This window comes from Diospyros lotus, chromosome 14, assembly GCF_014633365.1.
Source record: "Diospyros lotus cultivar Yz01 chromosome 14, ASM1463336v1, whole genome shotgun sequence".
NCBI classification, from domain to species: Eukaryota; Viridiplantae; Streptophyta; class Magnoliopsida; order Ericales; family Ebenaceae; genus Diospyros; species Diospyros lotus.
Genome location: NC_068351.1, coordinates 27,571,100 through 27,697,579, shown reverse-complemented (window position 1 = coordinate 27,697,579; position 126,480 = coordinate 27,571,100). Strand labels below are relative to the sequence as shown.

Here is a 126,480-nt window from a genome sequence, read left to right as displayed (position 1 = left end):
AGGATCCGTTTGCCGATCCTTGATAATCCGTTGTACCCTGTCATCTGTTTCTACTTCTCGGGCCAATTGATCCAGTTGGATTACTTTTGATACAGTCAAAACATAAAGGTTGATGTATGGTTGATGCGTTATATCCCATCTACTGCCTTATTCTCCAATCCCGACCTATAATGAATCTCAAATTGAAATCCCATTAGTTTTACCATCCATCTCCCCGCAAGGCTAGAACGGACAGGGAAACCATCTTTGCCTTCAGTTGTTGGAAGGCTTGCTCGACTACCACATCTCAATAAAAATTATTCTTCTTTAATTGTTAGTTAAGGGTCTTGCCATCTTATCGTAGCCTTTCACGAAGCGCCGATAATATCCTGTGAGCCCCAAGAAACCTCTCAATTCCTTCATTGTTGTAGGAGTAGGTCAATCTACCATCATTTGCACCTTAGAGTGATCAGCTGACACACTTTGTTGGAAAATGATGTGGCATAAATATTCAACATCCGGCTGCCCGAACAAGCACTTTTTCCTGTTAGCAAGCAGCTGATTTTTTGCAACACTTTTAAAACACAACGTAAGTGCTTTGTGTGTTGCTCTAAACTCCTACTATAAACCAATATATCATAAAAAAAAAAACAATAGAAATCGCCTTAAATACTCCCTAAAGATATCATTCATCAGCGATTGAAAAGTTCCGGGTGCGTTTGTCAACCCGAACGGCATAACTAGGAACTCGTAGTGACCCTCATGTGTCCGGAAAGCTGTTTTGGGAACATCTTCAGCCTTGACCCTAATCTGATGGTAGCCAAATTTTAGGTCCAGCTTGGAGAAAACCATAGCCCCATGTAGCTCGTCAAGCAGCTCCTCAATCACCAGTATGGAGAATTTGTCGGGAATAGTTACCTTGTTCAAGGCCCTATAATCGACACAAAATCGTCACCCTCCATCCTTCTTCTTAACCAACAACATCGGGCTAGAAAATGGATTGCAACTTGGTTGAACAATCCCAGCCCCCAACATCTCACCCACCAGTTTTTCAATCTCATTTTTTTGCAAGTAAGGGTAATCATAGGGCCTCACATGTACTGGTGCGGTTCCTGGAATTAGGTTAATAGCATGGTCTTTTTTTTCTGCATGGTGGCAGCCCCTCTAAATTAGAAAATACCCCTCCAAACTCTTCCAGCACCCCTTGCAACATCATTGGGATTTCCCACTGTTTTTCTTCAAATTCTACTATAATGGTCCCCGATTCCAGTAGCATCCCCTCACCACTTTCCTTAAGAGCTTTCATCATAGCCTTCAAGGACACCATGGTTTTACTCAAGCTTGGGTCTCCCTGCAGTGTTACAGCCATACCACCCACTTGAAACTTCATAGTTAAAGCCTTCCAATCCACATTCATTTTCCCAACAGCGGCTAACCACTTCATCCCTAAGATCACATCCGAGCTACCCAACTCTAAGGGCAAAAAATCCTCCACAACTTGCAAGTTTTGTAGGTGCAATTTCACCCCCTTGCAAATGTCGGCCCCTTGCACTGCCATACCTGTTCCCATAATCACCCCATACCCGGCAGTTTATGTTCTTGGCAACCCCAACTGTTGTACTAGCTCGGTTGCAATAAAATTATGTGTTGCTCCTCCATCAATAAGCACTACAACTTGTTGTCCTTCGATTTCCCCTTGCAGCTTCATTGTTTGTGGCATTGTCAATCCAACTACCGAGTTCATGGATAGCTTGATCACTTCCCCCCACACCCCAACTCTTCCTCGCCCCCCTGCACTGCTTCCTCCTCCCCTACCGCCTCGCCTATTTCTTCGTCATAGATCATCAAAACTTGGAGCTCCTTGTTTTTGCACCTATGGCCTATCGAATATTTTTCATCACAACAAAAGCAAAGACCTTTCTCTCGCTTGGCCTTCCACTCAACCTCACTAAGCTGCTTAAAAGGAAAGCTACCACCATTTACAGCAATGTGAAATCGGGGTCCCGATTGGGTCACGGACTTTTGGGTGGAACCCAAACTCTTCTTGAGTGGTTCAACTTCCCTATGACAATTCCGAAGGGTTGCGTTCTTGTCCTCGATATTTTGAGCCACCACCATGATTCAATCGAGCCCTGGGATTGCAGCACCCTGATCTCCTCTCTAATCTCTCAGTTGAGGCCGTTTAGGAATTGGCCTTCCAAAAATGCCTCAGGAACATCAGGCACAACTGCGGCCAAAGTCTCAAACAACAACCTATACTCCTTAACAGTCCCCTCTTGCCTATAGAGCCAAGAAACGCTCCTCCAACGACCCCTCTTGAGTGGGGCGAAACCTGCCCATAATACCTTGCTTCAAGCCTTCCCAACTCCGAATTCCTCTTCGCCTTGTCTCCCATTGGAACCAAGACAGAGTCGCTACTTCAAAACACAGTGCGGCAGACTCTATCTTGTCCTCGTCCGTTAGTTGATTGACCCCGAAATACCTCTCGGCTCAGAAATCCACTCATTGAGATTCTCTCCTTCGAAAATGGGCATCTCCAGTCTCCTTCCCCGTATGTCCGACCAGTACACACCCCTGATTCCTCCTTCCAAGTCGCGACCTCTCACAATCCCAAGGGTTACTTCAGAATCCATGGTGAATTCCGAAGGTCCTTCTCGCTCCTTGGACTTGCTCTTCCCACTTCGTTCGCATGAAAGCGAATTGTTCGAGCATCACCGCCACATTTCATTCCATCGCCTGGATGTCGCCTCTAATGGCTTTGACTCCCCTTTGCATGCCCTCCATCTGCGACTCCAATTCACCCACTCTCTCCGTTAGGTTCACCATGAAGATCGACACCGCTCTAATACCAAATTGATAAGATCCCAACTAAAAAATCCAAACTGTAATCAATTAACAATGGCTATCAGAGTTTTCAGTCAAGAACAAGAACAACCCAGGGCATTCGAGAGGCCCTCTCTCTCTCGAATTCTCTTACAAAAACCAGCGCAACCCTCTCTCTCCCTCTTTCCCCTCATTATACCCTGTCGTACTCGGCATAACTGCCTCTGGAAGCACATGCTAGTTTGTTACACACAAACCAGCAGTTTTCCCCTACTACCCTCAGCCCTCGCTTGTTGTTACGCGAGCTCCACTCCTTTTACCCCCTGCCCCTACCCCTTAGGCCGCCTCCGGTAGGTCCAATGGAACGAGGGCCTATCAAACTCATGGCCGACAAATCTTCTTCAAGAATGACAATCGACATGAACAACAAATGAGATCTTAAATGAGATGATAAAGAACTTGAAGCCCCATCATGGAATCATCATTCACATATGAGGGAGAGAAAGAGAGGATGCCGGTAGGAGAAAAGTGTCATGATCTAGAGGCACGTGTGGGTAGTTAGAAGTGGTTAACTCATTCTAGAAGGGACAATAATGTAAATAAGGATGTATGGAGTTGTCAGAACTCATTTATGACAAGGGAAATTCTCTTGCAATTCAGTGAGAATTGCACGAGAATTGATAATCCGAATGAGAGAACAGAAAGACAAAGGGAGACAATTGAGAGGGAGAGAGAGATTGAGAGAATTTTAGAGGGAAAACAGAATCAATCGTATTTCCATTCATGCCTCTACGAGTTCCGGGACTTGGTTTATATATCAAGCCTTGGCGCCACATTTGAATTACAATTACAATTTGAATTATTCTGTAACTACCTTCCTTCCCTCATGTATTCCCGATTAGTAACCAGCTTCTACTCCTGCCTTAGTATCCCAACTACTAGACCATGACAATTCCCCTGTCTGAAACACTACTTGTCCTCAAGTAGGTCAAAGCAACTCGGTTATCCTAGGAAATTGTTGTAGAAAATCAGGCAAGTACTCCCACATGTTGTTTTCGGGATGGAAGTTGGACCACACACTAACACTTAGTGTGATTGGCGCCTACTGTTTGTAGATAACCCGTTTGCCCACAATGGCTATAGGTTCTGCCTCCTGTTGGGTATTCTGAGCTACTGGAGGTAGGGTAGAACTAACCAGATTGGTGCCAAGGGAGAGTTTAAGAAGTGACATATGGAATACGGGGTGGATGGAGGACCCCTCTAGAAGCTACAACCTATAGGTAACCTTTCCCACCTGCTCTATCACTTCATAAGGACCATAGAATTCGGGGCTGAGCTTAGTTACCGTATTGAGCGATATGGTCTTCAGTTGGGCTTCCCTCAACTTCAAATACACCTTATCCCCCACAGAGAAAGACCTCTCACTCCTCCTTTTTATCAGCAAATTGTTTCATCTGGTTTTGTGCACTAGCTAACTCCTTCTTTAGGGTGTGCACCATCTGCTGTCGTTGGACCAAATAATCATCCACTGTAAACTAAGTTTTAGCCCCCACTCATCGGTAATAGAGGTGGTTGGTACCCGAAGAGTGCTTCGAATGGTGTCATTTTCAAGGATGAATGATAGCTGGTGTTGTACCACTATTGTGCTAAAGGAAGCCTTTTATGCCACCCGGTAGAAAACATTAGGCACACACCTTAACTAGGTTTCTAGGCACTAGTTTACTCTCTTCGTTTGTCCATCAGTCTCCGAATGATAGGAGGAAGACATATGTAGTCGGGTTCCCAAGGACTTCATGAGCTCCCTCCAAAGTAAACTTGTGAAAACCTTATCCCTGTCTGAAACAATCACCTGAGGCAACCCATGTAACTTACCCACTTGATCTAAAAACACTCTAGCCACCTCTTGTGCAGTAAAGGGGTGAGATAGGCTTAAGAAATGGGCATACTTCGTTAATTTGTCAACCACCACCAACACACAATCACTACCCTCTGATTTTGGCAGCCCCTCTACAAAATCCATGCTGATGTTGGTCCATGCCTGATCTGGTATAAGTAGAGGTTGCAGCAACCTGGGAGGGTGGATGTTTTCATGTTTGCATCTATTGCAAATGTCACAGGCCTTCACATATTCATTCACTGTCTTCTTCAATCCGGCCCAATAGAATAATTGTTTCACCTTGTTATAGGTATTTAGCTCCTCAGAATGGCCTCCACATGAGAGTCATGTAGAGACATCAATATCTTTTTTCTTTGGGATTCTTCCTCCCCAATCACCAATCTTTCCTTTACCTTAACAATCTATTTTTTAGAGTAAAGCTTGGTCTTCTATCAGGGTCAATAGTAAGCTCCTCCATAAGTGTTTTAGTCCACTTCCCCTGACTATAGCTGGAGGTTACTTCTGAGAACCAATCTAGTGTCAAGGCAGTAATAGCAGCTGAACCCCCATCCTTTAAGCACTAAGAGAAAGCATCAGCAACCTTGTTCTCATAGCATTTCATGTATTGAATAATATAATCAAGCCCCATTAATTTTGACATACTTTTTCTCTGGAGATGAGTATGAAGTTTTTGTTGTAGCACAAACTTGAGGCTCTCATGATCCGTCCTTATGATAAACCGACCCCCTTCTAGGTAATGTCTCCACTTCTCTACTGCTATTAGGACAACTAGAAGTTCTTTGTCATATACACTTAACCCGAATCCTTAGGGGCCAAGGCCTGGTTGATGAAAGATAGGGGTTCTGCCCCTCTTGCATCAGAACTGCTCCCACCCCAAAATCACTTGCATCTGTCTCCAATACGAATGGTTGATTAAAATTAGGGCGACTCAGTGTAGATACCTCACTTATGGCTGTTTTCAATTTTTCAAAAGCTTCCACAGCCTTATCACTCCAATGAAATCCCTCTTTCTTTAACAACTCTATCAATGGCTTGCTAATGATGCCATAATCTTTTACAAACCTCTAATAGTACCCTATGAGACCCAAAAATCCCCTCAGGGCTTTCACATTGGTAGGTTTTGGCCAAGTAGTCATGGTTGCTACCTTTTGGGGGTTTGTACTCACTCCTACCCTAGAAATAATGTGGCCAAGATACTCCACTTGGGGTTATGCAAATGCACATTTAGACTTCTTAATGTACAACTTATTAAACCTAAGGACTTGTAGAGTGGTCCTTAAGTGCTCTAGGTGGTTAGAGAATGTGGGGTTGTACACGAAAATGTCATCAAAGAATACCAAAATAAATTGGCGTAGGTAAGGCTCAAATATTTGGTTCATAAGGGCTTGAAAAGTTGCAAGTGCATTGGTTAATCCGAAGGACATTACCAAAAATTTGTAATGCCCTTGATGGGTTCTAAATGCAATTTTATGGATATCATCAGGGTGCATACGTATTTGATGATATCCAGATCTGATGTCAAGTTTAGAAAAGACCTTGGCTCCATGTAATTCATCTAACAAGTCTTCAATAGTCAGTATAGGAAATTTGTTCTTAATAGTAAGGGAATTGAGTTGGCGATAATCAACACAGAACCATTAACTGCCATCTTTCTTTTTAACTAGGAGCAAGGGTGAGGCATAGGGGCTGGTACTTGGCCGAATGGTTGAGGTGTGTAACATTTCTTTGATCATTCATTCAATTTCAGCTTTCTATTTTGGGTGGTATCTATAAAAACGGAGGCTAACGGGCTCAACATTAGGTTTTAGGTTGATGGTGTGGTCTATAGGTCTCAGGGGTGATAGAGCCTTAGGTTCCTCAAACAAGTCCCAAAACTCATCTAAGAGTAAATTAAGAGAGTCTATTAGAGATACCTCCCAAGGGGTTCGTGCAGAATCCATGGAATTCAGCATAAATGTCTCACCACCTTTTGTGTTTTCCTCCCCTTCCATAGCATGTATGGAGAAAAGTTGTACCACCTGTGTCCACTTGTTCTTAAGCAATTTGTGTAACCTCTTGTTTGTAATCATCTTACAAGTTCCTACCTCAACACTGTGAGTGGGGCCATTCTCCTTCCCCCCTTCTCAAATGTAACTTCCATCTTGTTAAAGTCAAAACAAATGGGGTTGACTTCCCTCATCCAATCAACTCCTAAAATCATGTCACATCCCTCCAACTTAAGCAGATGTAGATCAGCCTTGAATTCTTCCCCATGCATCTGCCAACAAAAGCCCACACACACTGATTTGCAAGTTACTTTATGTTGTTCAGCCACATTGTAAAGGCTAAACACCCTCAAACAACGCCACACCCACCACCTTGGGTTTTGGCCATCAAATAAGGGAAACTCCATCTTAGGCATAAGTGAACCGATTTGGTTTGATCCAGTTATAATGCCCTGCCTCCTTACGCCCACATTCTCCTCCATAACCGGCAGTTCCGTCTCCAATTCCGCAAATCCTTCTGATCTGAAGTTTCCTCCCTAGCCATTAGAATTGGCTCAGATCACTCCCTCAGAGGGAACTCAGGTGAGATTCTTACCTGAGTCTGGCACGAAAGCATCAGAATGAACTAATGCATGTGATCCCTAAGAGCCTAGCCCTGCTCTCTCATCTGATCCTTCGATCAAGCAGTCCTGTGCTCTGCTTTCCTTGCGCCACATTTTAAACTACATTTTAAACTCATAAAATATAAAATACAAGATTATTTCAAACTACATTTTAAAGCCCTCTACCGAAAATTTGAATGCTAACTAATGCAAATCCTAATAAGAAATAAAAGAGAAAGGGAAAAGGGGGGGGGGGGGGGGGGGGAGATTAGTTGCAAAGGAAGGAGGGTTTTTGCCTTCCCCTCACAGAAAACTTAATGGGTTTGTATCATTATAGCAGCCTCTTTGGCTGGCCCATTTCCTTTTAAGGCCTTAAACTTGGTGGGCTTTACCCTTAGTTATAATGGTGAAAACATAAAAATTATTTAGTGGGATATCAAATATATAACTTATTATACTAAGTCATTATCATGGAAAAAAAAAAAAAGAAAATTTATTTTGCAGAAGAAAGAGAATAAGTCCAAAAATGAGGAAACAAAGAAAGACAAATTAGAATGAATTTTATATATATATTATATGTTTTGCATGCGTTCCACCAAAATGTACCATAACCTAAAGTGGAGAACTAAAAAAGGCCCCCACCCCCCAGCCTAAACCACATTCCGACCAAAGTGGCATACTACATCCCCATACCGCATCCCATGAACCAAGTAACTACAATTAGTACCTTAAAATCTCCCAGTGTTATTAAAGGCGCACAAGGGTCTTGGAACCTGAGGCGCAAAGCGAGGGGCGAGCCTAGTGGAACTAGGCGCAAATTAATAAAAATAAAATAAAATAAAAATATATGTCCTAATTAAAGAAAAAGGTATAAAATAAGTCTTAACTTCTAATAATATTTTAACAAGCATGTTATAAAAAAAATAAAAAATTCAACATATGCTAACTACTAAGAGAAATAAATATTAAAACAAGTTACATACCTGTGAATTCCAGCACAACAAATCCAAACATATTTCAGCAATCAAAATATAAGTATCACAGAAGTTGAAAAAATTTGTAAGAAAAGTCTTTAACTAAAATTAGATTAAATCCAAAAGAGGTTTGTAGATCTTAAATCCTAATTAAGATTAGATAATCTAAAAATCATCCTCATTGTCAACATCAAGATCTAACATTTCCATATTCCCATCATCAAAAACATCATCTCCAATATCCTCTTCTTCCACATCATATCTCTCTTCCTCTTCATCTTCATCAGGTTCAATTGGAGCATTTGAAGTAGTAGCCCTTCTTCTACTCTTTGTCAAATTTAGAGTTGGAGCATTTGATCTAGTTGCATAGTGAGCTTTTTCAACACCGGAAGCTCTAGAAACATCAACCCATGTTAAATCATCGCCCTCATGTACAAGTTCATTATCTGAATCATCAAGTTGGTCAATTGTCCCAAGCAACCACTCATTACTTTCATCAATTTCATCCAAGGAAATGGGATCTATTGATTTACGTAAATTGAAGCGATATCTCAAAGCTCTATTATACTTCACAAATACCAAATCATTAAGACGACATTGCTCCAATCGGTTTCTCTTTTTGTTATGAAGCTGCCATAATAATTAAATTAGAATTAGTAAGTTAAAAGATATAAGAAATCATCTAGTTAATACTTAATATTACTAATAAGATTGAAATGTTTACATGCTCAAAGATACTCCAATTTCTTTCACAACCTGAAGAGCTACAAGTGAGACTACAAATCTTCATGGCAAACTTTTGCAAATTAGGGGTTCCAGTACCAAATTGAGACCACCATTCAGCTGAGAAAAACACATACGAATTAGCAATTAAAAATATATTTTATTGATCTAATCTAAATTAGATAATTTAGAAAATCGTGTTACCTGGTGATAATTGATTCCTTCCTCTAATACATATTTGTTTGCCAAACAACCCTTCAGAATTCTTATAAAAGCTCAACTCCTTTGAAAGTTTGTCTTGCACTTCTGTAGTGGGAACCAGCCTCTCTATGCAAGCATACAACCCTTCAATAACCTCGTTGTCTTCTCTAATACTTTCATTTGAGTAAAAAAATGCTAGATTCAAATAATATCCAGCTGCATGTAAAGGACAATGCAACTGAACATTCCATCTCTCATCAATGATTTCAAATATTTTCTCGTATTTGCTCTCATCATCAAAAGATTTTGCAATGGCTTCTTTTGCCCTATCCATAGCCTCATAAATATAAGGCATAGCAGGTTTGTCCTCATTATCCACCACTCTAAGCACCTTGACAAGAGGCTCAAACACCTTGAGAGCAAAAAGAATATTTTTCCAAAATGATTCCTGGAGCACTGTTTGAGCTGCTTGCTTACCTCGTGTTTCCTTTGCAAATCTAGAGTTAGTCCACTCTTCTGAAGTGAACATCTTCCTCAAATTAGCTTTTTGTTTATGAAATCCTGAAAGAGTGAGGAAAGCTGCGGCAAACCTTGTTTTTCCAGGTCTTAGCATCTCTCTTTTTTGTGTAAATGATTGTCATGACCCTATGAGTAATAAAAGGGTATTATTGTAATAGGGTATAATAGTTTGTTAGGGATATTCTAGCAATTAGTTAGGTGCACATGGCTGCATGTGCAAGGCTGTTAGGGGACAAATATGCCTATATAAGGCTGATGTAAATGGAGGGGATGGTATGCTGAAAATTATTGAAATGAACATCTGATTCTCTCTCATTTTCTCTCTACTTCTCTCTCTCATTTCTCTCTACATCCTTCCCCCAATTCTGTCCAAATATCCTTTTAAACTTTCTGTTCTTAGTTCTACTCAATCGGATTCTTCCGATTGCCAATCCAGCCCCATTATGAACCCTAGGTTCATGACAATTGGTATCAGAGCGGTTGTTCTTCGGCTGTGGTTCATGCAATTTTGATAAATTGATTCCGACGACTCTCATTGAAATTGATTGAGCAGTGATTCGTGGATTCCTGTGAACTTTCTTAACCACAACAGAATCCGTGGACTTCAATGGCTGCAGTCGCGGTTCGAGAAGGCGACAGAAGTAAATCCAGCGATTTCCAATTCCGAAGAATTCTGTAGGTTGCATCACAATCGCTCAAGGTAGGCGAGCAGCCCAGGTGATTCCAATACTGAAATTCTGGCGATTTGGCGAAATTCCGACAAGTTAGTGAAGAGGATCTAGAGCGATCGCTGAACCAGCAAGTGCGATGGTCTGCAATCAGTTCAGCAGATCGGAGGTTTAGGCGATAATCAAAGTGGCGCAGACGAGGAGACGGGGCAGAGGAGACTCTTAGAGCTGAACCTTAGCCTTCGGTTTCTTATTTGGGTGCAATTCTGATTGTTTCGGTGAATTTGGCGTTCGAGACAGAGAAGCAACCAGAAAATTTCCGGTTGAATCTCATAATTGATTCCGACCCAAGAGGAGGTGAGTGTTGGCTCGGATCTGAAGGAGAAGTAGGAGTGGATCTCGGCCGGTTCCAACTGATTTACAGCGAAATTCCTTAGTCGCGACAGAAATTGGTCCACGGTAGGTGACGACGTTGGTCAGTAATTGGTTCTCATAGCCGATCGAGTCGCAGAAAGCGATTGGGTTAGCTGAGCTACAGGCGACCCTCGACTTGTGATCTAGAAGTATTATTCAATTTTTGGAGGAGAGCAGGAGATTGACGCTCGACCGTGAATCACGAACCTCGGTTCAAATTGTGGAGGAAAAGCAAAGAGTGATCGCGATTGTGGTAGACGCTTATAGAAGCAATTTCAGTGTCAAAGCTCTAGCGACTTGGAAGCTGTGAGTAAGGCGACCTCAACAATTATCGGAACAGTGTGAGCGGTGATTTGGGAGATTCTGCTTAGAAGTCCGGCAACGCATATGAGCAAATCAGTGAAGAAAATCCCACGGGTGGTAATTCCAATCAAATTCTAGGCTGCTAGTAAGGTAAACAAAGGGTAATTTCAACTTTGAATTGGGTAACTTTGTTTGAATTGGAGAGGTGAAGAAGAGCAGTATGTATATAGCTCCTTGGACTTCAAAGTATACTGTTGGTGAAAAATCAGCCATGGAAAGCAGTGCATACATGAAGAAGAATGCTTCATTTTCAGCCGGAATGGAGCCTCAATGGCAGCCAAAGGAAGCTGCATTTTCAGTGGGGTGTCCTACTCGTGAAGCTAGGGGAGGCAGTGCATACATGGAGCATATGAGCCTTCAATTGCAGCAGAAGAAAGCTTCCTTTTCAGTTGGAATGGAGCCTCAATGGCAGCCAAAGAAGGCTGCCTTTTCAGTTGACCAGCAGCATCAAACATGGGGAAAGGATTTTGAGAAGAAGATTAGCCAAGTTGACAAGGAAACAAGAAGTGTAATACAAGAAGAGTGCAAGGAATTCGTTCGAATGTTCCGCGAGAAGCTGCAAGAGTTTGTAATGATACTAATTAAGAAGTATCATTACAACTTTTCGGTGGAATACTTTGATGATTATCACGGAAATTTTAACAAAGATGAATTCCTTAAAATGGAGCAGCCGAAGGAGAAATTTAGGAGGCAAGAAGCAGATTCACTCCCTACCTCCAATACGGAGTGGAAGAAGTATGTCGGCCTAGGTAGAATGGACAAGAAAGGTGACGATAATGACAATGCTGGCAGCAATAGCAGACTTTGCAAGGGTTCGGTACAAGGTGTGTGGGCAAAAGGAGGATTAAAGGAACACACCGATTCCTTTGGAAAAGAAGTTCTCGATGGTGATGTTTTTGGGATTCTGCAACAAGAGCAGTCTAACTTTAAGGAAGAAGGGGAAGAGGAGGAAGAAAAAAGTGAGGAAAAGGGATTGGAGGATGACACTCAATCAATTGACAGCCTCTCAAGCACTCTTACTAGTGCTGAAACACTTGGCCAGGTGTCAATTATTGAGCAATCGTTGGCTGGAAGTGAAGTTGCAGCATCTCCTAATGTTAATGCTCACAAACAGCCTTGGTATGAGTATTCAAGGAAAGAATACAAACCTCCATTGCTGCATTTTGAGGCTGCTGTTGATATTTCTGCAGCAAAACATGGCTGTGGGTTGAATGGGGATAGAGTAACAACAACAATGGCTGAAGATCTGCCCTTCTTACTTGTTTTGGATGGTAATGAAGTTTTCCCTATTGAAATCCTGGGTCAATTCATACTTGGAATTGATCTTGAAAACCTAAGAATGAAGAAGAAGAGACCTAGAAGTAGAAAGAAAGAAAGGAGGATTATCCGCATAGAGAAGATTGGAATTGGATGAAGAGCAATGGCTACTTGCGGCAAGTTCTTGGGGACAAGAACTCTCTTATGGAGGGGGGAATTGTCATGACCCTATGAGTAATAAAAGGGTATTATTGTAATAGGGTAGAATAGTTTGTTAGGGATATTCTAGCAATTAGTTAGGTGCACATGGCTACATGTGCAAGGCTGTTAGGGGACAAATATGCCTATATAAGGCTGATGTAAATGGAGGGGATGGTATGCTGAAAATTATTGAGATGAATATCTGATTCTCTCTCATTTTCTCTCTACTTCTCTCCCTCATTTCTCTTTACATCCTTCCCCCAATTCTGTCCAAATATCCTTTTAAACTTTCCGTTCTTAGTTCTACTCAATCGGATTCTTCCGATTGCCAATCCAGCCCCATTATGAACCCTAGGTTCATGACAATGATCTCATCATATTTAATACTTGTGCAGAGCTATATAGGTACCCATTGACTGAACATGCCTTCTGAAATGTGTTCTTAAGTCCAGGAATTTTAAAAATGTCCTCCAACATCAAGTCCAAACAATGGGTAGCACACGGCGTCCAATACAAATTCTTGTGCTTTGTCATTAAGAACTCTCCTGCGAGACATTAATTCAAGGAAAAAAATAGTCCTTAATTTCAGTCAAAGTTAAAAAGAAAAAAATAAATTAGTAAAAGTAAAACTTACCAGCTAGAACATTAGCTAAAGCATTATCAGTTACAACTTGAACAACATTTGTTTCTCCTATCTCCTCCACAAATCGGTCAAGCAATTGGTAAAGTTTCATTCCATCTTTAGCATAGGAAGATGTATCAATAGATTCAGTAAACATACTCCCCTTTGGACTATTTACCAAAAAGTTGACCAAAGACCTATCTCGCTTATCCTTCCAATCATCACACATGATTGTATATCCATATCTTGCCCATTCCTCCCTATGACTCTTCATAATTTCTTTTGTGTGTTCCACCTCCTTCTTAAGATAAGATATTCTAACCTCATGAAAACTTGGGGATTTCATTCCCAGACCAGCTTGCCCAACAGCCTCCGTCATTAGCTTAAAACTAGGGTAATTGACTACATTAAATGGTATACCAGCTTCATACATCCATCTACTAAACCAAACACATGCATTCTCTCTCAACTCTTAGTTGGCATGACTTTCTATTGTAGTTTGCTTTCCTTTTGCATCCTTTTGATTACTCACTTTAGGTTTAGCAGATAAAAACAAATCAAGAGGCCCTTTTTGCTGTTGCCTTTGTTTTTTTGGTTGCATAGATGATGCTTGTCCTTGCATAGGCCTTTTACCATGGCTTTGGAAGGGCCCTACGTCCATTTCATCAACATCATCTCCTAGTGTGTCTATATCATCAAAATTTGGCATATCATCAAAGTCATTCTTCCCTTTCTTTTTTGACATAAACTCTATAATTTCGTCTCTAACATGAGGAGGACATTTTGAACAAATTTCAACATTCCTATAACCTCCAGCAAGGTGCTGTTTGGCTCGGTATACACCTTCTTTAGTTAATTTTTCACAAAAATTACATTTGAAAGTGTTAAGGTCTTTGGGATTTACCAAACTATGATATTTCCATGCTAGATCTTTTCTTCTACCAGCAGGAGCTACTATCAGGATTAGGATCAATAGTGTTGGATGACATTTTAAATTTTTGATTCCTGCAAGATTCACAACATGTCAACAACAATACCACTCTAAAGACCATCTTAAGAAAAAAAAAAAATACCACAAAGGGTCATTTGTCATTGCAGCTCATGGGGCCGAGTGCTGATGCAGTTGACCACTGTTCTATTTATGAACAGTATTAAACTGGCAGAATTGCTAAGGCCTAAGGGTCATTGGAGCCATGCAACTCATGCTACTAAGAGATGCTGACCACTATTCTATTTATAGAATAGTAATAAACTGTTAGGAGTAATAAAATAACTCCTCCAAGAACAACCAAATATCCAACAACAATAAAAAATCAACAGTTGCTGGCAGCTAGCTTAAGGGTCATTGGAGCCATGCAACTCATGCTACTAAGAGTTGCTGACCACTATTCTATTTATAGAATAGTAATAAACTGTTAGGAGTAATAAAATAACTCCTCCAAAAACAAACAAATATCCAACAACAATAAGAAATCAACAGTTGCTGGCAGCTGGCTTGCTGCCCTTTGTGTTGAAACTTGTACCTCGAAACTAGAAAATAAATAAAGAGAGGAGACAACAATGAACATACCTAGAAACCATTTGTTGTTTCCTTTGTTTGATGTTTGTTGTTTTTCGTTGCTAACTAAAGCTAGGTTGTCCGTTTGAAGAAGGGAGAGGAGAGCCGAGAAGGTAGATGAGGCAGTAGGCTGTAGTTATGCTGTCCGTTTGAAGGAGAGAGAGGAGAGTCGAGAAGGGAGATAAATTGTGAAGATGTGTTGTTCGTTTGAAGAGGGCAAGAAAAGCCGAGTAGGGTGTTGTCCGTTTGAAGAGGGAGAGGAGAGCCAAGAAGGGTGGTTGTGCAGCCTGTCCTATCTATTTGAATAGGGAGAGGAGAGTCGAGCGAGAAGGGAGGGTTGTGCCGTTGCAGCCGTCCGTTTGAAGAGGGAGAGGAAAGCCGAGAAGGGGGAGGAGTTTTGGTTGTCTTGGAGCTTTGTCGTGACTGCTGTGGAGAGGATAGTCAAGATTAGCAAAGAAGGGAGAGGAGAGGACAGCTGCAGACTTGACTTTTGGGATTTCTTCTATCGTAAGTCTCTTTGAATTCAGCTTTTCAGAATATCTTGCTTTCTTTTATTTAGGTATAATTCGAATTAGGATTAGATTTGATTAAAATATAGCAAGAAATACTAAAATTAAACTAAATTAAACTAAAATTCAATTAAAACAAACCAGGCGCAGCCTTGGCACGCCTAAAGCCCAAGGCTGCACCTGAGGGCCCGGATGCGCCCAGGCGCGCCTGGGCAGATCTCACATGCCTGGTTCGGTTCTAGGCGCCAGGCTTGAGCCTAGTATCAAGGCGCGCCTAGGCTAGCCTTTAATAACACTGAAATCTCCATCTTTTGTATACTAGGTTCAAAATCAATGTGCTCTTTTTTCTTTTTTTCAAGCCAACATTTATAAAGTTCTTTGTTCGATTTTCTGTCAAGTAGTTTGGGCAATTTTACATTGCCATTTATAAATTATTGTCAAAAATATGTGGACTAATCTTAAATTTGGGAACATTGTCAGTTAGCTAGTCTTGCATGGTTGACAGCTAGAACATCGGATCGGAATAACTACAAAATTGTATCTTGATTTCCTAAAATGAATGCAAATCACCAAAGAAAAAAATAAATGAATAAGTAAAAAGATCAAATACTAACCTAGACTTCATTCACCTCTTCCTCTTCAATGTCTTCAAGCTCTTTAAGAGATAAGCAATGACTTCCTTCAATGTCGCTTTCCTATTCTCTTTAAAGTTCCATAGCTCAGAAACTACATACCTGCCACTTGGATTGTATTCATTCATTTCCATCAAGGCAGTTCCAACTGCCTTGTGTATCTCAACTCCCCACTCATCCTTGAGACCTTTGAGTAATTCATCATCTTCGTTTATGACTTCCTGCATTACATAATAGTCAATTAATCTAATTACAATTCATTATTAGGACATGCAAGATGAGACAACCAGCGGTTGTAGATCAATCTTCAAACTCTACAAACAACATTAAGATTTCAATGAGAGTAGGACAGATTAGCAACTAAAACAAGTATGTGGTATAGAATCTCTTGCAAGAAATTGATCTCATGGCAAACAAAACATCAGGACTGAGCCAGATGCTAGTAAAGTTATCACCATTTTATGAGAGAACTCCAGGAATTTAGAACAGAATGAGCCAACCTGAAAAGACAAAGCACCAGAGGACATATGCAGCAATGTAAGAGTAAGAGGAAAACAGAAGGCATACCACAAGATTTCCACCCTCAGTAGCAACAAATTTGTAAGGCTGCCATTCTGGATTCTTTAACCTCTCTTGCCACAAGGAGCATAATTCTGTGGCCTTGATTTCAGCTTCAGAAGACGAAAATCTTTCTTTGCACACATTCTGAAATGGCTTCATATCTATTTCCCCCATTCTTTTTATCCCAACAAGAGTTTTCCCACTCAGCATTTCACTCAAACGCTGAAACAAAGTGAAAACTTCATAACTTTCTAGCACCAAGAGAAAATAAATTTGCATCATAAAAAGACTTAAGCCACCAGTTAAATTAGCTGCACACAGCATGCAGCTAACGGAGGTTGTTCCATTATACAGAGAGGGTATCAATATGACACTAAAAACTATTTGATGGTGCATCCAATATTAAATAATGTTAACAGTTAGTTCATATTTTTTATTGAGAGCTAAGAACTATTTTAATTTTTTGCCCATTCAATTTCACTACACTTCATTTACCAGCTGTAAAAAAAAATGCCAACATGACAATGTACTTGTATGACAATGGCTTTCCTGACCTAAGAATTATCCAAAATGGACATCTAATTCAGGGCCCAGCAGACAAAATGATGTGTCACTACCAATCATTTTAATACAAAAACACTGCTAGAAGTAATACCTAAGCACTCCTAAAAGTAAGCCCGTGTAACATTTACAAAGTACATGCCCAACGAACAAAATAGCAGGAACATGAGAGAAACGATACCTTTATTAATTCTTTACGAGCTTCTTGCAGCTCATCATTGCTTTCACGCTCTTTACGAACGAGGGTTTTATTTAACTCTTCCAAATCAGACATCTCATCAACCTTTTGCTCTAATTTCTCATTCATCTCTTTTATCTGATTTTGAACTGCTGCATCATCTCCTAGATGTCTCATCACCTGCAAGTTTCCTTTCAGCTCTTCAATTTCCATCTCTAACTTCTGTTTAGCATCTAGCTGTCTTTCCAACTGAAGTATCTTGTTTAAAGCCTCCTGTTTCTCCTTCTACACAAACAAAATTAATTCAATGAAGCTATGCAAGTCATACAAGAAAGCTTAAAAAGTAGCTTGCACACCTTTTGCTCTTCAACCAATCTTAAGACATTCTCATCAGCCCTTTTCTGCTCCATGGAAGCCATTTGCAGTGAATTGTTTCTAGTTGTATTCTAAACAGTAAACAGGCAGGAGATTATTTCAATAATAAGCATAAGAAAAAGGAAAAGGAAAAGGAAAATATCATAACACATGAAAAGGAGTATGCTTTTGTTAAACAGTTTCAGCATTTTTTATGCTCATTTATTAAAAAAAAAATTCAAGCTTAAGACATGAAATGATAGAGATTTGTTCACTTATAATCTGTCAAAGAGCCTTCATGTGTTCTGCACCATACTCTGGAACATGTGAGGATAAAATGGCAAGGTAAATAATTGAAAAGAAACAAAAGCCTGCCATCAAAGACTATGTAATGGGCATTCACGTGTACATGTGTTCCTCCTTAATCTGTCCATACCTTAAAATGAAAATATTCACCTTTTGTTTGTCCTCATCCAGTTTCTGTTTCTCACGTTCAGTTATTGCTTCGCTTTTGTTCAGTTTTTTGCCCCAGGAATCAAGCTCCTTTCTCTTGACCTCTAAATCATAATTCAGCCTCTCCTGTTCATCCAAAATTCTTCGGACATGTTCACGAGCTAGGCGCTGCATCTTCCTTGTTTCTGAAATAGAGAGAAATATTTGTACATCAGGAGCTGTAAGAGTCCGTGCAACTTATCAAGAAAACCAAGAACTGGTTATTTTGAATTCACTAAACTCCTAAATCTTCTTCAATCAGAATCAAATATTTTTTTTCTATTTTCACACAACTCAGCTTATTTTATGAATATAACTGAGATGAGGATCCTAAGATGTACATGTGGTCATACAAAAAAAAAAGAAAAAGATAAAATTAGAAAAGAGTTTATTTGCAATAAGGTTGAAATGGCTCATACCGAAGATAACATGTGAGACACAATTAAAATTATTTGGTCTTGTGAGAAGAAGACCAATTAAGACTCCTAATAGGAAAGTGGATGGAATGAAACAAATATTTAGGGGGGGGAAAAAGACCCAAGAAAAACTTAGTGGGAGACACTTAGTTTTGATATTAACTATATGGGCCTCACAAGAGATAAGGCTATATATAGAAATGAATGAAAAGATAAAATTCATATAACCAACCCCACATAATGGGATAAAGTTGTGGTATATTGTTATTGTTGTTTTGTTTTCTCACGACTCAAGCCCTGTAATAAATCTTAGTATCAACTTTGAAAAACTTATACCCCTTCAGACCAGACACATGAGCCCAGTCATATCCACTGCTTGATCTTCCATATCCTTTAGTTAAAGAAACTACAGCCACATTATACAATTAAAAAATAAGTCAATAATCAATCTTGAAATCAAAGCAATACAGATAGCTGTTAGAAGGATGTCGCTTTGTAGTGTTGTAAATAGCGCTGCATTTCTCTTAGTTGTACCTTGAGTTAGTTTGTTTTTCTTGTAGAGCTGTATATATATGTCCTCGATCTAACTGTGAATAGAATAGAAATTCAGATGTCTCTCTCTCTCTCTCTTGTAACAAAACCCTAGGGCACAAACAAAGAACACGAGAGGAAGAAGAAGAAATACCTCTAAAAAATTTTACTAAATCAGAAAACAAAGTATGAATTACAAAAATCAAAAGAAGAGACGCCGCTATTTATATAGCAGCTATCTTATAGAAGGCACCTTATAACCGAGGGGCCTTATAACCGCCTAACTATAATAAAACAACAATAGCAGCAACATAACATTAAAGATACAATAAGAAGCCTGCTATGCTTTCAGATCTCTCTCTCTCACAATAGTTACAGTCCTCCCAACTTTTTAATTTTCAGAATTTTGTATTCTAAATCCTTTTATGAACAGGCTTTTCTAAATTATGTATTGAACTTTTAATCACTTAGGGTGTGTTTGATAGCATGGAAATTCTATGGAAAATGTTACATCCAAGGAATTGAATTCCATCTTTGCTGTTTGACACACTGCATTTTCCATGGAATTGAGTTCCATGGTACAACCCTTTAAAGCATGTTTTGGCCTATTTTCCATGGAAATTTGATTCTATGGGGGTGGTGCTTTTTGTTTTCCACGGAAGTTGGAAAATGTTTTCTCTTCCAACTACATGCAATCAAACACACCCTTACATCTTATTATGTAGGATGCGAGGTGTTTTTATATATACATATAATATAATCATTATTCAATATGTCTCTAATGTGTCATGACATAATACCTTCTGAAAATTACCATGCTGACATGTCTGTGCCATGTCATATCCATGATTGATCCTTTTACATACAAACTTGAGGAACAGAAAGTGGACGGAACCACCCCCATCATTTAGAATGACAGTCAGTAACTGTAACTAATCATCACAATTAAATAATATCTCAATAAAAATTGATGTCAATGGAAACACTAAGATAAGAAAATTCACATGCATGCACGCACTAGCAAGGACACATGCACAAAAAGGAGGGAGTTAGAACCTTCATAGAAAGCCTGGTGTAGCATGTCTTTCTCCTCGAGCATCCTACTCAAAGACATAGTTTTCTCATTGTACTTGTACTGCAACTCATTCAAATTTTCATTTTTCAAGTCAATTTCATTGGCTAGTTTAGCCACAATTTTGTTTCTACCTTGAGCAGTTTCCTGGACAAGGTCAGAGATTGTTGTCAACTTTCCTTTTTTACGAAGGTAGTCTCCGACTGGTCCTTCTGAATTATAATCATCCGCACGCGCAAACCATCCATAAATGTCTAAACCAGGAGATCCTTTATGTGTTATCCACTCTTTTTTACAGTGACGAGCAGTTTCAAAAGACTTCTCGAATTCCATGCCATTCCTAAAACCAGTCCAATCATTATTGAATTTCACAACAGCTTGTAAAGTTTGGTTATTGTCATCCTGAAAAATCTCAACATCTAAAGGCTTAAATTTTTGGAACTTCCCCAACCAGTGTTCACTGCTACCCAAAGATTTTCCATGCTTTGGATCATTTACAATGTTTGTAACAATTCCAATCCAAGGCCAACAATATAAATCACTTTCTTCAGGCTTCTCGGATACTAGAGCAGGTTCATTCAAACACTGCGATTGTTCTGCCGCTTCTGCAAATTCAGATTCTAAGTACATTGCCAATGCAAGATGATTTGCCTTTTGTTTAGCACTTCTGTTGGAGGAACCTTTGCCCACTCCTGAAGCATGTTGATAAAGTTCGTTATACTTGTAATCTTGTTTCTTCTTTCCCGCACAAAAGGGACACCTGAGCATGCCATTTACATTCTTGACTTTATACTTCCCAGCCCTTAGTTCCCCATAAGGTTTCTCTTTGTACTCATTGATCTCTGATTCGCTCAAATCAGACTCTTCATCTGAAGAGTAATCCATCAGACCTGAAACAATGGCCACGAATGATTGTAAAGAAAACTAGAAAAATGTATGTTGGAAGAATTTGCAGCAACGGCCTTAGTTAGAAGTCGCTTAAGCAATATTTTGAATGGAAGGCATCTCAAGAGCAATTAAGCAGCTTTCAAATGAAAGAAAAGAAGTTTTAGAAAATAAAGCCAAGAATGATAAAATCAGTTTGTGCACTGTCCAAATAAGATAATTCAGGGCAACCTAAAATAGTGACCCTTTGTCCTAAATGCTAAAACAATCATTTCACTTAAAACAAAGTGACAATAGAAAACAAACAATTTTGTCATCTAATTTTTTACCAAGTAAAAAATCATCAACTTTTTTGATGTTTCCATGTTGTACAAGTTGGTTTCCCAATATCAATTATGTGATGTAACATGATTATCAATTATTTTCATTCACCACCATCTCATGAAACTTTTTCGTATCAAGATGGTATTGGAACTTTATTTCATCATTCCCCTAACTAGGGGGGGTGTCAGGCATAAAATTTTGTCATATTGTTCTTTTGCATGGATTTGTATTATCAATGTGACTTTTAGAAGTCAATTGACATTATGAGTACCAGGTCACTTGATTAAGATAAGTTGCACTTGATGATGATAATGACGTACAATGCCAACCCTAACTTGGTTAAGCTGCGGTTGATGGTGATAATGAAGTACAATGCCAAGAAATTAATAGTTACCAATGTAGCTAGTGTGAAACTTTAATAAGTTGTAGGTGTCTCTACATTGAATTGTGAGCATGATCATATTAATACAATTCGAAGAGTTCAGCATGCAAGGACCAATGCATTTTCACTGAAGGCAGTACAGTCCTGAACCACAAATGAAGCCTTTCTCCATTAAAATGAATCACATGTATACTAAGGTGATTTCAAGAAAGCAATTTTTGAAGAAAAATAATACCCAATAATGCAATTCCATAAATTTCCTAGGAATCAGAAATTAGAAGATTGGTCAACTAAAACACCACACATTCAGCCAAGCAAAATAACCAAGGATGGCCAATGTGCATCAGAGGCAAAGGATCCTAACAAGGTGGACTCTTTTCATGCCCTCTTTCCTAGACCCAAAAAAAAGAGGAATATTGCACTAGATAAACCAACTTCTTGTATTCAATTTTAGTATATGAAGTAATTTTGCAAAACTATAACACTTAATAATTAATTTACTTTCTGAAACATAATGAAGAACGTGAGAATTGCAATAGGACTATAGGAGTCTAAAAATCAAACCGTTATTTATAGTTAAACCCCACTAATTATGATCTATTTTTATTTAACACTCCCAGTTAAAAATATTACATTTGCCTTCTAAATTTTACATTAAACAACTAATATCCTTCAATTGACATCTAGTATGAAACTGGATGAAAACCAATCATGTCTTTGCAATGAATATATGTCATAAACAACCAGCTGCAAAAAAAGCTTGACGATAAAATTCATGCTCAAACCACGAAAAGATTAATCACCAAAATCATGCCACAAGAAAGGGAGGGTGGGAGCTAACATGGGAAAGCCTTATGGCGGACATCGGATGGGTCAAGCCATAGTGTACGACAATAACTTGACTTGTAGGCTCAATCTGCCTCAAATCAGGCCTACGGTAACATTTTTAGATTCTCTGAGAAAACAAATCAAAAACAAACCCACCAAAATAACCAAACAAATACAAAACTATTTCAGATATGTTATAAGATAAGAATGATTATATTGGTGCTTGGGGTGCTTTTTGTCATACCTTAGAAGTTCACATCTCATAATTAATCTTGTTAGAATTGTAATAGTACACATTCTAATATTACAAAGAACAAATGTAATTGACTGAACAAATATGTAAATGTGTAAATATACTAAAACAGTATATATAATATGCAACTAAGTTGGCTTGAGCTAGTTATATATCAAGCCAATCCCATGATTATAACTAGGTCTACCTTACTTGTGTAATCAGGTAATAACCTTTTCACCTAACCAAAAAAAACTAGGAAAAAAAAAAACTTTTCAAGCCTTGAAAGGTAATTAATTTCAGTGGTTGGCTTGGTCAAGCATATTAGGTTATTTCATGATTATTATGCATATCCGACTGGACCATCGCAGATGGATCTCTCTAAAGAGTAATGATTGGAACAAAGCTTCCATAGGAAGCACAAATATTTCATTTTTTTTTTTTTGGTAGTATTTCTCTAACGCGAAATGGACATGGATACTCGTTAAATAATCAGATACATGGAATGCGCTGAATGGTATTTATTAATTTTCAATATTACTTTTGTTTTTGGACACGCCTACGAGGCATGACACACATAACCGTCATGTCTGACAACATTAGGATGACACAAGCTGAACGGTATTTCTAGAACGTTTTGGGATAAAATTCACAAATGTAAAAAATAGAAAAGACAATTGAGTCTAATTACTACATCACCATAAATAATTTCAAGCAAAGGAAAAGAAGTTTGAGAAAGATTAATCATAATTGACCCCAGAAAGATAACAACAGTTTGTGTGCTGACCATATTAGATAATTTAAGGCAACATCGAAGACTTTTATGTTGGGATTGAGGGGATGGAAAGGGAAGGTATGAAGAGGAAGGGGAAACAATCCCCTTATGTGGAAGATATTTAAAAAGACGAGGGGAAGAGGAGGATCAAAGGGGACCCAATCCTCCTCCTTAATTCTGTTGGTAAGCCCATTTAATCGTTCAAGTTTGTTCCCGCCCCTAGGAGGGGAGGTGTTACCTTGCCCTTGTTTGGATGTTTAATGAGGAAAATGAAGAGAATTCCCTCCCCCTTGCTAACCCCCAAGAAATTTGGGAGGTTTTAACCCCTCGATCACCTTCCCCGCCTCTTCTTACATTTGAGAGTTTTGGAGGGGAAGGGAAAGAAAGGTTTATAAAAGAAAAGAAAGGGAAGAGGAGAGGGGGAATTTCCATCCCCTTGTTTCAGAGTTAAAGTAAAAATGAAAGAAAGGGAAAGATTTTAATCAAAAAGTGCAAACATTCTCTCACTTAAACCCCCCCCCCCCCCCAATTTGGGGGGTGTGATATTTTGGAGGAAGGAGGAGGACTAGGTCCCTTCGATCCTCATCTTTTTAAATTTCTTCCAAACAAGGGGATTGTTTCCCCTCCCTCTTCATACCTTCCCTTCCCTTTCCATCCCCTCAATCCAAACATAAAAGTCTTCGATGTTGCCTTAAATTATCTAATATGGTCAGCAAACAAACTGTTGTTATCTTTCTGGGGCCAATTATGATTAATCTTTCTCAAACTTCTTTTCCCCCGCTAGAAAAATGGTCCTTTATGTTGCTTTTGTAATTAGGCTAAATTGTCTTTTCTATTTTAAAATTTTCTTTTAATTTTTTATAAAAATTGTATTTTCTAATTTTTATGAAAAATTTGAAAATATTTGTTCAGATGTGCAAATAAGGCTACAAACAAGTCGGATTTGGATCAAGATTGCATAATCCAAACCTGAAATCCAATTAGGATTCCGGGATCGAGTGACGATGTGTTTATCCAATGGATCCTAATATATAGATCCATCTTTGGAATCAAATACCCAAGGCTCGATAATCAATTATTGAACTTGCAACAAACAAGACAGAAGACTACACAACAATACACTAACTAGCAGAAACAAGACAAACCATCCAAGACCACACAAGATTATACACATAACATGAAAAGTCAAACTCACGGCATGTCAAAAACCATATGCAAAAAAAAAAAAAAAAAAATCTAAATGACAGGATATAGTACATACCGTGATGTGAGAGGGAGAGGTTGTAATAGTCTTGACAGCTCGAGAGGTGAGGGTTTGAGTCTTTGAGATCGAGAGAGGTAGTCAGGTCTAGATTAATGCTGCCATGCTGTCAGAGACATGCAACGGTCAGAAATCGAGAGAGGCAAAGAGGTGAAGAGAGATTAAGACAAGAGAGGTCCAGGATGAGAAGAGACACACTCACATTGCAATTTTTGAGAACCCTGTATATTTTTTGAGAACGGCTTCGTCCGAACCCGCTGTTAAGTGATGAGCTGGTGTTCAAAACAGTCAACAAAACAACAAAGAAGACGGAGAGCAGCAGCAGCAAAAAGAGTGGGAACCTGTTAACAAATCCAACAACAAAATACAGCAAAAATATGTTAACAGAAACAAAATACAGCAAAAAAAATGGGACACCTCTCAGATTTGCATTTCTGCGACGCTGGCGAGCAGCAGCAGTGGCAGCAGCAAAGACGACGGAGATGATGGGACGCTGTGACGACGGAGAAGTGAGGCCGGATCGCGAAAGTTGTGACGCCGGAGATAACAGGGCGAACGGAGCGAGGAAGATGCAGCGACGAACAAGCGACGCCGGAAACAGTAGCAGCAACACGTTCTCGATCAGGATCAGCAACGACGGTCGCCGGAGATTTGCTACGGACTAGGGACGCCGGAGACGACGGACGCCAGAATAACGGACCGGATATGCAGCGCGAGGGAGGAGAAATGAGAGTGAAATTGGGTTAGGGATTTATGTCATGATTTGGAATTTTTTTGATTTGTTCGAGGATAGTATGGTCAACTTAAAACCTTTTTCTAATCACTTTAAATCGACAAAAATCAATGCACTCTTCCGTGTTGTTTTTAATCCATTTTGAGTTTTTATTTTTTTTAAACACTAAAAAGATGTTTTTTTATTTTTTCAAAAATGCATTTTTCAAAATAAAAAAAAAATTATAAAGAAAATTCAAAATAACATTTTATTGTTTTAGACGTTTTCTGTGAAAACACACAAAAAATCAAAACATGAAAAACGCACACAGCACTTCCTAGTTTCGCATCTCTTCTCATTCTTTTTGTCTCTTTCTTCTTTCTTCTGGCCATGGCAGAAACCAGATCTGACCCCCCAGTCTCGCATCTCTTCTTACTCCTTTTGTCTCTCTTTCCTCTCTTCTCGCCATGACAGAAACCAGATTCGATCGTATTCTTTATTATCGTTCGCCTCTTCGTTATTGTTCGCTCGATGGTTTAAAGCCACAGCCATGGTCAACTGGTTGAGTTGCTCCTTCCCTATTTCCTTTCGAATAGCAGCTTTCATGGCTGTTGTTTAGGAAAAAAGTCGACAATTAGAGTTGCCGCGATGATGGGTGAGGAAGGAGATGAGGCGATCAGCGATGATAAGGATGAGAAACAAAGGCGTCGGCAATGAAAGGAAGAAGCAGCGACAGCGACAACGTAAGGATGCGTAGAAAACCCTAATGTGGGTGAGGAAGAAATGGAAGAAGATGGGTGCGACTCTCCTCCCCGACCCAATTTGGTTTTTTTTTTTTTTTGTTATTTAATTTGTTTTGTTTTATTTTATTTGAATATGTAATATGATATTTTTGTATTAATTTTTAATAATATTTCTAAGATTTTGATTTTTTGTTTTATTTTATTTGTATTTTATTTTATAGTTTAAAGTATTTGAATCAAATTTATAATTTACTAATAAATGTTTATAATTTACTTTGAATCAAATTCATTCAATAAAATATCATAATAACCAAAAAAAATTATTTTTAAAATTTCAAAGTAAACGTGTTTTTCAGTTTTATGTTTTAAGAAATAATTTTTCAGAATAACAAAAAGAATGCATTTTTAAAAATATCAAAACAGACACTCAAAACACAAAATTAAAAATGATTTCAAAACTTAAAACTCAAAATTGAAATACGAAGAGAACACAATCCAAGTCTTTTCAAATCATGATCCAGTATCCAAACACTTACAGTCGCGTGACCCACTCAGTGGCTTCCACTCAACGTTAGATGTTTGGTAATGCCCTATTTATCTCCCTCTACTTAAAGAATAAACAAAAGTCAATCTTCAATACCCCATTGAGGAGTCTGAGCGACTTTTGCAAGTGGTGGGAAAGTTTGTAACTCGGGTGTTGAGCCAACTTGCTCATATTAATTAAGTTTTGATAACTAACAAAAATATTTTTATGATATAAATATTTTCTCTTACTCATGTAAAAAATAAATTTATTTTGAATTAAAAGAGAATTTATTTTAGACATATTTAATTTTTTTAATCATTTATTTCTCAAAAACTTATATTTGAATTTTTAAATTTTGAATTAAATGATAATTATTTTTAAACATGTTTTCTTTTACTCAAACAAAAAGTAAATTTATTTTGAATTAAAGAAGATTACTTTTAGACATGTTTTCTTGTTTTCACCGCAATAGTTCACCGTATTTTCAACGTCTCTTCGTCGTGCCACCGATCAAATCCACGGTGAGTCTCTGTTTTCATTTTTTTTTGTTATCGCCTATTTGTCTTCATTGTATTTTCATCTACTATTCTTTGCCTTGGTCTCCCTCCTCACTTTAAAACCCTCTTCACTTTTGGCACCCCTCTTTCTCAAATCTCCAGTATCTCCCTCGTCTTCATTGTGTTACCTTCACCCAGATCTGGCCTTCAAATCTGTCGCCCACGGCTATCCATCGCGTCTACAACCATCTGCAGCCTTACTGTTATCGTTGCTGCCCGCGACCTGCTCATCAGCCACCAAATCCCCTGCCTCTCATTTCTTCGCTCGTTGCCCTCCTTCTCTCACTCTATCACTCTTGCCTTTTCCCTCGCTCTCGCTTCTCACTACTCCATTGCTCGCTACCTCTCTCTCTTTTCTCACTGCTTTGTCTTGCTTTCACCCTCGTCCTCTTGCTCTCGCCCTCACTCTTTCGCCTTTGTTAATTGAAACCCTAAAAACTGTGACAAGTCACTGTTTTAAAATAATAATAATAAATCAAAAATAAAAAAAATCAAAACAACTAGAAGATCATGTCAGGAATCGGTTCTCCATGTGGTGCCTACAAAGTATTAAAAAGAAAATGTGCCTAATCGTGCATTTTTGCCCCTTACTTCTTTCATGAAGAATGACGTATTCATTTTGAAGCCATCCACAAGGCTTTTGGTGCCAGTAATACCTCCAAACCTCCTGCCCCAACTTCTGGTAAATGATCGTTATGGGGCCGTCGTTACACTCGTGTATGAAGCTCTAGCTAGGCTTCAAGATCCCATTTATGATTGTGTCTCCTATATTTTTGCCCTTCAACAGCAAGTCGTCGATCTTCAATTTCATTTAGCTTTATTGGAAGAATTACTATTTGTAACCTCTTATGCAAACCCTCTCAATGTTCAAAATTGGTTTCACCACTAAACCAATTCAAACCCATATTATGATAATGAATCTTTCCTCGTAGATGATCCAAACCCTATTTGGAATTTTAAAAACCCAGTCATCCAAGAAGAAAATGTGTCATTTCTTTATTTCCAAAAAGCTAGTTCTCAACCTTACTCAGTCGAAACCAGCAGCAGCCAGTGCCCATTCCCAGATGATATCGATGAACTTGGATTTGTCATGTTCGACAACCATCATCTGCACTGAGCATCGGCGAAATCCAAAACTATCAACGTGGATGACTTAGATTACTGCTTTGTAGATTCTGTAATGCTACTGTACCTCTTGACTATTCTATGATTGCTTTCTTTGTAGATATATTCTATGTTGTGTAATCTTAGATCTATGGTTGGAATGTTTAACGTGAAATTCCATGATGGATATATTGTACTGTTTTTAGTACCTAACGTTACATCTATATTGTCAATACTTTCTGTTTATCATCCATCCTATTATTTATGTGGATTATTCTTGGTAAATTTCTCTCATAGACTGTATTGTTTAAATTTTATTTCTTTATTAACAATGTCTTTTTGATTATGGAAAAAATGGGGAGAAGAATAAGATGTCATGAGATGAGAGATTGTTTGTATGAGAGTGTGAATTGTATATTATTTTTGTATAGAAGAAAAAAATGTATTATGATAGTTTTTCGTGTATGTGGGAAAATAGTATATTTGAGAGATAGGACAGCAAGCAGGTGCAATCAAGGCAATCAGATTTGGCAATCAGCTTTGGTATTTAAAACTCTTAAAAATTATTTTATCTATTAAGCTATATCCAAAACATTTTTATACTATTAGTATTTTTGAAAGGGGAGCTTATAGTATAAAATTAAGGGGGAGTTCAAAAATATTTTATCACATTAATCACCTCATAAATCATATTTTTTGTTATCATAAAAAAGGGGGAGAATGTTGAGCTAACTTGCTCATATTAATTAAGTTTTGATTATTAACAAAAATATTTTTATGATATAAATATTTTCTCTTACTCATGCAAAAAGTAAATTTATTTTGAATTAAAGGAGAATTATTTTTAGACATGTTTTTTGTTTTAATCATTTATGTTTCAAAAGCTTATATTTGAATTTTTAAATTTTGAATTAAAGAATAATTATTTTTAGACATGTTTTCTCTTACTCATATAAAAAGTAAATTTATTTTGAATTAAAGGAGATTGTTTTTAGACATGTTTTATTGTTTTAATCATTTATGTCATTTTTAGTTTTCAATTTTCTAAAATAATGAAAACGCATTCTTTTTACTGTTTTTAAAAATGCATTTTTGAAAACAACAAAAAATTTGTAAAGAAAACTCAAAACAACAAAAAGTTGTTTTGAGTGTTTTTATCCAAAATAAACTCTAAAATCAAAACACATTTATTTATTTATTTATTCATATTTTATTATTGTAATGAGAAAAAATATTACAGAATTCATTAACTTTAAAATATATATTTTTTAATAATATATTAACATTAAATATTTATAATTTACTTAATAATCAAATTTATTGAATAAAATATCATTAAATCAATATTTTCAAAATTTCAAAGAAAATGTGTTTTCTAATTTTTTGTCTTGAAAAATAGTTTTTCAAAATGACAAAGAAAACGCGTTTTTAATTTTCAAAAAACATACTACCAAATAGAAAACTAAAAATGAATTCAAAACTCAAAACTAAAAATTGAAAAATGAAGAGAACGCAGCCTTATATTTGAATTTTCAAATTTTGATTTCTCATACAAAAAATAAATTTATTTTGAATTAAAAGTAAAACATGTTTCCTTATTGTTTGAGAAAGTCTAAACATTTTTTGAATTTCAAACTTCATATTAACCCTTTTTTTAGTGGCTAAAATGCTTATAAATACCCTCCAAACTCATTTTTTGAGCATCCAAATACTTCCATTACATATTCAAATCACCCAAAAGCTCTCAAACGCTTTCAAGCAAAGCATACAAGCAATCCAAGGCTCTTGAAATATTATTGCACATCCATTAATGAGCCACAAGGCAAGAGGAGAAAAGTTCTTCAAGTCTGTTATGACAAATCCGAACTTCTCCATTTGAAATTACAAATTTATTTATTTATTTAAATATTATTACCTTATATAATTTGTTCTTAATTGTTTATTTGTGTCAAAATGTGGACAAATTATTTGTAACATTTAAATTACTATTGTGGATTGTATAGGTTTGCTAGAACCATTAAAATCTAGGTGAATCTAATTTTCAAGATAAGTTAAGAAGAAAACCTTGGTGTAGTGGTTGCCTAGAATCCGTTGTAATCTAGGTGTGTATCTAATTTCTAAGGTGAACTAGTGTGGAAATCTTAGTGAAATTATTTTAGTGGAACCCCAAGGGTGGTTAGAGCTTGGAGAATGGACTAGGTATATGTGAAGATACAGAACCACTATAAATTGTTTTGTGCCTCATTGTATTTATTTTTGTTATATCTTGTAGCTTACATTTATTATTAATCTCAAATATAATTTATTATATTTATCAAATATATTTTTTAATAAAATCATTAATCGAGAATATTTTTTAAAATTGAAAAAAAAAAATCACTCAATTCACCCCCCATTTTGAGTGGCCATACCCTAAGGGACCAACACCAGGTTCGAATCCCCTTGCGATCGTTTGTTCGGTATGCTAAATTGAACTCCTTTCTTCAGAATGGGGCATTAGGGAAGGGGCGCTCGTGATGGCGCTAAACTAAAAAAAAAGTCAATCTTCAATGTCTTTGTCGGCAATCATGTAATACCCCACTTTCTCGGATATGCTATAATTTAAAAAAAATAGTCTATATATTTTTTTTAACTCAAACTCATCACATTACAACTCTCAAATTTTTTCATTTGCCTATCTAGCATAAAAAATATCATACACCATATCATCAACAGAAGTAGGAATCGAACCTAACATTAACATAAATTACATCATGGACTTTCAAAACGTTCAAAATTTCAAGTAGCAGAACTTAAATACATAAATTTCATAATCATAAACATCATGCACATGGTAAGTCTCGTCACATGCTTTTTCCGTATCCACATCTACTACATATTCATCTAAAACGTTTGAATATTCTAGGGACATAGCCCAAATCAGATGATGAATCATATAAGTGAGGGTACAATATTCATATTTCGTGCATGGATGCAATATGTAAAATGTCTTTTTCCTTTTCCTTTTGTTTGAGCTGACTGTACCTTAATGTTACTTTCCATTTTTACGGCTTCCTGACCATGCTGAGGTATATGGGTGCACCCTTGGTAGAGTAGCGGTGCCGACCCGTACTCTCAAATCATGTGCGATGTATGATCAATAATATCATCGTGTATGTATGCACATTTCATCATAACATGTAAATGCAATCTATATGACATATTCACATCAAGACATTGTTGTATTTTGAAGTTCTTTCATGGGTATTTCAAATCCAAGTTGAGAAACCATTGGATCTAACAGTGGGCTCTTGTGGAAATATTGTTTTACTCAAATTAATATAATATTAATTGGTTTCCTAATCATAATTGTTTCATAATTTGGTTTTGGGTTTTCCTTTTTCTTTTGTGATTAAGGTATACCCCAAGTAGGGGTGTTCAAAAAAACCGGTGCACCGCGGAAACCGGCCAGACCGAACCGAACCAGACCGAACCAGTCGGTTTTTTTGTTTTGCAGTCGAAAATGGTTTGAAAGTTGTCCAAACCGCGCGGTTCGCGGTTTGGACATTAGGCGGTTCGATTTTAAACCGAACTGCCCAGAACATAATAAAAAAAAATTAAAAAAATATATTAATATATAAACTCACCATCAGCCCCGTGCAACCCCCTCCCCCACACCCAACCCTAATCCCTAATCGCATTCGGCAGAGCCGCCTTCCCCACCCGCAACCTTATTGCAATCGGCAGCTCCCTCCTCCACCCGCGCAACCCTATACGGCAGTCCTATCCGGCCCTCCCCCACCCGCGCAACCCTTCCCCAGTTCCCCCAATCGGAATCATCCGTCAGCAGCCCACACCCACGGTTCCACCGTCGGCTACGACAAATCGAGGCAGATGAGATGAAGCTCGAGCCGAAGCGGAGAAGAAGCCCAGTAGATCGAGGCAGAGGAGAGGAAGCTCGAGCCGAAGCAGAGAAGAAGCCCAGTAGATCGAGGCAGAGGAGAGGAAGCTCGGGCAGATCGAGACAAAGGAGAGGAAGCTCGGCAGATCTAGAGCTATCTAAGAGACATAGCTGGGGCCGAAGCTCGGGCCAAGACGGTTCGCCGATCTCACCAACGAGGATCATTCAGTGTTAATCTACTTCAAGTTTAAGGTGAATATATATATATATATATATATATAAGTATCACATTCATTGCTACGTATACTTACAATGCTAAGAAAATAATATCGACAGACTTTAATCGTGTAGTGCTTTAAATGGTATATATCCTACATGTATATACATGCGACATGCCCCTTCCTAATCCAAAAGCACAGTCGGAAGGATGGAACCAACAAAAATTCCTGATAATTTCTTTTTGAAGCAGACAGAAAGGGAAGAAAAATGGAATCTAGCTTTATTAATTTCTTATAGAAATCTAATCCCATGCTGAAAATGGAATCTAGCTAGAATCATAATTGCCGAAAGCTCTATTAGTTTCTGTTTTATTTGATGCTAATATATTGATGCTAATATGCTGAAAATGAATGACTAATTGATGCTAATATATAGGTCTTAGTTTCTGTTTTATTTGATGCTAATATATTGATGCTAAATTGCTAATATGCTGAAAATGAATGACTAATTGATGCTAATATATAGGTCCATTAATTATGATGTTTCTAGAATCATAATTAAGCATATGACATCATTTGCTTAATTACCACTCAGAATTATCATTAGTAAACTATAGAAGGATCATTAATAAACTATAGAAGTCTTTTATAGTTTATTAATTTCTTATAGAAATCTAATCACATGCTGAAAATGGAATCTAGCTAGAATCATAATTGCCAAAAGCTCTATTAGTTTCTGTTTTATTTGATGCTAATATATAGGTCCATTAGTTTCTGTTTTATTTGATGCTAATATATTGATGCTAATATGTTGAAAATGAATGACTAATTGATGCTAATATATAGGTCCATTAAAGTAGCACCAATGATTCATTTCAAATTTTTTATTGCTTCAATGGCAGATGGAAACAGATAGTAGCACCAATGATTCATCCATTAAAAACCTCAATGAAGGCAGTGGTTCTAAACCTCCATTACCTTCTAAGTTTAAGGACAAAGGAATGAAAAAGAAATCTAGGCAACAATCTGAAGTATGGGATCATTTTACAAGAAATGAGGATGACCTTTCTGACCCTAGAGCAGTGTGCAACTATTGTGGTAAAAATTATGCAAGTGATACTAGAAAAAACGGGACAAGTACTCTTTGGAATCATGTAAACAATCAATGTAAAAAGAATCCTTACAGAGTAGAAGATAAGAAGCAGAAGATTTTATGTTATCTAAAGAATAGTGACAATGAGGATGGAAGTGTTGGAGGTAGTAATCTTCTAGCTGTGGGATTTAGTCAAACAGCTTGTAGGATGGCATGTGCCAAAATGATTGTCATTGATGAATTGCCATTTAGGTTTGTGGAGCAAGAAGGTTTTAGATCATTTTGTGGTGTTGCATGCCCTAAGTTTGATCTTCCTTCACGCATTACAATTGCTAGGGATATAATTAATCTTTATAATGATGAAAAGAAGAAGTTGAAGTCATTTTTTGTTAAGAATTCACAAAGAGTCTCCCTTACCATTGATACATGGACTTCCATTCAAAATGTCAATTATATGGTGGTTATGGCTCATTTTATAGATTTTGAATGGAAAATGCAAAAAAGAATCTTGAACTTTTGTCAAATTTCAAATCATAAGGGAAAGACAATTGGTAAAGCAATTGAGGCGTGTTTGAAACAATGGGGTATTGAGAAGGTTTTCACAATCACAGTTGACAATGCTGCTTCTAATAATGGGGCTATTGGGCACATGAAGAAAAGACTACAAATTTGGAAGAGTGTTGTTTGTGATGGGGAATTCTTACATGTGAGATGTTCGGCTCATATTCTTAATTTGGTAGTGGGTGAAGGCTTAAAAGAATTGGACTTCTCTATTATGGCTATACGTAACGCAGTTAGATATGTTAGAGCTTCTCCTTCAAGGTTGTCAAGATTCAAAAGTTGTGTCAAGAATACTTGTAAAGAAGAGAAGGCTCTTGTGTGCTTGGATGTGCCAACAAGGTGGAACTCCACTTATTTAATGTTAGAGCATGCACTGAGATTTGTTGACGCGTTTAAATTGTTGGAAGAAGAGGATTTGCTCTATTTACAATATTTTTGTGAAGAGGATAGAAATGGGAAAAGGCCAATTGGGCCACCAAATTCTAAAGACTGGGAGAATTGTGCAACATTCTGCAAGTTTTTGAAGACTTTTTATGATGCTACCCTCATGTTTAGTGCTTCTTTGAATGTTACTGCAAATAATTATTTTCATGAAATTTGTAATGTACTTGGGAGACTAAACAAATGGAGTTCAACTTATGAATCAATCTTGAAAGATATGGCTTCTAGTATGAAGATAAAATTTGATAAGTATTGGGGCAATATTGAAAAACAAAATATACTTCTTTATGTGGCGGTTGTGCTTGATCCTAGGTACAAGATGAAATATGTCGCATTTTGTTTACACAAGCTCTATTCTGAAGATGAAGTAAAAAATGTAATGGATTCTATCAAGAGTGCTCTAGGGAAGTTAGTGCATTTTTATGCAACAAATAACTCAAATAGACAATCAGGAGAACATAAACAGGGTGGGACAAGTTCTGAACAAAAGATTTCAGTTGTGGATTCTGATGAGGATGATGATGTTAACATGTTCAAATCTGATTTTGAGAAAGAATGTATTGAAGATAATGCTTTTGAAATGAAAAATGAGCTTGAAAGGTACTTAGCTGAGCCTAACGAGGATATAAGAAATAATACTTTTGATATTTTGAATTGGTGGAAGGTAACTTCATCAAAGTACCATATCCTATCAGAGATTGCTCGAGATGTTCTTGCCATCCAAGTGTCAACAGTCGCTTCTGAGTCAGCTTTTAGCACTGGAGGTAGGGTACTTGATTGCTTTCGGAGTTCATTGAGTCCATCTATGGTAGAAGCGTTGATTTGTTGTCAAAATTGGTTGAGAGGGACGTCTTTACCATCGGATATGACTTCAATATTAGAAGAGCATGTTACTTATGAATCAATTGAATCTGGTAATTTTTTATTTACTCATCAAACATGTTTATTATTTTATTTGTATTAATTGTTAACATTTTGTTTTTCTAACGTTATTGTTTCTCTTAATATTACAGATAAATCTACTATGACAACAGATGCTATAAACATTGATTTGTGATGAAGTTGAAGTTGGAGCTTGGAGCATGTGTGGTTGTGTTATGAAATTTGAATTTTTAAGTTTGTATTTCGATCGGATTGGATTGTAACTTATCTTATTTTGAATGGTTATGTTATTGCGTGGCATGTTTTTACCATTTTGGACTTTAAATACTTAGTTATGATTGATGGTAGCCAACTATAATTCATTGTTAAACAGGTTATAATTGTTGAATATGTTGGATAGAATTATTGCTAAATAGTTGAATAGATTATAACAATGTTATGCCATGTTTTGTTTATTTACAACAGGTTGGATGTTGTATGTTGAAATGTTGAATAAGTTATTTTTTGTTTTCAATGTTGAACAAGTTATTTTTTGTTAAATAGATTATTTTTTAAACAGGTTAATTTAATTGCATAATTCATAATTCATTGCTAAATAGGTTAATTTGATAATTTGTTTATTTTCTAAACATGTTAATTGCATAATTCATTGTTAAACTAAACAGGTTATTTTCTACTTTCAATGTTGAAATGTTGTATGTTGAATTACACTCTTGCCTTTATTTTTTGCTTCTATTTATTTACCTTTGATTGTCTTTATTTACTAATATTTGTCTTTATTTACTATTTTTAAGTAACATTTTTAGTGATTTTAAGGCACTTGTATTAGATTTTTAAACCGCGGTAAACCGCACCAAACCAGACTGCAAATGTGGTGCGGTTTGGCCGCACCCAAACCAGACCGCGGTCTGATTTGGTTGAAAAATCGCACTAACGGTTTGGCTTGTTGAAAATGGTTCAGACCGGCCAAATCGCACCGCGAACACCCCTAACCCCAAGCAATAATCACTCTTGTGAAGAGAAAAAAAGATAGATGATAATGATGATGATGATGATAAACCCAAGGCAAATTTGGGTTCATCACGATGAACCCAAACCATCTAGGTTTATTGCAAATGAACATAACTGCCTAGATTCATCTGCGATGACCAGATTCATTGCAAATGAGAGAAAGAGAGAGGTAGAAAGAGATATATGATGATGATGATGATTAATCCAAGCTAGATTTAGGTTCATTGTAATGAACGCAAGCTAAATCAAGATTCCTTGTAAATGAACCCAACTACTTGGGTTCATCCACGACAGACTTTTGTTGTTGTCGAAATACAATAATTAAAATTTATAATCTTGGGAATCTAGACTAGGTGGAGGTAGAGCACGATTGTAGCATGAAAAGATTAATGTTGTGAAGGAATATAAAAGGATGGTCTCTAGGAAGCTATTGCAACACTGCAAGAAAATAGAGGATTTGAGATAGATTTTTGTAATGACAGAAGTCCAATATAAAGACTCTATTACCAAATTGTGAGGGCCTGCCTCCGAAAGTTCGTTAGCATAGGAATTCCAAGGGAATAGGCAAGTTCATCTCAAGGCCATAAAGGGGATCGGAAGAGAAGACGAGAGACTAGTTTAGTCGAGAGTGCAGAAAGGACTCTATCGTGCAATACTTGTGGCAATAAGCATAATGGTCCCTATTGTTTAGACAGAATAGTATGTTTTCTGTGTGGCCAGATAGGGCACAAACAGAGAGATTGTCCTCGAAGTCCAGAGGTTGGAGATCAGTGATCAGGCCAGGACTAAAGACCTACAGTGAGTAAGGGCGTACCCATGATGCATGGGACAACTCCTCAGACAACAGCATCACTTATTTAGCTACCTATTCCAAATCAACCTCATGTTCAACGTAGGGTTTTCACTTTGGCAGCAACTGATGCTAAGGGAGGCAATGAGATTATTCAAGGTATTCTTTTTATTTGTATGTTAGTGACATGCACGTGTTTTTTAATGCAATTTATACTGCAGAGCTAAGCTGTTTGAGGGCACCACTGTGATGAGGCCACTACATACCTGGCGTGTGGTATTATAGGTGAGTGCTATATAATAGGGGATAGTAGAACGAACTGATGGCACTGCTATGATGAGACCATTGCATACTTGGTGTGTGGCATCATAGGCATGTGCTAGTGTTGCAGAGTTGATAGTGGGCTGAGGGAATTATTATGGTGAGGTCACTGCATACTTTGGGTGTGGTACTGTAGATATGTGCTAGTGCCACATAGTGGATTGGATTTATGGGCCTAGAGTGGGTTGGCTTGTGACATGAATGTTATGTTATTGCAAGATAAATGAGTGTTGTGCTTATAGCATTATATGGGTTCCAGAGACTATATGGTAGTAAGGTTATCGAATTGTACCTTATTCATGTTATAGTAGGAGCTTGTTATTTGTGTGGATTATACTGATCTCGGTTATGACTCTATCCGTGATGTACCATTTTACAATTCTACTTGTGTTACTCTATGTTACGATCCTATCATATATTGTTTGTTATTGTTTACTAAGTCTCCATTATGATATCTCTCATGCTCCATTTCATTGTATTATACTTGTTGGGCCTTGCGGCTTATTTTTTCTCTTTACATCATTCCAAGTACAGGTAAAACAAAAGATGAGAAGAGTCCTAGCAGGGCATGATTTATTGGGTTAGATGTGTATAGAGTTCACTTGAATAAAAGGTCTTGGGGGCGTTTGTTGGTTTATGCGATGCTAATGGTTATATCTTTGTTATTTGGGCTTGTTGTATTTCCTTTGAGTCAGCCTAACAGAATGTAAATGATGATGCTTATTTTGTTATGTATGAAAAAAAAAAAAAAGTGACTTCATTGCTATTTGATGTTGATGGTATACTATACATGATCTTGATTGAGTTTTACTCAACTTTCATCTTGAGAGAACTTTCTCTCAGAATTTCTATGTTAGTGGGACTTTCGGAGACAGACCCTCACAATTTGGTAACATAGCCTTTATATTGGACTTTTGGGTTTTTATAGATTTTTTAGATTGAAAATTTTGAGACGGATTTGGAGACTCAAATTTGAGACGAATTTAGAGATTCAAATTATCCGTCTCAAATTTGAGATAGATTTTGTGATGAAAAAAAATCTGTCTTAAATTTGAGATAGATTTTGAGGCGAAAAATTTGATACGGATTTGAAAACTCAAATTATCCATCTCAAATTTGAGACAGATAATTTTTCATTTCAATTTGAGATAGATTTTAAGACAAACAAAAATTTGTATCAAATTTGAGATGAATAATTTTTTATCTCAAATTTGATGCGGATTTTGAGACAAAAATTTTTATGTCTCAAACTTTAGATGAATTGAAAATATTAATTTATAAAATTTAAATTTTTTATTTATAAATAAATAAATTAAATATATTTATTTAAATTAAAGTCTAAATATATTTATTTAAATTCTAAATATGTTAATTAGTATTTTTCATGTGCATAAATATAAAATGAAATATATATAAATGTAAACTAAATATATAAAAATTTATAAATTAAAATATATATTAAATGTATTATAATTAACTATTAGTAATATTTAGTTCAAAATATAAACTACTCCCATAATGATCGATGTATTATATGTCTATGTTTATTTATATTTTTATATAAAACATACACTATATTTTAATATTATAACACTATAAATAAAATAATTGTTTAAAATATCATTTGTATATTTTATATAAAAAATTAAAATTTATCGTTACACAAAACTTAAACTTAAAACTACTTCTAACATATATTTAGTAGTTAATGATAAATTTTTTAAAATCTACACAAGTATTTATTTAAATTCTAAATATATACATAAATATATTTCATGTACATAAAATATAAAATTAAATATAAAAAATTTATAAATTAAAATATAATTTAAATGATAATACACTAATTAACTATTTCTTCTAGTGTATTAGGACAACTGTAGACATTAGAAGGCGTCATTTTTGTCTTTTTACTCAATATATTTTAAGTTATGCTATAATTAATTAATTATTTACTTCAAAGTCTAAATTACTAGATATTTTGTTCCTCTGCTATAGTTTAGTAATACTAATGTGTATGTATTTCTATTTTTAAATATAACATAAATATACTTTTTTCTTTCTCCTAATTAGCTAACACTTAGAATAGAAATATTAATTTTATAATAACTTTTTAAATTAAAAATAAAAATACATCAAACATATTTAGGACATACATTTATATATATATATATAGTATACATCAAACACGACCTTAATTAAAAATATATTTAATATTATCTTTATGAAACATTTATTCATTTAATAATATATTTAGTATACTATTTGATATTTAATTAATTTAAGATAATGTCAATTATTTTAAATACTTAAGCCTCAATAAATGCATTGTGTTTGATTAATCCTAAATATATGAATAAACTTAAATTCATATGGTTGAGGTGACATGAAAATTAAAAATATAATATAAATTTATTTTAATATAAATGAGTTGGAATTATTACTATTATCTCTTGTACTTCAAATGCATTGAGTCTTTAATCCATCATATTTTTTTATAATTTCTTAAATAATCTTTTAATGATTGATTGAGTCACTATAGAAGATGATTCATCCATTACATTATTAGGGTTGACTCTTTCTATTATTAACAGATCATTCAATATTTGACATGCTCTTTTTTTTTGAAGTAAAAGAAAGCAGAATTAAAATTGAATGTCTAATATTGAATCTCCTCATTTTAACAATGTGAAAAAATATTTTTATTTGTACATAACCTTTTGGCACAATATAGTTTTCAAAAATCAAAAAGATATAAAAGATTGTTCATTTATAGAAAATAAGATTGATTTACGAAATAGATAAAATAAATAATTAAAAATAATTTTTTAATAGAAAAAAAATTACACAGTTTATTCAAGTTAATATTAAAATATCAATAAAAAACAAACATAAACATTAGAATAGCTACAGTAATAATAGTATTATAACATTAGAATATCAAAATAATAATAATAGTATTATAACATAAACATTAATATCAAAAATTATTTATTTAAATATTTAATTTATCATAATATGTTAATTTATTTAATCTAATATTAGATAATTAAATATTAATCCAATATTAATATTATTTTTATTTTTTTTAAAAATATAATATTAGATTATTTACTACTTTCTTTGTATAATAGGGTTATAATTAGTTTCTCGTTGAATTTATTTGAGTCATTTTTTGTAACATCCCTTCCTTCAGCTACCCTATTCCTTGAGCAACCTAGAAAAGAGAGCGATACGCATCATGCAGGGAATAATAACCAGCTACAAGCATACATACATAAAACATCTACCACCAAACCCACATCAATATAACAAACCTTAAAGATTACAAGCACAAATCTATTTAGGTTACACAAAACAAAATAGGGTTCTATACAATCACAATATCATCTCCCAAGACCTTTAACAAGAGAGTAGACCTGCACGCACATACTATTACCCGTCCCTCCTGCTTGACTCCTCGCCAACTATACCCTTATCTTTATCTGGAATGGAGGAGAGTACAACGTGAACTACAAAACCCAACAAGTATAAGAAATATGAAAGAAAAACATGACAGATAAAAATCTGATACAAGTATGGTGGGCGATATCCAATAAGCATATAGATGTTGATGATAGATTATAACTCAAAAATCACACACCCACCCGTAATGGTAATATCATGCATAACACACATAAAAGCCAGTAAGCACATAACTGGCCAATGGCCTCACATAACAATATAAAATGCATCATAATACATACCGGCCTGTACCTCATACCAGCACCCAAAGAAACTGTGATAACATGTGGACTATAGGTCCTATCTCATATACCTGGCTATAGCCATATATATATATATATATAATCTCACCTATGGTCGTAACCACTGGGTGCGCCCCTTAGTCGTCACCGCAGGAACATAACTCTAGTTAGCCTAGTGCCTACTAGTTTTGGGGGATATATCCCAACAATACATAACCGCAGTGTGCATAATCATCTCTGTCCATGTCTTTTCAATGCACATGCAACACATAAAGTGACCACATAGAAATTGCGCGAAGTATACGTATACAAATTTCAATGCACATGCACAATTACCATACGTCTAAGACATGCCATGACAGTGAGCAATATATGCAAGTTAAAGTTATTTTCAGTTTATGAACATGGTTAACACGGCTAACAAGTAGCACCGAAACACGAATTTTTTGCTTAAGTCTCAAGAGCACAATAAGATATTTTAGGGCATACGAACGATAACAAGGCATGGAGAAGAGACAAGTCTCCCATGCAAATTCCAATCAAAACCTCATTCCTTAGGATTAGTGGGGAGGAACAAACCCCACGTGGCTGTTAAAAACATCCCGTTTAAGTAACAAAGTCACAACCAAGATCTCAGAGCCCGTATCCCAACTTAATAGCAAGTTAGAGTTCAAGGAAAAGGAAAAAAAAAAAGAGGGAACTTGCCTTCTTGCACCTTCTACGTTGCTTAATAGTGGCTAGATACACCTTGGTCGGTAGGGTTTAGCTCGCTGTTGAAGAAAAGGGAAAAGGGTTTGAAGAAAACACAGAGACTTACAAATTTATCTCTTTTGTTCTTTTTGATATTTTCTCACAATTTCCCTCTTTTATATTTTCCTCATAATTTATGCTTATCCATTCGTTTACTTTTCCAAATCTAGAAGTTTCTATGTATTTCCTGAGTCAATGGTAGTTCGAATGATATATATACATATATACATGTATTCGTAGTGTGCACGAGATATTTGGATGTGAGAGTTAAGAAATGTGAGAGCCATTCAAATATAGCTTAGGCCATTCGGATAAGAGACCCAAGCATTGAGAGGGTCATTCGAATGATATAGTGAGTCATTCGAATGGCTCACTTAATTCTACTCCTAACCCATTCGAATGGAAAGTGACAGCCTCAACACCTCTACAAATTTTGGGCATAACTCTCTTATCTGAGTTCCGATTGAGGTGACTCAAGATGCTATGGAACGACAAGAGAAAGATCTACAACTTTCATATTTTACGTTTTGAGAGATTCGGATTGCAACATAGTCAAAATCAGGTTGCAAGCTAAAAATCATACACAGAAAATTGCGCAATCTGAATTGCTCACAAGCAATCCAGATTGGCCATTGTAACATCCAAATCAGCCCCTCTATTGCTGCATTTGAAAGCCCTCAAGCCATCTAGATGGCCTCGCTCTCATCCGAATGCTTGCTTGCCACATTCGGATGCCTCAACCTTCATCCGGATGCGTCTTTGCCTATCCAAATACTCTCATGCCTCATTCGAATATTTCAATGTATAAACCTACACCACGCCTTGACTCTCAAATATTTAGAAATTAATTACCCAAAAATGATATGTTGCACATCACGACTATCCGATACCATCTCAAGGTATAATAAAAAATTACATTATTAAATTTGAGTCGTTACATTTCTAATTAAGTCATTTATATAAATCATTAATCTTTCTTTCACGAAATTTCTCTATTATTTATATCATTCTGTATTTCAAAAATATATATAAAAAATGATACCAAGTGCTAGTATTATCTTAGTATAGCACATATATTACACTACACAAAAAAAAAAGAAGAGGTATTAACGACAAAAAAATAATGACGACTTTAATTTTGATGATTAATGTAGTATTATTAATGATTAAATATAAATCTCATTGTTATAAAATAAATTTTAACAATAGGCTAAATAAATCGTTATTAATAAACCATTTTCCCATTATTATTGATTAAAATTTTTAATTTTAACTATAAAAGAATAAAAAAGAATTATTAAGATTTAACTAACACTTATATATATATATATATACATAATTCCTAATATAATTATATTTTTTTGTAAATGAACAAATATAATTATTAAACTATTATAATTGAACATTAGTTATTTATTGATAATACAATATATATATTAAAAAATTATGAACATATTAAAAAAGAATACAGTATATTAAACTAATTTATTATAATTATTAGGTTTATAATATAATTACATTTTAAACTAAATATTAATTTGATGTAATAATTTAAATTAATTTACCAGTTATCATAATTTTAAATTATTTTATGTTGATCAATTAAATAATTATTAATATTATTTTCATAAATTATTTTATTTTTCATTTAATAATTAAATGTTTCAACAAAAAAATAAAAAATATTGGCGGGAGATGGCCCACCTCTTTCCCTCGAGGTCAGTTCATAATTATAATTAATCATGAAAGTTTGAAATTCCTATTACAGTAAAAGCTCTACACGCACCTCCAAAAGAAAGGGATGACTAAACTCATGGGCCTGGACTATATTATTCAGTATAAGAAGGGAAGAGAGAAGTAGCCGCGAATGCTTTGTCTAGGTGTACAGAGGAAGGGTAAATGACAGCCATCACTACTGTTACACCGGATTGATATAGGAAAGTTGAGGGCAATTATGAAGGAGATGAGAAGATGGAGGGGTTGCTGGAATAACTAGCATTGAACCCTAATGGGAGGCCTGGCTATACGCTAAACAAGAGAATTATAAGGTACAAGGGAAGGATACTGATTGATAGTAGTGAAGAATTAAGGAGGAAGATACTAAACTCCCTTCATGAATCCCCTTTGGGGGGTTACTCTAGAATTTAAAATACATATCATAAAGTGAAGTAAATTTTTTATTGGCCTCAACTCAAAAGGTATGTCACCGAATTTGTGTTGGCTTATGACACTTGTAGGCGGTGCAAGTATGAGACTATAGCTTAGCTAGTCCTATTACAACCCTTGCCCATTCCTACACAAGTCAGGGAAAGTGTGACTATGGATTTTATAGTGGGCTTACCTAAATTAGAAGAGAAAGATTGTATTCTAGTTATAGTGGATTAGTTCAGCAAATTTGCACACTTCCTCAACCTTACTCATCCCTACACTACCCAAGAAGTGGCTAGGGCATCTTGGATTAGGTGGTGAAGTTACATGGGGTTCCAAATGCAATAATCTCATATAAATATAAGATATTCACTAGCTTGTTTTGGTAAGAGTTGATGAAGTCTTTGGGAGTGAAACTCAAGATGTCCACAACCTTCCATCCACAAACGAATGGTCAAACTGAGCGAGTAAATCAACGTGTGGAGAGCTATTTGCAATACTTATGTTTCCTACACCCCAAATGGTGGCATAAATGGATATCTCTTACTCAGTGGTGGTACAATTTCAATCACCACACATCAATTAAGAGATCACCTTTTGAGACTTTATTCGATTACAAACCTCCACTGCTCCCAGCTATAGGAGAGAAGACCACAGTGGCCATAGTGAAAGCTTACATAGAAAAAAGGCAACGTATGTTACAATAGTTAAAGGAGTTAGCTTTGGCCCAAAATCGCATGAAGCAATATGCAAATCATAAGAGGAATGACAGAGAGTTCAAAGTAGGGGACAAGATATACTTGAAGCTCCAGCTCACTCATTTGAAGGCTATTGCTAAAGAAGAAGTGACTAAGCTAAGTCTTATGATTATGGCCCTACCCCATTGTAACCAAGGTGGCATACAAGTTACAATTACCCGAAGACTCAAGGATTCACTCGATTTTTCATGTCTTTTTGCTTAAGAGATTTGTGAAAACATAATAGGTGGCCTCTAATTTGTCTCAACTGTCTAAGGAGATAGATGTGACAGTAGAGCCCAACTCTATTTTAAACCGGAGGATCTTGTACAAACATTGCGCACCCTTCATATACTAGTGAAGCGGTCAAATCACCACCAAGATGATAACACTTGGGAATACTTGCTTGATTTACTTTGACAATTCCCTCACACAACCAGCCTTCTTAATATTTCTTAAGAACAGAAAATATCTCAAGTAGGGGGGAATTTGTCATGATCTAGAGGCAAGGGTAGAGACGAGAAGTACATGCGTGGATAGTTAGAAGTAGTTAACTCATTCTAAAAAGGGCAATAATGTAAATAAGGATGAATGGAATGGCGAGAACTGATAGCGAGATCCAAATGTTTCCCTTATATTAAGGCATAAAGAATTTTGAATTGAATCTCATTGAATTCCCCCTCAATTCTATTCTCTCCCTCACTTAATTCTCTCATTTCCCCCCCCCCATCTCTTTCTTGAACCAGTTTCTATAATTTTCTAGAATTCTTTCCCAAATTCTTGAAGATTGCTATCAGATCCCGAAAATCTAATAAAAAGAGAAAAAGAATGTGGGAGAAAAAAGAAAAAAAGATTGGGAAAAGACAATGACTGGAACGAGAAATGAAAGAGAAAAAGAAAATTGAGGCGAAAAGGGGAGAGGAAGAAAATTAGCGGCCAAGGAAGGAGGGTTTTTGCCTTCCCCCTTATAAAAAACATAAATGGGTTTATATCATTATAGCAGTCGCTTTGGGTAGCCTATTTCCTTTTAAGGCCTTAAAACTTGGTGGGTTTTACCCTTAGTTATAATGGTGAAAACATAAAAATTATTTAGTGAGATATCAAATCTATAACTTATTATACTAAGTTATTATCATGGGAAAAAAAGAAAATTTATTTTTCAAAAAGAAAGAGAATAAGTCCAAAATTGAGGAAACACACACACACACACATATATATATATATATAAAATTCATTTCTAATTTCCATGTGTTTTTTTTTTTTCAAGCCAACATTTATAGAGTTCTTTGTCCGATTTTCTATCAAGTAGTTTGGGCAATTTTAAATTTGGGACCGTGAGAAATTAAAGATAGAATTCCAATCTGAAAAGTCAGCTTAACAGGTGGATGAATCCTCCTTATATATAACCCAGTCTCCCTTGTTGAGATGATATGGGATTCTTACACTCTCCCCCACGCTAAAACTTTTTCAATAACTAATACATGCTCATGTGATCGGGTAGGATACTGATCCATGAACACGACCGAGGGCCCCAACCAAGGGTTGGCTCTGATACCATGTGAGAAGTCAGAGGTAGAAGTCTAACCTGAAAAGCTAGCTTAACAGGTGAAGGGATTCTCCTCCTTATATATAGCCCAGATCTCCCTTGCTGAGACTATATGAGATTCTCACAGGGAACATTGTTAGTTTAGCCAGTATTGCATGGTTGATAGCTAGAATACTAGATCGGAATAACTACAAAATTGTATCTTGATTTCCTAAAATAAATACAAATCACCAAAGAAAAAAATAAATGAATAAGTAAGAAGATCAAATACTAACCAAGACCGACCTCATTCACCTCTTCCTCTTCAATGTCTTCAAGCTCTTTAAGAGATAAGCAATGACTTCCTTCAATGTCGCTTTCCTATTCTCTTTAAAGTTCCATAGCTCAGAAACTACGTACCTCCCACTTGGATTGTATTCATTCATTTCCATCAAGGCAGTTCCAACTGCCATGTGTATCTCAACTCCCGACTCATCCTTGAGACCTTTGAGTAATTCATCATCTTCGTTTATGACTTCCTGCATTACATAATAGTCAATTAATCTAAAATTACAGTTCATTATTAAAACATGCAAGATGAGACAACCAGAGGTTGTAGATCAATCTTCAAACTCTACAAACAACATTAAGATTTCAATGAGAATAGGACAGATTAGCAACTAAAACAAGTATGTGGTATAGAATCTCTTGCAAGAAATTGATCTCACGGCAAACAAAAACATCAAGACTATGCCAGATGCTAGTAAAGATATCACCATTTTATGAGAGAACTCCAGGAATTTAGAACAGAATGAGCCAACCAGAAAAGACAAAGCACCAGAGGACATATGCAGCAATGTAAGAGTAAAAAGGATAACAGACGACATACCACAAGATTTCCACCCTCAGTAGCAACAAATTTGTAAGGATGCCATACAGGATTTTTCAACCTCTCTTGCCACAAGGAGCATAATTCTGTGGCCTTGATTTCAGCTTCAGAAGATGAAAATCTTTCTTTGCAAACATTCTGAAATGGCTTCATATCTATTTCCCCCATTCTTTTTATCCCAACAAGAGTTCGCCCACTCAACATTTCACTCAAACCCTGAAACAAAGTGAAAACTTCATAACTTTCTAGCACCAAGAGAAAATAAAATTGCATCATAAAAAGACTTAAGCCACCAGTTAAATTAGCTGCACACAGCATGCAGCTAACGGAGGTTGTTCAATTATACAGAGAGGGTATCAATATGAAAAAGCTATTTGATGGTGCATCCAATATTAAATAATGTTAACAGTTAGTTCATATTTTTTAATTGAGAGCTAAGAACTATTTTAAAATTTTGCCCATTCAATTTCACTACATTTCATTTACCAGCTGTAAAAAGAAATGCCAACATGACAATGTACTTGTATGACAATGCCTTTCCTGACCTAAGAATTATCCAGAATGGACATCTAATTCAGGGCCCAGCAGACAAAATGATGTGTCACTACCAATCATTTTAATACAAAAACACTGCTAGAAGTAATACCTAAGCACTCCTAAAAGTAAGCCCGTGTAACATTTACAAAGTACATGCCCAACGAACAAAATAGCAGGAACATGAGAGAAACGATACCGCTATTAATTCTTTGCGAGCTTCTTGCAGCTCATCATTGCTTTCACGCTCTTTACGGATGAGGGTTTTATTTAACTCTTCCAAATGAGACATCTCATCAACCTTTTGCTCTAATTTCTCATTCATCTCTTTTATCTGATTTTGAATTGCTGCGTCATCTCCCAGATGTCTCATCACCTGCAAGTTTCCTTTCAGCTCTTCAATTTCCATCTCTAACTTCTGTTTAGCATCTAGCTGTCTTTCCAACTGAAGTATCTTGTTTAAGGCCTCCTGTTTCTCCTTCTGCACAAACAAAATTAATTCAATGAAGCTATGCAAGCCATACAAGAAAGCTTAAAAAGTAGCTTGCACACCTTTTGCTCTTCAACCAATCTTAAGACATTCTCATCAGCCCTTTTCTGCTCCATGGAAGCCATTTGCAGTGAATTGTTTCTAGTTGTATTCTAAACAGTAAACAGGCAGGAGATTATTTCAATAATAAGCATAAGAAAAAGGAAAACATCATAACACATGAAAATGAGTACGCTTTTGTTAAACAGTTTCAGCATTTTTTATGCTCATTTATTTAAAAAAAAAAAATTCAAGCTTAAGACATGAAATTATAGAGATCTGTTCACTTATAATCTGTCAAAGAGCCTTCATGTGTTCTGCACCATACTGTGGAACATGTGAGTATAAAATGGAGAGGTAAATAATTGAAAAGAAACAAAAGCCTGCCATCAAAGAGTATGTAATGGGCATTCACGTGTACACGTGTTCCTCCTTAATCTGTCCATATCCTAAAAATGAAAATATTCACCTTTTGTTTGTCCTCATCCAATTTCTGTTTCTCACGTTCAGTTATTGCTTCACTTTTGTTCAGTTTTTTGCTCCAGGAATCAAGTTCCTTTCTCTTGACCTCTAAATCATAATTCAGCCCCTCCTGTTCATCCAAAATTCTTTGGACATGTTCCCGAGCTAGGCGCTGCATCTTCCTTGTTTCTGAAATAAAGAGAAATATTTGTACATCAGGAGCTGTAAGAATCCATGCAACTTACCAAGAAAACCAAGAACTGGTTATTTCGAATTCACTAAACTCCTAAATCTTGAATCAAATATTTTTTTTCCTATTTTCACACAACTCAGCTTATTGTATGAATATAACTGAGATGAGGACGCTAAGATGTACATGTGGCCATACAAAAAAAAGAAAAGAAAAGAAAGATTTAATTAGAAAAGAGTTTATTTGCAATAAGGTTGAAATGACTCATACTGAAGATAACATGTGAGACACAATTAAGATTATTTAGTCATGCAAGAAGAAGACCAATTAAGACTCCTAATAGGAAAGTAGATGGAATGAAACAAATATTTGGGGGAAAAAAAAGACTAAGAAAAACTCAGTGGGAGACACTTAGTTTTGATATTAACTATCCTCACAAGAGAAAAGGCCATATATAGAAATGAATGAAAAGATAGAATTCACGTAACCGACCCCACATAATAGGATAAACTCTTAGTATATTGTTATTGCTGTTTTGTTTTCTCACGACTCAAGCATTGTAATCAATCTTAGTATCAACTTTGAAAAACTTATACACCTTTGTACCAGACACTTCAGCCCAGTCATATCCACTGCTTGATCTTCCATATCCTTTAGTTAAAGAAACTCTATAGCCACATTATACAATTTAAAAATAAGTTAATAATCAATTTTGAAATCAAAGCAATATAGATAGCTGTTAGAAGGATGCCGCTTTGTAGTGTTGTAAATAGAGCTGCATTTCTCTTAGTTGTACCTTGAGTTAGTTTGTTTTTCTTGTAGAGCTGTATATATATGTCCTCGATCTAACTGTGAATAGAATAGCAATTCAGATCTCTTTCTCTCTCTCTCTCCCCCTTGTAACAAAACCCTAGGGCACAAACAGAGAACAAGAGAGGAAGAAGAAGAACTACCTCTCAAGAATTTTTCTAAATCAGAGAACAAAGTTTGAATTACAAAAATCAAAATCAAAAGAAGAGATGCTGCTATTTATATAGCAGCTATCTTATAGAAGGCACCTTATAACCGAGGGGCCTTATAACCGCCTAACTATAATAAAACAACAGTAGCAGCAACAAAACATAGCAACATAACATTAAAGATACAATAAGAAGCCTATGCTTTCACATCTCTCTCTCACAATAGTTACAGTCCTCCCAACTTTTTAATTTTCAGAATTTTGTATTTCAAATCCTTTTATGAACAGGCTTTTCTAAATTATGTACTGAACTTTTAATCACTTACATCTTATTATGTAGGATGCGAGGTGTTTTTATATATACATATAATATAATCATTATTCAATATGTCTCTAATGTGTCATGACATAATACCTTCTGAAAATTACCATGCTGACATGTCTGTGCCATGCCATATCCATGATTGATCCTTTTACATACAAACTTGAGGAACAGAAAGTGGACGGAACCACTCATCATTTAGAATGACAGTCAATAACTGTAACTAATCGTCACAATTAAATAACATCTCAATAAAAATTGATGTCAATGGAAACACTAAGATAAGAAAATTCACATGCATGCACGCACTGGCAAGGACACATGCACAAAAAGGAGGGAGTGAGAACCTTCATAGAAAGCCTGGTGTAGCATGTCTTTCTCCTCGAGCATCCTACTCAAAGACATAGTTTTCTCATTGTACTTGTACTGCAACTCATTCAAATTTTCATTTTTCAAGTCAATTTCATTGGCTCGTTTAGCCACAATTTTGTTTCTACCTCGAGCAGTTTCCTGGACAAGGTCAGAGATTGTTGTCAACTTTCCTTTTTTACGAAGGTAGTCTCCGACTGGTCCTTCTGAATTATAATCATCTGCACGCTCAAACCATCCATAAATGTCTAAACCAGGAGATCCTTTATGTGCTATCCACTCTTTTTTACAGTGACGAGCAGTTTCAAAAGACTTCTCGAATTCCATGCCATTCCTAAAACCAGTCCAGTCATTATTGAATTTCACAACAGCTTGTAAAGTTTGGTTCTTGTCATCCTGAAAAATCTCAACATCCAGAGGCTTAAATTTCTGGAATTTCTCCAACAAATGTTCACTCTTACCCAAAGTTTTTCCATACTTTGGATAATTCACAATATTCGTAACAATGCCAGTCCAAGGTCAGCAAAACAGTTCGCTTTCCTCGAGCTTCTCACATATTGAAGCAGATTCATTTAAAGACTCTGATTTTCCTGTCTCTTCAGCTAGTTCAGATTTTAGGTACATTGCTAATGCTAGGTGGTTTCCTTTCTGTTTTGCACTTCTGTTGGAGGAGCCTTTGCCCACTCCTGAAGCATGTTGATAAAGTTCATTATACTTGTAATCTTGTTTCTTCTTTCCACACAGAAGGGACACCTGAGCATGCCATTTACGTTCTTGACTTTATACTTCCCAGCCCTTAGTTCCCCATAATGTTTCTCTTTGTACTCATTGATCTCTGATTCACTCAAATCAGACTCTTCATCTGAAAAGTAATCCATCAGACCTGAAACAATGGCCACAAATGATTGTAAAGAAAACTAGAAAAATGTATGTCGGAAGAATTTGCACCAATGGCCTTAGTTAGAAGTCACTTAAGCAATATTTTGAATGAAAGGCATCTAGAGAGCAATTAAGCAGCTTTCAAATGAAAGAAAAGAAGTTTGAGAAAATAAAGTCGAGAATGATAAAATCAGTTTGTGCATTGTCCATATAAGATAATTCAGGGCAACCTGAAATAGTGACCCTTTATCCTAAATGCTAAAACAATGATTTGACTTAAAACAAAGTGACAATAGAAAACAAACAATTTTGTCATCTAATTTTTTCCCAAGTAAAAAATCACCAACTTTTTTGGTGTTTCCATGTTGTATAAGTTGGTTTCCCAATATCAATTATGTGATATAACATGATTATCAATTATTTTCATTCACCACCATCTCATGAAACTTTTTTGTATCAAGATGGCATTGGAACTTTATTTCATCATTCCCCTAACTAGAGGGGTGTGTCAGGCATAAAATTTTGCCATATTGTTCTTTTGCATGGATTTGTATTATCAATGTGACTTTTAGAAATCAATTGACATTATGATGAGTGCCAGGTCACTTGGTTAAGATAAGTTACATAATGAAGTACAATGCCAAGAAATTAATAGTTACCAATGTAGCTAGTGTGAAACTTTAATAAGTTGTAGGTGTCTCTACATTGAATTGTGAGCATGATCATATTAATACAATTAGAAGAGTTTAGCATGCAAGGACCAATGCATTTTCACTGAAGGTAGTACAGTCCTGAACCACAAATGAAGCCTTTCTCCATTAAAATGAATCACATGCATACTAAGGTGATTTCAAGAAAGCAATTTCTAAAGAAAAATAATACCCAATAATGCGATTCCATAAATTTCCTTGGAATCAGAAATTAGAAGATTGGTCAACTGAAACACCACACATTCAGCCAAGCAAAATAACCAAGGAAAACAATTATAAGAAAACAGAAATTAGCAATTCCAACTATAGGAATTTGAGGGAAAAAAAGTGTGCAAACTGCATTTTTCTCCTGTGATTTCCACAAAAAGCATATAAGATGACATGGTTCAAAAAACAATATATAAGAATAGTACAGATTAAACATTAAAGTGTAGGGAAAAACAAAAAATAAAAAAATACTGTTCGCAATAAATTTAGTAAAAATAAAGTCAATTCCAGTAATCCGTAAGAAAAACACATAAACCAACATGGCTCAAATATTTTTGGACAACTTAGCACATAAGACACTTGCAAGTTTAAATAAGCTTACGTAAAATGAGTTTTGTTCATGTTGCATTTCAATCTAGAGCACATGGAAAATTGTGCAGCATTAACCAAAGAAAAAGGTTAATGGTAAATTTCAAGTCAAATGCAGCTGGCACCATCAAAGATAAATATGGAATTAGTATGGAGAAAGAAGCGAAGAGAATAAATGGGAATACATCACATGCCAAGGTGGCAAGAAGAATGAGATGTGGAGATCAACTCTGTGAATGTTCTAAGTTCAATAGAAGCACAGAGAGGGAGAAGGAGGCAGAGAGTTCTCGGAAAAGAGATTCAATTTGATGAGCTCACACATACAAGGGCAAAAGGAAGGAACCTCGGAAATGGGTGGTGCTTTTGGGTATGAATGAAAGGGGAAATGGTTTTCTTTTATTCTCCTTTCTTTAGGAAAGGATGGGAAGAATACCCTACATCACAATTGGTCAAATTTCCTGTAATCAGTGCAATCAGGGCTATAGAATAGTCTAGAAACAATATGTTCAAGTTCAAAGTATTACATGAATGGTGGATTTAGTGTTTAACATTGATTTGATCATATGGAAGATTGCGCTAACCACTGATGGTGGTAGCCTAGTGGAGGAGGGATGCAAGCACTTCACCTTCTGAGTTTGAGATTATGGCTCACACCCTAGCCCTGATATGCTTGGATGGGTCTCATGCCATAATCACCAAAGATTTCAATAGGGGGATGGATGATGCTATATCATGAATGGTCTCCAACAAGATATAAAGGATGGCCAATGTGCATCAGAGGCAGAGGATCCTAACAAGGTGGACTCTCTTCATGCCCTCTTTCCTAGACCCCAAAAAAAGAGGAATATTGCACTAGATACACCAACTTCCTGTATTCAATTTTAGTATATGAAGTAATTTTGCAAAACTATAACACTTAATAATTAATTTACTTTCTGAAACATAATGAAGCACGTGAGAATTGCAATAGGACTATAGGAGTCTAAAACTCAAACCGTTATTTATAGTTAAACCCCACTAATTATGACCTATTTTTATTTAACACTCCCAGTTAAAAATATTACATTTACCTTCTAAATTTTACATTAAACCAGTAATATCCTTCAATTGACATCTAGAATGAAAGTGGATGAAAACCAATTATGTCTCAGCAATGAATATATGTCATAAACAACCAACTGCAAAAAAAGCTTGACGATAAAATTCATGCTCAAACCACGAAAAGATTAATCACCAAAATCAAGCCACAAGAAACGGAGGGTGGGAGCTAACATGTGAAAGCCTTATGGTGGACATCGGATGGGTCAAACCATTGTGTACAACAATAACTTGACCTGTAGGCTCAATCTATAACATCCCGGAATTTTGAAGATAAATAATAATTATTGATTCCGGTACTTGAGGTGATTATTGAATATTTGGGGATTTAAGGGAATAATAGTGATGATGATAAGAATTATAAATGAATAAATTAAATTAATTAATTTTTGAAGGTTTGGGATGCAAGTGAAATAAGGGATAAATGAAGTATGGGGTGTAAGTGTGGGTTTTCGGAAGTTTTGGGGCGCTAGTGTAATTTCGAAAAAGGGGCTGCTAGTCTCTTTAAAGTTAACCAAAGGTGTATGTAGGTTGAAGGTGGCTTGTAGTGTAGGCAGTTGCACGTGCACGAGTACCGGTGGAGGTCGCGGGTTCAAGCGAGGGGAGACGTGCGCACTGGGAGGGATTTTGGCTGAATTTATTCAGCCTTTAGATGCCCAAAACGGCGCTTTTTTGCTGGAGCAGTGGAGGACGCGCAACAGCCGTTGGCCACACCATGTGGCACGCACTGGGCCTCTCTTTTTGCCTTGGCCACCAAGCTGCTCGTGTTTCTCCTATTTAAGGCCAAAATTTGGCCATTTCAAGAGGAGAACAAAGAGGAATTAAGGGAGTAGAAGAGGGAACTCGGCCAACAGCAAAAGTGGAAGAAAAATGGAAGAAATTGGAGAAAAGTCAAGGGGTTTTGGAGATTAATTGAAGTTTAAATATCCAGATAAGTGGGTAAAATTATTAGAAGCATTGTATGTCTAAATTATGAATTTTTCACGATTAAATTATCTTGTTTATGCGATTAGATTTAATTAATTTAAGCCACGATTTTAATAATCGCTACAAAACGTCTTACTTCGCAATGAGAGCGCGAGAAAGACAAAAATCGATTGTTTAAAGACAAACTTCTAACCCTCTTCTCATGTTCTTTAACCCCAACGCAAGTCTCTGTTGTTTTCCATATTTTATTCTCTCCCTTACTGTGATTTGGTTCCACACATTAATAATGTAGCATGGCAACCATTCTATGACTAATGCATTATTGATGGATCTATTGTCGATGGAATAATTTAAGTAAATGATTCCTTGGTGTTGTTGAATACGTCCGTTACGGGACTTTGTATCGCTCTGCTTTCTTTGGGAATGACATCGAACCCATTGGGGTTAGGTTCTTAAAGAGATGGCTATGGTCGAATCTAATGGGTTATGTTAAGAGTCTTAATAAGAAAAGTGCAATGTTCAGTAATATGTATGTCGGGATAGTTTCCTATGTATGAGAAGAGATGAGAACAAGAATGGTAAATTGATGTCTATGTTGCCAAGTGCATGAAGAGTCATGGGGAAAGCTTATGAAACACTAATGTTAAAACTGAGCACTAATGTCTCAAGAATCACTCAATACTCACACCGAAATCAGATACAAAACAAGTATAAAGTAGAAAACAAATAAGAGATAGAATTGAAAAGAGAACAAAATGCAAACCACAATGCAGTACACCAGTTTTACCCTGGTTCATGCCATAAATATGACACTACATCCAGCACTCCAAGAAGAGAACAATCCACTAAGAACGTAGGAAATCAGTACAAGAATATCCCTCACTCGCCTCCTATTGCCTCTCAATACAATCCTCTAAATGAAGACTACAAGAACCATCTTATCATAGCTCTCTCTCTTTGTGTCTCACAACCGGAGAAAACACTTCATTAAAATTTATCCCTGCAACTTGGGTAAAACCTCTAGCTACTAGCCTAGCTTTATACCTAGGCTTAAGGCTATCTCTAGCTCCTTCTTTTACCTTAAATAACCACCTACAACCTACTATTCTTTTTCCCAAATGTCTATCTACTAACACCCAAGTCTCATTCTTTCTTAAAGATTCCATCTCAGCTTCCATGGCTGCCTGCCATTTCTGAGATTCTTTAGAATTTACAGCTTCTTCATAGGTTTGAGGCTCTTCTCCAGCTATCTCATATGCACTTAATAGTGCATAAGCCACTAAATCAGAGAAACCATATCTCACTGGAGGCAGGCCTACTGATTCTTCTCTACCTACATTATACCTATGTCCAATTAAATCTCCTACTGTGCTTGATGAACCAACACTGTCCATGTGTTGATCTTCATTATAACTTGATGAATCCCTAATTTCTATAGATCTATCGAGACTATCTTGGCTTGAGGATCCTTCACCAGCACTTGACTGGTCCTGAATAGGTTCTAAGGGAGAATTAAATACAGTAACATCATCCTGTTGTTGTTGTTCAAAATTTACAGCTTTTGCCTTCCCTTCCCTATCCTCATTTTTCTTGTCTTGATCGATAAAAGAATTTTCATCAAAGGTTACATCTCTACTTATCATGGTTCTAGGCATTTCTTTTTCTAAATTCCACAACTTATACCCCTTAACCCCTTATGGATAACCAATAAACACACACTTCTTAGTCCTAGGTTCTAATTTACCGTGTTTTACATGTGCATAAGCTATACACCCAAATACCCTAAGATGATCTAGGTTTGGCTTATGATTATACCACATTTCATAAGGTGTCTTAAAGTCTAAGACTGATGAAGGTGATCTGTTTATTAAATAGGCTGCTGTAGCAGCAGCTTCAGCCCAAAATGTTTTTGGAAGCTTAGCATGAAATAGCATACATCTTACCTTTTCAAGAAGGGTCATGTTCATGCGCTCGGCCAAACCATTTTGCTTGGGGTTACCGGGGGCAGTAAGGTGTCTTAGGATGCCACTCTCATTACAACAATTGGGTGAATTCCTTGTTACAAAATTCTAAGCCATTATCAGCCCTAATGACCTTTAATTTTTCACCCTTTTGGTTTTCAATCATAGTTTTTTCCAGGTCTTAAATGCATCAAAGGTATTATCTTTTGATTTTAAAACAAAGACCCAAACCATTCTAGAGTAGTCATCTATAATAGAAAGAAAATACCTAGCTCCACCATGAGTTGGAGTTTGACTAGGGCCCCATAAGTTCGAATGGACATATTCTAGCAGGCCTTTAGTGGTATGAAGTGCCTTCTTAGGGAATTTCACTTTCACAGATTTTTCATAGATGCAAGATTCACATGTATCTAAATCTATTACCTTTCTAGAGCCTAAGATTCCTTGGCTAACTAGCTCTCTAAGTCCTTGGTTACTCATTTGAGCCATCCTAAAATGCCATAGCTTTGTGTGCTCATAGGTCTTTTCTGCCCTTACAGCTACATCTCCACATATTGTGGAAGCTATCATAATAAAAATTCCATTTTTAAGGACTGCCTTCATGCATATAAGTGATCCTCTAGCTACATTTAGAACATCCCCATAGTCACTATAACTATAGCCATTCTTAGCTAGCTCCCCTAGGGAAATCAAATTCCTTTTGAGGTCTGGGACATACCTAACAGAAGTCAGGATCCTAACTGACCCATCAAACATCTTAAGCTTAATGTCCCCAATTCCCTTTATAACACACTCTTGGTTATTTCCAAGTAAAACCTTCCCCCCACTATTATCTCGGTAATTCAAGAACCATTTTGATGGAGTGACATATGGAAGGAGCATTTGGAATCTAAAACCCATACCTCTTCATTCGAATGTCTTGAGACCACAAGAACATCCGAACCAGGGGCGGATCCAGCAAGTTGGGGTGGGGTGGGCTGGGGCTGGGCTGGGCTGGGCTAAAATGAATTTAGGGCAAACTTTTGTATTAAAATTTTAATTTTTTTGTGGGCTGCCCTGGGCTTCAGCCCAGGGCAGCTCACATGTGTATCCGCCCCTGATCCGAACTATCATAGTCAAACTCACAAATTGAGTTTGAGAATTCTGGTTTACCTTTATCTGAAAAACCCTGCTTTCTCTTAGGGCAGTTTTTCTTTATATGTCCTTCCTCATGGCAATGAAAACATCTAAAATTTCTCTTGCCATTTCTAGACTTAGATCTAGACTTTCCTTTAGCCTTAGAGTCTTTCTTTTCGGATCTATACCTAGTTGAAAGGGTATCACCCGCAATTTTCTTTGATTCTACTTTTTGCTGTAACTCTTTAGAATTAAGGGCACCTATACATCCTCTAAAAATATGGTATCTCTTCCATGCTTTAAAATGTCTACAAAATGCTCGTATGACTTAGGCAATGAATGTAACAGAATTAGGGCCTTATCCTCCTCTTCATATGATATACTTAAGTTTTCCAAATAAAGACACAATTTGCTAAAATTATCAATATGATTCTGAAACTTTTGCCCTTTGTCACGACCTTGGGTATTATAGGGGCAAAGCTGTAATTGAGTTACAATTACAGTTAGAGGGTATTTTTGTAATTTGGTTACAGCACATAGGTGTTGTTATTATGTTATTTTCTCTTTTTGTCTTGTAGCTTAGGTGGTTAGAGAGTTTTGTTTGGTAGCTAAGTGAGGCTATATATATATTGCCTCAGTATAGGAATGGGACATGCTTGAATTGGTTAATGAAACGCTCATTCTCTCTCTAAGAATTCTCTCAAATCTCCCTCTCAGTTCTCTCTAATTTCTCCCTCATTTCTGTCTAAATTCCCCTCTAAATACTTTGTTCTTAATCCTAAGCCTCTCGGATCCCTCCGAATGCCAATTTCAACCCGTTATGAACCTTAGGTTCATGACAAATGGTATCAGAGCAAGGCAATCCTTGGTGGTGATTTTGGAAAACTTGCTGCAATTTGGTTTGGAATTTTGAAGCAAACTCAAAGGCTATCCAGAGCTGAAGCACATCCAGAGCCAACTAATCCAAAAGGCGAGTTCCTTCGATCAAATATAGACTCGGAATTGAAGGTGCAGCAGAAGCGTGGTGGGATTCCGGTGATCGTTGATCATCGACGATAGTTGTGTCCTGGCGAATTCAATCAAGTGAGCTTCGCTGTGATTCCAAGAAGATTACAACAAAGCTAGTGGTCCTCCGACCATTGGACGGAGATCAGGTGAGGCAAGCGCGAGCAAGCAAGTCCAACCCAGACAGTGAGAAGTGATTCTGGGTGAGGCGAGTGCGAATTCAATCAGTTGTGTTGCTGGTGCTGCCGCTTTGATTGGTTGACCAGTCCGACCTAGACGGTGAGAAGCAAATCTGGGTGACTTTTGGAACCCATCACAGTTATCAGATTTTCGGATATACCTGGCGAGAGCAAATCTGAGGCCGTCAACTCCTTCTGCTTGATTTAATCGAGCCCAGATTGAGAAGGCTTCAATGGAATGAATTCTTAAATCAAAGCTAGTTTGGCTAGATTGAGAAGGCTTTGAAGGCGATCTAGGTGAGGCGAGCTCGAACTGCGATGGTGATCAAAGCCGGTTTGGCGAAACTTCGACAATCCTGGTTCGTCGCTTGAAGGCAATTTAAAAAGCAGTAACTTCCAGTGAAGACGCGAAGGAGAAGTAGGAGGATTGGATCACGACCAAGACTCTAATAATCTGGACTAGACTTGAAGACGAGCAACCAAGGAGGATTCGCAAATTGGAGTAGACGACGGGTGCAGGGATTCCATCCAAGTTGATGACACTGATAGGTGAATTGGTTGCGGAATGGAATGGATCGCAGGAAGTAATTCGAGACACAACAAAGAGTGGAGTGAATAACGGAGTCGATCCGTTCTGGTGGTGCGATTGGAGTCAATCCATTCGGGAGACTGTGCTAGGGTCGACTTGGCCAATTGATTCCGACAGTAGGTGTTCGGATCTTCGCAAGCGCAATAGGAGGCGACTCTCTGTTGGGATTCTGACACTACTCGAACGGTGATTGGGTGAGCGATTTTTCTGGGCCATTGATTCTCATGGTTAGATTCCGATGCATGAAGGTGATTGACAACGGATAGGCAGTTGCTTCCAATCTTATTGTGAGGGTTATTGCTGGCTGACTCTCTGCAAATTTAATAGAGTCGTTACTGCTCGAAGTGGAAGGCTGAAGCAGATTTGACGGATTTATAAACCAATTCATAAAATTATTGCATCCATCAAGTCTTAATTACAAGGAATTCATTTGGTTACAGCATAGTCCAGCAAGGGAGACAAGCAGCCCAGGCCATTCTAGTACTAAATTTCGGCAATCTGGCGGAACTCCGACGGGTGGAAGGAATACATTTGAGTTTTAACAATTTGGGGTGCAATTGAGTGGTTGGGTAAGGCGAGTTTGACGGTGATTCCAGTAAGTATAAGGAATTATTACAGTAGGCGTGACAGGAGAATTGACAGCCCTAGGCAACTCTTGAAGGCCAACCAAAGTTGTTGTAACGTGCAAATTATCCTGTATCGGAATCAGGTTTGATTTTCGGAGAGTGAATCTGATGCCTGGGGTGATAGACGGTTGCCATAGCACTAAGGATTGGAGTTTGGGAGGCAGACTTCGTTGGCAAGCTAGTCAAGTGAATTCTAATCCGTTTAGGCTATTGTCAACTGATGTGGTTAATTTTCAAGCAAGAGAGAAGCCTCAATTGCAGCGAAACAGTGCTGCATTTTTAATGGGATGTCCTACTCAGGAGGTTTTGGGAAGCAGTGCCCACGTCAAACAATCAGATCCTCAATGGCAGTAGAAAAATGCTGCATTTTCAATTGACCAGAAACATCAAAGATGAGGAAAGAATTTTGAGAAGGAGATCAGCCAAGGGGACAAGGAAACAAGAAGTGGGATTCATGAAGAGTGCAAGGAATTCGGTCAAATGTTCCGCGAGAAGCTGCAAGAGTTTGCAATGACACTGACTAAGAAGTATCATTACAACTTCCTCGCAGAATACTTCGATGATTATCAAAGAAGTTTTAACAAGGAGGAATTACTTAAAGTGGAGCAGCCAAAGAAGGACAACTTTGTTGAAAGTAAATCCTTGGTGTACTCCAGCTACCAGCAAGTAAAAGTATTTCCACTTGAGGAGGCCCCTACTAAAGATATGGAAGGGTCTAAACATACTGCTCCCTTGGTCTTGGTTGTAGAAAGGGCTAAAGAGTACATGGAAGAAGAGATTGGGGAGGAGGAAGTGGAGGATGACACTCAATCAGTTGGCAACTTCTCAAGTACTGCCACTGGTGCTGGGACTCCTGATGCCATTGATCTCCTGAAACAGCAGAAAAATGAGTCTAAAGAGAAAGAACAAAGGATTGCACAGGGCAACTTGCTTGGAACATCTCACATGTATTGTCATTGGCACGGGCACACAAGACAAAGCAAAGGTAACATTGCAGCAAGAAGAGTTGGAGGATGGGGTTGTAGCGCTGACGGCACATTTGGAACCATTTTTAATGGCACTAAAGAAGAGGCGGATGGCTGAAATTGGTGTGGCAGCAAGACATAATGTTGTTGCTGTTGAGGAGAAAGAAAAGAGAAGGCAAAAGAAAAGGGGAAAACAAGATAAGAAGAAGGAAAAGCGAAGAAGTAACCACTGGGTGAAGATGGGCATTGGACAAAGAAACAACGGCTAGGTGGTAATAAGTTTCTTGGGGACAAGAAACATTTCAAGGAGGGGGAATTGTCACAACCTTGGATATTATAGGGGCAAAGCTATAATTTGAGTTACAATTACAGTTAGGGGGTATTTTTGTAATTCGATTACGGCACATAGGTGTTGTTATTATGCTATTTTCCCTTTTTGTCTTGTAGGTTAGGTGGTTAGAGAGCTTTGTTTGGTAGCTAAATGAGGCTATATATATATTGTTTTAGCTGTAGGAATGGGACATGCTTGAATTGATTAATGAAACCCTCATTCTCTCTCTAAGAATTCTCTCAAATCTCCCTCTCATTTCTCTCTACTACTCTCCCTCAATTCTATCTAATTTCTCCCCCATTTATGTCCAAATTCCCCTCTAAATATTTTGTTCTTAATCCTAAGCCTCTCGGATCCCTCCGAATGCCAATTTCAGCCCGTTATAAACCCTAGGTTCATGACACCCTTCTTACATTTTGAAAGTAAAAAACTTAGCTTTCAAATATAACCTACTCGAAAGAGACTTAGTCATATACAAGCTTTCTAATTTAGCCCACAAAGCCTTGGCAGTTTCCATTTTAGACACTTATCTTAGCACTTTGTCTCCTAAACTCAAGATTAGGGTGTTGAAAGCTTTTTCACAAATTTCTTGCCTTCGATTATTTGCTTCTAACCTTTGCTCATTAGTAGCAGTTTCTGGGAAGGGTTTTTGGGGTTCTAAGGCTTCTTTCAACCCTAAATTTCCCATCAAGGTTTTCATCTTTATCCTCCAAAGTCCAAAATCGTTAGTGCCATCAAATTTTTCAATGTCGTACCAGGCAGCAAGGGCCGCAGAAGCCATAGTAGACAATTGTTCTATAGGTTTCTAAAGATTCTATGGGTTTCTTGATGGTTCTTGATTGAGTAACCTATGCTTTGATACCAAATTGTTAAAATTGAGCACTAATATGTCTCAAGAATCACTCAATACTCACACCGAAATCAGATACAAAACAAGTATAAAGCAGAAAACATATAAGAGATAGAATTGAAAAGAGAACAAAATGCAAACCACAATGCAGTACACCAGTTTTACCCTGTTTCATGCCATAAATATGGCACTACATCCAGCACTCCAAGAAAAGAACAATCCACTAAGAATGTAGGAAATCAGTACAAGAATATCCCTCATTCGCCTCCTCTTGCCTCTCGAATGCAATCCTCTAAATGAAGACTACAAGAACTATCTTATCACAACTCTCTCTCTTCGCTTCTCACTATACTCGAACACAAGGGAATGGAATGAAAACTGATTGATGATGATCTTTGGCCTCCGCACCCTTCTATTTATAAACTAGAGAGGCGGAACTTCCTAAGGGAAATAACTAACTTACATAAAGTCTAAACTACCCTTATTAATTACAATTAGTTACATTTAGATCTTGCAAACTAATTGCCACCTATCATCTCTATTCCTTCCTGATTTCTTCTGGAATTCCAACACAATAACTCAGGCAAAACATTAACATCTAAGTCTAAAGTATATAAGTTTAACGTTATCTACGCGTGTCTAAGGGTATAGGGTACAAAACTACTGATTGTCAACTGTGGGTCATGGCAGTCGATGGATGGATGTATGTGTGCTAGTTATCAGCTGTTACGATAAGCTATAGACGGGTCAAGAGAGCTGGTACTGCCAGATACCCACATTGACTTTGTGCATATCATGATATTGTGTGATGTGTGGAGATTGGGTTGCATTCATTGGGGGAGGGGAGACATGTTCTATGTGTGTGGGGACGTGTGCACATTGGCATGACCCGATTGGCTTGAGAGCTGACTTGGGTAAATTAGATGAGCATATGCATTTAGAGCATTTCGCATGTGTGTGTTCCTATGTGGGCGTAGCATGGCCTGATGTTTGGTTTATGGGGGCATTGTCATCACGTTTATGCTGTAAAAGCCATTGCAGTTCTTATATGTTGCATTGCATGGTGAGAAAGAGTGACTAACCTGAGGGAGTGTAAGATCGTGGGGGATGAAACCCATGGCAGCAACATGTTATGATGATGCATTATATTAATGGCAGGAAAAGTTAAATAATGTGATAAAAAGCAAGTCAAGAATAATGATATGGTAGCCTATGCTGGGCTACTAATAGGTTTGTATGTGGGACTTGAGCGCCAATGTGTGCATCTTATGTGGGTCCCAAGGACCCTTTATGTGCAGTTTACTTTATGTTTACGCATTTATGGCTAATGCATGTATTGAACATAACATGATATGTTGTTGCATGGGCATGTAATGCATGGGGTGTAGGGAAAGTTCTATCCTTAACCAGTTGCCTTTCCTTCTTATACTTGCTGAGTCTTGCTACTCACCCTTCGTTTTAACATCATTCCAAGTGCGAGAATTGTCTGAGTTAGCAAGTACGTTTAGTGGGGTTGGGTCCAGACCGTCAAGTCAGGATAGCATATGCAAAGTTCTCTCGAAACTAAGGTCTTGGGTGTCGTTTTGTTTGGTCAGGTAAATGTTTTTTGTTTTTAAGATCGATGTCTGTTATGTAGTCCTGGAACATCTCATGTTATGTATGGTTATGTAAAAACCTGACTTAAATTGATGTATGGCTGGCTATGTAAGGATGATTATGAAATGTCATGTGCTATAGTTTCTCTTGCTAGATGCTTAGTGAGAACTGTTTTATATCATTCAAATAATGACCATCTCATGGATCCTCTATGCGCGCGGGGGCTCTGGGAGACAGGTCGTTACACAATTTGCCTCAAATTAGGCCTACGGCAACATTTTTAGATTCTCTGAGAAAACAAATCAAAAACAAACCCACTAAAATAACCAAACAGATACAAAACTATTTCAGAAATGTTATAAGATAAGAATGATTATATTGGTGCTTGGGGTGCTTTTTGTCATACCTTAGAAGTTCACATCTCATAATTAATCTTGTTAGAATTGTAATAGTACACATTCTAATATTACAAAGAACAAATGTAATTGTAATGACCCATTTATTTTCGATTTAATGTCAATTTATGGGTGTGAGGTATTAGGTAGAAGATATTAAAATTAAAGTCTTTTTGTTTGAGGGAGTACTAGCAAATATTCGAAAATTCTAGGGTTCAAGTGAATTTCGAAAATTGGTAGCTGGGTCACTTTAAATATAAAATATGCAGTTATATAAGTGAGGATGGTTGTAGGTCGGGTGGCACGCGGGCGCGAGGCTGAGGGTGAGGTCGCGGGTTCAAGCTGTGTGCAGGGAGGAAAAAAATGGCTGGAAGTTTTCCAACCATTAGGTGCCCAAAACGGTGTCGTTTTAGGCGCCACGCAGGGGCCATGCATGTAGGTCGTGCGGCTGCACCATGCACACATTGGCCGAGCCACGCAAGGCCCACACAGTCCTTGTTGCTGTTGTCATGTGCAACAACTGCCACTAGGCAGCCTGCTGCTGTGCTAAGTGGCGCAATTCCGCGCTGCCATGTGGCATTTTTGCCACCTCATGCTTGTCCAAGCCTATAAATATGGGGAGAACGGGGGGCTAGGGAAGAAAGTGGAAAACGAGAGAGGTGGCTAGCTTAGTAAGGAACCCAAACAACGTGGTTAAGGTAAATTCAAAATTAATTAGAATTAAATAGAAGGTAGTCTTGGTATTATTTAATTTAAATATTTCACGTCTTTTGAAGCTTAAATTCTATTAAAAAAAGCTTGAGTTAAGCCGGCGACAACCCTGGTACTCTTAGAAATTCAAAAGCAAAAATCAAAGGCATGTTCCTATCACCCTCTTTCCATTTGGTCAACTCTCTATCCTTTTATGCAAGTTTTTCTCCTTTCCATGCGAGTTTTTATACTCTCTAATTGTTCAGTCAATTGGTTCTTGGTCAATTGGTTCCTAGTCGATATGATTTACGCTTAAGAGTCACTATCCTTGGACACTTGCTTAATTTCATAGGGTTTGGATCGCCCTATAATTCTTTTGTGGAAGATGCCTAACCATGCAGGAATAGGTTCCTAGATGGTGTTGGGGTGGTGTTTGTATGCTTTACAACTTTATTTTATTGTTGCATAATTATGGGTGGTTGGTATTTGGGGGTTCATGTATTGAATATGCAAGGGCATGAGCATGCTAGTGTGTCGTGGGTGTGCATTTAGAAAGCATCTGCATGACGTCTGTATTCCTATGTGGGTGTAGCATGGCTTGATGCGTGGCTTATGGGAGTTATGTATCATCGCCAAAGTTGCAATAGCCTTGCATCCTTATATGCTACATTGCATGGTTACTATTGTGCGCAACGGGTTTATTCGCGAGATGTACATCCCTAAGCTCGAGTGACGGGAGGACAGTCTCGAGGACTCGAGTGACGAGAGGACCGTCCCAAGAGAGCTTCGGCTCGGTTGTTGCAAGAGCTTTGGGCTCGGGAGCATCTGGCTTGTGATATGTTAGCTGGTTCATGGCTATATGCAGGTTTGTATGAAACCTTGGGTGTCGGTCTGTGTCCTATGTGAGGGCCCTTCGTTCATTAGTTGTGCATTGTTACATGTGTTATTTTGTGGCCTAAGTCGTGGTTCATGGCCTGGTTTGTGTGCGATATACGGGCAAGGTAGTCTCTAGCTTTGTAACTCCTTTGTTTCCTTATATTTGTTGAGTCTTGTGACTCACTCTTGCTCTCCATTATTCCAAGTAAGGGAAAAACGAAGGTCGATCGCAGTGCCTGATTCGACAAGGTAGAGTGTATACAGGGCAATCCCAGCCAAAGACCCTTGGGAGAGTGGTTGTTGTCCTTGGGTGTAGGAGGATGTCATTTTGTTTTTTTTTTTTTTTTTGTCATTATTTATGATAGTACCCTAACGACTAGCTAGTGGTTCTTGTTGTGTATAATCTCCTCCGTACTTGACAGCTTATCTATGCATATTATGCTTCCATTGTGTTTTAGTTTATCATTTTCTCTTCTCTAGGGACTCCACCTCGGCTTCCTTAACTTAAGGGTTCCCAGGTTGGGGATCCTTACAGTAATTGAATGAACAAATATGTAAATGTGTAAAATTACTAAAACAATATATATAATGTGCAACTAAGTTGGCTTGAGCTAGTTATATATCAAGCCGGTCCCATGATTATAATTAGGTCTACCTTACTTGTGTAATCATGTAATGACCTTTTCACCTAACCAAAAAAAACAAGAAAAAAAAAACTTTTCAAGCCTTGAAAAGGTAATTAATTTTAGTGGTTGGCTTAGTCAAGCATATTAGATTATTTCATGATTATTATGCATATCTGACTAGACCATCGCAGATGGATCTCTCTCAAGAGTAATGATTGGAACAAAGCTACTATAGGAAGCACAAATATTTCATTTTTTTTTTTTTGGGTAGTATTTCTCTAACGTGAAATGGACATGGATACTCGTTAAATAATTAGATACATGGAATGAAGCTGAATGGTTTTTCTTAATTTTCATTATTACTTTTGTTTTTGGACACGCGTACGAGGCATGACACACATAATGGTCATGTCTAACAACATTAGAATGACACATGTTGAATGGTATTTCTAGAACGTGTTGGGATAAAATTCACAAATGTAAAAAATAGAAAAGACAATTGAGTCTAATTACTACATCACTGTAAATAATTTCAAGCAAGGGAAAAGAAGTTTGAGAAAGGTTAATCATAATTGACCCCAGAAAGATAACAACAATTTGTGTGCTAACCATATTAGATAATTTAAGGCAACATTGAAGACTTTGATGTTGGGATTGAGGGGATAGAAAGGGAAGGGAAGGTATGAAGAGGAAGGGGAAATAATCCCCTTATTTGGAAGAAATTTAAAAAAGATGAGGGGAAGAGGAGGATCAAAGGGGACCCGATCCTCCTTCTTAATTCTGTTGGTAAGCCCATTTAATCGTTCAAGTTTGTTGCCACCCCCGGGGAGGTGTTACCTTTCCCTTGTTTGGATGTTTAATGAGAAAAATGAAGAGAATTCCCTCCCCCTTGCTTACCCCCAAGAAATTTGGGAGGTTTTAACCCCTCGATCACCTTCCCTGCCTCTTCTTACATTTGAGAGTTTTGGAGGGAAGGGGAGGGGAAGGAAAGGTTTATAAAAGAAAAGAAAGGGAAGAAGAGGAGAAGGGGAGTTACCTTCCCCTTGTTTCGAAGTTAAAGTAAAAATGAAAGAAAGGGAAAGATTTTAATCAAAAAGTGCAAACATTCTCACTTAAACCCCTCCCCCCGCAACTAATTTTTTTTTTTTCCAGGGGGGGGCGTGATATTTTGCAAGGAGGAGGACTAGGTCCCCTTTGAGCTTTTCTCCTCATCTTGTTAAACTTCTTCCAAACAAGGGGATTTTTCCCCTCCCTCTTCATACCTTCCCTTCCCTTTCCATCCCCTCAATCCAAACATAAAAGTCTTCAATGTTGCCTTAAATTATCTAATACGGTCAGCACACAAACTGTTGTTATCTTTTGGGGGCCAATTATGATTAATCTTTCTCAAACTTCTTTTACCCTGCTAGAAAATAGTTCTTTATGTTGCTTTTGTAATTAGGCTAAATTGTCTTTTCTATTTTTAAAATTTCTTTTAATTTTTTATAAAAATTGTAGTTTCTAATTTTTATGAAAAATTTGAAAATATTTGTTAGGATGTGCAAATAAGGCTGCAAACAAGTCGGACTTGGATCAAGATTGCATAATCCAAACTTGAAATCCAATTAGGATTCAGGGATCGGGTGACGATGTGTTTATCCAATGGATCCTAATATATAGATCCATCTTTGGAATCAAATACCCACTGCTCGATAATCAATCATTGAACATGCAACAAACAAGACACAAGACTACACAACAATACACTAACTAGTAGAAACGAGACAAACCATCCAAGACCACACAAGATTATACACATAACATGAAAAGTCAAAACTCACGGAATGTTAAAAACCATATGCAAAAAACATAAATCTAAATGACAGTGTTAGAATTTGTATTAGTCTAGCTGTTTAGTTTTGGTAAAGGGCAGGATTCTTCGTTGAGGAATGATTGTATTCTTATATTTTATGTGTTTAGAACATAACGGAAATATCTACTTTTAAGTTATTTCCGAATAGGCCTTGTATTCCCTTATTATTGCATTTCAGTCCTTAAGTTGTAACCGCCTCTATATCTTATAAATAGAGGCGGGTAGGTTCTCAGGAGGTATGATTTTTTCCAGCAATTCATTCATTCGATTTCTGTCTTGCGCAAGTTCTAGAGGATAGAGAGAGAGCAAAGGCTCGGTCCTTGTATTCTTTAGGAGTGAGGCTATTGATTGATAGCTAGGTGTAAGAGAGAGGGAATTGCTGTAACCTTGAACTCTTCTCTAGTGGATTCTGTCGACATCTTCTGCCAGTTTGGATGTAGGGCAAATTCTTGCCCGAACCAGGATAAGTCTTCCTGTTCTTATTTCTGAAATTGTTTTGTTATTTGTTCTGTTTGCATTTCTTTTGTGTTTCTATTACTATCGGGTAAGCATTTGGGTGTGAGAGACTGCTTTTATTGTGAGGAAACTGATCCAAGACTCAACAGACAGGATATAGTACATACCGTGATGTGAGAGGGAGAGGTTGTGATAGTCTTGATAGCACAGCTCGAGAGGTGAGGGTTTGAGTCTTTGAGATCGAGAGAGGTAGCGATGTCTAGATTAATGCTGCCATGCTGTCAGAGACATGCAACGGTCAGAAATCGAGAGAGGCAAAGAGGTGAAGAGAGATTAAGACAAGAGAGGTCGAGGATGAGAAGAGACATACTCACCATGCAATTTTTTAGAACACTGTATATTTTTTGAGAACGGCTTCGTCCGAACACTCTGTTAAGTGATGAGCTGGTGTTCAAAAAAGTCAACAAAACACAGCAAACAAAACAACAAAGAAGACGGAGAGCAGCAGCAGCAGCAGCAGCAAAAAGAGTGGGAACCTGTTAACAAATAAAACAACAAATCCAACAAAAAAATACAGCAAAAAAATGGGACACCTCTCAGATTTGCATTTCTGCGACGCCGGAGTGGGAACGCTGTGACGCCGGCGAGCAGCAGCAGTGGCAGCAGCAAAGACGACGGAGATGATGGGACGCTGTGACGACGGAGAAGTAAGGCCGGATCGCGAAAGTTGTGACGCCGGAGATAACAAAACGAACGGAGCGAGGAAGATGAAGCGGCGGCGACGAACAAGCGACGCCGGAAACAGTAGCAGCAACAGCTTCTCGATCAGGATCAGCGACGACGGACGCCGGAGATGAGCTACGGACGAGGGACGCCGGAGATACACGCTGGCGCCGGAGACGACGGACGACAGAATGACGGACAGGAGATGCAGCGCGAAGGAGGAGAAAGGAGACAGAAACTGGAATGCGCGAGTGAAATTGGGTTACGGATTTATGTCATGATTTGGAATTTTTTGATTTGTTGGAGGATAGTATGGTCAACTTAAGCCTTTTTCTTATCACTTTAAAGCGGCAGAAATCAAGCCATTTCAAATCGTGATCCAGAATCCAAACACTTACAGTCACGTGACCCACACAGTGGCTTCCACTCAAAGTTGGGTGTTACCTCTTCATCCCCCTCCGCTCAAAGAACAAACAAAAGTCAATCTTCAATGCCTCTGCCAGAATGCCCTTTTACTTGACTCCGGCGATGGCCTTAAAGAGACAACTTTTCAATTTTGGTTTCAATCTTGATGTTATTTGTAATCTTGATTTTGGATTGCGTATCTCTAAAAATCGACACCACTAAAGCAATAACAGTCACCCATGAAAGACCAAGACCTATTATCGTAGCCATCCTCTTTAAAGAGAGCCACGCCATGGGGTTATGGGTGTCAATGAAATCCAGATGATACTTGAATTAAGCAAAAATGTCATTGTAATGTCTTAACCTTTTTGGATGTCAGCTTGTCACTAATGGGGTTTGGCTTACCAGTTTGACCATTTATAAACTATTTATTTAACGCCTAAGTTGTGTCATTTATTTTGTTACGTGGTTGTTAAAAATTTAGGAGTTTAAATGTTATTAAACTTATAAACTATTTTAGCAGTTTATTCATAAACTCTCATCTCCTGTTTTTCCAAATAAACTCTTGGCAACTTATTTCATTAACTAAACAAATGCTCATTTTTCCTCAAACAACATCCTAAAACAACTTCTTAATTTCCAATCTCTATCTATCTCCTTTATCTCCATACCTTTTCTATCGATGCCTCTCTCCAACTCGGCCATTGTTATCGTCACCTCCAGCTCCTTCGTCTCCATCAATCGTCGTCTCCAGACCCATCCTCATCCCTATCGGTCGTCACTTCTTGACCCATCCCTATCTCATCAATCGCCTTTTCCATGTCCATCATCGTGGTTCATCGCCTGTGCCTTCATTGTCCACCACTTCCTTCTCCATCAGCCTGTTTCTTTTGTATACACACATATATATATATTTAATAGTTGTGTATAATTTATCATGTATATTTAGCATATCTATTGTATTAATATATTTTTTAATAATTGTATATAATTTATCAATGTGTAATTATAACAATTTTATCAGTTGACATCAATTTATAATTTTTTTTATTAAAAATTAGTATTTTTATGAATTTTATTTGTATTATTCAGTAATATGTCTATTTTAATTTTTTTGTTAAGTTCTGATGGCTTATCAAGTTTTTCAAATTGATCACATAACTATATAAATGACAGATTAAAGTATACTTATTCAAACATATTATCAACTTAAACACTATCTAACTTTTAAACCTTACATAAATTAAAATCTAAACAGCTTATAAGCTAATTTTAAAAAGGGTAAGCCAAAGAGGCTCTTAATAGCTATTATTTTGGTAATCTAAAATTAAAAAAAAAAAAGTAACAGAATCCATTTTAGATTTATTTCTCGTGCTTATTCGACGAAATCAATATGTATGATGGATCTCGTTGGAGCCCAACAGACAGTGACACCCTGATTGCAACATCGTATCACAAAGGATAGAGGTATGCCCAAAATGATGATTGGAATTTGTCAAAGCTTTTACCGATAATTCCCTTGATCGACACTGCAAAACAACGCCCAACATAACTCAACGGTTGCAGGAACCGAAAATAGTGAATCACATAAACACAGAGACATTGAGAGACTAAACCTATTGAGATATTGGAGAAATTTGGATTGAGAGAGTATAAAGAGATTGATTAATCGTGTAAGGTAAATTGAGAAAACGAAAGAGATTCGAGAGAGAATATGTCGCCATGAATCGACCAAACCAATCCACCTACTTTCAATATTCAATATTTAAGCACAATATCCCGGTTAATGTTATGTAATGGGTATATTTACTAGTAGCCTTTATTGGTATTTTCATTTCAACACAACGATAAAATTTGTATTAAAATGTTTGTGTTCAAGCCTTGATAATTCTATAAAAAAGAAATCAATCAGAGGATACATGACATTTTCTATGCAAAAACTTTAATGCTTAGATTAGTTTCATTAAAATCAAAGAAAATTTCATAACACTTAATCTATGTTTTTATAACTTACCTAGGAAGATGAGTTCTCTATTTTATGGACAAGATTGCTAGAGTGATAGGTTTCCCCTATATTTTAGATTAGAACTATAATAGATAATGCTTATCTATTTCAAATTTTGAATGGGAGATTTGGATGGTAACAATTTGCACTTTAGCCATGGAAATGCCTTGCAAGGGATGTCTGAGAGACATGTGTGGACTCTCTCAATGTTTGTTGATCCTCCTTTACAAGAATCTGCCAAGGGAGGATCCTTTTGGTTGAAGGAGTCCTTTTGGGAACCTTTTTGGCCAAAAGAAATATCTCGAGAACTTAAGGGAGTCTCTTTAATTCATTCTATATGTCTTTTATCCCTTGTGTTTTAGCTTTTAGGCTTGGTCTTTGTGGGCTTTTCATAGGTAGGCCTTGATTTTGTGAACTTGTGCACATCAATTGCTCTCCGCTCTTTCCTTTGGGTCTCCTAAAGGAAAGAGCATTTTTACTTTTATTGAATTGTCTTCCCCAGGTGACATTTTCAGGTGGAATCTTTTTTGTCTTTTTTTCGTGGTGGTAAAAAATTTGTCTAAGGATGGACTTTACTAAATCCTTTTATTTTGATCCAACAGTTGTGGTCTTTTCACGAGATTTTCGTCAAACGATCTACATCACCCATGCTCTATCGTCTTATCTTCGAGGCCTCTCTCGATCATTTTTTGTTTTTTACTTTTCACCCACTTTCTAAAGCAATTTTTAGTTTTTACTCAAGTCTTCTCGAAGATTCTCTCGAGTATCTCTTGACTTCACTTGTAAACCCACTTGGGTGCTTTCAAAGTCAATCAAACTCTCCCGATTTCCTTCGCAAAGTCACTCAAGCTCTCTCGATTTCTTTCAAAAAGTCATTTAGACTTCTTGGTTTCTTTTGCAAAGTCACTTGGACTCTCTCGTGAACTTACTTAGTTTCACCTAAAGACTCTTCAGGATTTTTCTAATACCACTTGGTGAGCTTTCTTATTTTAAGCAATGCCTAGAATGAAATAGGTTCAAAGGTTTGCCACTCCTCAAAAGATTGGGCTAGTTTTAGGCCATAACTCCAATCTCTCGGATGTCGATATTGTAAGGGTTTGTATATTATATAATTTCCTTGTGAATTTTAAACTAGGTCTCCTTAAGGAAATGAACACATGTATGAAGGTATTTATGGATCATAACGCAGTAGAAAAATAAAAAAAAAATTGTAAATACCTTTAGGATCTCTCCAAGTGAATATATTGTTGTGGTTTTAGTGTGTGAGTGTAAGTGTGTGTGTGTGGGTGGTTGTCCCACATTGGTTGTATAAAAAGGTGAGAGTGGGTATTTATACTCCTCCCTCACACTTGGGTTTGGGCCTTAAGGGGCACCCAGATTTTGTGAGCGGACGAACCCCTTAGCCCTTGCGTGCGCCACCACCGCCGTCCGTTCGGATGGGTGGGTTGGGTTGTTTAGATATATATTTTTATATAAAGAAAATTAAGAAATATATATTTTCTTTTTATTTTTTGCTTCTTCTAGAAGCAGTTGGTTCCCGAAGCCAGCGTTCAATGCAAACTTTTAGTTCGCAGTCTCTTCGGTGTCCCGACACAGCCTTTAAAATGCTGGTCGCGCTTTGTTCTTAGATCGTCCAAGTCTAGAGTGTTCTCTTCTTCCCTGAGTCTCGTTTCGCATAGAGAGCAATCCCTTCGAGTTCTGCTAGATCCGACCGGTCGAGGTCACCTCCCGTTCGGAGTACACCATTGTATCCCGTTGGCAGTCGCGAGAGCCTGCTAGTGACCGGAGCAGGTCGTTATTATCTTCAAGTCAGTGCCTTCCGCGTGCCTTGATCTTCCTACGTCTTAGTTGCAGTTCTTGACGAAAAATTGGGTTTGCATCTCTGTTCTCCTATGCTTGCTGCCATTACTTTGTGATACATATTGTTGCTGGGTATTTACATACTGCAGTAGTGGCTATTTGCTGATTTTCGTGGTAACCGGATTGAAGTGGTTTTACTTGCTGTTAGTGTTGTTAGTAAGTAATTTGGGGCTAATTGATTGTGTAACTTGCTACACTATTGTACTGCTGTTTCAACATATATTACGGAAGAATGGCAAAGGATTACCTCTTGACATGAAGTTCCAACATATATTACAGAAGAATGGAAAAGGATTACCTCTTGACGTGAAGATCCAATACCAAAAAGTAATGATCACGAAGCCGTTTGAGTGCCCGAACTTTAACAGTATCCACACGAGCTTGCAATCCAATAACCTTATAAGGGCGGCTTCCCTAAGGGTAAGGACGAAAGAGTGCTAGCTTAAGAGGGCGATGTGGGAGCTTTCTCTCATGCACGTCAAACAACATCAATTGCAAAGAGAGGCACATAGTTAGAGACAAAAGGAACCACATAAGGACTATTTATAACTCTTAGGCATAAAACCCTAATTAAGGTTTTGGGCCACATGATATTTTAAACCCATGTTTTAAACCCTTTAAAACATAGAATTGGGCTTTCCCTTTTATTCTCCTTCGTTGGTTTTATGTTTTAAACACTTTAAAACAATCCATTGAGCCTTAGTTTTAAACACTTTACAACAGCCCATTAAGCTCCTTAATCCACCAAGACCCATATATTAATTACATAACAATCCACCAAGACCAAGTCCTTAATTTGGGTAGCCTAGTCCAACTAGGATTTTAGGTGAATTATGACAAACTTAATTAAGAGACTTATTTATTATAAGTTCTAGAATATTAACTATTAATATTTAAGAACTCTAGTTCCTCATTAGAATTCCCTAATCCTAATCGACCTCGCCATTACCTTGTAATTGCAAACCCTTATTGCGTGTGACCCATTAGACTTCTACATATGTTGCCCATAACTTTATGGTTGTGCGGGGGCTAGACCACCCAATGGCGAGCAAATTGGATTTGTTAGGAACAATAGAGACCTCGGTTGTTTATCGATAAGATCATTTCCTAGATAAGGGGGGGAAAGAATGATGTCATTAACATAAGGGGGCGATTGTACTAGACTGGAATAGTCGAGTAGTACAAGATTGGAGTACCGTGAGTAACGTAAGTACCTACCTGCTCTAGCTGATGGTATGGATATGGATTGTTGTCTTGATAATTGTGCAAATCTTTGACATGATTGAGAAAAACAGGTAATGGCAGATGTGCTAGGATGTCAGGTCGTAGTAATAGACCTAAATCGATTGGAGATCCAAGATTTTTAATTTTGGAGAATGGAACTCTTGTATGGCTAGACGGTTAGTCTAGGTAGCCCTGGTGGGAAAATTGTGAGATGTATAGCTGGACAATCGTTAAAGTGATGTCAACAAATTATGAAAATAAGGAGCTTGTGGATATGTGGTACATGCGCTTACGGTCACTAAAAAGTCGTGAAAGAATTGAGGTAGTGAGAGAAATACCAGAATTTTTTCTATGAAGATTTATTGGGATTACTTCTTAATGATAAGTCTAAATTTGCCATTGATGGCTAGAGATTATTTGATGCTTAGTTATGTGTGGCTTAACTGAGGATGTAAATTATCAGGCTGTAATAAGATGATAATTAAGAGTCAGTATCTTTTACCTCGAGTTTGATGAATTATTAACTAGCTACAAGAGGTTAGGATATTTTTCTATGATTGATATGCGATCGAGGGTAAGACAAGGGAATGAGATATTCTGGAATTGACATATTCCTTGGATGGGGAGATGCATGAGGAACATTGAGGATAATGATGGGAACTCTTAGGGAGTATTACGATGGATGTTGTGACTAAGATTTGTTAGGTCGTAACAAAGGTGATGAGAGCCTGAGGCTCCAAGTCAGTGAACATGAGATAAGAGTTGATTATCATAAGCATCGTGAGCTTAGGAAGTTTTGAAATGTCAGATGTCCCAATAGGTTTCGGGAGTCAAATCAAAAGTTTTGGAAGGAGGCTGGTTCGACCAAGGAATGGTCACTCGAGTAAAAGTAACTCCGAAAAGGATCGAGAATACATGGGATTTAGAGATTAGGGCTGGTACTAAGAGAAATACCAGAAGTGATAAGAATGGGGTCAATTGCAACTCTCGAAGACAGGATGAGAGGCTCTAGCATGACGATAACACTATGGGTGTGTGGCCTGTAACAGCGGATTTGAGCCTAAGGACCAAGGCAGATGACTAGTGATGAGCTCGTGACTAATGATCGAATCAGCTTGTAGGCTAGCTCGTGGTACGAGTTTGGGACCCATGAGCCAGAGCTACATAGTGAACTACTGAGACAACCAGATGCCAAAGTTTGGGCAGCACCGTGGCTGTTATGTTTAAACTAGGATCCAAGTCCCAAGGGACCATAGCACTGTGATAGGATTCCTAAACTGTCTGAAGATGTTTGGCAAACTATTGTCGGGGGTTCGTGATGGGACTCTTGAAAATAGTTGTGTTTATGACAGGACTCTTGAGAAGAGTCAAGCAAGAATAATCTGTCATGAGCAAAAAGAGCTTGTGATAGCTCAAAGGATTAGGTTGTGTGTTAATGCAACATAGATGGGTGATCAAATATGGATCACGCCAAGGCAAGGTGAACTACCCGATGTATAACTCGGAGCTGACAGCTGTGGTATATGTTCTTGAGGTTATGGAGGCATTATCGGTATAGTGGGACATTTGATGTGCTCATGAACCACAAGAAGCCTGAGGTATGTCTTCTTGCAGAAGAAGTTGAACGAGAGGTAGCGATGGTGGATGGAGTTCCTTGAAGACTACGACTGCACTACTTCATATCAACCGAGGCATGGTAGAAAGGTGCCCGATGCTTTGAGTAGGAGTATGCCTATTGTGACTGGGTGGATAGCTGTGAGTGGCAATTATTGGAGGCTTTTAGCCTGCTGACTATGAGTGTAGTGCCGAGGGGATCGTCTGTTTTTATTGCTGGCCTGACGGTTTAGCTGAATCTAGTGAACGAGATACGAAAGGCATGTGTGGTTGACAAGTGTATTTGTCTATGGATTGATGATCATTGCCAGCCCAAGGGTTCTGATTATTGAGATGCGAGTCGACATTCTCAAGTTTCGGGTTAGGATGTGTGTGCTTAAAAGTTTGGGAGATGTGTGGTCGCCTATAAAAAGCCACAAACAAGAAATTCTAAGAAAGACACGGCATGCTGCTGCAACACTCACCTTGTAGTAAGTTTTTATCCTTTTTCTAGTTATAATGAAGATCATTTAGCAGCTCAAATTATCAAGAAAAGAGTGAGGTGTTTAGACTCGCCAGCACACGAGTGTAATCGTAGCATAAATTTATATTTTTTAGGTAAGTCCGTGTTGATTCGCAAGGAGATTACTCATGGAATGATGTAATCACACCAAATCAATCAGTTTAAAGAATATGAGAATTGTTTATATTGATAATGATTATCTGTTGTCTGGATATGGAGAAATCTTGGGTCAAGACAATTCAAGTGCCAAGCTCAATTGATTTCCATATAGCTTACTTAAGTATAACAGAATATTCAGATTGGTTGAGGTTCAATCATTAAATATACTATCGAGATAATGATAACTTTGGTTCTAGTAATCCCCGTACATGGCATCGAGGACTCTACGTTAAATCAATATGTAAATAACATTTGACAAAGATGGTCATTGGGGCTTGGGTATGAGAACGTTTCCAGATTAAGTAACCTCCATACATGGCATGGAGACTCTAGGTTAGGCATACGAACCAATCCAAGCCTGAAGTTTTTAGATGAAGAACAACTCTCAAGCTCTCTTAGTTTCTGCTATTGAACATATGAAGTTCGGCTACCTTGGGTAATCAAAGGCATTGGACACTGTCCTGGCCTTGCCCCAAGTTTAGAGTTAGCTACTCATTTTCATGGAAAATAAATAACTTGAATTAAACTTAGCAGAAAAGTAATGAACAGAATGAAAATGAACAATAACGATAACTGTAAGATGAACTACTATTGTATTGAATACTGAACAAAGCTACGACTGGTATTGAACTTGCAGTAAACTAAAAGAACAAAACAAAGAACAAGAACTGAAGTGTTAAAAAGAGTACAGACAAACGTGCAGAATGTAAAGACTACTTCACTAATTCCTATCTGATTCTAAGCACAAAAAGAGATTTATGTTGTTATCCCTACTATCTTGATTCCGAGGAGGATCATCCATTTTTAAACTTGTCGCGCATGGAGGAGGGGGACCACTTGGTGAAAAGTTATCCAAAAAGTTGAATGGATTTACTGGTTGTGCCACCGCGTTCATTTGCGCTTCTGAAGGCTTTCTTCAGGGTGTCATTCGAATGAGTGGGAGAAGATATTCGAATGACCAGCTTGATTCCCTTTAGTTGCTTGCATCATTCGAATGAGTGCAAGGCTCATTCGAATGAATTTCCCTTGCACTGCTCATTTGCATGCTGATTTCCTCTGTCATTCAAATGCAATAGTAACTTCATCCCAATGAATTTCTGATTGTTGATCTCTATTTTCTTCTATGCATTCGAATGAGCTTGGCAACATTCGAATGGGGCATTTTTCATCCAAATGGACTTGGCTTATTCGAATGACCTTGACTTCACTACTTCACATCCGAATTGCTCTATCCTTATTCGAATGAGTACTCGGTGGTCTTCTCATTCAAATGACTGCAAGGTTCATTCGAATGTCTTTAACTTTCTTAATTCACTGTCTTCCATCCGAATTGGGCTAACCTCATTCGAATGGTCCTCTCATTCGAATGATTTTCCTTGGCTGCTTCTTTTTCTTTTGTTCTTGGGTTACTCATCTTCATTTGACCATACTCGATCACGCCCCAAATGAATTATTTTTTATCATTAATCCATATCTCCCATTGAATCCTGCAAACAAGTATTTTATTACATTTTAGTTTATTAAATTGATTATAGATCAATAAAATTATGGCAAAATTTTGATGTTTGTGATCATCAATCACACCCCCCAACTTAAACATTGCTAATCCCTTAGCAATGAGATTCAATACTGGATTCCAATTTTCACTTTCTCACAACTGAACAGATATTGAGATTTCATGTGTGAAGTAAAAATGTATGAGTGAGAACAAATCAATTTAAAACATACAATGGGATGTCATATTAAGCAGTATGCAATCTCAGAGATGTAATTATATCAATTAAGGCCTCACACTCTATTCTCAAAGTTTTGACTTCAAATCTCACAATGGATAGATGCCCTCTCAAAGGAAATAATCGCACTTGGCTATGCTCAGGGATGCACCTTAATAAGAGTAAGTGAAAAATCAAGAGCAAATTAGTGTCATCCCAAATAGAAAAATAGCATTAAGAACAGAAGGGATTTTGACATAGCTTTATGGTTGGATATGCATTCATGATCAATATCCAAATTTCAATCAAAATCTCTTCTTCTAAATGCTAAAATTGAGTGTCAACTTGCCCGAGGATCAAGTAAGATTGTAAAATGGTTGTAATGGGGCCAGGGGTGATGGAATGGTTATGAAAGAAAAAGGAGTAGGGATTCAAAGAGTGTCTTGTGACCCTTATTTGATACTTTCTCCTAATATATATATATATATATATATTCTCTTTTTTTTCTACGACAGGGGACAAAATTCTTCCAGCATTTTAATGGAGTGAGAAGCAACCATTTTATATTTTCTTTTTCTCCCCTTTTGCTTGCTTTTTTTTTTTTTTAACTATAAAATGAATAACAACAATATTAGCAATAGTACCCTAGATAATAAGAGGGTTCACAACACACCTATAAGGTAAGGATATAGTTTAAGAGGAGTGGTAGGTCAAGTAAGGGTTACCAAAGAAATATATTCCCTATGTAAGCTCAACATGGCTTATCGAAAGTTAAGGTTCAAGGAAACATAATAGGTTTAAGGATAAAAAATAATCCCACTTTCATCTCTTATAAAACGAATCTTCTCAAGAATAGCATTCAAAATAGGAAACTTGACTGGAATTCTTTTATTGTCATGTTTAGCATTCAAAGCAATTGAGTGTGTTGAAGCTATTGAAAGAAAATTCAGAGCAATTAAAAGTATGTTTAGAGTAAATTTTTGTTCACTCAGAATCAACGACAATAGGCTCATATGCTCACAATGGTCAATAGTCTCCACCTTTGTTGAGAATCCATGTAATGCATCAATTAACTAATCACAACTTCATTACTATCATGCCTTACAGATAAGTGGGACACCCAATGCATGCAAAATCCTTATTCTCAACTCATACAGTTCTATTTTCAAACAAGATATCAAGACAAGTATACGCAGGTTGTGAATACAGTTTAATATATCCAGTATCCAAATCTAATGCATAGAGGAGGTAATTCAATTATTTCAAAAAGAAATTGCATTAAAATTTTTGTAGTTCATAGGTTTGCCAACAAAGATTAATCATGAAAACAAAACTCTATGACTACTCTGTGCCATCATCAGAAATGGTGTTCTCCTCAATGGAGTCACCAGAGGTGGTCTTCATCATGGGATCGGCAGGATAAGGATCATCGGAGGTGGATGGAATGTCAGTATGTGGAGGGGCATCATGCTCAGGGTAAGGTTATGTCCCTGACGTGGAAGGTGCATCCCCTGTATCTTGCCACATATCAATGGTCTTCTGCATGCAGGTTTTAGCCTCGGCCAACTTAGTCTCTGTAGTCTTTTGTTGCTGCTGTGGTGGTTCTTCAACTGATGAGTCCAGTAGCTAACCCACCTTTTGGTCTAATGCCTTGTAATGGTCGTACATGGTCATCACACCTGAATACATAACCCTTTGCTTTGTCCTCAATTCCTCAAAAATAGCCTCTTGCCTCTCTTACATCTTCTTTAGTGATTCTTTCAATAAGGTCTCATGTCTCTCTTGCTTCTCTTGAATTCCTTTCACTAATTCATATAAATCTCTCAATGAATATCTTCCTCTGGTCCTTGTGGATGAGTGTCCTGCAGTGAGGATTCTTGAGATGGTCCTTATTCTTTAACTGGCCTTCCCGACGTTTCTCCTCTTTCCAATGTTGTGACCTCTAGCCTCTTTAACTGCCCCATACTCCTTCGGGTTGATGCTGGGCTAATCCTATCTATGGGGTTGATGACTTCAAAGGTTGCCTTCTCCTTTACCCCATTCTTCAACACATAATAAGTAATCAGCCCTCCAAATGGTAATCCTCCCCCTCTTTCTGCATTTTTTTCCACATAATCAATAGTATGAAAAATGTGCTTGGCAAAATCAATATGCATCCCTAAGATCATCTTCCCTATGAATGTGGCTTGCTTTATAGAGACAATGCCAATAAATGCGTGAGGCATAAAATGTGAGCAAAGTAGTCTATGTAGGATGATGCATCTAAGGGACAAACTCTTCTTTGGGAGGGTAACACCTAACCATATGACTGCTACGCTACCCTGCACATTTATTTATCAAAACAACAACCAAATTTATCAAACATTAATCCTTTTGTTAAAGCAGGTATAGGGCGATTATACTCGCCAGTGTGCGAGTGTGCGTGTAGTACAATTTTAAATTTATAATTCGGTGAGTCCGAGTCGGTTCACAGGGAGATTATTTTGGATGAAAACAGAAATCACTAAATATTTGATTTTAAGAGGTGATTAAGATAATCTAAAGGAAATGATTAAAACTAAATTAACAATGAGTTTAAGTAGCTTGGGTCAAGACAATTTCAGTGTCAAAACCAATTAATTCCCAACTTAATAGAAAAGATCAATAATATTCATCTGAATTAAGTTTTGCAGATCTATGAGTAATTTTAGTTCAAGATAATGATAATTCTTGTTTAAGCAATCTCCATACATGGCATGGAAATTCTAAGTCAAGCAATTATCATAAATTGAATTATATCCCACAGATAGAATTTATAGGTACAGATTAATCATTTGAGCTTGGGTATGAAAACATTTCCAGGTCTAGCAATCTCCATACGTGGCATGGAAACTCTAAGTTAGGCTTATGCACCAATCCAAACTCAAAGATACACTATACGCACACTGCTCAAATTAAATCAGATTAATATTACACAATTGAAGCGCAGCTTTCTTTGGGAATCATTGGCGTTGGACACTATCCTTGCCTTAACCCAAGATCAGATTTAGCTACTCATCTTCATTTTTAAAATAAATTGGCAGGAATTTAAATGACGGGAATTAAAAGACAGTATTTAAAAGACTATTTTTTAACCGACCATATAGGCGGTTTATAATGAAAAGACAAGAATTGAAAGACTATTTTTTAACCGACCATATAGGCGGTTTATAATGAAAAGACAAGAATTGAAAGACTATTTTTTAACCGACCATATAGGCGGTTTATAATGAAAAGATAAGAATTGAAAGACTATTTTTTTAACCGACCATATAGGCGGTTTATAATGAAAAGACAAGAATTGAAAGACTATTTTTTTAACCGACCATATAGGCGGTTTATAATGAAAAGACAAGAATTGAAAGACTATTTTTTTAACCGACCATATAGGCGGTTTATAATGAAAAGACAATATTTAAAGACAATATTCAACCGACCATATAGGCCGTATATAATAAAAAGATAATATGAATAACATAATACAACTATATGGAAACAAAGGTTGAAGATTTAAGAGAGAAATTCTAAGAACGAAATCATATTGAAACTAAAGTGAAAATTTTGAGAGAGAAATCTCAAGAACATAACTATACTTTCATTATAGGAAAATTGAATGGTTACAAATGCACCCTAAGTGCTCTATTTATAGGGTAAAAGATGCAATAGAGACCACTCAATTATATAATTTAATAATACAAAATATCTAAAGAAAAATAAAATAACTAATTTAAAAATACAAAGATAAATAAAATATCTAACACATGATGTAAGCGATGATGTCATTCCAACTCATGATGTAAGCAATGATGTCACTCCAACCCATGATGTAAGCGATGATGTCATCAATTTGTGGGACTTGGGCTTTTCATATTTTTGGGCTTGGGCCTTCCTTGTGTTGGGCTTGGGCCTTCCTTGTTTTGGGCTTGGGCTTGGGCCTTCCTTGCGTTGGGCTTGGGCTTGGGCTTGGGCCTTCCTTGTGTTGGGCTTGGGCCTGGGCTTTCCATGTGTTGGGCTTGGGCTTGGGCTTTCCATATTTATATTATTATATATATATTATATTATTATATATATTATATTTAATTTTTTTATATTTTATATATTTTTATATTAATATTTTTAAACATGCACAAAATTACAAAATGCATAATAATATTCAATTTAAACCATTTTAAGATCAAAATAAGGGTGAAATTATAATAAAATTTTTACAAAATTGATCACTAATCACACCCCCCAACTTAAACATTGCTAGTCCCATAGCAATTAAACTTTACACTGGCCAGATTTATTCACAATAATCACATGAATATAAAAATTTCAAATTCAAAACGGAAATACATAGAACAGAACAAGCCATCTGTCATACAGTCGAATATTCTAAATTAGATTTCGGTCAAAGGTTATACAATCTTAGGAATGGCAATTAGGATGATCATTATTCTACTTTATTCCCTCGAAGTTTCGACTTCAAACCTTACAATGGATTTTCCCTCAAATAAAAAAAATGATTCCTTGGGTGTACACACAAGGGAGCCACCATTTTAAGAGTAAATGTAAAACAAGTTCAAACTCGGTGTCGTCCCAAATACAAAGAACGTACTTTCATGAAAGAATAGGGAATTTAACATAGCTTCATGACTGGAATAATGCCATAGATAAATAACTTCTGAATTTAAACAGAATTCTTTACTCTGAACTCGAATCCTAAGATCACATGATTTATAGCATCAAGAGGGACCAGACTGGGTTGTAATGGGGCTATGAGGTTAATACGGGTTGTTAAAGAAAAGGGTAAAGTGTGCAAAGGGTGTGTTGGGATATTTTTTTTTTTTTTGACACTAATATCAAATTAAACATATTTTTTTCTTCAGCATTTATTTTGAAACACTCGTGCTGAAAAGCTAAGAGAACTTCCATTTTTTCTTTTTTCTTTTTTTTTTTCTTTTCTTTCTCTTTTTTTTTTTTTTTTGTTTCTTTTTAATATGAAAGTATCGAGATAGACTGATTCCTAAAAACACACCAGGTTGGATAAACTTCATATGGTTCTAGGTTAGGCAAGGGTAATGAAAGGAATTATGCTAAGAACAGCTCAAATGGGCTAGCAAGGGGGTTAATGTGAAGAAAGAAAAAGGTTAATAGGTCCAAATTGAAAGAAATTGATCCCCTATCATGCTTCTATAAAACGATGTTACTCAGTCAACTAATTCAGAGTTTGAAATCAGCCAAATTCATCCGCCATCATACTAGACATTCAAAGCAAATTGATGTTTTGAAGCTATTGAAAATATGAGATCAACAATAAAACGCATTTAGAATAAGTGTTATTTCACTCAGAATTAATGATCATTAGGCTCAAACACTCACTCGGGTAATAGTCTCCACTTCTGTTAAGAGATCATGCAGTGTGCTAATTACCATTGCCTTTGACTTTATGACCGATAAACCAATTTCTAATTATTGACACCCGATGCATGCAAATCACTTATTCTAATCCCACATATCTACGGTTTCAAATAAGAAATTAATGCATTCATGATTCATACTGCAAATTCAACTGGCTATCAGTTTATAACTCCAAAGCTTTAGGGATAGCATTATTTAAAGCACGCACAATTTTTTGATTTTTAATAGGAGTAGATAAAAGTAAATAATTCACATAAAATTACAAGCATGCAGTTACAAATTCACAGTTAAACATGGACTAGATAGTTCATAAATATACCTTACTCCCTCCAACTTGAATTGCAGTAATAAAATAGGGTTTGTTAGGAATACCTGTAACTCCACGAGTCTGTAAGTTTATTGTGAACTGCTAAATCTTCAACAAACAAGTGAGAATACCCTACATATATTTTTTATATTTTTTTCTTTTTCACATCAAAATAAGAAAAATTCATGCAAGTCATATAATAAAGAGATGCGTCTCAAGAGTACAAAAAGTACTCCTTACTCAGAAATCTTATCATAGACTTGCCTAACAACATTCCATAATTTTTTAAAACAAAACATAAAAAAAATTCATGCAAGTCAAAATAAACAGATGCGTCTCAAGAGTACAGAAAAGTACTCCTTACTCAGCCATGTTATCATAGACTTGCTCTCCTTAGAGGGATAAATCTAAATTAATCGGACCCCTTTTGCGCTTGCTTCCAATTACCCTAGATCAGTCTATCCGAGGCTCGTAAGGATCATGCTGTGGAACATAAGTGTGTAATTTCTCTAGTAGCTCCTCAATGGTGGATGTGGAAATGAGAATATTTCTTGCAGAAAGAGAAATGAACTTTTGTTCCACAGCCTGATCAAGAAAAGAGAGCAACCCATCAAAAAAATGGTTAATATTTAAAAGGCCAATGGGTTTGGTATGGAGATTGCTCTTGGCCCAGGAGATTATACAAAAGATTTCTTCAAGTGTACCAAAACCTCCTGGCAAAGCAATGAAGGCGTCTGACTGATAAATCTTACAAGCCATGCGCTCAGACATAGAAGTCGTTCTTATAAGTTGACCTCGTGTGTACCCGAAAATCTGTGGATCAGCCAAAGGGATTGGCATAATACCTACCACATATGATTGCCCAAGATGTGCAGCCTGTGAAACACATCCATTCAATCCACGACTTCCCCCTCCATAGACCAAATTAATTTTTCTCTCTCCCAATTTTATGCCAAGTTCGCTTGCTGCAAGTGTGTAACAAATATCACTCCCAGGTTGAGAGCCACATAGTACACATATGGTATTGATTCGACGAACTGGCTGGCCTTCCATTTATGTTAGTTCTTTATGTATGCCCTGAAAGTAGAACTGGTTAAAGAGGTTTGGCAATCAAAAGTAACTACATAGAAATTCAACATAAACAAAAATCATGCGTATATACAAGTAGTTGTGATTGTGGCTCACATCTTCCTCTGGTTTTACGTCCAGAAACGGCTTAAACACCTTCTATGAAGCGGGGATAGGCTTCCCATCCAATTTTCTTATAGATTGGCAAACAGGGTCAATTATAGTCAGATTCCCAAGATTATAGCGTTGGTGGTCACTTCTAAACTGGGTCCATAAAGCAAGAATTTCTCGTTGCACTATTCCACACGGATGCGTCTCAAGAGTCAATCGGATATCATCCAAAGATTCCTTACTCAGCCCATCCTTTATGAAACAAATTTTATCATCTCGATTTATGGAAGTAAACCCCACAGATTTACATCGTGTGTTACAAGTCCATCGAGCACATTTGTGACAACCATTTAATCTTTTCGCTCTTCTTTTTTTCGAAAAACTACTCTTTCCCAATCCTGGAAAATGCTTAAAACTAGGTGAGGTTTCGCCAAGAAATCGAACTTTTGCTTCAATTAACCAGCGAATATCCTCAGGGATATTTTTATACATCAACATCCGAAGTCTTTCACACCTAGTGGCATAAATCTTTTTTAAATCATTTTGTGGGAGAGATGGATAGTACTTACGAATTTTCAAGAGCTGAAGATTCATTTTTTTTTAAAACAGAACTATAGTAAAAGAAAAGTAAAACAAAATAATGAACCTTACAAAAGGAACGAGAGTACCTGATCGGAGAACAACACAAATGAGAGAAGACTGAGCTCAAAGAAGTGTGGCTTGCCTCATGCAGATACGGGGTCTCTTATAGGGCTGTGGAAGTCACCATTCCAACAACTACACTTGGCTTGAGACGTGCCACAAGTGCAGGGTCACGTCTGGCGTCTCCTTTTTCAACGTTCGGTGTTTCTTTTCAACGTTCCTACAATTGATGATTGCATTCGAAGTAGCAAGGAATGGTCTCCCTAGGATAACGGGAATAGGTGACTTAGGACCCTGGTGGGGCTGGGTATCTAAGACAATAAAGTCCACTGGGAAATAGAATTTGTCCACTTGGATTAGGACATCCTCCACAATCCCACGAGGAACTTTTACTGATCGGTCAGCCAATTGAAGAGTAACCCTAGTGGGCTTGAGTTCTCCTAACCCTAGTTGCTGATAGACACTGAAAGGCAACAGATTGACACTAGCCCCTAGGTCAAGAAGTGCTTGGTTGACTTTTTGGCTTCCAATTATGCAAGCAATGGTAGGACATCCTGGGTCCTTGTACTTTGGAGGGGTCTTAAATTGAAGGATAGCACTTACTTGTTCTGTTAAGAATGCTTTTTCCCGCACATTGATTTTTCTTTTGACTGTACAGAGATCCTTCAAAAACTTAGCATACGAAGGTGTTTGCTTAATTGCATCCAATAAAGGAATGTTTATCCTTACTTGTTTGAATACTTCGTATATGTCTGCATTTGTTTTATCTCTTTTTGATTGGGTTAATTTTTGAGGAAAGGGTGGTCGAGGTTCAAATTTGGATCTCTCTTCAACACTCTTCCCTTTTTCCTTTTGCTTTCTCTCTTGCTCTCTTTCTTTCTTCTCAGCTTTCTTTTTACCCTCTTTACTTCCTTCATTCACTTCCTCATCATTCATTTCATCATGCCCTTGGTCTTTTTTACTAGTGGTAGGCCACATTGTCCTAGGGTCCTTAGGTTTCTCAATTACTTTCCCACTCCTAAGGACAGTGACAGACTGGACTTGTTCATGATTCTCACTAGATGACCCTTCGGCTCTATGGGCTTGACCTACGGGGTTCGGACTTGGTTGTGAGGGAAACTTTCCTGGTTCTCTAACACTCAAGGTCTGAGTCAACTTAGTTAGCTGACTTCTCATGTCTTCTAGAGCCCTATTTGTTTGTTCTTGAAACTTGGCTACTTGGGTATTAGTTCCTATTTGACCTTGCATGAATTGTTGTAGGGTGTCCTCTAGAGATCTCTTATGAGGAGGTTGATATGCACCAGATGACCCTTGGTTTGGTTGGTAAGACTGTGGCTGTGAGGGGAATGGTGCATGGGGTTGGGCGGCAGAATCATTTCTCCATGAAAAATTAGGGTGATTACGAGAGTTGGGGTGGTATGTATTGGAATTAGGATTGTACCCTAAGTAGTTCCCACTCTGATTCTGATTCTGATAAGGCCTACCCTCTGTCTGACGTGGTTGTGCTCCAGATGCTTGGCCATAGAGGACCTCTTTAAAAGCAGGAATGGTAGGACAATCTTCTGTCATATGGCCATTCGTCTCACAAACCACGCAAAGGACTTCCACCTCATGGACGGCCTTGGTTTTTTTTAACTCTAATTCTTCCATCTTCTTTGTTAATGCTGTTAACCGGGCATTGATGTTATCACTTTCACTTATTTGAAATTTTCCTCGAGGTTGTGGACTGACATGCTCTCTTGAGTCTTCCAAAGACAATGGACTTACCTCTCAATTCCTAGTATTCTCAGCTAAAGTGTCGAAAAAGTGAAAAGCTTCTTCAGGTGTCTTCTCATAAAATTCACCATTGCACATGGTCGACACTAACATCTTAAGGTTAGGGGTTAAGGCATCATGAAAAAAACTAACCACCCGCCACTGCTCAAAAGCATGATGTGGGCAAGTAAGAAGTAGATCTTTGAAACGATCCCAAGCTTGAGCAAATGACTCGGTGGGTTTACAAGCAAAGTTCATCATTTGTCTTTGAAGGGATGCTGTCCTATTGGCCGGAAAATATTTCTTTAAAAATTTAGTTTGCATTTCTCTCCATGTTCCTATTGATCTCGACTCTAATGTGTTTAACCACATTTTAGCTTTGTCTTTTAATGAAAATGGGAACAATTTTAGCCTCACAGTATCCTCATTGACATTCTGATCGACACAAGTGCCGCATACCTCTTCAAATTCTCTCATGTGAGTGTACGGATTTTCCGAATCCATACCATGAAAAGTAGGTAACATCTGAATGGTACCCGGTTTAAAGTTGAATCTATGATGGTTAACTGGAAGTACAATGCAAGAGGGAGTAGTTTGCCTCGGAGGGTGCAAATAGTCCCTGAGAGGTCGAAGCATTTCAGCTCCCAAGGGATCTTGATCAACATGATCACCCCCTTGAGCAGACATGTTATCATTTTGTTGAGACATTAGAGATTGTGAATGGACTTCTTGTTCTAGCACTCTACCTGATCTAAGTCTCATACACTGTTTAGTAACTAAAAGTTACCTAACAAGTTTTTTTTTTTTTTTTTAAGTATATAGATTTTTTTATTTATCTTTAAAATATTTATTTTTTTTGGTTTTTTTTTTAAAAGTAGTAAAACAACAAAAATAACACACTAAGTTACCAATTAATCTCCCCGGCAACGGCGCCAAAAACTGACTGCTACGCTACCCTGCACATTTATTTATCAAAACAACAACCAAATTTATCAAACATTAATCCTTTTGTTAAAGCAGGTATAGGGCGATTATACTCGCCAGTGTGCGAGTGTGCGTGTAGTACAATTTTAAATTTATAATTCGGTGAGTCTGAGTCGGTTCACAGGGAGATTATTTTGGATGAAAACAGAAATCACTGAATATTTGATTTTAAGAGGTGATTAAGATAATCTAAAGGAAATGATTAAAACTAAATTAACAATGAGTTTAAGTAGCTTGGGTCAAGACAATTTCAGTGTCAAAACCAATTAATTCCCAACTTAATAGAAAAGATCAATAATATTCATCTGAATTAAGTTTTGCAGATCTATGAGTAATTTTAATTCAAGATAATGATAATTCTTATTTAAGCAATCTCCATACATGGCATGGAAATTCTAAGTCAAGCAATTATCATAAATTGAATTATATCCCACAGATAGAATTTATAGGTACAGATTAATCATTTGGGCTTGGGTATGAAAACATTTCCAGGTCTAGCAATCTCCATACGTGGCATGGAAACTCTAAGTTAGGCTTATGCTCCAATCCAAACTCAAAGATACTTAAAATCGTCACTAAAGTCCAATGATTTTTATATTTTTTAGCGACAATTCTGAAACAGCCGTTAAATGTTACCAACCGCTGCAAAATTTATTATTTCACAATGGCTTTTAAGCTGCCGCAAAAAATATAACTTTGTGGCAATTACGCCATTGATTGTTGAAAACCACTACTAAATGTTATACGACGACTATATTAGCGGCGGTTAAAACTGCAACTAAATGACGAAAAAAATCGCTGCTAAAATTTGATTTTTTTGTAGTGAAAACATTAAACATTCAAAAGCTCAAATGTTCTTTCATTTTAGAACATTGAGAGCCTTATCAAATAGATAACTTAGGCTCTATGAAATGGAACTTAGGATCACAACCTAAGCAAATGCATATACTCAAGAGCAAAGATGATTGATACTACTAAAGCATCAATTAAAGCACATTGCTCTTAGAGTAATGCTCTCACATAAATAGAGTTCTTAAGATATTTTTCAACCTTAAATTTACATTAAACACCATGAGATCCACACGACACTCATGCAACATGGATACATAAGATATCCCTGTAAATCCTAAAGCAACACATTGAGCATATAAGCAAGAGCAAGATTAATAACACATAAACTAAGATCCTTAACACAACCTTATCATGAAGAATAAGGCAATATAAATCCTATCAATCAAAACTCAAGTATCACCACTTTAGTGTATGATCATACAAGAATTATAGAATACATTACTCTTAAACTCCAAGTAATGCTGCCACATACATTACTTAGCATATAAAATATCACGAGTCTCCATAAAGCACTCATGTAATATCTTTAGGATGACTCTAAAGAAAGGCACCAAAATAAAGTATATGACTAAATCAAGTTTAGCACATATGAGAGAATTAATCATACTAAAGGATAAACTTATCAAGGTTTTTTAACCAAGACAACCTCAACATATGTTCTATCAAGATATATAACTTATTAAGATAGGCTTAACATATCCTTAAGCATTATTCTAAACATGAATACAAAACATATTAATAAGGCTAAGAAAATATAATATAGAGGACATTAAAGTTTTAGCCATAATGCAATCATCATCAAAACATCCAACAACAAAAACTCAATAGTAAACTTTTAGAAAAATCGAGTATCTCTATAGTTATAAAATCTGAGCATATTTTCAGTCGAGTATTGTTTTATGTGCTATTTAAATTAGTTGATTATGTATTTTAGCAAAATCTCTTTTTAGTCAACTATTAAGGATTCCTACTCGAGTATTTTATACAAGCTCTCTATTTTTCTAAAATTAATCGAGTAAGAACTATTTTTAATCAAGTATCTTTTTGATATCTAAATTCTAAAGTATTTTCATATTCGAGTATCTATATATGTTAGTTGAGTAAAGGTTGGATTAAATCTAGTTAAGTCTATGTGTTTAAGATTAATCGAGTATTTGTTATCTATACTCAAGTATAGGCTTATGTTAGTCAAATAAGCTTAGCCTAGTAATCGAGTGTTTAATGAAAAGTCTCTGTGGCTTCTGAGTCAATCGAATAATGACTTGGTCATATTTGAGTGAGCCTTCTATATAATTGATTGCATGAGATATCCCATTGAGTATTCTCATATATTAGTCAAGTATCTCTAGGAGTTAGTTGAGTAACTAGCATTTGATCTTGAATAATATAGCCATTACTTAGAGAATAGATTTGACCATTAGAGCTTTATTTTTTTATCCTATGAAGTCTATCTATGTTCTCTTACATAAAAATGCTAATTATAATTATGCATAGTGTGTTAAATGATTTTATTCATATATTATGCATATGATTTTAACAAATTTGATTGTTATTAGTTAAATCAAAGAATGTGTAAGTATGTGCAGGTATCAATGTAACGACCTGTCTCCTGAATCTCCTATTAGCATAGGAGATCCGTGAGAAGGTCATCAAAGAAGTGGTACAAAATCAAACTTAGCTGGAAACAAACATCCCACCACCAAGATATAGCACTAATTTCCAAACAACTATTCGTTTCATCATGCATCCCACATTTTTAAGACAATAAGTTACAACATTCACTTTAAGCCTAAAACACAAGAACTACTTTCCTTACAAAAATAGTAGGACATCCAAGACCTTTTTATCAGGAGAGCTCTGTGCACAAAACTATCACCCAAGGATCAAACACAAGCTTCACTAGGCATACCCGCCACCTCAGATCTCACTTTATTTGGAATGATGGAAAGCAAGGGTGAGTCATAAGACTCAACAAGCACAAAGAAAGAATGGGAAATGGTTAAGGATTGAACCTTTCCAAAACATCACGCATACCTTGCCATGTACGAAAACATACACCAATCTCACACATACATGAGTATAGGAAGAGAAATAACTCAAGCCACTCATACACTTAGTGCAAATCATATACACATCTAAACCATGAATCCCAAGCCATGTAATAAACGCATAAATAAATATGCACATAATGGTATGTGGGGTCCACATAAGATACACACTAATGCCCAAGACCCTATATACAAACCTACCAGCAGCCATAAACAAGCTACCAAATCAACACCACAAACACAACCACATCACACTAAACCCCTGCCATCATCATCAACATGTGCCAAAGCACTCACAATAATATCACATCGAGCCTCTGCTCGTATATCAAGGTCATACGCATAACTACATCACATCGAGCCCTGCTCGTATACCAAGATTATGGAAGTCGCGTTTCCTTTCCCCCAACTCAACCAATCACATCCTCATCATGTAATGCAACACATAAGAAATGCAATGGCTCTTGCAGCATAAACGTGATGACAAAGCCCCCATAAGTTAAGCACCAGGCTATGTTACACCCATGTAGTAATTCACACATGTGAATGCTCTATATGCATATGCTTGCCTATCATACACGAGTCAGCACTCAACAGGCCAACTGAGTTATGCCAATGCTCACGCTCCCAACAAATACAAAGCATGACCCCTAATGAATGCAACCCATGGCCCAACATCACAATGTAATGCCATATAACAATAAGTTGAAATACAAAAACAACCCAATAGTGACCATCTTAAACCTATCCTAATAAGGTGTGGCTTCATTCCGTAAAGAAATGTAGAGATAAACAAGCCCTACTTGGTTGTTGAATACAAAATGCATTAAGATGCTCATTAGACTCATTTCACTTTTTAAGGAGTTCAATGTTAGAAAAGACAATGCATAGCCCATCAATGGCTCTCAACCATACTCCAAACATGACAATGAATGCCTAGTTGATCCCTCAAGAGCATCCAGACCTACTTTGGTGTAACACCCTGCCTCGTCGGACATGTCACTATAAGGGATTACTGGAATTTTTTTTTTCCATACATAAGTTCAACACTCTCAATGTTTTAAAGAACAATCTTCACATGCTCACAAAAATCCTAGAACCCCAGTCCTGCCTAATTAGCTAACAAGATTAATAGGCTTAAACTAAGTAAGGCATATCATACATAGCAGAAATCAACAAGATTGAATATCATAGATTACTACGGTAGTTCATACATATTGTCTTCTCATAACATTAAGGATTACATGACTTTGGAAAAGTAAATAACAACTATTCTACTCGTTCTCCTTTAGTCCCTAGCTAGCCATTCCATTGCCCTCTTGCCCTCGCTGCAACCCTAGTTTGGAACGTTTGAATGTTCTAGGGTTTTAACTCAGATTAGATGTTGAATCATCTAAGTGATGGCGTAACACAGCTCCATATAATGCATGTATGAATATGAGTATGGCATATAAATAACACAACACGTCAATCTTGAAAAATCTCCCTAGCATACTCAATCTCCTGGGTGCATAGCAACGATCATCCATGAAAAACCCATTCCACAACATACAATTGAGATTGACCTTGTCACGACATACTTAACCTCTAGGGTGCACATCAACATCCCCCGTGAAAAATCCATTTCCACCTATAGTTGAGATTAACATTATCCCATTCTCAAGTAGACCCCATCCCATCCTAATGGACACACGCAATGACACGAATTCAAACACATTGTTGTCATGAAAACCACATGCCATGCAATTTTTGCAAAATATTTACAGTTGATGAATTTGTAATAAATTCAATATGCACGATATGCTTGTAGAACAAAAGCATGTAGGCAAACCATTCACATGCCACAACCATTTGCTTGAAATCAAATGAAGTAAAGGATCGAACCACTCACCTTTGAATAGTAATTCCTATCATAACCTCGAACTACATGTTAACATTGAATGTTGTGCAAATCCTCAAGCCAAATCATCTCCTGACTAACGATTTATCTAAGGAAAACAATATTCCTGATTTTCTTAATTTTTTTAATAATTTTCCTTAATTTTTCCTATTTTCCATAAATTCTTTTTTCTTTAAAATTCAACAATAAATAACACCTCAACATTTTCTCAAATATTTTTTCATATAAATTTCTAAAATAATTTCAGAATTTAATGTTACCTCACGCGCCTAGTGTGTGGCCTGTGAGTGAAGTCTGCGCATGCAATACACGTGGGTCGTCTTCTCCAATAGTCTCTTCATTGGTCGGCGATCTAAAATTACTCCGATGTTGATTTTCTTCCTCCTATCTTGAAGTACTCCTCAAGTTGATCCTAAGGGTACCCTTGGATGCCCCAAAAACCAACCGGAGGTACCCCAAACGGTCGATTTTCAGTCCGGCCTCGGTGACTCTCGATTTTTCAACCAACTCACTAAAACTAGCTTAAACCCATACGAAACCTCACCAAAACCTCTAGAAAAACTCTACAAAACACAAAGAATAAAAGCCCCTTATCCACGATGCTCGATTCACTCAAAAACACCATAAATTACACTCAATCTTGAATGAAAAACCTTCGGCTTTGAATGTGCTATTTATAGGCAAAATCCAGTTAAAACCTAACAAATTTTGAGCTTACCTTATCCCTAAACCTCAAATCTAGCCACTAAGTGGCTCAAGTAACCTTAAATCATGAGAAAAATGCCACGACTTGCTACCCAAAATTTTTGATCACTTCCGGCATTAAATTCCGTCAAATCACGACTAATCTCGACCAATGGCCACCACAAGTTGAACTATCATGGCCTGGAGCATCTTCTGAAAGCCTTGGGTGACCTTCCCGACGGCTATAGGTGGCTGGTCGACAGTGACAAGATGGTTGGCCGGATTTTTGTAGGTTTCACACCTGACTTTTAGAAATTGCATTTTAGCCCCCTATTTAATTTTCAATCACAATTTGGACCTTTCCTTGAAACACCTAGGTTTTCCAATAGTTCCTAATATAGTTGTAACCTAGGAGCCAATCATAAGAGTTGTGAGTTGGCTGCATTTCTAATTAATCTTGGACATACGTACATCTTTGTATTTTACTATTTAGATGAATCCCAAAGAATGTAGCAATGTCAATCGAGTTATGATGAGATCATACTAATGAGATCGAATGACCGATACTTCCTGGTCATAGGACTATAGAGTGAGGCTTCTATAATACCGCCAAGACTGGTACACACTATGCATGCTCATAAGGAGGGTAGTTGATCTCATTGACTACTTGTGTGGTGACACTAATGCAAGTGTGTAAGTGCTCATTGGTGAATGAGTTCACTGAATGACCTAACTTGAGAACACCTAAATAGTAATTTTTACTGAATGTCAATTGAGAGTTTTATGTGGCGACAGATGCTAGTAATCTCTTTTCCTGAGGTACCATAGTTATCTTGTATGAGGAGTGTCATGCTTTGATGCGACTGTACGGGGTCTAGTAAGATGGGTCCCTAATAGGGTGGTTATTGAGTATGATCCGAATCATTTAAAGGTAGGTGAGTACGCAAGATGGAATCTATCTACCTTAGTAAGATTTAAAAGGTATATGCCCTATGTGAATGATGAAGTCACAACTCAAGGAGTCGTTGGCCAACACGGATAGTTGAGAATTAATAAGAGTTATTAATTCGACTATATGAGTTGTGGACTTAACATTCGTACACATAGTGTTGGTTATTAAAAGTTTGATATTTTACCATACTTCTAGACTATACCGGGGCATTATGATAGAGGGATCAAATAACATTGAAACTTATCACGAAAAGGTTCATTAGAAGTGTCATTTGTATTTCATTATGATATAGGGGCCATGATACATTGCTAGATGTCAATCTTGGTCTAAGGGAAAGATAATAATTTTTTATCATGAGATGAAATAAATTAAGGATCATAATCAAAGAGTTTTATTAGGAGTAGGATTCTATAAATTGCCATTTTCCATCTTCATAGTGAACCTATAAGGTCACACACAAACAAAAAAGAGTTTCATGAAATTTTCAATGGGACCGAAAAATGTTTTTGGGGCCCGAAAGAATTTATTGATTTTTGGGGTGAGCTAACACTCGGGAAAAAGTCTACGGGATGTCAACAAAATGAGAAAAAAGTAAAACAAGGTGAAAAACCCACAAATGGGTTGGGCCTTGGCCCAACATGTTTATAACATGCTTGGGCTTTCTATAAATCCCTAGTTTAACTAGGGTTTGAGGGTGAATTCCATTCTTGCGTCATAACCCCTTTGGCTTTCTAGAGAGAGAAAATGGTTTTTGAGAAAAACCAACCATATTTCCAAGTGTTGGATTAGATCTTGCATAGTTGATGCAAGGAGATCGAAAGGGCATACTCATTGACATTGATTGAAGTTTTTTCTTTGATATGGATTACTTATAGAAGATGGGTAACATCTAGTAGCACAAAGATTCATCCATTCTTCAATGGACAACCAAAAAGTTTGGTTTTTCGTTATATGTTTATATTCTTAATGAGATTATATATTTGCAAACTAGATCCGTTCATTTTAGGTTTCAAGATTAGTCAAGGAGTTTGGTTGATCCAAATAATTTTTAAATTTTTACTGCGTTTGGATCTAAGAAACCCAACAGTTCCATTAAGCCTCATGAGTTCCAAAATCTTCATCTTACCCCCAAAATTTGTAGACAGACATTGCCCTTTGAGGCCATCCAAAAGGCTTTGGGTCAAAGCAAGGGACTTAAAACATGCAAGATACATCAAATTGCTTGCATAATCCACATCTTAACATAAAACACATCATTCCCAAAGATTTATAGGGTGGAACAAACTCTATTTTGAAACTCAAAAAGGGACTAGCAAGATCAACTCAAAGATGAGAAAGGTTTACAAAGCTTTTGTCATAGATTCCAACAAGGACAAGCCTTTGAAAAATATGGGGGTTTTCTTATTTAAATCATCCATACACCAAGATCAAAGTGTTTAAAGAAGGAAGAGATGAGTAGAACTTGTCCCGTTAGCAAAAAGGAAGAGGAAGTAGAGCTTGCCTTGGTTTTCTTCCTTCAGTTAAGCTTGGTCGAACCATGGAGAAGATGCAACCTACTAGACTTGTTTCCCCTTACCTAAAGACTCCAAAACCAAAAAATACATGAGGAAGAAGAAGAGAACAAGATTAAAGGAAGAAGAAAGAAAGAAAGGACAAGAAAATGAGAAGAAGAAGAAGAAGAAGAAGAAGACTCACTGTCTCTCGGCTCTCCCCCTCCACCAACTCCCCAAGCTTTTACAGCCTTCCTCAAGCTTCTCTCCCACCAACTTTTATACCAAATGGCCTACAAAATTGTGCATACCACAATTGATTGGCAATTTTGAAAGCATCTGTCAACTAGTAGAAGTCATCCTTCACAATCTATCGATAGAACCGCTCCAATCTATCGATAAATTCCTTCTTTCCCCAGCAATCTGTCGACATATCCTACACCATCTGTTGACAGATTCCTCCTTTGCACCAATCTGTCGACAACTTGACCTCCATTTGTCAACCAGCAGTAGCCAATTTCCTCTAACATCCTTAGTAACCCACTTCCCAATACCTCCAACTTGGACCCTTCGACACTCAACACCTTTTCCTTTGATTACTCAACATCCAATACCTATATAATATATTTTACTTAGCCTTTCTATATTTCATTTCTCCTTTAACTTTGAACTTCCTATACCTCATTTACCTACTTCAATCATCAAACTCCAACTACGATCCTCCACATAGCCCACAAATAACTAATAAACCAAAATTAAATCTACATAAAATTTAACAAACTATTCCTTTACATTTTCTATTTTTCTCAAAATACTAGTTTGTTATAATCAATGCTAAATTCAAGCCTCAAACTTCTATAAAAGGCCAAGAGCAGCAAGAGATGATGAAGCTACTTCTCAGAGAATAACCTAGGGGTGAATGCCATGGTTGCGAATGAAAGAATTTATTATTATGGTTCGAGCAACATAAAGCCAACCTAATCATCGTAAGCCTAATTCTTTTCAAGCCAATTCAAAAATGCTTGAGTGAGTGTTCTTAGAGATTACCTTCTTCACTCCAAGCAATTATCTAATAATGTTCTTATGTAAACATTATTATACCAGATACTAGTATAAGAGAGTTGAGTGCTTTATTCATTCATATTTTTTAACTCTCTTTTGATTAAGAGAATTTTTGGTGTCATTGTATTATCTTATATTTTTTTCTCTTAAGAAATCCTTTCACATGAATTATGGAACTTGTAAAGGTTATACCTGTGCCTTGAAAGGCAGTATCCTGATTGTAGCTGAGCCAAGTGTGAAAAAATCTCATGTAAAGGTTACAACTGTTCTTGTAAAAATGGGGGTTCCTATTTAGCTCATAAAAGTGGAAGATATAGTTGAACCTATAAGAACTTAAAAACAAATATCCTTAGTGGATGTTCTCAAATTCTTAGTGAGAATGTAAGGTAGTGGACTAGGCAGTTAGTCTAACTGTAACATCCCAAAATTTAGAGATAACTAATAATTATTAATTTCAGTATTTGGGGATATTTTAGAATATTTGGAGAATTTAGAGAAAATATTAATTTATATTGTTTAGAGTAAATAGGAAATTAAGGCAATTAATTAATTTATTTAGGTGTATCTATGGAAATAATGAAGGAAATTAAATTAGTGAATTTCTAAAAATTTGGGGTGTAAGAGAAATAAGAGGAAATTAGAGTTTGGGGTGTGCGTGTGGAATCTCAGAAGTTTTGGGTGTAAGTGTAATTTTGGGAATTAGCTGTGAGGTCCCTTTACAATTAATGAAAGGCACAATTATGATGAAGGTCACAGCTGGATCAGATGGTCGCGCGCAAGGGTGTGGGCTGGTGGTCGCGGGATCAAGCCTTGCGCATGCAGAGGGAAGATGTTGATTTTATTCAGCCAAGGGCAGGGCCAAAACGACTTCGTTTCGACCCTGAGACTGTGGCACCGATTTCGGCCATCCCACGAGCAGTAAACAAAGAAGAATTGAGGGAGAGAGGAAGGGGTCGTGAACAATAGTTGGAAAAAGAGAAAAAAATGGGAAGAAATAAGAGAAAATAAGAGATTTTAAGGTTATTTGATGTCTAAAAATATCCAGGTAAGTGAGTAAAATTACTGGAAGTGTTGTATGTCTAGTTTATAGGTTATTCATGGTTATATTATATGTTTTACGCAATTAGATTTGATTAATATAGATAATATTCTTATTATGTCCTATAAAATGTTTTACTTTGCAGCGGGAGTGCAAAAAGGTCAAGAATCGGGCAAAAGAAGGCAAGTTCCTAACCCTCTCCTCATATCCTTTAATTCTCGTGAAAGTCTTTGTGGTTTCTCGTATTTTAAACCCTTCCTCGTCGGGATTCGGTTCCACGCATTAATAATAATAATCCGCGTGGTAACCACCCTATGACTTATATTTTACTAATGAGATTATTGCTAATGGAATGAATTAAGCAGTGATGTTTTGATGTCTTTCATTACGTTCGTCATGGGGCTTCGCATCACTCCGCTTTCCTTAGGAATGATGCTGAATCTGATGGGCTAGGTTCTTAGAAAAGTCGGTATGGATTATGGGGTTATGTTAAAGGGTTTAATGAGAAAAGTGATTAGTTCATTAACATGATAAGAGATGAGAATGAGAACAGTATTATTATATTTATGTGGTCGTGTACGTGAAGAGTTACAGAGAAATGTTATGTAAAGTTAAGTCTAAAAGTTATGAATTAAATGTTGATCGTGTGTGTCTTAAGGGTATGGGGTACAAATTCACTGACTGTCGACCATGAGTCTTGGCAGTTGATGGCTAGATGTATGGGCGTCAGTCATCGACTGTTGCGATAAGTGCTAGACGGGCTAGAAGAGCTGGTACTACCAGATTCCCACCTTGGCTTGTGCATATCATGATGTGTGTGTTGCATAGGGACTGTGTTGCATTCATTTGGGGAACATGCCTTGTGTGTGATGGGATGTGTGAGCATTTGCATGACCCAATTGGTCTAAGAGCCAATTTGGGTTCTCTAGGTGAGCCAGTGCATTTAGAGCATATCGCACGTGTGTATTCCTATGTGGGTGTAACATGGCCTGATGCTTGGTCTATGGGGGACTTGTCATCACGTTTATGTTGCAAAAGTCATTGTATTTCCTATTTGTTACATTGCATGGTGAAAATGTGCAGTTTTAAGTGATGAGTATGGGTGATAGGTGGCGCCTACCACGGAACGTAGGTCGTGGAAGTGGCCTGGCCAGCGGCTGTCGAACCACTCCAGAATTAGATATCTCTTCTCTAGTTTGCAGCAAAGTGCACCCTAGGTCGTCTCTCACAAGGAGCCTCACCTTCTTCTACCAACAAGGAGAACCAATATAAACAACAGTTTGTTTAGGGGGGGTTTTGACAGAAAACTAAGTAACAAAACAGAAACAAAATGATAGATGAAAATCAGTAAATGAAATGCAACCGGCTGTGTATTTGTCCCCTATGTGAAATCTTCCTTGTCCAACCTATAAATCTTGGCTTGTTAGATGTTTTAATCTCCGGATATCAAACTTAAAGCATCCCCAACAACCGTCCAAGGATTAGAATGATTGGAATAACAAAATGAATACAGAAATCTCTTATAAACAAAATGCAACCATTCACTCTCTATTCAACCTATCCGGAGCTATGCAAGAACAACCATTCAAGCACATTATATTCACTTCCGAGATGTTATACCAACCGGCTACAACATTTTGCTCTCTTAAGCATTTAACAGAAAATGAATCCATGCAAATTCACACAAACCTGCCATGAACTCCATGCATTCACAAATCTGCTCAAACTAAACCAAATGGAAATGAATAAGAAACAAACAACAAACCAGGTTTTTGTAGCTCATCCGAGCTCAGATTCCACATGGGTTCAAGATACACAACCAGTTACAATAGCTCTAGCCTTTCATTACAGCAAGGAAGACAAAATGGAGACAAAAAAATGAAGAAAAACAGAAAATGCTAACAACAATAAAAATGGCCAGAATCTCTTCTCCTTCTCTCCTCTCTCTAATCCCTTGGAAATAAGTGCTAAGAGGCCTTAAATACATGGCTAAGAAAGGAAGAGCTAAGAAGGCTAGGGTTGGGCCTAGCCCAACAGAAAAGCAAAGAAATAAGTGAGCCCACAATAGCAAAATCGAGCAGCCCAAATCTGCTCCTTGAAAGTGAGCCCAAGCTCCTTTAGATGAGTCCCACAATTGCCCAAAGCCGGCCTACCCTCATGAAGTCTGAAATGAGCTACTTCAAGTCTTTTCCAGCTGCTTCTCTAGCCTATCCAATATTCCCTAAAGCTAAGCAAGCTTGGATCCATAGAAGTAAGATAGAAAATAGTGTAAGGATGATTTGAAGTATAATAAAATAGAAACAATGAAAGATCAGCAAAAATTACTTCAAATGGCCTAAATATGCATGCTATCATGGCCCACAGTAAGACCTTGGGGTGAGACCCACGACAACAGATTATGTTGTGAGTGACAAGAAGGGACGTGTAAGGGAAATGGAATGGTAACCTATAAAAGGCTGCTAACAAGTTTGTGTGTAAGACTTAGGCACTAGTGTGTGTTTTATGTGGGCCCCTAGTACCGTTTATGAGAAGTTTATTATATGTTTATGCATCTAGAAATAAGGTAGGTGTTGGGTATGGCATGGTATGACGTTGCATTGGCATGAATTGTATGGGGTGTTATGGGAAGAGTTATGTCTTTAACCTACAGCCTTTCTTTCTAGAGCTTGTTGAGTCTTGTGACTCACGTTTGCTTTCCATCATTCAAAGTCAGGGATTTGTCTGAGTTGTCAAGTTTTTCAGTGGGGTTTGGGTCTAGAGGATAGCAAGTACAGAGTTCTCCCGAAACTAGATCTTGGGTGTCATGTAAAGATGGTTATGAATTGTTCTGAGATGTAAAAAGTTATGATTTCTAAAAGAGTTGTGTGTGAGTATTAGTTTGTGTTTTGTTCGATATCATTCAAATAATGACCCTCTCATGAATCCTCTATGTGCGGTAGGGGCTCCGGGAAGCGGGCCATTACAGTTTGGTATCAGAGCAAGTTTAAGGGAGACGAATCTACACACATAGGATGGTCGGGTAGAGTTAGACGCGTTTCATGGGTAGTATGGCTAGAATTGTATTCAAGGTGCGTCTAGTTAGAATCATGAATTATAAGCATGGTTGTGGTGTAGAGAAAATGAGTGCTGAGGATGGGAATGTCACAATGCGTGGAGGAAGGCTAATGACTCAGGTTAAGGTAAGTAGTGACTAGGATAGCGATCGCAAGAAAAGAAGAAGAACAGGTCGGGGTTCCATGGATGTTAAGGTTAGCCATGAGTAAGTGGTTGGAGTAGACCCCACTCAAGGTATGTGCTCGTCGCCTAGGTTGATCTTAATGTTTGTATCCCTATTGGTGTTAGTTTTCAGTTCAGATGAAAGGTATGATATGAGTGGAAGAGGTTACATGCATGATAGGTGACCATAGGTTGTTGAGATGTGCTTTTTGATGACCTAGGTGTAGTAAGTGTGACTACCAGTAGGGAGCTACAACAGGAAATGTTATACGGGGCAATGGGTGAAAGATAAATACCAAAGCCTACTATAGGGAATTTGTAGTTGGCAAGGACTCCCAAATGGGAACTCGGTGGGCATAGTGCATAATGATGATAACTAGAGTAGGTTTCACCCTATAAAGAAGTGAGTATTAAGATGATTCGGAAGTCATGAGCAATACAAAAAGATTGAGGTTGATAGTTGACTTGATACATGAAGGAAAAAATAATAAAAAGATGAAACTAGTGTATATATGACCTAAAAAATAACCCCGTGGTGCGAGACGCCCGGTGAGATACTGAAAAATGATGATATGGAATGTCTCAAGGATAATGTCAGGTGTTGTCACGGGAGCTGCGAATGTATCTCGATAAAATAGACTAAGCGCGAATTTCGAGGATGAAATTCTATTAAGGAGGGGAGAACTATAACATCCCAAAATTTGATGATAAGTAATAATTATTAATTTTGGTATTTGGGGATATTTTAGAATATTTGGAGAATTTAAAGAAAATATTAATTTATATTATTTTGAGAAGCTCGCGGGATGGCTGAAATCGGCCTTAAATTAATTAATTTATTTAGGTGTATTTATGGAAATAATGAAGGAAATTAAATTAGTGAATTTCTGAAAATTTGGGGTGTAAGTGAAATAAGAGAAAATTGGAGTTTGGGGTGTGTGTGTGTGGAATCTTGGAAGTTCTGGGTGCTAGTGTAATTTTGGGAATTAGCCGTGAGGTCCCTTTATAATTAATGGAAGGCGCAATTATATTGAAGGTGGTAGGTGGATCAGATGGTCGCGCACGAGGGTGGTGGGATGGTGGTCATGGGATCAAGCCTTGGGCACACGAAAGGAAGAGGCTGATTTTATTCAGCCAAGGGCAAGGCCGAAACGACGTCGTTTCAACCTTGAGGCGGTGGCACCATGCGTAGCCCAACGGTTGCCACGTGGTCACGCTTCTGCCCTTTTGTTTTAGCTAATTTAAGGCCGATTTCAGCCATCCCGCGAGCAGTAAACTGAGAGGAATTGAGGGAGAAAGGAAGGGGTCGCGGCCAGTAGCTAGAAAAAGGGAAAAACATGGGAAGAAATAGGAGAAAATAAGAGATTTTGAGGTTATTTGGTGTCTAAAAATATCTAGATAAGTGAGTAAAAATTACTGGAAGTGTTGTATGTCTAGTTTATGGGTTATTCATTGTTATATTATATGTTTTACGCAGTTAGATCTGATTAATATAGATAGTATTCTTATTTCGTCCTATATAATGTTTTACTTCTCAGTGGGAGTGCGAAAAGGTCAAGAATCGGCCAAAAGAAGACAAGCTCCTAACTCTCTCCTCATGTCCTTTAATTCCCGTGAAAGTCTCTGTGGTTTCTCTTATTTTAAACCCTCCCTCACCGCGATTCGGTTCCACGCAATAATAATAATAATCCGCGTGGTAACCACCCTATGACTTATATTTTACTAATGAGGTTATTGCTAATGGAATGAGTTAAGCAGTGATGTTTCGGTGTCTTTCATTACGTCCGTCACCAGGCTTCGTATCGCTCCGCTTTCCTTAGGAATGATGTCAAACCTGATGGGCTAGGTTCTTGGAAGAGTCGATATGGATTATGGGGTTATGTTAAAGGGTTTAATAAGAAAAGTGAATGGTTCATTAACATGATAAGAGATGAGAATGAGAACGGTATTATTATGTTTATATGGTTGTGTACGTGAAGAGTTATAGAGAAATGTTATGTAAAGTTAAGTCTAAAAGTTATGAATTAAATATTGATCGTGTGTGTTTATGGGGTACAAAACCACTGACTGTCGACCGTGGGTCATGGCAGTTTATGGCTAGATGTATGGGCACCAGTCATCGGCTGTTGTGATAAGCGCTAGACGGCCAGAAGAGCTGGTACTACCAGATTCTCACCTTGGCTTGTGCATATCATGATGTGTGTGCTACATAGGGACTATGTTACATTCATTTGGGGAATTTGTGTGTGATGGGATGTGTGAGCATTTGCATGACCCGGTTGGTCTAAGAGCCAATTTGGGTTCTCTAGGTGAGCCGGTGCATTTAGAGCATATCACATGTGTGTATTCCTATGTGGGCGTAGCATGGCCTGATGCTTGATTTATGGGGGCCTTGTCATCACGTTTATGCTGCAAAAGCCAGTGCATTTCCTATTTATTGCATTGTATGGTGAGAATGTGCGATTTTAAGTGATGAGTATGGATGATGGGTGACGCCCACCACGAAATGTAGGCCGTGGAAGTGGCCCACAGTAAGACCTTGGGGTGAGACCCACGGCAACAGAAAGACCTTGGGGTGAGACCCACAGCAACAGAAAGACCTTGGGGTGAGACCCACGACAACAGTAAGACCCTAGTGTGAGACCCACAACAATAGATTATGTTGTGAATGACAAGAAGGGACGTGTAAGGGAAATGGAATGGTAGCCTATAAAAGGCTGCTAATAGGTTTGTGTGTAGGACTTGGGCGCTAGTGTGTGTTTTATGTGGGCTTGAAGGACTGTTTATGGGAAATTTATTATATGCTTATGCATTTAGAAATAAGGCAGGTGTTGGGTATGGCATGGTATGACGTTGCATTAGCATGAATTGCATGGGATGTTACGGGAAGAGTTATGTCTTTAACCTACAGCCTTTCTTTCTAGAGCTTGTTGAGTCTTGTGACTCACGTTTGCTTTCCATCATTCCAATTCAGGGATTTGTCTAAGTTGTCAGGTTCATTCAATGGGGTTTGGGTCTAGAGGATAGCAAGTGCAGAATTCTCCCGAAACTAAATCCTGGGTGTCATGGTGTTTGTGTTAAGGTTAATGTCTTATGTCTTTGAGATAATTGTATCTATGTAAGCCCAGGTGGGCTCAAGTTGTGAATGGTTATGTAAAGATGGTTGTGAATCGTAATGGGATGTAAAAAGTTATGATTTCTATAAGAGTTGTGTGTGAGTATTAGTTTGTGTTTTTGTTCGATATCATTCAAATAATGACCCTCTCACGAATCCTCTATGCACGGTAAGGGCTCCAAGAGGCAAGTCGTTACAGTTTGGTATCAAAACAAGTTTAAGGGAGACGACTCTACACACATAGGATGGTCGGGTAGAGTTTGGCGCGTGTCATGGGTAGAATGGCTAGAATTGTATTCGAGGTGTGTCCAGTTAGAATCATGAATTATAAGCATGGTTGTAGTGTAGAGAAAATGAGTGCTGAGGATGGGAATGTCGCGATGCGTGGAGGAAGGCTAATGACTCAGGTTAAGGTAAGTAGTGACCAAGATAGCGATGGCAAGAAAAGAAGAAGAACGGGTCGAGGTTCCATTGATGTTGAGGTTAGCCATGAGTAAGTGGCGGGAGTAGACCCCACTCAAGGTATGTGCTTCTTGCGTAGGTTGATCTGAATGTTTGTATCCCTATTGGTGTTAGTTTTCAGTTAAGATGAAAGGTATGATATGAGTGGAAGAGGTTACATGCATGATAGGTGACCATAGGTTGTTGAGATGTGCTTTTTGATGACCTAGGTGTAGTAAGTGTGACTGCCAGTAGAGAGCTACAACAGGAAATGTTATAGGGGCAATGGGTGAAAGATAAATACCAGAGCCTACCCAAGGAAATTTATAGCTGGTAAGGACTCCTAAATGGGAACTCGGTGGGCAGAGTGCATAATGATGATAACTAGAGTAGGTTTCACCCTATAATGAAGTGAGTATTAAGATGATTCTAAGGTCATGAGCGATACAAGAAGATTGAGGTTGATAGTTGACTCGATACATGAAAGAAAAAATAATAATAAGATGAAACTAGTGTATATAAGACCTAGAAAATAATCCCGTGGTGTGAGACACCCGGTGAGATACTGGAAAATGATGATATAGAATGTCTCAAGGATAATGTCAGGTGTTATCACGGGAGCAGCGAATGTATCTCGATAAAATGGACTGAGCGCGAATTTCGATAACGAAATTCTATTAAGGAGGGGAGAATTATAACATCCCAAAATTTGGAGATAAGTAATAATTATTAATTTCGGTATTTGGGGATATTTTAGAATATTTGGAGAATTTAGAGAAAATATTAATTTATATTATTTTGAGGAAATAGGAAATTAAGACAATTAATTAATTTATTTGGGTGTATTTATGGAAATAATAAAGGAAATTAAATTAGTGAATTTCTAAAAATTTGGGGTGTAAGTGAAATAAGAGGAAATTGGAGGTTGGGGTGTTTGTGTGATATCTTGGAAGTTCTGGGTGCTAGTGTAATTTGGGGAATTAGTCGTGAAGTCCCTTTATAATTAATGGAAGGCGCAATTATGTTGAAGGTGGCAGCTGGATCAGATGGTTGCACGCGAGGGTGGTGGGCTAGTGGTCACGGGATCAAGCCTTGCGTGAGTGGAGGGAACAGGCTGATTTTATTCAGCCAAGGGCAGGGCCAAAACGACGTCGTTTCGACCCTGAGGTGGTGGCACCGTGCGTGGCCCAGCAATTGCCACGTGGTCGCGCTTCTGCCCTTTTGTTTTAGCTAATTTAAGTCCGATTTCGGCCATCCTGCAAGCAGCAAACATAGAGGAATTGAGGGAAAAAGGAAGAGGTCGTGGCCAGTAGCTGGAAAAAGGGAAGAAATGGGAAGAAATTTGAGAAAATAAGAGATTTTGAGGTTATTTGGTGTCTAAAAATATCTAGGGAAGTGAGTAAAATTACTGGAAGTGTTGTATGTCTAGTTTATGGGTTAGTCATGGTTATATTATATGTTTTACGCAGCTAGATTTGATTAATATAGATAGTATTCTTATTTTGTCCTGTACAATGTTTTACTTCGCAGTGGGAGTGCAAAAAGGTCAAGAATCGGCCAAAAGAAGGCAAGCTCCTAACTCTCTCCTCATGTCCTTTAATTCCCATGAAAGTCTCTGTGGTTTCTCATATTTTAAACCCTCCATCACTGCGATTCGATTCCACGCATTAATAATAATAATCTGCGTGGTAACCACCCTATGACTTATATTTTACTAATGAGGTTATTGCTAATGGAATGAGTTAAGCAGTGATGTTTCTGTGTCTTTCATTACGTCCATCACGGGGCTTCGTATTGCTCCGCTTTCCTTAGAAATGATGTCGAACCTGATGGGCTAGGTTCTTGGAAGAGTCGGTATGGATTATGGGGTTATGTTAAAGGGTTTAATGAGAAAAATGAATGGTTCATTAACATGATAAGAGATGAGAATGAGAACGGTATTATTATGTTTATGTGGTTGTGTACGTGAAGAGTTACAAAGAAATGTTATGTAAAGTTAAGTCTAAAAGTTATGAATTAAATATTGATCGTGTGTGTCTTAAGGGTATGGGGTATAAAGCCAGTGACTGTCGATCGTGGGTCGTGGCAGTTGATGGCTGGATGTATGGGCGTCAGTCATCGACTATTGCGATAAACACTAGACGGGCCAGAAGAGCTGGTATTGCCAGATTCACGCCTTGGCTTGTGCATATCATGATGTGTGTGCTGCATAGGGACTGAGTTGCATTCATTTGGGGAACATGCCTTGTGTGTGATGGGATGTGTGAGCATTTGCATGACCCGGTTGGTTTAAAAGCCAATTTGGGTTCTCTAAGTGAATCGGTGCATTTATAGCATATCGTATGTGTGTATTCCTATATGGGCGTAGCATGGCCTGATGCTTGGTTTATGGGGGCCTTGTCATCATGTTTATGCTGCAGAAACCTTTGCATTTCCTATTTGTTGCATTGTATGGTGAGAAAGTGTGGTTTTAAGTGATAAGTATGGGTGATGGGTGGCGCCCACCAAGGAACGTAGGCCGTGGAAGTGGCCCACAATAAGATCTTGGGGTAAGACCCACGGCAATAGAAAGACCTTGGGGTGAGACCCACGGCAACAGAAAAACACTGGGGTGAGACCCACAGCAACAGATTATGTTGTGAGTGACAGGAAGGAACATGTAAGGAAAATGGAATGGTAGCCTATTAAAGGCTGCTAACAGGTTTGTGTGTTAGACTTGGTCTCTAGTGTGTGTTTTATGTGGGCCCCAATGACCGTTTATGAGAAGTTTATTATATGATTATGCATCTAGAAATAAGGCAGGTGTTGGGCATGGCATGGTATGACGTTGCATTGGCATAAATTGCATGGGGTGTTATGGGAAGAGTTATGTCTTTAACCTACAACATTTCTTTCTAGAGCTTGTTGAGTCTTGTGACTCACGTTTGCTTGCCATCATTTCAAGTCAGGGATTTGTTTGAGTTGTTAGGTTCGTTTAGCGGGGTTTGGGTCTAGAGGATAACAAGTGCAGAGTTCTATCGAAACTAGATCCTGGGTGTCATGCTGTTTGTGTTAAGGTTAATGTTTTATGTTTTTGAGATGATTGTTTGTATGTATGTAAGTCTAGGTGGGCTCAAGTTGTGAATGGTTATGTAAAGATGGTTGTGAATTGTTATGGGATGTAAAAAGTTATGATTTCTAAAAGAGTTGTGTGTGAGTATTAGTTTGTGTTTTTGTTCGATATCATTTAAATAATGACCCTCTCACGGATCCTCTATGCGTGATAAGGGCTCCGGGAGGCGAGCTGTTACACTAACCACTCTAAATTTGTTGTGTCTATGTTGTTTATCTTTTATATTTTTGTTTTAACTGCATTTCTCTTATCTTCTATAAAAATGTTTTTCATGCATGACTTCATCTCATAGCATCTCTTTTCAACTATCATTCAAATGCCTTTTTGGTTGGATTTATTTTAAAAATTTATATCATTCTACATCTTCATATCTATTTTGCTAAGTTCTCTCCTTTAAATGCTTATCATTATCTTTATATTAAAATTATATGTAAGAAATGTTCTCACATACTGTTTTCTTAAAACATTTCTCTTAAGCTATATTATGTACTTACACGATTTCTTCATTGATCATTTCTATAATAGTTTTTGTTACGGGTATTTCTCGCTCTACTCTTTGTAGGCCGGACTTAACATGATGATTCAGCCCAAACGCTCGAGGCCCAATAAATCAAACTGAACTCGTTAAAGCGAGCTCGGATAATGCTGAAGCTCAGGGTCAAACATCGGGGCCAAGCAAGCTCCCGGTAGCACCTCTAACTCTTTGGCATATTCAAACAGCTCCCAGGTACACTCTGGGCAAGTTCCCAATGACCTTCATAGCTCGTCGGCTTAGCTCATCAGCTCGCATCACAGCAGATGCGCATGTTGCGGCATGTTGGCAAGCCAAGGGCTGCCCTGACTGGACCCCTTGGGCCCATTCTCTCGGCCCATGCCAAGTCCTATCCTGGCCTTCTGACAACGATATCATTACAACCGCATCTGGATTTCCAAACATCCCCCTCAGATCCCATTCTCATTAATGACAGATCTCATCCGCATTAATGGAAGATCCCATCCTCATTAATGAGGGTCTTGTCGACACCTCACGGCAGCAAGGACACCATCGCGCGGCTACTCCGTCCTATCACCTCTACACGTACGGAGCAGGCAAGAAAGCTTTTTGCTGATATATATATATATATATATCAATCAGCCCTCTTAAGGGTCGGGGGTATGTACTCTTGACGACTAACTTAAGAACACCCAATATATTTGCTTACTTGCTCACTAACTTGAGCTTCGGAGTACCTTGCAGGGACGGGTGGTCAGGTCAACAAACCAGACCGGATACCTCATTGTTCATCTCTCGGGTCTACCATACAAGTGCGGGTTAACAAATCTCCATCGATCGATTCAGAACGTCGACAGTTTTCATTGCATGTTCAAACAGTTTTCTTTTACATTACTCATATAAAAGCTTTTCAAATCCATCTAGATACATACTTATTTTTCTAATGCACACATACGATTTCATATGTTTCAAAATTTCCAAATCTATCTCTCATTTAGTTTTCATATAATACTTCTCTTATCCTACATTACAAACTTACATAATTTTTCCATTATCAAACATTTCTATTTTAGCTTTCATGGCATGAGTAAAAAAGATTTTCAAATATTAGTTTTCATTGCATATATAAAAGTCCAATTGTAACGACCCATTAGAGGGTTTAGTATTTATTTAGCATTGATTAATTTATTTAATTAATTTTCAATTTAAGATTTTGCCAGTTAGTTATTTAATGTGGCAATTGAGATTTTATTTGAGAAAATAGTATTTAAATAGCATTTGATTCTTATTAATTTGTGAGAATTGAATATAAGGGCATGACAGTCTTTTAGAGATTTGTTAATTATAATTAAATTATTTAATTAAGAGTTATTATGTTGGAAGAATCCCTACGAGAAGAGGGATTAAATTATAGTCTCCTAATTACAAAAGGAGTATGAGTTATGAGATTTAGGGTTGTATTTTCAACTTATATATACATATATATAAGCTTTTAGAGTCTAGCATGAAGTCACACTGTGAAGAACAAAAGAAAAGAAATTGAAGAAGCCGAGAGTTCATTCAAGTTTCATCCATTTTGATTTTCATCGGTCGATTGATCCAATCAAAGGCAAGTTCTTCTTCTTGTAAACTTTTCTTACGGGAGCATGTGTAGCAATCAAACTCAACTTTTGTAGGATTTACATTGAGTTCCAGATCAGTTTTTCAGCCAAATAAAGAGTTATATATACATATACATGAATGACAGTAAGTGGAATCAAGTTGTGCGATAGTTTTATCATTGATTCTTCAAGTTGTCCTTATAAAGCTTTCTTTTAGGATCCGATTAAACCCTTGATATCATTTTTTTTTTTGTAATCCATTGTTGAGTTTCAGATTCATTTGGTTACAGTCAGTTGTATAATTATACATACATATATATTAGCGTAACAGTGTGCATGATTAGATCATTCATTGGATTTTTATCTATGATTCTTCAAGTTTTAATCCGTTGTTCATTCATATGATTGATTCTTACCAATTGGGACTTGGTTTCCCAAGATTTCATTCGGAATGGTGTTGTTATTAAGTTTTAAATTAAATCCATGGCGTCTCTATCCGTGTTTCGTTTCTGGGCTTGGAAGATGAAGGTATCCGAATACTAGTATTCATTATTCGGATACCCAACATTCTAGAAAGTTTTTGTTCTCTTGCAGGCCAATTTTGACCTTGATGGAGCCCAAATCTTGAAAACGCAAAACATGAAAGTTGTAGGTCTTCCTCTTGGCTTTCCATAGCAATTTGAATCAGCTCAATCGGAGTTCAAAAGAGAGTTTTGGCCAAAATACAAAAGGGTATCAATCTGTCCCGAATTCCGTGTTTTCTTAAAGTTGTCTTTTTCAGTATCCGAAAGCCTTTGTCCTAGACTATCCAAATACCTTTCAGATTATCTGTATGCCCTTTTCTATTATCTGGATGGGTCTTCTCAGAATTTCAAGTAGGTTTCCAGAAAGTCCAATTCAAGTTTAATGTCGATAAAATAGTCAATACCCTCAACTATTGAATTTAAATGCCAGATTATATCAAGTTAATCATGCCCATGCCATAATATATAGTTCATAGAATCTTTGTATTCCAATACATTGAAGATCAAATTACATGTTTAGTATTTATTATGACATGGTCAGCATTACTTGTGAGATTATGTGCATACACTTTTGGTATGAGCATTTGGCACGATTTTATATGGAGCACTACATATTGTGTGCCAGCATATATATGTGCACAACATTGCATTATGCGCGCCAGGCGGCTTGTCCGCGGGGATCCCACCAGTTTACTTTTCAGTTTTGTTTTGCTCGCCTATTGTCGACCAGGGAGCTAGGGGCATATTGCCCATAGTATGTGCTTATAGTTTTTCTATTTGCAGGATTCAGATTAGTCAGGTATGATTTTCAGTTATGTGAGCTTATGAGCCAAAATTGCATACTTGCATCTAATTTACAGTTTATGTGCATTACATTATTATGAATACGACCAGTTAGTAACTATACTCAGTACAAGTTAAATCAGCATTTATTCTCAACACCAGTTCAGTAAGTCTTTATCAGTATCGATATTTCTTTGATTCAGTTACAGTTATTTCTTTCTAGCTTACTACTTGCTGAGATTTGCAGCTTACCTTGTACTTTTCACCATTCCAGGTCCTAGCGGGGAAATACCAGATATGGGGCCTAGCAGGTAATGGTTTATAGTGTGTGTACGTGGGGCTGCTCAAGACCAAAGACTGTCTGGGAGTGTTATTAGATGTATTAGTTTAATCAGTCATTAGTTCATTGAATTTATCAGTTTAGATTTATTTTATGTTTCAGTTGAGAGATTGTCCCTTAGACAGAGATTTTAATTTCTTGTTATGTTAACTCAGGGATTTATTTCTATTTCAGTTTGACTTAGATGTTCAGTTGGTATCAGATCTTTAGTTTATCAGTCAATTTTATTTTATTTCCTGTAGCACCTCTTATCGGACAGTTCTAGGAAAGGGGGCGCTACACCTTTTGAATCTATCTAATTGCACTTACATATTTCTTAATGGATACATTCTATTTCATGTGTTTTCAACTGTCTCTTCTTAATGAAAAATGTTTTTCTTAAATTTCTTCTTTAAATGCATTCATCCTTATATCAGTATGTTTATACATATATGTATCAAATGATTAATGTTTCATATATAAATCTTTATGAAAAATATTTTATGTTGCATACATATTCATGCATATACTATTCGTTGCTACAAGGGTTTTTAGTTTAAGAAAAATGTTATTTTCAAATAACTTTACTGCAACTTATTTCAAATTATTCTTAAAAGTATTCAAAACACCCAATTCACTCCTCATCTTGGATGATCTTTCAAGGTGGCTTAGAGTAAAATAGGCATTTTCATCTCACAAAGAAAATATACATTAGATCTTTTGAAAGAAATAGGTACACTAGGGTGTAGACCTGATGAAATGCCTTTAGAAAATAACTGAAAATTTGAAGAAATAAATGATGATGCACCAATAGAAAAATAAAGATATCAACGGTTGGTGAAAAAATTAATTAATTTATTTCTTACATGACTTGATATAACCTATGTAGTGAGTGCGATAAGCCAATATATGCATTCTCCTACCCAAAGATATATGAATGTTGTTATTCATGTCTTAAGATATCTAAAAGGGACACCTAGAAAGGGGTTTTTATTTTGAAAAAATGCAGAAAGAGGAATTTGGGGGTTTGTTGATGTAAATTAGGTGAGGTCTATTCAAGATAGTCGGTTAACTTCAAATTATTGCACTAAGTTATGGGGAAATGTGGTTATATAGAGAAGTAAAAAACACTCAGTTGTTGCCTGTAGTAGTGTCGAGGCAAAATTCTGAGCTATACCTAAAGGGATTTGTGAAGTAATTTGGTTAGAAATGTTAATGGAAGATTTATATATTCCTTTGTCACAACAAACAAAAGTGTACAATGATAAAAAATCAACAATTAGTATTGTTAATAATCTAGTTTAACATGATTAAATGAAACATGTGAGAATAGATTAAAATTTTAAAAAACGAAAAATTGAAGGAGCAATTAACTTGTGCTATATCCCTACAAAAAGTCAAATTGTTGATGTGTTTACCAAAACTATGACAATACCAAGTTTTGAATCACTTATTGGCAAGTTGAGAATGTCAAATATTTAGGCCATGTTCTCTTTGTTGTTTTCATGTTTTTTTTAGTTTTTTCCAAAATAATGAAAACGTGTTTACTTTCATATTTTTAAAAATACATTTTTGAAAATAAGAAAAAAATTTGTAAAAAAAACTAAAAACAATAAAAAGTTATTTTTACTGTTTTTATTACAAATACGTTCAAAATTTTTAAAACGCAAAAAAACAATACAGATAAAAAGAACGCATTTTCAACAATCTCAAAACAAACATTCAAAATAAAAATTTAAAAATAAATTCAAAACTTAAAATTAAAATACGAAGAGAACAATCATTTATTCCCCAACTTGAGGGGGTGTGTTAGAACATATAGATGAAATGCCCTCATTTATTCTCCAACTTGAGGGGGTGTGTTAGAACATATAAATGAAATGCCCAATATTAAAGGGATGGGACAACTTAGAAGATAAGATAATTTATCAAGATTAAAAGAATGAGATAGATTGAAAGAAGAAAACAATTCCAACAATTTTAAATTTTAGTTAATTGTTTTATCTTCTAAAATCTAAATTCAAATCTCTTCTTGTTTTCTATAGGATAGTTTAGATGGTTTCTTGTATATACAAAAATAAGATACTCGAATTCAATAAAATTAAAGTAAGCAGATTTGAACTTATTTCAATATGCAAAATCAAATTGATATGATCTTAAATTCAGAGTATTTATAGTAAAACAATGAATGTTTCGAAAGATTTTTTTTTTTTGTCTAAAACTTAATTATTCTTACTTATATATTTAACCCATAAATTATAATTCTATTATCCACAAATATGCTGGATAATGATAAATTTAAATTTCGCCTCTATTTTTCTATTTTGATTAGTTCTTCAAATGGATACTTAAATAAGAAATAATCATGATTATAATCTCAATTAAGAAAATTCAAAATTGAAATTATATCTAATTAAGTCTCTTGTGGTGGTTTATTATGTAGACTCGCCAATTTTGAGCAGTTTTATTAACTTATCCAATGAGCTTAAAAATATAAAGAAAATAAATTAGTAACATGCAGCGTTCGTACGTTATTGTTGCCGGATGTTCTGCTAATTCCCCGTTGGTGGACACCCAAACGGGTTGGCATATAAAAGGCAAACCCTAGCCCAGCCCAGCCGCCCTTCTCTCTCCATTTTATCTCCTTCTCCGGCCAACTGCGGGCCAGATTGTGAAACCGACCTTGATCTCCCCAACTGCGGTTTCGAAGTCTACATCCGGCGAGTCCCAGACACCGAGGACAGCCCATCGGAGTAGTTTGATCTCGAGGTAACCCGTTTTGGCTATTTTCTGGTGGTTTACGTTGGTTTTCCGGTGATATATATATGTATATACACGCTGGTACAAGTTTTTTGGACTTGGCCAGGATAAAGCGAGGTCACAGAGGGTTCGGCAAAGAGGGAAAACAAAACCTCTTTGCTGCGCCGTATGCAGAGAGAGAGAGAGAGAGAGAGAGAGAGAGACTTCCGGGGAGGTCTAATCCGACCATGTAAGCCTTTCTCGTTCCTTCGTTTCTTCATCTTCCGTTTTCTTCAATTTGGCCTAGAATTCTTCAGTGATACAGTCTTCCCATAATTTTTTTTTTTTGTCCTGAAAAACTAGGGAAATTAGGGTTCAAGAAGATAAGGACTTCAAAGCAATCTTTGGTCCTATTTGTAGAGTTGTGCGTAAATACATGTATCTTTTGCATTTTTGCATGCTGAGGCAATTATATTTTGAATTTCTGGGTTTTAATTGTCTGACGTGATGACAAGATATCCTCCAAATTGTTTGTTTATGGTACTGAAAATCAATCGAGATTTTATTTAGATGCATACTTTTAACTTGGTTCTTGTATTTCTAGAGTTGTGGAACATGGCGGAGGAGGAACCGAAGCCCCTCAATTATATACCCGAGGTGATATTGAAGAAAAGGAGAAACAATGAAGAGTGGGCAATTAGAAGGAAGCAGCAGTTGGAGCAGAGGATTAGGAGAAGCAAAGGGGATAATTTTGTCATCAAGAAGCCTGAGCAATTCATCAGAGAGTACCGAGATAGGGTAATTACTTTTGATGTTTTCCCCTGTAGTTGCTTAAGATATGTAGATTGTGATGTTTATTCAGATAACTTATGCATTTAGTTACTGATTGTTTTGCAGTTATATGAATTTCTATAGGTGGTACTGATGCCATTTGTTTCCTAACGCAATTTAATGCATAACATGTTTCTATGTTGGATAAGTTCATTTCATTTCTACAATCAGCGTAACAAGGCATATAAAGTGGATTATGAAATTTGACCTTTGATTTCAATTGGAAACTAAGGGCTTGTTTGATTCTGTTTTCTTTGTTTGCAGAATTGCAAATTCTGAAAATTTTGAGGCAGATTTATTTTTCATATAGTCTTTTATTTTTGTTGAAATTATTCTTTTTATAATTTTCTAAATTAGAGTGTTTAGAGATCATTTTTTTTAAAATAATTACCAAAATCGGCCTTTACCAAAATGTCATAATTCATGTAGCAGGTTGATCCTATTATTGAATACTGGAGTTGCCTTGGTCAAACACTTGCATGTTAATAAACTTGTCAACAGTGCATGGGGTTTCTGCATTGGGCTGCCCTTCTCTTTTTCCTTTTCTTTTCTATTTTTTGAATTTCTATACCACGTATAAATAGATATTGCCTATATGTTGGAGAACTATTTCTAACCTTAAAGGAAGGGCAATATAACTCCTTCATGATTTTCTACTTCAGGATGGATACCCTTTTCATGTCAATAGGCTTTCTATCCCACAACATTAGTAAGAGATTTCTTGGCATGAGAGACTTATGTAGGAGGTCTTCCAAGACAGATTGGGTGTAACAAGAGTATTGAGGAAGTAGAATGCCAATTTTATTGGCCAAGATGGTTAGTTAGTGTTGCACTTTTGAATTTGTTGTGGCCAAGATACAACAATAGATTTGTCAAGTGGGAAAAGTAATCTTGACATTCTTTGGCAAGGATGATCAGGGGGACCTTAAGGCAAATGATCAGGAGGCCAAAAATAATCAGGTGGCCTCATGGCAAATAATCAGGAGGCCAAAAAAAATTAGGTGGCCTTGTGAGATAGTGATTTGCTGATGAGTGGTTGCTTGCTGATGAATGGGAGACCTTAAATAATTGAGAGGCCTAAAATAACCGAGTGACCTTGGAGAACTGAGAGGCCTTCAGGAACTGAGTGGCCTGCTAAAGCGAACAAACGATGAGTGGCGTGGGAGACTTTTCCTACACAAACTCTCCGATACTTAAGTCAGTCTTTGAGTGCTTGAGCGCAAAAATAGGGTTTGAGTATCAAAGTGGGCGTACCTGAATAAGAAGGTGGTTGTCATGACCCTAAAGATTTTTCAAAGATAGATTAATAAATACAATAGGAGGAGTTTATATTTCCTTTTGTATTTTTTGTTATAGGGCTTTGTCTTTAGCTAATAGGTAGTTAGGAGGGTTGCAATCGAGTCGAGATTCCCTAAGCTCAGCTCGACTCGATAAATTTTAGCACTAGCTCGAGCTCGAGTTGAGCTTGGAAGTTGGGCTCGAGCTCGAGCTTGATAACATTTCTTGAGCTCGAGCTTGGCTCGGGCTCAGGTGACCCAAGCTCTGGCTCGACTGGGGCTCAGGTTTGGGCTTGAAATTTATTAATCGACAAATATACCAAAATCAACCTAACCTCATAAGCTGGCGACGAGAGGCAGTGAGTGGCAGTGGTAGGCTTCAAAGATGCAGCGAGAGGCGGTGAAGACGACCAGGGTGAGAGACGGCGAAGAGGGCGACAACGAGACGCTTCGGCTTTCTTCTCTGAAGTCGACGGTGAGAGGCAGCGAGCGGCGGTGGTAGGCTTCAAAGATGCAGACGGAGGCAGTGAAGAGGGCTGCAGTGAGAGACGGCGGAGAGGGTGATAGCGAGAGGTTGCGGCGATTCTCTGGAGCTGGCAGCGAGAGGCAATGGGCGATCATAGCTCTTTTTCTGTTCTCCATTCTTCCTTCTCCTTCTTCCCTCTTCTGCTCTTCAAATTTCAATACACAGGTATTTGGGAATTGGGAGCATAGTTAGGGTTTTTAGAAAAATAAGTATTTATAGGGTGTGTTTTTATAATTTGTAATATATAAATATTAAAATTTTAATAATTAAAATTTAATTATTATTATAAACTAATAATTTTAATCCCTATTATGAAATATTATTAATGTTATGTCAGTTTATATATTTTGTTTGTAAATAAAATATTTAGAATGTGCATTTAATACTATGTGTAATGATTAATTTTTTGAAATTTAATATAACGTTAGTAGAGTAAACTAAGTGTTACTCGAGTGAGATATAAAATTACTAAGTAGTAATTTTTTGAAATTTAATGATACAAAATTATAAATATAGAGTTATTATTTTAATTCATATTTATTACTTGGTTCTTAAATTAAATGCTATAGTTACTCAACTACTGTAATGTACCACTTAGTCGAATAACTATTTGGTTATTTAATTAATGTTATTCTATCAATGAAGATAAGTATATAATTGATTAATCCCTTAAATGTTTAGGTTTTAATTGATTAAAAATAAAAAATTAGTCGAGTACAATATTTGTTAGTTGTTACTCAACTAAACATTTTCTTACTCGAGTAAAATGATAATTATTCTATTAAGCTCATACATTAATTGATTAATTTTAAGTTACAACAAATCTTTTTATCAACACATTCTATTAAACTAAGTATTACTTGAGTGAGATATGCAGTTACTAGGTAGTAATTTTTTAAAATTTAATAATACAAAATACAAATATATAGTTGTTATTTTAATCCATATTTATTACTCGGTACTTAAATTAAATGTTATAGTTACTCAACTAATGTACTATTTACTCATTTAGTTGAATAACTATTTGGTTATTCAATTAATGTCATTCTATCATATATTTGAATAAGACAAGTGTATAATTGATTAATCTCTTAAATGTTTAGGTTTTACTTGATTAAAAATAAAAAAATTAATCGAGTACAATATTTGTTAGTTGTTATTATTCAACTAAACATTTTCTTACTCGATTAAAATGATAATTAAACTATTAAACTCATACATTAATTAATTAATTTTAAGTTGCAACAAATCTTTTTATCAACACATTCTATTAATCATTTTATTAATGTATTTTATAAACAGGTATATTCAAAATTATAAATAATTTTATTAATACATTTATAAATAAGCTTATTCACAAGCCAGCTCGTGAGTCTATAATCGAGCGAGATCGTGAGCCACTATTCGAGCCAACTCGCAAGCCTATAATCAAGCCAGCTCGAGAGCCTATTGAGCCGAACTTTGCTGAGCTCAAGTTTAGCTCGTTAATAAATCGAGCTTCAAAGTTAGGCTTAAGCTCTGCTCATTTACTTTAACGAACAAACTCGAATGAGCTTTTATTAAGCTAAGCATCGAACTAAGCTTGAACGACTCGGCTCATTTGCAACACTAGCAGTTGGGCTGTTTGTTACATTGCACATGGGTGTAAGTGGGAGGTTGTTAGGCTATATATAAGCCACAATTGAGAATGGAAGAATAATGCTTGAATTAATTGAATGAAATTCTCATTTCTCTCTCTAGATTTCTTTCCAATTTCCCTCTCGTTTCTCTCTACTACTCTACTCTCCCTCATTTCTCTCTAATTTCTCCCCCTATTTTTGTCCAATTTCTCTCTCCAATCATTTTGATTTAAGGATTGCATTAAATAATTTTGTTAGCCAAGAGATGTCCTCTTCTCCCATGCATTTCCATGCTTCTATTGGTATATTATCCGATCCCACCGCCTTATGATTTTTTATTTTTTTTAATGCTTGCCTTATATCATTTGAACTTATGCGTCGATAAAATGTATAGCTCACGTTCCCTTCGAAGTTACTAAGATGTCCCAACCTAACTCTTATGTCCTCACCATCATTGAATAATTTTGTGAAATATTCCTTCCATCTCTCCTTAATCGCTCTCTCATTCACTAATACATTTTGGTTTTCATCTTTTATGCATTTCACTTGGTTTAGATCCTTTGTTTTTCTTTCTCTTGATTTAGCTAATTTATATATATATATATCCCTTTCTCCATCTTTTGTATCAAATCGTTTATATAAATTCTCATATGCTTTTGACCTTGCTTCACTAACAGCTCTTTTTGCTACATTTTTTGCTTCTTTATAATTTTTTAGGTTTTTTTCATTGTTACACTGATATACAACTTTATAGCAAGTTTTCTTATTTCTAATTTTTAATTGTACCTCTTCATTCTACCACCAAGACTCCTTAAGGTTTGGGGCTCTACCATTTGTCTCTCCAAGGACTACCTTTGCCGTGCTTCTCAGGACAATAGTCATTTCCTCCACATTTGGTTTACCTGTCCTTCTCCATTCCATTCCCTTCTACCCCTTAATTTTTCTTTGAAGATTAGTTGTTTCTCCTCTTTTAAATCCCACCACCTAATTTTTGGATTTTATTTTATGTGATTTTTTCTCTTTCAATTTCTTATTTGGACGTCAAGTACCAAAAGTTTATGTTGAGTAGTCAAACACTCCCCTGGGGATGTCTAATGTCTGCAGTAGTCCAAGATAAGCCACCTGTTCATGCTTGCAACGTTGACATGTTTCACAGGCCATCACATATTCGATAACAATTCTCTTAAGAGTAGGCCAATAAAATAGTTGCCTAACCGTATGACAGGTAGCCCTTATACTTGAATGTCCCCTCAGCGGTGAGCTATGTAAAGACTGCAATATCTGCCTTTTAAGCTGCTCATTGTCACCTATAACCATTCTTCCCTTCAACCTGATTATACCATTAGATAAAGTATACCCAGGTTTACTACTAGGGTTGACTGATAATTGGGCCAAAATGTCTTGAGTCCACCCTACAACTTCATAGCCATCAATAATTTCTCACACCAATCTGGCACTACTGAAGTAATAGCATTATAGTCCCCATTTTCCTCTTGCCTGGACAAGGCATCTGCTATCACATTCTCTTTATCTTGGTGGTATTGGATCACATAGTCAAGGCCTAAGAGTTTTGACATACCTTTTCTTTGCAGCTGTGTGTGAAGTTTTGTTGCATGAGGAACTTTAAACTCTCATGGTCAGTTTTGATGATAAATTGACTGGCCTCTAAATCGTGCCGCCATTTTTCCACAGCCACTAGGACAGCAATCAATTCCTTATCATAATGTTTAGGTGCAAGAGCCTTGCTAATGAAGGCTAGTGGTTTACCGTATTGCATCAAGACTGCACCTACTCATTTGTCACAAGCGTCAGCCTCCAGCACAAAAGCTTTGGTAAAATCAGGTAGAGCAAACACCAGAGCCTGTGTGATAACCTGTTTCAATTGAATAAAGGCTGCCTCTACTTGACGATTCCACTGAAACCCATTCTTCTTAAGTAATTCTGTTAAAGGTTTGCTGATAATCCCATAATTCTTAATGAACCTCCTATAGTATCCTGTCAATCCCTGAAATCCCCTCAAAGCCTTAACTGTAGTTGGTCTAGGCCAGTCCACCATTGCAGCAATTTTCTTGGGGTCTGTACTAACTCTTGCACCAGATATAACATGCCCTAAATACTCCACTTGTTCTGTGGCAAAAGTACACTTGAACTGCTTTACATATAATTGATTGGATCTAAGGACTTCAAATTCCTGTCCTAAGGTGAACAAGGTACTGGTCAAAAGTTTGGCTATAAATGAGGATATCATAAAAAAATAAAAGGATGAAATCCAGCAGAAGTCTTTTTCTTCTTCCCCTATCTCCAAAAATAGTCCTAAATATTATGGTCCTTTCCCAATCATGGCGAAGGAGGGTCCTGTTGCTTACAGCTACTAGACCACACTACTATACATCCAGTTTTTCATGTTTTTCTACTCAAGAAAACAATTGGCTCCAGGATGTTCCTAAAACTGAATTACCCCCTATACTTGATGACTACCAGGCTGAGGTTGAACTGTTGTCTATCTTGGACAAACGGGTAATTTTTAAGGATGCTCTGCCCCTTACTCAGGTGCTGCTTCGATGTCTCATTTGCATCCGATCATACTGCTTGGGAGTGCTTAACGGACTTGCTTACTCAGTTTTCTCGGGCTACTCATTTGCTTTAATTCTTGAGGACAAGGTCTTAAGGGGGGAGGGAATGTCATGACCTGGATATAGACAGACATCCTGGCCCTTGACTGCAGCAGATTGTTACTCTTATTTTCAGTTATTCATTTTATTTTCTGTATTGATAATTCAGGTAGCTTATATGCACAGTAACCTGCTGTAATGTACAGTAACTGACAGTAATGTAAAGTACATCAGTTACCACCCACTTTCTTTGCCCATTACGTCACTCAGACAGCACTGGTAACTGCTTCCACTAATCGGTAACTGCCTTTGAATTGCTCCCAGAAACCGCCTTGTTCAGCTCGGCCTCAAGTCTGATCGGAGTCCTACTAGAAATCGCGTAGATCACAGCTAAGAACTGGTGGCTCTGATACCAAATTGTTAGGGACTCATGCCTGACTGTAATTTCTACAATGGCTTAATTGAAAGGGAGGGAGAAATAGAGAGAAATAAGGAGAAAATTGAAGAGAGGAGAGAGAAACTGAACTTCTAATATTTCAATAATTCTCCAAAATGGTTGTCGAGTGGCTGATATAGCCCCCTCTTACAGGAAGAGAAGTAATGGGCAAAGGAAGTGGGTGGTAACTTCTGTACTGTACATAACTGCAGGTTACTGTGCATATAAGTTACCTGAATTATCAATACAGAAAATAAAATGAATAACTGAAAAGAAGACTGAAAATAAGAGTAATAATCTGCTGCAGTCAAGGGCCAGGATGTCTGTCTACATCCAGGTCGTGACAATTATATGGCCTTCCAAAGAGGCAGAGACCATGGTTTCAGATCAAAATGTTCACCTCATTAGTTATTTTTGGAAAACCCTATGGCATTTGGTAGGCAGTAAGTTGAAAATTTTCACTGCGTATCATCCCCAAATGGATGGACAAACCGAGTTTGTCAACTACAGTCTAGGAAATTTGTTGAGATGCTTAGTCAGGGGAATTGGTACTTGATTCTCCCCATTTCACCAGTTGCCAAAGAAATTGGGGAAGAGGAAGGGTAGTGTAGGGGAGGGTGACAACTCGAAAGAGAAAGAGAGAGAGAAGAAAGATTTCAGGAAGGGATATTCAGCAATTCTTTGTCCAAATTCATCTAAGCTAATTTCTGGTTACATCCTAAGCCTATTTGTAGGCTGAAGTTCAACTGAAAATAAATACTCTAATTATGAAAATAAATAAATAAATACAAGCTAAAATATAAAAAATTTGAATTTTAATAAATCAAAGGACTAAATATCCTATCAATCGTGTTGTTTTCTTCTCCTGGTGTGTATGTCAACTTAAGAAACACCTATTCTCTTAAAACTGAGATTGATTGGTATTCATAAGGCAAACATTGTGTGTTCATGTATAACTGCTGTATAAAATATCTAGTTCAATTCATAATTGACATGTTGGACGCAGGAATTGGACCTGATCCAGATGAAACACAGGTCTAAGCGGAAAAAACACAGCACTTTTGACACCTGAGTCCAAGTTGCTTTTCATAATTCGCATTGGAGGGTAAGTTAACAATGTAGTTGGTGCCTTAGTTTTGGTTTTGTTGTTGATATTTCTATTTCCATGTCTGATTTCCACCACTTTTTTTCCCCAGAAAAACTGACATGCACATGAAGACAAGAACGATTTTATACTCTCTTGGACTGAGGAAAATCTTCCATGGTGTTTTTGTCAAGGCAAATGAAAGGATGATGGGAATTTTACAAAGAGTAGAGCCTTACATTACATATGGGTAATAAAAACAAGTTCTTATTGCTATTATTTACCATGAATTACTTCTTGATGCTTATATGATGAAATGGTTGCACTTACCTTAACCCAAACCGGTCATGCTAACCCTACCCCAAACAACAAACCTGATCTGGGTGGTCCATTGGTTCCTCAATTGAACTTGAAGCAATGAAACCTGACTGTCATCCTACTTGAGCTTAACGTGTTAACTTGGCTATCTGTATTTTTTTTAAAAAATGAACTCCTAAAACTAATTTAAAGAATAAAAGTAAAAATTGGTCACATATTGGATTTTTTTATCTCAAAATTCTCCCATGTTTCCTCTTTAGTTGACATTTGTCTAGGATATCTTGAGGTGCTTCTTTGCCACCTACTTTCTATATAACAGTTCAAGCTTGGTGAATGTGAGCATTTGCAGGTTTAAGTTGACTGTTTTTATCTATTGAGCTGTGAACTCATCATAGCTTGACTTTATCTTGCAACAGTAGATCCCTCCCCCACTTATGTGGTGAAACAATTAAATGTGTTTTCTTTCTCTCATCAATTTCCATTGGTCTAAAAGCTAGGGAGACTAACCTTCTAGAAGTGAATAATAATAATAATTAGGCAAATATAACAAACTGAAAGGAATTTCATTGTTGGCAGAACTAATAGAGAGAGTTTAACCATGTCAAGGTGTCGCAATTATTAATACATGTAATGCCAGTGCAGAGAACATCCGCTAAATGATAACCAATGCTTGTTGGCTTTGGCTTTTGGTTGAATGATAAATGTTTTAATGGGATTATGTTTTGTGTTTGAAGATACCCAAATCTCAAGAACGTGAAGGATCTGATTTACAAGAAAGGCTTGGCAAAAATTAAAAGGCAGATTGTTCCCCTGACTGACAACAACATCATTGAACAGGTAATCGAAGACCTTGCTAGGTTGTTGCACGCCCTGTTGTATTCTCATTGGCAAGTTTCTAATGCTACATTTTACTTTTGGGCCTTCAGACTCTTGGGAAGTATGGCATCCTATGCATAGAAGACATTGTAAATGAGATTGCTACAGTAGGTCCACATTTAAAGAGGTCACTAGCTTCCTGTGCCCCTTTAAACTCAACAAGCCTGAGAAAGCATTGCATGGAAAGAAAAAGCCTTACAAAGATGGGGGAGATGCTGGGAATCGGGACGACCAAATCAACGAACTAATTAGTAAGATGAATTAGCAGTAACATCAGGTGTTGCTTAAGATATCTTATTACAAATTGTTGGTAGTTTGTGTTCTTGAGATTAAATCTCAGACGATGCCCTATGTTGTTGTGAGTCTCAGTTTTGGTGTAACCATAATTTTACATTGATGATATCTACTAAAACTTTGATCTTTTGTGAGGAAAGTAAGGTATTAATTATTAGAACGACATGCTAATTGATTGTTTTTTTCCCTCTTGTGGGTGTTGAATGTTGGGAAGTCTTGTTTGTTCATGTAAGCTCGTTGTTCTCGTTGTTAGGATCATCTCTGTGAAAGGTCCTTCCATGGTGCTCTTCTTGTTCCCCCTAATGTTTTTCTATGATTGTTTCTTTGCCAAGAGATTTTGATCAATTGATTGTTGAATATTGTCATGGAAACAAAAAATGGATTTGAGGTGGGCTTTTTGGTAGATTATAGCTTCTTATCTTTTATTTTGTTCAGCAGGTACTCTTTAACTTATTATTTTATATATATGTTTTTTAATTATTTATACATTCATAACAGGTATGACAAAAGACCTCATATGAGCAGAATTGATGAAATAGAATAATTAGTTAAAAAAAGAGATAGAGGTAGATCTAACAAGACTTTGAGAGAAATATTAAAATTTGATATGAAGTGTATAGAGTTAAATAAAGATATAACAAAAGATAAAAAATATGTGAAAATCT

At 36.9% G+C, this 126,480-nt stretch overlaps 1 protein-coding gene and 2 pseudogenes across 3 annotated transcripts; 1 reads left to right on the top strand and 2 right to left on the bottom strand.

Moving 5' to 3' along the window:
• Positions 1 to 15,909: 15,909 nt before the first annotated feature.
• On the bottom strand, positions 15,910 to 69,321 carry LOC127789970 (factor of DNA methylation 1-like). Of its 3 annotated transcripts, none has more exons than XM_052319106.1 (9): positions 25,197 to 25,554; positions 24,982 to 25,120; positions 24,780 to 24,885; positions 20,077 to 20,982; positions 18,038 to 18,219; positions 17,584 to 17,673; positions 17,231 to 17,512; positions 16,495 to 16,710; positions 15,910 to 16,148 (listed from the first exon to the last, which is right to left on the bottom strand). In XM_052319106.1, exons 4-9 carry the CDS (start codon positions 20,975 to 20,977, stop codon positions 15,921 to 15,923), a joined length of 1,899 nt encoding a protein of 632 aa, XP_052175066.1. In that variant the 5' UTR covers positions 20,978 to 20,982; positions 24,780 to 24,885; positions 24,982 to 25,120; positions 25,197 to 25,554; the 3' UTR covers positions 15,910 to 15,920. The 3 variants fall into 3 exon arrangements, with proteins under 3 accessions (XP_052175066.1, XP_052175067.1, XP_052175068.1); XM_052319107.1 differs by having other exon boundaries at positions 24,982 to 25,051; XM_052319108.1 differs by lacking the exons at positions 24,780 to 24,885; positions 24,982 to 25,120; positions 25,197 to 25,554 and adding an exon at positions 69,248 to 69,321.
• On the bottom strand, positions 46,294 to 69,479 carry LOC127789971 (factor of DNA methylation 1-like; annotated as a pseudogene).
• Positions 69,480 to 115,728: 46,249 nt separating this feature from the next.
• LOC127789822 (60S ribosomal protein L7-1-like) lies at positions 115,729 to 125,872 on the top strand (annotated as a pseudogene).
• The last annotated feature ends 608 nt before the right edge of the window (positions 125,873 to 126,480 follow it).

Bases quoted from the DNA above. Each gene is read 5' to 3' on its own strand.
- LOC127789970 (XM_052319108.1), bottom strand. From the start codon at position 20,977: ATGGATTACTCTTCAGATGAAGAGTCTGATTTGAGCGAATCAGAGATC. The intron at 18,220-20,076 runs GTTCTAACTCCC...TCTCTATTTCAG, and splicing joins ACACCAGGCTTTCTATGAAG to AAACAAGGAAGATGCAGCGC. The intron at 16,149-16,494 runs GTATGCCTTCTG...TATGTAATGCAG, and splicing joins CTGAGGGTGGAAATCTTGTG to GAAGTCATAAACGAAGATGA.